Genomic DNA, 144,179 nt, shown 5'->3' on the forward strand with positions numbered 1-144,179 from the left:
GGTTGAGAGGGAATAGCTGGTCATGGGAGGTTTGGGTTTGGGTTGAGAGGGAAGAGTGAGTGGGAGAGAGAGAGAGAGAAGTGAAAAAAATAAAATAAAGAAAGATTAAAAAATAATATTTAAAAAAAAAATAGAGAATGATATAAAAAATCTGTTGGAGTTGGTATTAAAAAATAAGTAGCTAAAATAGAGAATTGTGCTTTTTGATTAGGTAGAATACCTCTTACTGCTGGAGATGCTCTAACAAATTGATTTGCGGGTTTGGCTTACATCCTTTTACGGATTCGGCTTACACGTTGTTATTAAAATAATAGCATGTATAATGTAGTTTAATCAACAATCAAGATTGAATTTTTCAAAATCTCTCTCCATTTTCTCTCTTATTAAAAGTTTCTAAAAGTAAATCAACTTTAAGATTCAATCTTGACCATTGATTAAACTACAACATCAATACTGTTATTTTACAATCACGATCAATAAGCCCAATAAATATCATGATTGTAAAACTCAAATCTTGCGAGACAGTATGTCTAACGGGTCAAGTTAAGAGTTGACCAACAAAAAGTTGTGGGCTTGGGAAATAAGTCGACACTTAGAAGTTGTGACAACCCATGTTATTTTTGCCACATATAATTCATGTTGGTACAATAATTAATTAAAGGGGCTAAATTCTTTATCTAATTTCCTCTAATCAAAACCCCTGTTATTTTGATCCACCTAAGTAGGTTTCAGAAACGTTTGGGACAAAAAGAATAACGACACACTGCCTTTTGGACATAAATTTTTTACAAATTTCCCATAAACTAGTTTTTAAGAGTTATATGCATCCTTAGCATGTGACAAATACAAGTATTTGTCACATGCTTTTTGTAATAGCTTAAAAGATACATTTATTTATGAGAGAAATGCTATTTAGTATTTTCTAATTCTTCACATATTCTCTTTCTTGATTTTCAAAAAGAGGATGAGAGAATACTAAATAGCATTTCTATGTGGATTCTATAAATCCAATTTTTTTTTTTTTTTGTTTGTTGCATTTGACAATTCGAGGACCTTCAAGTATACTTATGAGTCATGCGCTCGTGAGTGAGATCTACTCTCAGGCGCATGGAGGTCGGATAGAGGCACGACTGGTAGTGGCTGGCAGTAGAGGAATTTAGGATCACAGTGGAGTGACGTGTCTGTGGGTTGGCTTCTTGAAATTGACTAAGAAAAGAATTATCTTGGGAGAGAGAATATTTACATATGATTTGGATCATCAAATATGAATTAACATAATTTGTACAGATCATTCTCTCAACTATCTTTCAACTATCTATTTTTTCAAATTCAATGGACCTACTATTGGATTTGTAAACTCATCACATACAAATTCAATAGTGGATTCACACATTCACTATACGGAAATGAGTGAAAAATGGGATGAAAAATGACTTGTATCATTTCTCATTTGTATAATATCACAAATTAAAATGTTTCTATATTTATCTCCGTATATATCTTTTCTACATCTTATGCATTAAAACATCACTTTTGTAATAGAATAATGCTACACTTACTCTCACTTTTTTATACTACTTTTTTACATTCATAAGTGACTTTTAAAATCACCATTGGATGAAATAGATCTTTATTGAATTTTGATTTAATGATAATTTTAAAAGTTACCTATGAATGTGAACAAATTGTGTAAAGAAGTGTAAGTGTGGTGTTTTTCCTTGTAATATTATCTAGAGGTAAAATTTCTACGAAGTGAAAGGCACAGAATTTAGAGGTACTATTCGAAATGAAGAAGCAATTCGACAAGCTTGGAAAGGGAGAAAAAAAAAATTATACAATTTGTCATATATGATGTGGAGGAGTGCTACACATCCCAAATTTTTCTTCTAAAAGTTAGTTTCCAAATGATGTGCTACCATCTTATGAGATTTATTCTTTTGGGAAGTGTGTCACCAACTCATGGGATAGTGGCACATCATTTGGGAACAACTTTTAAGAATGAAGTCTTGAGATGTCTAGCATTTTCCTATGATGTGAGGTGCATGCATGCACGACGCTAGTAGCAATAAAATAAAAAAGAAAAAAAAGAAGGGAAATTATCTTTTTCCCCCATGAACTACCACGCTATGACTATTTTTCCCATCAACTACCAAATTTATATTACGACCCCATCAAACTACCATTTTGATACCAAAACCCTCATTCCGTTAGTCAAGGCCGTTAAGTAGGATGGTTAACGATACTATTCACGACACTGTTCACAGGGTTGACCATTCGACTTAACAACCTTGACTGACGAATGAGGGTTTTTGGTAACGAAATGGTAGTTTGATGGGGTCGTAATGTAAAGTTGGTAATTGATTGGAAAAATGGTCATCGCATGGTAATTCATAAGGAAAATGATGATTTCATCCAAAAAAAAAACAAAAAAAAAAAAAAAAAAAAAGAAGAGAAAATTGGTTTTTAGGGGCATTGGGAAGGAGGGATTGGAGTGGACATGAGAAAAGGATTTGTCTGTCTGTTTTCGTGAAACAGATGAGATTACTCGATCTCTCTCCCTCTCTCTCTCTCTATACGTGCGACGTGAACGCAACGTACAATTTTTTTTTTTTTTTTTTTTTTTTTTTTTTTAAGAAAAAAGAGAAGTATAATTAATTATAAAGTAATTGAAATTTTATTTTTAATGTATTCTTATTATTTTTAGTCGTTGGTATATTTAGACAAAACATTTGAAAATATTGCCCGCCTTTTTATTTTGGGAAAATCATATTTACTCCCTAAGTTTTCATTTGATTTGAATTTAGTTATTGAGTTTACAATTTCAAGAATACAATCATTAAGATTTGCTCACATTTAAAATTAGTTCTTCTATCACTTTACTGTCAAAGTTAATAGTTTGTCACTTGTTACATGTCTTATTTGACTTGTCATAAACATTCAAATACAATGCCACGTCAACAAGTGCTAATTTGTTTACAATAATTAGCACCTTTGTGGCTTGTTCACACCTCATTAACATAATAAAAATGGAGTAATTAATACTTTTTTTTTGGTCAAACTATAATCTGAAGAAAAGAAAAATGTATTTTGAAATACCCTATCATGCATCCACCTTCTTCCTCCTCTTGTTTTCACTTCCACCAATCACCCCATCACCATCAACAATAAAATCGATACTTCTTTTGTCACATTGTGGGCCTTTTGATGCCAAATCAAGATCGTTTGAGGGAGGATTGTTGCTTCTTTGTTGATAATTATCTCAACACAACTATTTATCTTTATTAAAGAGTTGTGAATCACAATGCTCAAGATTTTTCTAATCTTTTCTAGTAACCTCATCTACTCATTCTATCCTATTAATATAAGATTATTAGGCATTTCCAAACAATATATGGACGTATCTAAGAGCATCTCCAACTGTATAGGCAAATGGATAAAAATAGGTAAATCTGACTATTTTGGCTGATTTTGTCTTTAGGAGAATAGCTAAGTTAGCTTTTTTTCTTCTAACATAAACATTGAATAGGCTAAAGAGCCTATTCACTGTTCACTCTCCCCCCCCCCCCCCCCCCCCCGGCTGTCTCTCTTTCATTCCGAGGATTTAGAATCAAAGTCTAAATAGCCTTTAATGAGTTTATTATCTTTTCTCATAGTACAATATCTTTATGAAAAGGCAATTCCTTAGTTCGTTCAGTGCCTTAGGTTTTCAGCACACTACACATCATTTCCGAAGACACCGCTTCGCTTGTTCAATGTAGATCACCAAGATTCGATGTGTAATAGTTTTACTCAAAATGGAATGCCTAGTTCCATTTATTGACTGCGAGCTTTATATTTTAAGGATACAAGCATTATGGACTATGACCTTGTGTGGTAACCACGTTATTCACACCTATAGCCATATTCAATATAATTCTAGGACCTTTCATGTGTATAACAAATATGATAAACATGGCAATAAGCATGTAAAAGACATTTTATATACTATATGCTCAATAAATTTTAATCAGTGAATATAACATCTATATTCATTGCAAACATTTGAAAGTCAACACAGATATGTAAAATCATTGGAATTCAGGGCATAATTCCAACAGTTTCGACCACCCCTATTTGGGCCAAGGGGATGGCTGGTCACCCCCATTCTGGCTAGTTGTGGGTGGCCCAGCCACCCCCTTGGTCCAAATGGGGGTGGCCGGCCACCCCAAACAGCCATAGTTTTTATTTATTTATTTATTTATTATTATTTAGAAAAATAGGGACAAAATGAATAATTTTCATGTCACAATGCTGCATAATTTATTAACAACTGGATTCATCATTAAAATTACAAAAGCACCTTGTGCATTCTTACTTACTAAGTCATTAAACTTATCCTTGTATTATTTCCCCTCCATTATGTATAATTGTGCGGTTTAGCTGGCCTAGCCGAGGATGGATCAAGGGAACCACTTAGTGGTTATGAAGGACTTGCTTTGGATAATTTTTGAGGACTTGGACTGGTGTGGCTCAAGAGCATGTGGGATGCGAATGGGTCCATTCGTGGAGAGTTGCTAAAAATAGTTTGCATGCTTTATTTTGTTAAATGTAGGGCTTAGTATTCAGAACAATTGTCCAGGCTTGCATTATTATTTTGATGATCAGTCTTTGACCAATACATTTGGAGATCCAGTTATGTTATGATGCTTTATGATTACTTTGGTTATTATAGTTATGATTTTTAGTTATTGGTATCTCTGTCCCGTAATTAAAAGTCTTCCGCTGTAGTCTCTATTCAAAGATGTTATGATCTCTGAGTCTTGTTTCGTGAGGGATAAGGCTGGGATGCGAACTATGGAGTCAATTACCAGTTAATTGATTTCCACGGGAGTTACATTATTGGAGTTAAATGATTTTCTGCATGGGGGTGGACTAGCCGCCCCGAACCACTTGGGGGTGGTCCAGCACTTAAGGTAGTTCAGTCACCCCAAAGATCTATTTTTTTCTATTGGAGTTTTTTTTAAAAAAATTATTTTTTATTTTAATTCATTTAATTTTAAGGGCATTTTAGGTCAATTTTGTTTCTAAACTTAGTGTAGTTGCGTCATTTCATCTTTTTTAACAATAGTGACTAACTGAGGGGAGGTGTTTGTAGCAAAATTGTAGTTCAATCTGGCTGAGTGTGACAAATGTCAGTTCATGAGGCCAAGTTGAAAATAAGTTGTAGTTCATAGGGAAAAAAAGTAATTAGCATTATTTTCTCATCGAGTAATTCTACACATACTCCCACATTTCTACACATATTTTTTTACACCCTCAAGTGGGGTTTAAAACCACCTTCGGATTTGTGAAGGATCTTTATTGAATTTTAATACAATGATTTTTTAAAGCCACCTATAGGTGCGGGGAAATGGGTGTGAAGAAATGGGACTGTGTGTAGCATTACTCTTTCGCCAACAATTCTCTCAAGCATGTGTGAAGTTTCCCCGTATTTTTCGTTAAAGGTATTGTAACACGACCGCCTCCGCCCAAGGCTTAGAAATAATTGTATTAACCCCGTGATTTATAGTTTATATTTCTATGACCTATAGAGAGATAAAATTAGAATTTTCAGAAATTCAGAATAAGTGAGAAATTAATTAGGAATATTTTTATATATTTGGTTGTAGGTGGAAAATTAAGTTTTAAGGGCCTTAATTTTACTGGGAAGTTGAGGGAATTCGACTTTAAAATAAATTTTGAGATAAATAGTCTTTTCCGTTCAATTCCAAATGCGACGTACATCTTCTTATTTTATTGGTGAAACACAATTTCTTTAGCAGCCAAATATTCATTTAAATTCGTTTCTTTACTCATTTTTTATTGGACATCAAATTTCTTTTATGGCTGAATTCCCTCAACTTTCCAATGAAAATTATGGTTCCAATCCTCATAAATTACAAAGAACTGGCCTTCGTTTTTGTAAAGAAAGTGTTACAGCCTTGTCTTTATTTAGGAGAAACTAATAAAGAAATATCATTTCCAGGTTCTTTTATTGAATATATTGAAATTTTTAGATGGTAACTCTTCATATGTTCATATGAACAACAAATTGACCCTTCAGAATATAGAACAAATTGCTTAATAACTCGAAATTAAAGCTCAATATAGGGTTTTAGTAGCATCTTTAATACAAAAATTTCTTTCCAAATAATTCAAATTTCATCTATTCTTATATGCGATATATGTTTACGATACTTGTTTAATATTACAAAACCTTTTGAATGGTGCAATTGCATAATATATCATAATATATCGTAATTATCTTTTGAATGGTGCATTATTTGCTCTAACCAAAAGTCACTTTACTAAAGAAATGTCATACTTCTAAAAATCATATTTAATTGCAAGTGTCTAATCATTTATTTGCATATAAATGTAAGAGTAATCTTATTGTGAATTAAAATTAAAGACAAGAAAGATTTTAAAGTGTTAGAAAAATTATGGTTACAAAATGTGATAGAAACCATATGGTGGTGATGATGGAATTGCTTATCTTTATTCTCCATGACGTGGAAGGTAATAACCTTGCTCCTACCTCATTCTCTCCATCTTTACCTCCCATCCTGCTTGTTTCCTTATTCCTTTAAACTTGATGAGGCCACACAAGCAATGCATAAATGTGTTAAAGAGAATGTTGAAGCTTGTGCAAGTTCTAAAAGAATATGGCCATCTCGTGACAATAAATATGAAATTTACGTTAAGTGTTTTTTGTAGGGGTGTCAACCCGGTCCGGTTTTTCGGTTTTTGGCCAAAACCGGGAACCGGAACCAGGGTACCTGGTATTTGATTTTAGGAAACCGGAACCGGGGTACCCCGGTTTGTACCCGGTTATCCGGACCGCGTTACCGGTTCTTTTTTTTTTTTTTTTTAAATCTTATTTTAGACCAAGAATTTTCCTCTCCTTCACGGCTTCACAAACAACATTTACAAGAAATCAAACAACAATCTCAATCAAACCAATCTCAATCTCAAAGAAATCTCAAGAATTTTCCTCTCCTTCCCCTCAAAGAAATCCAACCCAATCTCAAACAAACAACATTTACATACCCATTAGTTGCAGAAAACCCAACAAATTTTCCTCTCCTTCACAAACCCATTCGGCCATGGCAGTCAAAATACCAACCAAGAAATCCATGAGACGAGCGAGATGCGAGAGAAAGAGAGAGTGAGTTCAGAGAGAGCAACAGAGAAAGAGGCAGACTAACCTAATTCCTAAAGTAATATATATATATATATATATATATATATATATATATATATATATATATATATATATTAAAAACATATTATTATATATATCCACCCCGGTTCCGGTATCCCAGTTTTTACCGGGTGCCAAAAACCGGGACCGGAACCGGGTCCCCGGTTTCCCGGTTCCGGTTCCGGTTCCCCGATAATTTTTGACAGCCCTAGTTTTTTGTGGGATTGCTTCTTTCTTGTACCGTTGTTTATCACCCAAAAGTTATGAGTGTTATTAATAAAATTGTGATGTGTGTCAATGCCAATTGCTTCCCGAAAATGAGAGTGATACACATTCATGCAAGAGCCCATTTTTCGAGTTGTGTATTGGAATGTTGGGAAGAACGTACCAAGAGACACTCAGATGTTATTTATATGCAGAATCCTTGAGTTCCAGCCTTTGATCTGGTAAAGTGTTCTTAACTACTCTCTCTTTCTCTCTACATATCTCTCTTAATTGAAGCAATAATCATCAAGATCGTCTAGAATTCTTAGATTACTCTACCATATAGATTTCCACAAATCTCAAACATTGTTTTTCTAATTAAATAGTTGAGATTTTGTTCAAGTTGATATTTATTTCTTTTAAAATATACTTATTATGATTTAAAATTTGATTTTCATAAAAACTTTGCTAATTTATGGAATATTTAGTTAGTCATTAATTTGAATCGAAAAGTGATGCCAAATATTTTTCACACGCACCATTATCATAACCAATGATTTTCAGTATTTCTCTTTTACTTAACAAAAAAGTGTTACCGTGTATTGATCTAGTTTTTTGTGATCAATATGCATAAAAATTTGAAAATGAGGTGCTAAGAAAAAGAAAAAGATAAATAAAGTAATTTAATTTGAATCGGAGTAATAAAGTTCTCGTTTTAGTGAATTCCAACAATAAGAATATTTTCAACAATACTGTAAAAAATAAAAATGCAAAATTGTAATTGAAATTACTTCTTTGTTCCTCCTAGTGGCGAGCACCATGTCCTCTGATTTGTCATCAGTTGTCTTTGACAATCGAATCGATGGGTGTCGACTACTAAAAATTTCTTGATATTGATTAAACACATTAGCGCTGCTAAACCACATCGATGCAAGATAATTGCACATATCTCACACGTTGCCAACAGATCTGGGCAGTGATTGGCAGCACGCGGCGTGCGTGGCACGCCCACGCACGCCTGTGCAAATTTTTTTTTTTTTTTTTTTTAAATTTTTTTTGCACGCGGCGTGCCATACACGCTGTGTGCTGTTTTCATTTACCCGATCTTTTATACTACCACTAGATTTGGTGGGGGCCACCATATCAAGGTGAGATCTCCAACCTAACATCAACTAAATGGCATGAATCAGATGGGTCAAAGACCCTTGTTGGAAATGTTTTTTTTTTTTGTTGCTAACCATCACTACAATAACAAGCAAAAAAAGAAAGAAAGAAAAAAAAAAATCAATTATGTATTGATTTCAATTGGTTTTGTTGGGTTGGGTTGGGTTACACATTGTGTCAGTGTCATGCCGACCGATGAATTATGTCATCTACTTATTTCTATAGTCTATTAACTTCTTTACCATGATTTCCATTTATCTTACAAATGTGTTTTTCTTCATGATCATTTTATAAAAGATATGTTATAGCTTGATTTTATCTCTACTTCTATCAGCAATCTGTTATTGCATAGCCCACTAAATCAATCAAAAAACCATTTTTCTTAACCTTTTGAGTTTCTCATGAATTAGCTTTGTAGAGATTTCCCCCCTACTCACCGAAAAGTCATTATTTTGTTTTTGTTTTGTTCTTTTTGTTTTTTAGGGAATACATGACCACTTCGTATATCCACCCCTGTCAACTTTTTACGGACTCATTCTAAGAATCCTAATAGATCCAACAGGATCACCACTTGTAACATGTGACCTTCCATGTCCAAATTTATATTTGGAGTTTTAGGGTCTACATAAAAATATTTGGGTAGTGCAGTTTTATCACCTTTCGTGTGCCTTCTTTCTTTTATACCTAGAAAATGGAAATATGAGAGAAAAAGGAAAAGCATATGTTTGGTATTTGCTATTGGATGTACTTTTGTTGATATACAAGAAAAAATTGTTTTCACCCCACCTCCTCATTGCCATGCTTCTCTCACCACCATCACCATTGTACAAATGGACTGTCTCATATCATTAGCACCAGTTCTACCATTATCATGGCTACTGTAGCTGTGAACACCAGGCATGGCCAATACAATGATTGGCACACACCACCATCATTGCCATCGCTCAATTTTATATCTTATCATCATAAATTTGACAATCAATTTAAGTGGTTTTGATGTAATGGCGGAGGATTGTTTCTATGCAGGCACACCATGTTGATCACGTTATTTTGGGGGATATTTTTCAGCATTCAAGGACAATGAAACTAAATGAAGAATTTTGAAGGAATTTGCACGGAATAATATATGTTTATCGGCACATGTTTTGATTTTGTAAGATGTTTATAATGTCTAAGTTAGTTTATCAAAGATCTATGATGTTTAATTTGTTTATAAAGATCTTCTAAGAATTTAGTTTATTAGGACGGTGTTATTGTAAACGATGTTTAATTTATTTATGAGGATATGTTACTTTATCCGAACATGTTTAAGCTAGTATCTCAGGATTTTGGTAATTTTGAAACACATTTATAAGTTATAAAAAATTTCGTGTTGTTCCCTCTCCGCGATTCTTGAACCATATCCGGCCAGTGAGCCACCTCCTTTTATGTCAACTTCTATTTACTACATTAATTTGAATTAGATAGAGAGGCTAAGTCTATAGGTATATATAGCCAGCAATCATGGATATTTCATAGGAATTACTCAACAAAAGAAAAAAACATGAAAAATTATTAACTACATTACGTAATATGTATACATAATACATGCATGTATACTTCCGAATTAAAGTGTAATCGGAGATTCTCGAGCCATTCCAAGCATGTGGCTCTAATACAATTTGTAGTTGCCTACGCTGATGTATATGTTATCTTAAACACATGATTAGTTGCCCACTTATGAAGGACTAAGAACATGTTTGTAATTGCGTTTGAAAAATAGAGTTTTTGGGCAAAAGCTTCATTTTTAAGCTTTTGCCAAAAGTGCATTTTGGCCATTTTTAGGCTTATTAGACCCTTAAAATCACTTTTAATTTTTTTTACTAAATGAGTACTTTTTTCTTCAAACGAATTTTTTGAGTGTTAAAAGTACTTTTAGGCCCCCCAAACGCAATCTCAAACAGGCCCTCACTCAACGATGGGCCAATGGCAACGTGCTCTATCAGCTTTGTTTGTTTCTATCGTGTTGTTTGTTTTATCCCTATCCATTAGAATAAGTGGAACAATATATAGTGTCATGTACTCCCCAATTGGACTTAAAATGAAAATACAAACTATAATTCACCGGGTTTATACAATTATTTTTAAGTGTTATTTTTTATGTTGGCTAATTTGGTGTCCAAAAAAAGCATAATTTCTTCTCGGTTGAAGTTTCGTTTGCAAGAGTGTTCACTAACATCCGAGTGACAACATTTCAAAGTAGAGGCATAGAGCTTTGTTCGCTGCACGTCTACTCAATCGTCTGAACGGGAGAAGTACATAATGAAACCCGAGAGATTCGTTCACTGCACGTTCGCAGGACCGTCCAAACGGGTGAAGCCGCGTCTGAATGGAAGTCAGGGCATTCAAACCAAAATATGTTGTTGCCGTATTAGAGTTTTCCAATTTCAATGTGGATTCGATTAAACCCTAGCTATGTTCGAACGATGGCGATAACCATCCGAATGCCGCCGTACATTTCCCATAATAAGGTTTTCTAGTTAGTAAGGAAATTAATTGCCTATGTATAAGACTTCATAGAGCATGATTTTTCTAAGCAACTAAGGGGGCAAATTCTATCTTGTGCTAAGAGATGATTATTAGTATTCAGAGTTTCAGAGCTAGTTTCTCTTACAGTGTACATTGTGGTGTTCCAAAAGCAGTTTTGTTCATCAATGATAAGAAATCTATCAAAGGTTCCAGTAAAGGAGAATCACTTCAAGAATATTGTCAAGTTAGGAGACAAGCGGGAAGCTTGTTGATGTTACAGAGTCTATAAGTTACAGAATCTATGAGTTGCAAAGTGCTGTAAGTTTCCTTGTGTCTGTAATCTTGATTTTCTTATAGTGATTTCTTGGATTTTGCTGCCCCATAAAAGTTTTACTTTTAAAGAGTTTCCTCTTCATCACCAAATATTTGTGTCTTATTGATTTACTGCTTTCAATTATATTTGGTAAATGTTTGCATGTTTGATAGTTTTTAATTCTACGTATTATTTGCATACACCTAAGCTACTCCCCATCTAGGTGTTGTTTGGAGTCTAGTATATATTTTCATTAAGCTAGGGGTGGATATCGGTTCGGTTCGGTAGAGCCATTTTCGGTTGGTTAACCGAAATTGTCGGTTAAATCGGTTAATTCACCAATTTCATTTCGATAACAAATTATTTCGAAATTTTCGGTAATCGGTTAATTTCGGTCGGCTAATCGGTTAACCATGAGCTTTTTTAATTGGGCCAATGCTATTTTAAAATGGACCAAAAATTAGTTATTTTGGGGGCCCAAGTTTTTTTTTTTGGGCTAAAATAATGACGTCGGGCAAAAGTAGGATTATTCTGACAGCGTATGATAGCAATAGAAACTAAAAATTAAAGACTGCAAATGGAATTCAGGAAGAGAGAAAATAACAAATAGGGAAGAGAAAGTCTCTAATTGTCCCAAATAAGCAAACAGATAAATAATTCTGAAAGACTTAAATTCCATTGACAATATAAAGTGAATTCTTTTAAAAATAACAAAGACTACATGTCTTTATATAGGCTAGGCACCTCCTAAATTAACAAGGAAAAGCAAAAGCAAACCTAATTAAAAAAGGAAAACAAATTCTAATAGGAAAAGGAAAACAAATCCTAATAGGAAAGGAAAAACTCAATCCTTATTGAAAAAAGGAAAACTAAAACACACATACATAATTAAAATAATAGTTTTGTAAATTTTCTCCTGCATCAAATAACTTATTGAACATAAGATGCACAATAATTTTATAACGAATGTCCATCCGTCAAAGCCTTTCAACAAAACATCACTCCGTAAACTCCATCCGTCAAAGCCTTAATCCACATCAAATTCGGTTCAGTTCAATTAACCGACAACAAAATTGTATAATGATTAACCGAACCGATCCGACGTCGGTATAAAAAATTCAAACTTATTTTCTATTCACATAAGTCAATTGACAGTTAATTTCAGTTCAGTCGTAGTCGGTAAGCAGTCGGTAATCAGTAGGCGGTTCATTTGTCCACCCCTAGTCTTATATTCCTAATAGTTAATATTTCCTAACAGTTTGTGGAGTCTTATTGTAATTTTGGTTTTTTTTTTTAAGGATTTCTTGTGGTGGTTCCTGGTTGCTGTTTGCAAGCTGTTTGTAGCTTTTTGGTTTTCTTTCTAGTTTGTTTTGGTTGGTTTCAAGCCTCTATGAGGTGTGGTTTAGCCTTTTGGAAGGGCTTGTAATGTTGCTACTTTGTTGATTGGTTTGTTTGCTTTTAATGAAGTTCTCTTATTCATCCAAAAAAAAAAAAAACTTTCATGGAACATTTTATTATATCAATAGAAAATTTGATTTACTAAGATCGTTTATCTTTATTTCCAACACCTATATTGAAAGGAGATTTTTTTTTTTTTTTTTTTTTTTTCAAGGGCTATTACTTCTTGACATGGACGTTGATTCATGATCATTTATATAAGCGGGTTGAGTCTACTCTTATTTATAAAATCATATGTATGTTTTTTAATTTATTTTCTTATCATTAAATATAATAATGTCATAAATTACAGTACTTGAGCCCGTCATTGATATAGAGGCTTGTAAACAAAACAAGTATTTCAATCGATTGACACCAATCGATTTCTAATGATCCTATCAGGTAATTGTTTGATAGATTATTATGGGTACGTGAGGCCTAGCCTTTTCAATTGGTTTCTGAGCATGTTGCAGCCCTTGAGAACTATGAGCCTACAAAGCGTAAGCCACAACAGTTTTGGCCCCAATCCTCATAAATGCCTAAGATATCACCTTAGTTTTTGTAGAGAAAGTGTTACCACTTTGTATTTATTTAAGAGAAACTAATAAAAAAATATCATCTTCGGGTGCTTTTATGCAATATATTATAACTTTTACATGGTACCTCTTCATATGTTCATATAAACAACAAATTAACCCTTCCAAGTTTAGAGGTTTCTTTCGAAAAATACTTATTAATTACATAATAACTTGTAAGGTCATAACCCCATCAAGGACAATTTTTTTATTTGTAAAAGCGACAACCATTTAAATTATAATCTATCTTACTGTATAAGAATTTTTCATACTTAAACAGCTCTTGATTTAAATAAAGCTTTATTTATAGAAATATTTATAGAAACAACAATTGACTGTTCCGAGTCTAGACGAATTGTTATAAGAATTACTCTTTTGGAAGCTTATAAACCTAACTAGAAGACACTATTTCCTTTCCTAATTAAGAAAAAATAAAAAGCTTCATAACTTATTATTTATCTTACTCATTCCGAAATTAATATTTTATAGTATTGTGTGTTGCATAAGCATTGAATCAATACATTTTTTAAGATTAGGTCGATCTATTCTTTTAGCTTTAAATGCCTCTTCATAGTTTGCAAATCTTCATTGTCCTCTTTAATTTTTCTTTTTTATAAACATAGGTTTTTGAGTAGCATTCTTAATATAAAATTTCTTTCCAAATAATTCAAATTTCATCTATTCTTATTTGTCGTGTTTACCATAATTTTTGAGCTAATATTACAAAGCCATTTGAATGGGTGCAATGACAAAATATAGTGTAATTATCTCATCATCCATCTGCTCTTGTTTATTGAAAATAGTTGTCGTTTTACAAGCATAATTTAGTTTTGCTAAAAGTCACATGTTAACATAAATATTATCTTAAAATCTTCTGCTCTAACCAAAAGTTACTTTACTGAAGAAATGTCATACTTATAAGAATCATACTTTATTGTAAGTGTCTAATCATTGACTTGCATATAAATGTAATTAAGAGCAGTATTGTTTTGAATGAAACTTCAAAACAAGAAAGGTTCTAATTCTAAAGTGTTGGAAAAACAATGGTTATGAAATGTGTTGGGAAACATATGGTGATGATTATGGGATTGCTTATCCTTATTCTCAATTATGTGCAAGCTAATGACCTTGCCTCAACCTCAGTTTCTTCGTCTTAACCTCCCATTTTGTTTCCTTATCCCTTTGAACTTGATGAGGCCACAGGAGCAATGCATAAATGCGTTGCATATAATATCGAATGTTGTCGAGGTTCAAGAAGAATATGGCCATTTCCCGACAATAAATATAACGTATGTGTTACATTCTATTTGTTGCATTGCGTCTTCCATTTCAATCCTTATGCATTTCAATTGATTAACACCAATCGATTTCTAATGATCCTATCAGGTCGTTGTTTGATAGATTATTATGGGTGAGGCCTAGGCTTTTCAATTGGTTTCTTGCATATCCATAAAATGAATTTTTTAAATTTATTTCATTTAGTATGCATAAAACAGTGAGTATATGATATATCATAAATATATGGTCGACAATATAATTTTTTACGATATGATCATAATTGAAAGTTAGTTTATTAATTAGCTTAAACAATATTATCTTTATTATAATGTAAGTAATTATTATTAACATGAAAATTTGGAGGGCACATGCAAAAGTGGAAATTCTATTTCGTACTTTTCTTGCTCTGATTCATACGTTTGAGATATATGAGCTTTCTGAGCATGTTGCAGCCCTTGAGAACTATGAGCCTACAAAGCGTAAGCCACAACAGTTTTGGCCCCAATCCTCGTAAATGCCAAAGAAACCACCTTTGTTTTTGTAAAGAAAGTGTTACAGCTTTGTCTTTATTTAAGAGAAACTAATAAGGAAATGTCATCTTCCGGTGCTTTTATTCAATATATTGAAACTTTTAGATGTACCTCTTCATATGTTCATATAAACAAGAAATTGACCCTTCCAAGTTTAGAGGTTTCTTTCTAAAAATAACTTATTAATTACATAATAACTTGGAAGCTCATAACCCCATCAAGGACAAATTTTTTATTTGTAAAAGCAACAACCATTTAACTTATGATCTATCTTACTCTATCAGAATTTTTCATTCTTAAATAGATCTCGATTTAAATAAAACTTTACTTACGGAATTATTCATAGAAACAACAATTGACCATTCCGAGTCTAGACGAATTCTTATAAGAATCGCTCATTTGGAAGCTTATAAACCAAACTAGAAGACAATATCTCATTTTCTAATTAAGAAAAAATAAAAAATTGCATAACTTATGATTTATCTTACTCGACCAGTAATTACTATTTTATAGTATTTTTCGATGCATAAGCATCGAATCAATACATTTTTTTTGCAACCAAAGTCATAAATCTTATTATGATGAGGTCAATATGTATTCTTTTAGCTTCAAATGTCTCTTCATATTTTGCAAAACTTCATTGTCTTTTATAATTTTCTTTTCCATAAACATAGATTTTTGAGTAGTATCCTTATTATAAAATTTATTTTCAAATAATACAAATTTCATCTATTCTTATATGTCGTGTTTACCATAATTTTTGAGCTAATATTACAAAGCTTTTTGAGTGGGTGCAATGACATAATATAGTGAAATTATATGATCATCCACTTGCTATTGATTATTGAAAATAGTTGCAATTTTACGAGCATAATTTAGTTTTGCTAAAAGTCATATGTTAACTAAATATTATCTTGAAATCGATCTTCTGCTCTAACCAAAAGTTACTTTACTGAAGAAAGGTCATACTTATAAAAATCCTACTTTATTGCAAGTGTCTAATCATTTACTTGCATATAAATGTAATTAAGAGTAGCATTGTTTTGAATGAAACTTCAAAATAAGAAAGGTTCTAATTCTAAAGTGTTAGAAAAACAATGGTTATGAAATGTGTTGGGAAACATATGGTGATGATGATGGGATTGCTTATCCTTATTCTCAATGATGTTCAAGCTAATGACCTTGCCTCTACCTCATTCTCTTCGTCTTCACCTCCCATTTTGTTTCCTTATCCCTTTGAACTTGATGAGGCCACAGGAGCAATGCATAAATGCGTTGCAGATAATATCGAAGGTTGTCCAAGTTATAGAAGAATATGGCCATTTCCCGACAGTAAATATAGAGAATGTGTTATATTTGTTTTGTGGGATTGCGTCTACCATTTCCATGGTCATGTTAGTCCAACAAACCATGTGTTTATGGTTCACAAGATTCAGAGGTGTTATGAAGCCAATTGCCCCACAAAAAAGATATGGATACACATTAAGGCGAGAGCACATTTATCGAGTTGTTTATTGAAATGTTATGAAGAAGGTATCAAGGGGCATGTTATTTATACGAATAATCCTTGAGTTCTAGCATTTGATCGGGTAAAGAGTTCCGAACTACCATCTCTTTCTCTCCCTCCCTTTCTTTCTCTTTCTCTTAATTGAAGGAATGATTATCATGATCCTCTAGATTTATTAGGTTATTCTATCATGCAGATTTTCTCAAATCTCAAACATTTTTTTCTATTTAAATGGTTGAGAGTTTTTCATATTGGTATTTATTTCTTTCAAAGTAAACTTAATGTGAATTAAAAGTTGATATTCATAAAACTTTACTAATTTATGGAATATTTAATTAGTAATTAGAATCATAAAGTGATTCCAAATAATTTTCATACCATTATTTATCTTTTACTTAACAAAAATATTGTTACATTATTTGTATGAATCTAATTTTCTATGATAAATATGCATAAATTGTCAAAGAAATAGCCAAATAAGGTTGCTGTCAATGCTCAAAAGTAGGATTTTGGAGGTTGCTGTCAAACGAATTTAGGGGATTGGAGAGGCAAGAACCGTCGTCCTTAGGATTTTTGTAGTTGAATTGAAAACATGGATTCTGGTAGAGTGCTTTATGAATATTAGGTTTTTAAGAAAAAATTATTGTAGGTTAAAAATATTTGAGGGAAGTTCTTGGAGTTCTCCTTACAAAGAGTTTGGTCACCTTTGGATATAGTTGAGTATATGGTTTTCTTAATTAGTTTGATGCATGTGTTTAATTTCTTGTTGCAAATTACATGAACTATAAGTAATATATGTAGATTCTTAACACGAAATCATTGGGATATTTGGTGGACAAAAGGAGGCCGAAAATCTAGATAGATTTGGTGCTAGAGTTCGGCAACAAGTAGATCTGACACTTTAACCATTAAAAGATTTGCATTGATGTTGATCAAGGAATGATTTTTACCCTTAATGAATGTGTCTTTAGGGAGGGGAGAGAACCCTAGAAAATGCTAAAAACGAAGTGCATAGGGAAAACATAATTCTTGAAATTTCCGTATTTTCAGCAATAATGTGTTCTGATTTGAACAAAATGTTCAGTTTGTCATGTAAAAAGATTATGTTTGGAAATATTTATATTTGGGATTATATATTATTCATTGAAACTCTATCTTTTGAGTAATTCTATAAATCCCTCTAGCTTTTGTCCCCTCTTGAGTCCCTCCAAGAATGATGTGACTATTAAAATCATCATTTGATCAAAATCCAATAATAATCAATTACAAGTCCAATGGTGATTTTAATAGACACATCATATTTGGAGAGACTCAAAAGGGACACAAGATGAACTTGTAGCATTACTCCTATATTTTATGCATGAAAATGTGTAGATCGAGCCTCTAATTTTAAAGTAATGCTAGACGTCCTCTCCATGTCCCTCTTGTATCCCTCAAGAATTAATGTGACTTTAAAATCACCATTGGATTTATGATAAATCACTATTGAATTTTGATCCAATGCTAATTATAAAGCCACATTAATTTTGGGGGGACAAAGGGGGACATAGAGAGGACATTTAGCATTACTCTTAATTTTATGATGTTATGGAAGCAAAAGAATGATGAAAAGTTTTCCATTTTTATCCAACAATTTTATGAAATTTATGAATAATGTTAACATTTTTTGTTCTTGATTTTCAAAGTTTATCCACATGAGAAATGAATGTTACCAAATAAATGTCTATGGAATAAATGAAAGTATGCATAAGCTAAAAGCTATGTTTTAAATGTACGTTATGCATGTATAAATGAACAATTTTTCCTATATTGCATGAATGTACGTAAAGTGGTATGACGATGAGTAAATAGCTTAGGGAAGTTTTAAATTGCAAATGAAGAATGTTAATTGCGCACATATGATAAATCTATTTTGCAAAATATTCTTCTTCTTTTTTTCCTTAAATTATGATTTACAAATTTTGATATTCTAATGATGACTTGAGGTTACACGTCGTTTAATTATACATAATTACTGCTTATCAAGTCCTATATTTTTCGAACTTCCAGATGGTGTCGAAGATCAAGGGATCAATATTCAAAGCTACATGCATGAGGTTTTGGTCAAGGTAAATATTTTGACGCTATAATTTACGATGTATTTGTTCTGATTAAGTTTTATGGTATTTAGTTTCCTTTGTACAATAAAGATGTAAGATCACTTATATATCCTTTATCGGTTAGGGTGTGACAGTTTTATACTTATTACATGTTATCGATTCAAATTAGTTTAAAGGCTTCTCAAGGCTGGTCTAAGAGCTAGATTTGCTTGATTAAAATCATGCTCTTTTGGATTCTGCAATAATTTTATGCATAGACCCTGTATATGTACGTAATGATACCATTATATCAAGTAACATTAATTGGAAAATCAATCAATCGCAAGCCCAAAAGTAATATCATTTGAGAGTTTAATTTTAAGGAAAAATACAAAATTAGTCCCCGTGAGCCACCACCCCTTTGTCCAAATCCACCCTCAAATGGCCCGGGTGTGCTTCGGCCACCTTGGGCCAGCCACCTAGGTATAATAACCTGATATATAGTTTGGTCTATGTACGCTATAATTATAAATTATAAGGATGGTAGGGTTGATTCTGAGTATGATAAAGTGAGATTTTTGGACTTATTTAGTGATTTTCTGCACGGGATCGATCAATCGATATGGGATCAAATGATCGATATCAAATTAACCCTAACAATACGATAGTAGATGGCAATGAAATTTCAACACCTAAACCTTTTGCATCTGCATGGTAAGTCTATGTATTCATAGTGTATACTTAATGTATATATATGTACACTAATTTTGAAATTTCATTTCGAGTTTCTAATGGATCGACAATAAGACTTTCAATTTCCCCAGTTAGAAGAGTATATAGTAGCTTTCCTGCAAATGTTTGAAAAAACTGATGCAATTAGATAAACATTCTGTGTTCTGAAAGCTCTTGGTAACACAAAACAGATTAATTAAATTAAAATAAAACCAACTTTCTTGGCCAAACAGAATAATTTCTTATGTCGATTATCTATAAACTCGTTCTTTGACCCTACTATATATATGGGCAAACCACATGCTTGACAAAAACAAGAAAAGATTAAATACTCACAATTCAGATACCTTGCAGCCAACCATTACACACACACACACACACACACACACACACACACACACACACATATATATATATATATCGAGTTTCACTTATTAAGAGAAAATTTGAACCCACATGTAAGGGAGTGTTAGAATATTAATTAAACGATTAAATTTATTATTTTTTTATCAATTTTGTTAATTCACCAGTTATCCCAAAAGCTTAAGCTTCTCTTTTTAATAGGTGAGGCCCAACAACACGTGGAATATTAAATTTAAGTGGGGGGTGAATTGACGAAGTCAAGGTTCGATCTAGGACCTTTGACTTTGATACCATGTTAAATCACCGGTTATCCCAAAAGTTTAAGCTGATAGGAATATGTAAATTTAATTATTTAATCAACATTTAACACTCTCCCTCACGTGTGGACTCAAACTTTATTTTAATAGGCGAGGCCAACACGTAAAATATTTAATTGAAATAGGAGTAAATGATTAAGTCAGTGTTCGATCTCAAGACCTTTGCCTTTAATGCCATGTTAATTCACCAGTTATCCTAAAAATAAATATTGAGACGTTAAGTAGGGCTGAAATAGCGGTTGCGGTTAGCGGTTAGTGGCTAAAACCGCTAACCGCAACCGCCTAGGCGGTTAGTAAAAATTAATAACCGCCTCCGCTAACTGGATAGCGGTAACCGCCTAGGCGGTTAACCGCCCGGTTAGCGGTTAACCGCTTTGTGATAACCGCTTTTTCCTAACCGCTTTTTTTGGGCTTTTTTTTAGGCTTTTTTTTTTACCGGTTTTGGGCCAAATTTGGACCAGTTTTGGGCCAATTTTGGCCCAGTTTTGAGCTCACTTTAATCATTTTTTTTGCTCATTTTGAACCTTTTTTTTTTGTTTTTTTGTTTTTTTTTCCCTTTTCATGGCCATTTTAGCATTAAAAATTGCTATATACCAAAATCTTGTTGGCCACCTTCTACAAATCTACACATCATACAATATAATGATAAAATTACAACAAAATCATTACTTCACTTGTAGTCTTATACACAACATACACAACACTTGAAACTCTCATAATCCCAAAATTCTGATACATATAATGTTGCTTGCAAATTGTAATAAACAAACTTTGGATTAACAGAAAAAAAAAAAAAAAAAAAAAAAAAAAAAAAAAAGTACAATGTTTGGCCGAAACCCTAGCTACTTGGGCCTAATCCTCTAATAATCTTGTGTAAAACTGTAAATGGTGTAAAAATCAAAATCAAGTTAATAACTTACCTTGCTTGGCGCCGAGAGACGGCGAGTTGAGAGAGGGAGCGACGGAGACGGCGAGTTGAGAGAGGGAGCGACGGAGACGGTGAGTTGAGAGAGAGAGCGACGGAGAGTCGGAGATAGCGAGTTGAGAGAGAGAGAGCGAAAGAGCGAGAGAGCGACGAGAGACGGAGACGGAGTTGTGAGAGAGGCTGGCTTGAGATGAGAGGCGGCAGAGACGATCGCAGATGCAGGGAGGGATAAGGAGCTTCAGATTTTAGGGTTAGAAACTTAGAATATATAGAATAAAAAATTAATAAAAAAAAACATTAAAACCGACGTTAGGGGGAATCGAACCCCAGTACTTTCGTTGGCAAACTCGCATATGTACCACTACGCTACAATGCCTCATTGCAATTTACTATATGAAATATATATATATATATATAATATAAATATATATTATATTTAAAAAAAGCGGTTAGCGGTTAGCGGGTTTCCAAAACCCACTAACCGCTAACCGCAACCACCTAGGCGGTTAGCGGTTTTTACTAACCGCTTTCAAAGCGGTTAGACGGTTAGGCGGTTAACGGTTAGCGGTTATAGCGGTTAACGGTTAGCGGTTGCGGTTAGGCGGTTTTAAATTTCAGCCCTAACGTTAAGAGTTGATTAAATAATTAAATAATTTAAACTTTTAGGACAAACGGTAATAAAATGTGTTTATAGCATTACAAAGTTCAACTCTATATATATATATTGAAGGGCTGTTTGTTGATTTATGAGACGTTAAGATGTTCTTACTTTTCCAAAGTGAAAGCCATCTTGGCATTTTATTGGCTGTACGAGCAATTTGCCCTACTCCTATTTGGCACATATATACTCACTTTTATTTACTTTAGGATAAAAGAGGCTGGCATCTATAACCTTGGAATTCAAATCATCTGAGCAAAAATTGAGTTTCTGGCCAAAATTGAAAGTAGTGAGGATTGGTGATCTTTATGACTATTTCTCAGGAGAAAGTAGAATGCTTAGAAAAGATGCTCTAACTATTTGTGCTACTAGTAGGCTCCAGTGGAGAATTGAAGAAAGACCAAAAAGCAAACCATTTCTCTCACTCCCTCACCATCACTTCCCAAGCAGAATAAAAACAAAAGAAAGGAAGGCCAAATTGGAAAAAACAACCAAAAAAAAAAATGTTGAGAAGCCTTCTATTAAACTCCACTCTTTCTCTTGTCGTTCTCTTCTCTTCTCTTACTAGCCATGGCTACCCCATCAAAGGCCACATATTCATCTATGCAGGCTGCTCTCAAGAGAAATACCAACCCAGTTCACCCTTTGAAGGAAACCTCAACTCCCTTCTAGCCTCGGCTGTCAGCTCGTCTTCCCAAGTGTCTTACAACAGCTTCGCCATCGGAAACGGAACCTCGACGCCCCCCGACGCCACCGTATACGGCTTGCACCAGTGCCGGGGCGATCTGAAGATTTTCGACTGCTCGAAATGCGTCGAAAGCGCAGTTAGTCAAATCGGACTGGTTTGTCCATATTCCTATGGAGCTTCTTTGCAACTTGAAGGCTGCTACATAAGATACGAGCATGTTGATTTCTTGGGGAAGCTTGACACGGGACTCAGGCACAGCAAGTGCAGTAAAAGTGTAAGCAATGATGTGGAGTTCTTTAGGCGGAGAGATGATGTTGTTGCTGATTTGCAAGGGGCGATTGGGTTTAGAGTGAGCAGCTCAGGTTTGGTACAAGGGTTTGCGCAGTGCTTGGGGGATTTGAGCCCCACTGACTGCTCTTCTTGCGTTGCTGATGCTGTTGGAAAGTTGAAGAGCGTTTGTGGATCGGCTGCTGCAGCCGACGTGTTTTTGGCGCAGTGTTATGCCAGGTACTGGGCATCTGGCTACTATGATTCCTCTTCAGGTACGTACAATACATTTCTCTCTCTCTCTCTCTCTCTCTCTATATATATATATATAATACATCAAATACATAAATAAAATTACTTACTCGTAAAGGATCATGAATTTTGTAACAAAACTTTGAATTATAATGTCGGTATTCCATGTTTGAGGCCTTTTTAATTTTACTCATACTATTAAGGTTTAGGGTTAAATCAAGTCGGAAAGAGATGAAATGTCTCTTATACTCATATAAAATTTTTAAGATTACAAATTTAACCATAATTAAGAAATTATTTTTAAAAGCAACTGGATAATATTCTGTTAATATATTTTAGAGGGGTAAAATTGTCTAAAAAATTAAAATGACAATTTTACCCCGGCCCTCTAAAAAACGCTAACTGAATGCTCCCTATTTCAATCATTTTCCTAGTTGGTCACTTCAATCCTGACCCAAGTCACCATAAAAATTTTAGTGTTTAATTTTTATTATTATTATTATTATTATTATTTTGAAACTGGGGTATTGTGGACATTTTCAGCAAACTGGGGTATTTTGTGCTAAATTGTGAAAAAGTTAAAGTTAAAAAAAAAAAAAAAAAACTCCATACTTTACTTAGGGGAAACACATTGACCATTTTAGTTCTTTCCAGGGAGAGAGATGAATTTTTTTCAAAAGCCAATTGTCACCAATTAGTCTTTCTATAAAGCAAAGCATTATGGGGCACTAGGCCTTCAGCTGCTCTTTTGGGAACCTCCATTCTAAGTGCTATTCCACTCTTTCATCTTTATGCTTTTAAAATTTAAATAATTTCTTTTATTCTTTTTGTTTCGATCAAAGCTAGTGATTGTTTTTGGGTGCAAAAGTTGTTCTTCTATTATTAAACTATCAATGAGTCAATCCCATCCTTTAACAATATTATTAGCGCCAATGTCCCATTTAAATAAAGTATGTCATGATTCTTCTTGTAGCTTTATTAGGTACGAAAAGAAAAGATAAGCTGCAAATTTCAAGACAATCATTCAAATCCAAATACTGAAAAGATTCAGATTCTTCCTCAACTTTTTTAAAGTTTAAAAACTTCTTGATAATACAATGAAGTTAGGAGGTAGATCTAAAAATAAAATTAATAAAAAAGAAAAGAGAGAGAATAAGAGAAGTGGTCGACCAGGCGAGACCATTCCGATGTTCAAGTTAGTTAGTGTGGTAGGAGATAAATTTGACATACCTAAATGAATACCCTTATGTTAAAGCCTTCTTCCTAGGGTTTTTGAAATTCCTGCCTGTAGTATATTACTGACATGAAGATTCCTTCCCCAACTTTGTTAGGAGAGTGCATGATGTGAACAGGCCGTTGACGAAGTTGGCAGAGTAAGAAATTAGTAGTCAAGAGTTGCAAATTGGTGATAATACCTTCGGATTCTTAGTGAGCTACTTAGGTTGTAGGTCACCAGGTTTTCTAGGCTCTAATTGCGGGCAGTCGTCCTCTCAAGCCTTCGGCCATAGGCCATCAAACCTCCTAGCAATTTCGATGGGTGGCCTTCTTGGAGCTAGCCCATCAGGGGTTGGGTTCTCCAATAGTCTCCTAATTCTCTTAAATGATTTGAACCGGTACTCATTGATAAAAATTTGTCTTATAGGCCCTCCACTTGCAAGTTCAAAATATATAAATAGCACTAGTTGATAAAAAAAATAATATTAAATAAAAAAATGGTGAGAATTTCGCTTTATGAAACAGTAACGTGATGCCTTGCCTAACCTCTTTTATGGTCTCTTTATGCATAGTACTAATTCCAACTTTTATGCTTTGAGTATTTGTGTAGATTCCTCTAACGAAGACCAAGTGGGAAAAACAGTAGCAATTATCGTCGGCGTCCTTGCTGGTGTAGCCGTTTTCATCGTTCTTCTCTCTGTTTGCAGAAAAGCAATGGGTAAATTTCCTTTCTACCTATAACACTTTTATTATTAACCTAATTGATTGACGAAATAATTAATTTTATATCTATATATATGTATATATATATCACACGCAGGTTAAAAAGACAGAAGATATGCAAGGATTTCGAATGTTTGCTACATTTTAATATAATATATGGTTTTGCACAAAAGAAGGTGGATGATGATGATATCTAGCTTGTGGTATAAATTAAAGGAACATTAATGTAATCTATCTCCATCAACTTCAAAAGGGCTGCTGATTCTATTCCCTTCATGCTGTCCAACAAAATCCAATCATTTCTTTGAATATAAATTGTTCTTAGACCACTTGTATTTTCTGAGGCTATATTTATTAATTCTAGACCTAATTGTCATTTTTCTTTTTGTTAATTTGCTAGTTTTTTTAATCTTTTAATGTGTCATTCTTAGTATGGTCAAGCACATATCTAGCTACCCCGGATTATTTAGAGCCTTCGAGTCTGTTCGAATGTGCGTTTGAGGAGCTTAAACATGTGTTTAATACTCAAAAAGTCTGTTTGAAGAAAAAAAATACTCGTCTGTTAAAAAAAATTGAAACCACTTTTAAAGGTCCAAAAAGTTAAAAAATGGCCAAAACGCCACTTTTGACTTTTGACTTAAAAGCTAGATTTCTCATTCTTAAGACAAGTTTGGAATTTTATCTAAGGGGTCCGATATATAATTCTCAAATAAAATCTAAAAAATGTATTTGATGCACATAATTAACAAGTACATAAAAAAATAAAATAAAATAAAAGAAGAAAAAAGAAAAAAGAAAGAAAGAAAGATTCAGGTAGTATTTGCCTCTAGTGGCCGGTGAACGAGCCTTTTAAGGCCTGAGCCCAATCTGTCGTAACGGAAGTGACTTTTTTAGTCGAAGAAAGATTTGGGCCACTGGCTGCATGCCCAGCCCAACTCTACTATCTATTACCAACAGGAAGGGTGGGTTTCATCATATCATCCATGCACAAGCCTTCAATATTCGAATACCAGGAATGGGAGATGCAATATGCTAGCAGGAATGCTAACGGAGGCTGGCTTCGGTAGGCTTAGTTGATGATCGTGATGGATGAGGATTTCCTGTGGAAGGATGGTTTTTTTCTTTTTTAGCTTGCAAGAGATGTAATGTAACCTTTGTGGTTTTTTGTTGCTTGAATGATTAGAACCAATTCAAAAAAAAAAAAAAAGGAAGGGTGGGTTTCAACACAAGATACACACATTTTCACTTCTTCGCTCTCAAATTAATGCATAATTTTTTATGTGACACTAAAAATTACTACTTGATTTAGTGCCACGTCCGGGAGTTTGCGCTTGAGAGTATGAAAGTAATTAAGAGTGGGTTTTTAGCTAACGGCAAATGATACACATTTTTACTCTCAAGCCCTCAAATGCTTACTTTTTGACGTGGTTCTATTTATTTTGGATTCAATAGTAATTTGTAGAGCCATGTCAAAGATTTGCACTTGAGAGTATCGGAGTAGGAGTGTGTGCAGCATTTCTCTATAACTAATTTAATCTACATACTCTTTTTAGTCCAATAAAATGTTTGAATTCAATTTCATCTTAATGATATATATTATGGAAGAGAGATGGTTACTTTCCATTGTATAATACATATACTCTCCGTATCCATTTATCGCACATATTTCATATCGGTTGATGTGGTGAGTTTTAAATGACTTTTCATGTTAGTTACTTAAAAAAAAAAAAAAAAAATTACTTAGTAGTCTTTATCATTAATGTGCTTATGTAATAAAATAACCTATTGTGATATAGGATAACTTTTATTTTCCTCACATAAATTGCCACTCGTGACAATTTCAGCTTTAAAATTGGACAGGAAAATAAGTGAAATGACTATATTACCCTTAACAAGCCTATTTAATTAGTTTGTATTTTAGTTCTAGTTATGAAGATTTTCTATCTAATTATGATTTTGAAAAGTGACATATGGGTTAATGAATTTTCGTTTTTAAAGAGTCTTTGTTCACATAAAATAATAATTTAGTTCTTGTACATATTTGTTCAACTTAACGACTGATTTGGACAAAGTAGGCAAATTAACATTGAAACTTTTAACATAGGATCTGTGTAACTTGTAATAATAATAATAATAATATCAAGATTTTTCATCCAAAGAACTCTACTATATCTTCAAATTTAATTTCATCAAGAGTTAAATCACTCGGGGCTTGTAGCTTTCTCCAAATTTACGAGCAAACTTTGGGTGTACCCCAAGGAGTAAAGTAGGACTTTTGTTTCGGTTTCATCTTCAAATGTTATGTGGCTTTAAAATTCATTATTGGATAAAAATCAATACTAATCATCTCAAATTCAGTAATAATTTTAAAATTCACATCACATTTGAAGATAAAAATGATACAAAAGCTCTATATCTAACACTACTCTAGGCCTGTTCTCATGATGTTATAATAAAGCAGATCGCCAAGTTGTTTAGTTGGGTTTAAGTAGAGTTTAATATATCAATAAATAAAAATGAATCAGTTATGACAATTGCCAAGTAGTTCAGTTTCAATGCTATCCCTTTTAGTATTAATTACCTATTATTTTGTTTTCAAAGATATATTTGACCCGGATATATTAGAGTGTTGAATATATAGAGCAATTTTACTTTTTCAATCGGTCAGTAATGTTGATGCCTTAACTAACCATGGGCAAAAGTTCTCAGCCACGGGAATTGGACAAATTGAAAGTTCTCAGCCACTGGAATTGGACAAATTGAAAAAGAAAGAACTCAAGCTAGCTAGGAGTCGTACTTGATAGCAATAATAAAACTAGTTCTAATATTTTTATATATAAATGGAATAATTTTTAATCTCCAATTATCGTAATAAAGTCAAGGATGATATAGTGGTAGGTTCTGACAACATGTTGGTCCATAAATGACATTAAATGGCGTGACATGAATAATATATAGAGCTATACAAGTCATAACTTGAAGAGATTAATTATGGTTATTTTACTGGGCATGACTATACTAGCATCTATCTGATGAAATTGCACAAGGAGTCTAGACGGTGAGAACCGCAAACTCTCTCTCCAGTCTGACTGAGTCATACCCTGACCCAGCCCCTACTAGGGCATCAATAAGAATGCAAGACGGCTAATACTAATCAGACATATGTGAAGATTCTCTATTGTGAAGATTCAAACTCACATTCTAATACATATCCTAATCACTTGATAATTTTCTTAGGTTATTGAACCACCGCCTTTGATGGTATACAAATCATAACTTGAATAATAAATTATGTTGACATGCATGAATAACAATAAGTTTAACATTCATCGATCTTAGTGAATATATATATATATATAGTTTTTAAAGGGTCTAGATTTTAATTTTACTTTTTTGCTTTTTCTCTTGAAACTCTTGAAATTAAATCTAAATCCTTAAAAAAATTACAGCAAAGGTGTTGTCATTTTCATTTTTATTATTATTATTATTTTATCTTATCATACCTAAGCAAATTCATTCTTCTCTATGATTAATTTTCTCAAATGATAGTGATTCCATGAAATAATATTCTTAGTCAAATTTGATGATGAATGCCTTAATCAACTTGTCTATCTATATTAAAAGCTCTTTACTTACTTTCTAGATGATCCCTTCTCACCAAAGCTACTTAGCCATATTATCCAAAAGAGCCGTGCTACACATAGCAAAAGACTTATAATAACAAAACATTTTCAACTGAAAAAATAAATAAAATAAAATAAAATACACCCTCTAAAAATTTTTATCAAACGAACCCATATTATCGATTTTATTTATTATAATTTAAATTCAATAAAATTGAAAACTCTATGCATATCAGAAGCACTGTAACACAATAATACAAGAATTTAAATTCCTTATTTTTTTGTTAAAAAAGAAAAAACATTAACAAACATTTTAAGTCATATTATCCAAAACAATCGTGCTTCACAAAAAAAAAAAAATAATAATAATAATAATAATAAAATTTTTTAAAAAAATGATCGGGTTGGTTTGATGACACTTTTTTTTTTTTTTTTTGCTTGCATTTTAGCAAAAAATACAAAAGTATTTAACAAAAGCTTGAAAAACAAAACTCTAGTAAAACACTTAAAATTACTTTTACCTTTATATCATATCATAATATTTTTTTTCAACCAAAAAATAAAAAGCACCCCTACAAAATTTTATGAAATAAACCGAATTTTATTTATTAATTCTACATACAATTCAATAAAAATGACAACTCTATGAAGAGAAGTATTGTGACACAATAATTAATACAAGAATTTAAATGCCTTATTTCCATATTCTGGCAACAATCAACTTACTGATCTTACCTCACTAGTAACTACTATACAATTGGAAACAATTGAAACAAATAATTAAACTAAAGACATTCATGCATGCATGAACAACTTTTTGAATACAGCCAGATTAAAGGCTGGCCGTGTAGGGCACATTAGTATCCGGCAACCAAGAATTTCCAGCGATGAAGTTTGCAACGGTGAATTGGGACGCCACCGATGAACTAGTGATGACATGGTAGCCACCCCAGTTGACCCGCTTGGCCGTCGACGAGCCCGGTCCGGTGTTGGCATACTCCCCATAATACAATGTCTTAAGGGCAAAATCTCCACTCCACTCCATCCATCCAGCAGGGTCAATCAAGCTATCAAGGTTAGTTTTCATGAAAACAGTGCGAGAGTATTCCTTCCATGGCCTTCCCAGGTACGTCTTCACCGAGCTTTGGGATGCCTTCAAATCCGAAGCCGCCGTGACTTTGCTATTGTGAATGGAAATTCCCGTGTTTTGGTTAGAGTCTGTCCTACCTGTTAGAATATAAACTAAATTATTAAATTCATCTTTTAACATATTTCACGTTTTTCAATTTTTTGAATAATTGATTATTTAACATTACCTTGAGCGGTGATGGTGTTCGTCTTGTTAGGAGGGTAACGTGCATAAATGTTGCAACTTTGTAGAACGACCGCGGCGTTGCCGAAAATGAAATCCACCGTGCCATAAATGTCACATTCTCTGTAGAATTGCCTTTGGGAATGGACGTAGAGGGTGTCTTGGTACCCTTCAAAGCTGCACCTGTAAAATACTGAGAGATCGGAGCCGGAACGTAGGGCTACGGCCTGGTGGTTTGATGCTCCGGCAGTGTTTTGGATTGTGATGTCACGGGCGATGAATCCATCTCCTACAGCAGCTGAAAAATCCAAACAAATATTTGTGTCATATAACATTAACAGCTGAAAAAACAAAACAAAACAAAAAAAAACAAAAACAAAAACAAATTCTAAATACTGTTGAAATTTATTTATATTATTATTATTATTATTAGAATAATAATTAAATGATTAAATTTATTATTTTTAAATTATCATTTATTCTAAAATTTAAAGCTCATAAGAAAAAGTGACTTTAATCATTTAATTATATTATTCAAACACTCTCTCACATGTAAGTTTAAATTCTCTCTTAATTAATAAGTGAATTACTATTCTAACACTCTCCTTAGGTGTGAGCTGAAAATCATCCTTAATAAGTAAAGCCTAAAACCTGAAATATTTAATTAAAATTACAAGTAAACGGCAAAGGTTATGGTTAAACTCAAACCTTAAAATAATGATATGCATGTTAAATCACCATTTATTTTAAAAATGTAAGATGATAAAAAATAAAATAAAAAATTAATATATATATATATATATATATATATATATATATAAGTTTTTTTTTTTGTTTCTTTTGTAATTTATATATATGTGTGTTCTCAATTAATATACAAAGCAATCTCTGTCGTTGGCCACCTAAACTTCAAGCGAATAAATTGAACTATACGAAACTTCCTCTCCAAGATCACTTGTACCAATTGATAATGAAATGTGGGTTTTTTTGTCAACAAAGGAAATTAAGGGAATCTATTTTCTAGATGACATGAACGGCTAATAAAGCAGGTCTTCAGTTTTTTTTTTTCAACCACTTAACTTTGAACCCACACCCATGCTTAATTACACGACAGTTGTCATTCCTTCTGTATGGTTACAAATTAATAAACTATCATTTTAATCAATGATAACTGAGTTTCATGTTGACATTTATGCATTTCAAATTTCCAACCATTAGAATACATATAATTAGTAAACCTACCTTTTATTATGCTAGAAAAGCTTGGCCTCTTACCCCCCCAAGTATTTCCGCACAAATTGTTTGAATAACTTGATGTGATCGAGATTCTTTGTTATTAGGACGTCTGAATTTTATATAAAAAAATAATAATAATAATAATAATAATAAAAAATGGAAAGCTTCCGAGAGGAGGCTGTGAGGTCACCTGTTTCTAACAGATAGGCTCTACACCTTAAAGCTTCCGAGAACAAGTGAACTCTGCAATCTTTTTTTCTTGAAAAATTTGGACAATTTAATATAACCAAAATTCTCATATGTTAAATGTATTTATTAAATGATTAAATTCATATTTTTTAGAAGCTTAAGTTTTTTGGGACAACTTATGATTTAACATGATATCAAAGCCAGAGGTCTTGAATTACCTCGAATCCTACCTCTGCTAATTCACCTCTCATTTAAATCAAATATTTCTCGTGTTGGGCATCACCTATTAAAAATGAATTTGAGCTGACAAGTGAAGGAGAGTGTTAAAGTATTCAATACATAAACCCCGTATCTATAATAATTGAAATTAATCGTCTTCACCTCTCTTTCTTTCGTTTTTTACGTAGATATATATACTAAACCTAATTTTTGTCCTTTTTATTTTTATTTTTTTTGGCAACAATATTTAGCTTTGAACTAGTTTTTCGTAACCCAATTAAGGCAGCTAATTATCAGGCAGACAAGTCATATATATAAGAAAAACTAATTGAATTTTCTTACCAACAGTGGCTGAATTGAAAGTTGTAGAACCTCCTCCAACACTTTTGCTCCCGGTGATAATGGTCTTTCCAATACCATCTCCCACCAACATAATATTCTTCAATTTGATCTCAATATTTTCTTTGTACGTCCCTGCCTTCACGTATATCACATACCTTCCGCTTCCCGACCGCTTCGATGCGGCGGTTATCGCCTCATTTATCGTCTTATAATTCCCCGACCCGTCTTTGGCCACCACGATATTCGCCTGAGATGCCGGCGAAGAAGATTGCAGGAGTTTCCGGTCGCCGCCCTTCACCCAAGTTGGAAACCCTTCTTTATAACTTGGTAACTTATCAGCATAAGGAACATTGTTAATAGCCAAAGTGTTGCTAATTAGCTTAGAAACATTATTTGACATCAACGGCAAGATATAGTCGGCGACACCGAGCTCAATAAACCCAGCCCGGCATGTCTCGAGGTTAGTCAGAGCGGTGCTGAGCCATGTCTGAGCATCTGTTTGGGTGCACTTGGTGCTAGGGTCTACAGTTTTGTTGATACGTGAGATGGTTTGCTCATAGAGCTCAAGGCAATCCGCCCATGCAGCCTTTTCACGAGCATTCCGGCACTTGAGGCCTAGTGAATGCACGTTATTTAGGGCTTTTGAGCCACGTTCTAGGGCAAGCTGCTTTGAGACCTTGAGAAAATCAGACTTTTGCGTGATGGGGATTTTGCTAGGGTTATAGCTCAAGAAGTACTCGCATGGCTGAGGGTTTGGGGTTTGGCTGCACCATTTTTTCACATCTTCGGCAGGGTAAGCAAAAATGGTTGGAGAGAGGAAAAGAGGCACCAAGAGAATCGTCACCAAAAGTGACATGTTTGAAGGGAAATGGTGATCAATAATTTGAGCTAGGGATTGAGAGGGTTCTTGTGATTTGTATGGCTTCCAAATGGGTGCTTTATATAGAAGAGGGAGCAGCCTAGAAGTCGTTAAAATAAGGGTACTTAATTTGGTGGGGTGCACAACTTTATCCCTTCGTACTTTTGTTCGTGATATTTTATGGTAATTAATTACAAACCTTCCAATAATATGAATAATCTAAAAGTCTTTACATATTAAAGCACGTAGAAATTTTAGGACATTACGTGCAAAAATAAAAAACAATTTTAAGTTATTATTTCAACTCCCAACAACATTCTTTCTTTCTTAAAAAAAAAAAAAAAAAAAAAAAAAAAAAAAAAAAAAAATCGAGTTACTGTGTATAACTTTTATTACAATTTTTTTACAAATTCACGTTAGTTAAAAAATTAAACATCAAAATTTAACAGTTAAATTTAATTTTTTAGCAGTTGACATAATAACTTCAGCTTAGAAAAAATTTGTAGTAAAAACTGTAGGACTATTTTTTCCACGACCCGTCACTCATATGGTGGTGACAATTTATTTTAGAGGTACTTAATTGTTTCAGCAAATTCCAAAATTGTTTCTTTCACACCTCTCTCTTTCATGGCAGGAATCCATCACACGGGATATGACATTTGCCATTAATTTTATATAAGATGATCACAATACCGTTAGCATTAAAATAGTGGAATATTAGTGGTTTTGTAATTTTCAATGGTTAATTACTTGGGAGGAAAATATAAATAATTTTGACAGACTTTTGTAGTTGACCTGCGATGGATAAGGACACGGTTGGAGCCTGGAGGAATGAAACGTGTTGATGATCCATTTATATTGGTGTGAATGAGATAATTTATTGGTCGAGAAGTTCTATTCAAATGCGCAACTGGCCGAACAATCTGCCGGCGTTGGTAAACTGCATGCTCTGGGCCTTTTTTATTTTGTCAACATGCATGGCTGGACCATCATATGCAACTTTATCTTTGGATGGTTTTGAAAGACGTCTCTCTCTCTTTCTCATATGGGCAACCATGCATGTATAGATGGTGTAAAACTCCATTTTACCGCTCTCAATAGAAATTTGACATATTATATATGTAAAAATACTAAATACAATATAAATGAAAATACAATCTTTTTAATTCCAATTAATCTCATGGCCGGACTTTTCCATTCATTTTAATCCAACACTCATTGCTCACCACCGAACCTTTCACCCACCTCCAAGCCTCTAACACCAAAGTCTTCAAAACCAACCAAGATAGTGGCTTAATTGATATATATAGTTTTGTCAATAGGTATTTTATCTATAACGTATCTAATTAATTTGTTAAAAAAAAAAAATTATTTGGTATGAAAAGTTATATTATTTTTTTTTGTGTTTCAGATTTAGATTTCTGTTTTCTATTTGATGGTGCAAAACGGTCTGGAGGGTTAAACTACAATTTAAATGTCAAATTGGGACTTTACGTACCAAACTCACCCATTCTTATGGCTTTCTGTTTTAGTACTAAAGATTTAAGAAATAAAGGTATGTGCTTAATTTTCTTATGAATATTAATTGGTTTTCTCTTCAAAATGTTCATATTTAATGGTGTAAAACTCTACTGTCAATATATATATATAAGACGGCTCTACTCTTAGATTTGGTGCATAGCATGTTGCCAGATCATTCTATAAATACAAATTAGTTGTATAAAACCTGTTAACGAATTTTCACTTATACATAGGAGGAGAATTTATATGGGTGTGTTTAAGTATTTTGGTTCCATACTTTAATAAAAATTGATTGATGTAATAAAAAGTTAGAATATTTTTTGCGAAAGTACGAATTTTTTTATAGAAAAATGAAAAAAAAAATGTTTTATAATAATTTTTTATTTGACTAATAATAAAAAATGATTAATGTGATGTAAAAAGTTAAAAAATATTAAAAAAATAAAAAAGTAAATAATCAAAATCATTTAACAAACAAAGCCATGAATACGTAGGAGGGCTATAACTACGTACATATATAATCCACCAGCTATTTGCTTTTGGAAGCAAAACAGACTTTTATCTAAATAATAAAAATTATATCTGATAATTGTATTGAAAAAATACAAAAACGTCTCATTAATATTGTTCTATTGTTGAATCAATCAAAAGGTCGTGGTAAGAAACTACGTCTAAAAAGTAAAATCGAATAATGAAAGCTAGCAGCTGGAAGACTTTTTGTGGGCATACTCCTTCCAAAAAGAACAAGAGTAGATTTGTCTGCCACTTGGAGGCTTTAAAGTTCAAAGTCCTTTACCACTTATAATTTTATGAAACTATGGGTTGTTTGTTAAATAATATGTCCTCCCTAAATATTGTTTATGTTTGGTAAGAGAAAAAAAAAATATGAGTGTAATAATTAGTATAAAAAAGTGGAAAAAAAAAGTAGTATTGAAAAATGGAAAAGTTTTGTTTTGTAGTAATATTTTTTTTTTTTTTTGACATATCTAATAGCCCAAGAGTCGGTTCTTAAGTATACGCTACAGTTCATATAATTTTTTATTTTTTGACATGTCTGCACATAGGAGAGACAAAAAAGAGAAGGAGATTCGATCTAATAACCTTAACTTCATAAGACGTGATCTACAGTCAATTGAGCTATAAATTGAGAACTTCATATCATTTTGTTCAAGTAGTATAAGTGAGTCTTAAAGTTAGTAATGATTTGTTTCCATTACCCATTAATACAAGCAAGCTTTTTGGTCTTTAGCTCAAAACACAAAATGCAAGAAGTAGGCGTTTTCTTAATTATTTTTCCTCTTCAGGCAATCATCTTGATGAGATAGAGATGTCATTAGACTTCAATTCATACACGTTTAATTAGGTTAGGTAAGACTAAGCATCATCCGTACCATGTTGTCAGCAAATTAAAATACTAGGCAACGGTATTGTTCAGATCTTCTTATCCAAAATTTGAATCATTTCACTGAACAACCAATAATGCCACCTCCCAACGGTATTTCTATTGCGTGGCACATAAAAGTAAAATAAAAAATAAATAAATAAACATTTATGGCCGAAGAGCAAACTAGGGTTGAGAGAGGTGCAAGGCACGGGTTCGGAGTTTACTTGATAGAGGTTAGTATACAAAGTGACTTTATCTTGAACGAGTAAAAAAAAAAAAAAAAACTAAGGTTTTATCTAGCTCAAAAATTAACAGTGTCTCGGCCAAGTTTATAAGCACATCTGAGGTTTGAGATAAGAAACAATTTCCTTTTTTTTTTTTCTTTTTTTTTTCTCATTTGGATTAAGACTGGAAATGCAGATTCTGTTTAATTTATTATTATTAATTATTTGGGAATATAGTCTCCTTCTATCAAAGTGTTCTATATACACTTTAGACAGTTTTTTTTTAAAAAAAAAAAAAAAAAACAAAACAAAACAAAACAAAAAACAAAAAATGATTAGGAACACAAAATCTAGTGAAGGTATATATATTTGGCAGAAAAAAAAAATCAAAAAAAAAAAAACAAAAAATGATTAGGAACGCAAAATCTAGTGAAGGTATATATATATTTTTGGCAGAAAAAAAATCGAAAAAAAAAAAAACAAAAAATGATTAGGAACACAAAATCTAGTGAAGGTATATATATTTGGCAGAAAAAAAAAATCTAAATATAGGAAGTAACAAATTCTACAAAACGTACAACTTGAACTAATTAATTAGTTGCTAATTATGGTCCAAAGAATGTAGTTCTCTACATGATCGTCAACGTCCTATCCAATAACAGACACTTCAATATTAAATAACATGCATGTATCTTTAGATTCGAGGGACCATATGTAATTTGTTCTTTGGAGAGATTAAACAAAGTTATCTGCTTCACAAATCTATATTGTTTTAATTAGCTTGACCATTTCTAAACTTGCTAATTAACTTAAAGAATATATGCAATGCAAGCCTACCTGATCATGCTTATTTATTATTCAGATCTAGGGTTACACGGAACAAAGCTTTCATGCTTTGGCTATATCCACTTCGTTAATTAGTAATTTTAAAACGAGGCGGATTTGTTTCCGCATAAAATATATTTTTTTAAAAAAAATTATTTTGAGTGTTTGTGATATAATGATTTACACTTCTTATTAGGGGTAAAAACGTAGTTATGATTAACAGTTATTGGATATCATACTGGACATCGTTTCTAGATTTTTATGCATTATATATATATATATATAGGCGGTTAGCAGTTAGTGCCATTAGCAGCTAACAGACGGTTAATAACTGCCCGCCTTTTCGCCCTACTTCTTATCTGCATAAAATAATTCCCGCAATGCTATAGTCATGTGGATTTGGAATCCCGCAGTCTCTTTAATTGCTTTATTTGCAGCACAGAGAAAATGAGAATTTGAACCATTTTATTTTTCTCTCATTCTGGTTCGATCTTTGACGTTTTTTGTTGACCAGTGCAATTTGATTCATATTTCTTGCTAGGAGACTTTGTCGCATGATGTGGTTAGCAGGTTCAAAAGAAGGCATCTCTTGCATTTGACTGTTAGCCTTATATTGACTGCCGGTGCCAAAGAGCAAGAATATTGCTAAGAAAAAAGGTGGCTATTTTCTACTCTTTATTTGTAACCATAAAAATGGTTTGAAAATTATTTTTTGGTTATTATAAAAAAATTGTCTAATATTTTTAAATTATATTTTCATATAATTTAAGAAATTAACTACAAGGAAGAGAGACCATAAAAAGAAGCTAGGAAGGAAGAAAGTGTTTCTTTAAGGGTAGCTAGAATTGAGATTCAATACAATTGCATATCCATATATACTACTTGCAATTTGGGCATAATTATGAAAACACCATTGTCGCCTTGTCGGGGCCATCTGGCCAGACAGATATTCAAGTAGTTCCAAACCTATTCGGACAAATAAATATTACAAAGAACTATCTCATAATTATTTTCTTGATCAACTAAAAATATTTTTAGATTGATTAATTTTTTGCGTTAGGAAAAAAAAAAAAAAAAAACTTTAATTTGATTCTTGTTCATCGTGTCCTTTCTTTGACTGAAATTAGTTGCCATATAAGAATATTTTAATTGTAATAACAAAAATAAAGCCAATAGATTTCCCGTGTACCCACCATGACCAAAAATAGTCAAAGAAAGTACTACGTACGTGTCCCAGGTGGAACTCAGCAGTGCAGGTTCATCTCATGCTACGTCAGCATATAGATCACGCCTCTCTCTGGACTATTTTTATTTCATGTCGGTCGGAAAATATATTTACATTCTTGGTCAACCCAAACTCCCTCTATTCTATTTTATATGTAATAATAGAAGCCGTAATCCATATGTCAAACAATTCACTTACAATTAAACTATAGATTAATGTTATTATTTACTCTCATTTCATATCGAGTAACGTTATTAATTTTAAGTGGTTTTTTTTTTAAAAAGAAAAATTCAGAATACTCACATGAATTTTTATTTGTTTTGAAATTATTTTTAAAGTTTAAAAACTCTAAATTAAGAGTATCGAACTTTAATTATCAATTTTCGTTAAGGTTTTTTTTTAAATCTTGTCAAATTTTTTTAAATACTCATATTTTTCATTATAAAAAATTGTAAAGATTAAATTTTTTTTATTAAAATAAAATTTTTGCAATATTTTTTTATTAAAAAAAAAACATAGGTATTTTAAAAATTTTAATGAAATTTTTTAACTAAAGTGGATAATTGAGCAAAATTAAAAGTTCGATAACTTAATCGAGAGTTTTTAAACTTTGAGATGGTAGTGTCAAAACAAGTGGAAGTTCATGGAAAATTTGTAAGATTTTTTTTTTTTTTTTTTAAGTAGCTGATGTGAAATCTCCCACTTAAAATATACAACATCGACTAGTATAAAATTAGTGTGAGTAATAATATTACTATAAAATATAATAAGTAATAATAATATCCACTCTCATTTATCACACCAGATGACGTTATATAACAATCAAAGAAAAATATGATTGATCTAAAATTTTGTCAACTTGAAAATAAATATTGCTAGTGGGAAATAGGGTTGGTTGAACAAGGAACTGTTTGGTGATCGTGGAAAGTGGTAAGCAAATTCATAGACAAATTTGACATAAGGGCATGATTTCCTTGACAAACTTAATTTAGTCAGCAAATATTCGTCTTTATCTTATTAAGTCTGGACTTGTTGGGATTCGTGTAGTTCTACAACTAAAATAAGCTTTACCCAAAGAACAAGAAAGCTTAATGAACATAATTAAAACATGCTAAAATAAAAGTTGCCATTATCTTATGATCTGATTTTTGTGTAAATAAATAGCATGATATTTAATTAATTAATATAATTAAATAAACATCTCACTTAAATTTGTCTATTTAGATCTCAAAATTTACTAGTTTTACAAGGGTTTTAATATCTTGACTTTAGCCATGCATGTCTTAACGCTTTGCCCATACATATTAATTAAAGATGTGTTTAGAATTGCGATTTTGCAAAGATATCGTAAAATGTAAGACATTTGGCATTGTAATTTAAAATAGAAAAAAAAAATCTGTAATTTCTATAAGCATGCTAGGGGGTACTTATTTGAAAAAAAGAAAATTTAAACAAAAATTACGATTTCGCATAACAAATATTTGATAAAAATTTACTTTTTAACATATTTTACCAAACGCTTTTGAGATTTTTTAAAAACGCATTTTTTTAAATCGCACTTATTAAAACTGCAATTCCAATTAGACCCTAACTAGCTCAAAGTATCAAATAATCATATATTTATTTATCCAAATGGACACGCAAATTAATATTTTCTTTTTTTTACAGTCGCCTTCAAATCCAAAAGATTAATTAATACAATAATAACAGCAACAAACAATTAATAAACAAACAAAGAATGTTCAGAAAACATTAATTAAACAAAGAAATGTAGAGCTTTGGCGTAATCAAAAGAACCACTGCAGTTAAAAAGCAAGGAAAAGAAAAAGAAAAGAAAATTCATCAACATCCTCCTGAGTCCTGATCATTGTCACATCATCACCTTATCTCCTTTTGACTTGTACTAAATCTAGGGTTGGCTTTGGGTAGTGCATGCTTTAAGCGTGGATGGTAGATCACCAATGCATATATTCGTTTACCGACTCCCAACGTGTGACCAATTTCATTACGTAGTAGGCTTTGTTTGACAATACATTTTAGCAACAAAAAAATATATATTAATAAATAATTAAAAATACAAAATACTCACACAAAAATTTAGAATTATTTTCATGTTTATGTCACATTACAATACATCACAATTAAAAAGCAAATAAGACCTTTTTATTTTTTATTTTTTGATAAGTAAAGTTTTTGAAGAAAAAAAAATAAAGACAAGAAGTCTACAACACAAACAAGTTTCTAAAACCCATTGGCTGGAGGGAGTTGGATTTGGATTTTTTCAGATTTTTTAAAATATAAGAATTTTAAATTTTAAAATTTAAGCTATTTATTACATCCAACAGTTCAAATAAATTAATATAAATGTTTGTATGTTATCCAAGAGTTTACAAGTCGTAACCCTTAATTAATATGCCTATCCTTTTTGAATTCTGATGTAACATAGTTCTACCCGTCACTAATGTTGTGGAGGCTAGGTTGAGTGTTTTTCCTTCAATCGTTAATGAGCTCCATTTGGTCAATTAATTTGACAGGTGAGACTTTCAAATCTTGAAAATTATAGAGCTCTGGGAGTTTTATAAACTCAGGCAAATTAAAACTTTCGAACGTAGTTTGTTTTTAACATATTTGGGATTGTGTTTGAAAAATAGAATTTTTAAGTTAAAAAAAGGTTTTGGCTATTTTTTAGCATTTTTACTCTTAAAAGCGATTTTAATTTGTTGATCAAACAAGTTTTTTTTTTTTTTTTTTTTTTCTTTAAATGGACTTTTTGAGTGTTAAATGTACTTTTAGACCTTTCAAATGCACATTCAAACATGTCCTTTGTCATATGATGTATTTAGAATTTTTAAAATTTTTTAAATAGTCTCATACAAAATTATTTAGTAATAATAATATTAAGAGTTAAATACTAAAAACTCCCTTAGGGTTTGAACTATTTATTTCTTGTTCCCTAAGTTTTCATTTTTATCATAGGAGTTACCTTTGGTTTTCATAAAGACGGAAATGGTACCTCTGTAAAAATTCCGTCCAAAACTTAACGGAATGCCTCATCAACACCAATCACTAGCCGCCAGGTGTCATATAATTACTTTCTTATTTTATTTTTCAAAAAAAGAAAAAGAGAAAGAATTAAAAATTTTGGGTTGGCCAACCCTTTGGCCATTGGGGGTGGCCGGGCACTAGACCAGACCGGAAAGATTCCATGGATTTTCAGGCCAGTGTGGAAAAAAAAAATAACATACCTGTATGTGGAATAAAATAACTCTATGCAGTTTAATGCTAAAAAAATGAAAGAATTTCATGCTTGTATGTGGAATTTTCGTGGGTTTTAAATAATGGAAACGGTGACTTTGTCAAAGGGGCAGTACTGTAATGCCTATAGGTTGAAAATCACTCGAACCAGTGCCGGTCTGGTCTGGAGATTCACCGGCGGACTCTGGTGCGAGTGGGAAAATTCCACTCGAAGTCTGGGTCTGTCCTCTGTCCATTGCCGGGGACGGGGCCTTCAATTGGTCTTTTCTCTCTCCTCTTTCACCAGTGAGTGGTGAGTTTCCTTTTTTTCTAGGTAGGTACCTCTTGGATTCGGAGTTTGTTCCAACGGCTACCACACATGAGATCCTGATCGTCTTCCTTTGCTGGAGAGGTTATTGAGATATTTCCGGCCAGATGGGGTGGCCCAGCCACCCCCAAATGACCGTAGCCACCCCCAAAATTTTTAATTTTTTTTTTCTTTTTTTTTTTTTTTAAGAAAAAATATAATTTTTTAATTTTAAAAAAAAAAATCAAAAAAATAATTATATGACACGTGGCAGCTAGTGATTAGTGCTGACATGGCGTTCTGTTAAGTTTGGACAGAATTTTAATGGAGGTACCATTTCCGTCTTTATAAAAACCACATGCATCTCTTGTGAAAAAAAATGAAAACCCAGGAGGCAAAAAAAAAAAAAAAAAAAAAAAAAAGAGTTCAAACTTTAGGGGTTTTTAGTATTTAACCCTAATATTAACAAGTTTATCATTTAAAAAAAAAAAAATTGACAAATTGCCAACGAAATTTTATCAAAATAATGATTATTTTTAAATTGATACTATATATTTACTTTTTAATGAAAAAGAATTAAATGTTATTGCAGTAATTCCACAATTACAAAAGACGCGAAAATTGACATTTTTTATTTTTTATGATATGTCCACACAAGGGATGTCCATACAAGGGAAGAGAGAATGGAGAATTTGAATTAGTAACCTCCACTTCATAAAGTGTGGTCCACAGCCGATTAAACTACCTCTCGAAGAAATAAATTGACATTTTATACTTGAAAGGTGGAAATTAGAATCCTCACATTTTATGAGACTCAGGACGAAATGGAATTTTCTTTTCAAAACATTTATCAAATAAACAACCAAATTTTCACTAATTTTAAAAATCAACAATTCACATCGAGGAATCCTGCATAGCAACCCCAAAATAAAGTATATATATATATATATATATATATATACTTCATTGATCACAATGATCTTTTATTTGGAATTTTCAGTAATTTGTTATCTAAATTGCTGACTATTTAGGAGCATATTGTGAGAGAGCACATATGAGACTTACTCGTACAAATAAATTTTGGATTGCCCAACCAATTACTCGAGGTAATTAATCTCACGTAAGATTTATCACAGATTCATATATGTTAGAATATTTGATATTATTCTATTTTATTATGTTACCTTATATATATTATAGGGTTTAGTTTAGGGTTTATTGCCTTCTACTTTTTCCCTATCTCTAAATAGAGAGTTATTTAAACATATCATAATATATAAGAGAATATATAATGTAGTCCATTATATGCTTCCGCTCTCTCTTCTCTCTCTCCTTCTTCGTCTTTAATATATCTTTTCAATATATTTAACATGGTATCAGAGCCACTTTCTTGTAGCTTCCAACGTCCTTGACGGTTTTCAGGCGTCCTTTGTGTGTTCTACAACTGTCCCGTAATTCCAATCGTTCACACGCCGCCTCAAGCCTCTAAAGCCGCTGTAAATCTCTTCCACACCTTCACCACAACCTCATATGGAAAAAGTAATTCCAAAATTAAGCTTGCAAGGCACAAATTTGCTGATCTGTGGAAGATCAGCTGCCAACGGCATCCCACGCGCCCTCTGACAATATTTACACGTGCTGCCACCGTGACTCTTCTTGGCCAACCAACCACCAAAAGTGGTGTCTCAGCCCCAGATCGGTGGATTCTGTGCAATTTCAACCTACTGCGATCTTGCATGCGCTCCCATACGCCATCGAAGAACCTGCCGAAGGCTCAGCATGAATTCATGTGCCACCACCAGTGCTAAAGAGGTTCCTCATGGGCTAGTAGCTCCTTCCATGCCCGTTAACCTGGTCCAAAACCGTCGACCCAGTCCAGCGGGTAGACCCAGGTCACTTATTTTAGGGTCATACCATCTTCAACCAGTCCACGAGTTCAGTCAACTTGGCCCACGTAACAGACCCATCTCTGAGCCCAACCTGCCGCCACGTATCTAGCAATCCAATCTAAATCCGATTTTAAAATCACACATTTTAAAATCCTACTTTTTAAACACTCAAATCCAAACGAACTCTTTTTAACTCCCTAAGGCACATATATGGCATGTCGGCACCATTGATTTCATATTCGACGATTCCCCTGTGGTCTTCCAAAACTGCGACATCTTTGTAAGCAGGCCAATGGAGAACCAAGCCAACATAATAACAGCACAGGGCAGAAATGATCCAAATGAAAATACAGGGATTTCAATCCAAGGTTCAAGGATTCTGCCAGCTCTTGAATTCAGAGTAGTTAAGGATTCATTCAAGACATAATTGGGTCGGCCATGGAAACAATATTCTAGGACTGTGTTTATGAAGACAAACATGGATGGTCTAATTGATCCAAAAGGGTGGAGAGAATGGAGTGGAAACTTTGCACTCTCTATACTTAATTTTGTGGGGAGTATATGAACATAGTGTCGTTAAATCACCAGTTATCCCAAAAATGTTTTCTCACTTTAGGGCTCAAACTCTTCCAATAGATGTAGCTCAACACGTGGAATATTTTAACTGAAATAGAAGGTGAATGATGGACACGTGATTCAAACTTAGGATTTCTATTCTTATATCATGTTAAATCACCACTTATTTCAAAAAGCTTAAATTAATAGGAACTAAAGAATTTAATCATTTAATTATATTTTAACAGGTATTGGTGCATCCACCGAAAGAAGGGTGAAATGGCTTGGTTTTCATGTGCTTGGTAGTCCTCGGGAGGCTAGCTAGTCGTTTTATGGCGAGTGGTTTTATCCAGGCGAAGTCTTGGGTTTCGATGACTGTTGTGCCGTTTTCGCTTGGAATTTAATGGAGCCTCTCTCTCTTTATATGATACTACAAAGCAATAACTTTTTTTTTAAAAAAAAAAAAAAAATTCGAGAAAGCAAAGTGAAATAGGGAGGGGTTAAGGCGGGTCTTTCCCACTCTTAATGCGTACAGAAGAAAGAAAAGAAAGAGAAGTGAGAATGCTTCCATAACAATGATGAGAAGCGACCCATTTGGCAATGACATGTGCCCAGAAATTAGTTCTCCTAAAAACCTTGGTTGCAGACCAAGAGGAAAAAGAAGACAAAAGAAAAAGAATGTTGACAATAATGGAGGCAGAGGCCCATTCAGAACAGAGGCTGGCATTGTTGATGGCCATGATAGTGGCCGTATCATGGCCGGATAAGGAATCCCCTTCAAGCTGAATTTGAGACGAGGAAAGAGAATAAGCAACTTCCACGGCAACCGGCTGCACTAGCTTCACCAGCATTAATGTCAATGAGGGGACGTTTCTTAGCAAAGGCCGGCCAAGATGATCTCCCCATCATATGGTCTGAAATAATAGCTGCTTTACTAGCTAATTAACTACAAATCTGTATTTTAGTGTTTATATATTGGAGTAGCTAGTAAGTATGGCTTGATGTGGTCAATGTTTTAATTTGTACTCGTAAAGTTATATGGTTCTGTTCAGAAAATAACAAACCTATATCTCAAATTCATAACATAACAAATGATAGTTAATATGGTTATGTTATGTATGTATATATAGGGCCGGCTCAACCCGGCCGATTGCCAATCTTAGTTTAGAGCTAATAGAGCCAATCTTAGGAGTAATGTTACAAGTCTCTCTAGAGTCCCTCTAAGAATGATGTGGCTATTAAAATCATCATTGAGCTTGTGATTGATTATATTAGATTTTGATTAAATTGTGATTTTAATAGCCACATCATTCTTGGAGGGACTTAAGAGAGATACAAAAAAGACTTCTAGAATTACTCTAATCTTAGTCCTAGACAATCACTTAGAGATAATTTAGAATTCTAGTTAAATTCTTATTTCTTTCTTCTATGTAATTGTCCTTTTATTCAAAGGAGAAATTATCAATTATAATACGTGAATTGATTATTGTTTTATAATATAGTTTACTGTGTTTTAAAGATTAAGACTCCCATGAATGAGTCCATATCTTATTCCTGTGTTTAGTTACTAGTTAGTTCATATAAAGTGGTCCAGTTTCCCTCTAACGAAACCATTCACATCATCCATTGTGTGTGCAGATCTTGGCCTTGCTAATTTTAATTTCTTTGAAATCAAGTCTACAGATAACTGGGAATTGGTTTCTTTTGAAACCAGGTTACATGGCTACTGGTTTGAAGTCTTTAGCCCAAAAACTTTGAATTACTAACCGGCTGGCAATGCTTTTTGTTTGTTATTTTCAGCCACAACCAGTGTGATCTTGGCTATTGCAATTTTGCTTTTACTTTAAAGGCTTTCTTTTGAAACCAAGGTTACGTATGTGGACTTTTGATTTGGCTTCTTTTGAAACCAAGGTTAAGTTTTTTGATGCAATTTTGGTTTTTTTTTTAAACCAAGAAGTCCTTCTAGTAAGCGTCCAGGCCACAGTCCTCATGACCATTCACACGGTGTCCCACCCAATCAGCATCAACATAGGGATGTCCAAGAAAACAACCACCGCTTACGTGGATTTTTCTCTGACCCGATGTTTAGTGACCCAACTCGAACAATCGGTGCAGTCTAAGGGTCAGGATCAAATTTTTATCAATTGGCAAAATCTTTGAGCTGTCCGTCCAATTTTTTGCCGAGATGTCTGTCCAAAATAAGTTTTGATGTGAAGGAGAGACCTCGCAGGGTAAAAATGTGAAGGTGGGGGGAGAAAACTCTCACTCTCACACTCACACTCACACTCACACCTGAGAACGGCCACCACCCTTCACTCATTGACCTGCCAAATTGTAGGGATAAAAAGGCAGTTATGGTTAGCAATTTTTGGCTAAAACCGCTAACTGTAACCGCCTAGGCAGTTAGTAAAATTCATTAGCCACCTCTGCTAACAGCTTTTTAAAAAAAAAAATTAAAATTAAAAAAAAAAAAAAAACAAAAAAAAAAACAAAATGATGTCGTTTTTATGGTAATACGATAATATCATACTACGAACGACATCATTTTTAGATTTTTATACATTTTTTATATTTTTTAAAAATTTTAAACATAAAATCAATATAGTTTCATGTATATATATATATATATATATATATATAGGCGGTTAGTGGATAATGGTCAGAGGCTTTGAAAAAACCTAAAACCGCTAACTGTAAACGTCTTCAAAAGCGGTTAGTGGTTAGCGGACGATTAATAACCACTCACCTTTTCATCCCTACCAAATTGGATTTTCCTAGGTTCAATGGAGAAGACGACGAAACTGTTTGGATTTGCCTAGCTGAACATTATTTTAGGTTCAATGAGACTTAAGACGAAGAAAAAAAATAAAAAACATTAGCTTTTCTTCCCTTGGAAAGAAAAGCTCAATTGTGGTACCAAATTTTACTACAAGAAAGGCGGGAGATAACTTGGGTAGAATTTAAGGAGGACTTATTTGTTCGCTTTGAGCCTAATCAATTCTATGATCCCTTTAGGGAATTGACAAAATTGCACTAAGAGGGAAGTGTCAAGGAGTACCAAGCCAAATTCAAATTCCTACTCTCCAAAATAGGGACATTGTCCCCAGCTTAACATGTTACTTTTTTTGTTAGAGGTGGGGAGGAATCCATAAAGGTAACATGAAGGCCAAATAATCTTTCCTCAGCTATTGGTTTGGCAAGAGTTTATGAAGCTAGGAATGAAGCCTAAGGAGGTGGACCTCATATGACTGGCAACAACCCTAGAATAATCATCCCCAGCGACGGCTAGCTTTGTCAATCAAGAAATTAACGGCTGAGAACTCCGAGAAAGAAAGGAAAATAGACTTCGTTTCAAATGAAGCGATAAATACAGCTTAGGCCATCATTGGAAACATCTCTTTCTATAGAAGAATGTTTGGGTGAAGATGATGATGGAAATGTGGTCATGGGAGATGAGGAGTGCAAGGAATACATCTTAAAGCAGTTTCCACCTTGAGGACAACAACATTGTCCGGAAAGTGAGAGTCCAATAAGGAATTACAATTCTATAAAGAGTAATACTTCAAGTCTCAGGTTGAGTCACATTTGTTTCTTAGAGCCCGTTTGGGGGTGCGATTTTAAAAATTGTGTTTTTAAAATTGCCACTTTTTAAAATCGCACAAGTGTTTGGTAAAACATGTTAAAATCGCACAGGATTTTTTCACGATTTTAAAATTTGCGTTTTTAAAATCGCAATCCCAAACACTCCAAAATTGTTTAGTTTAAAGACGCAGATTATTTCTTTAAAAACGCACTCCCAAACGGGCTCTTAGTAGAGTTAATATAACCAACTTAATCCTAGTTGGTCACTTAGATAATTTAGAATCCTAGTTAAATTACTATTTCTTTTTTCTATGTAATTGTTCTTCTATTTAAAGAAGAAACTATTAATAATGATGCACGAGTTGATTATTATTTTGAAATACAGTTTAGTTTTGGAGTTTAAGGCTCTCTTAAGCGATTGTTAGAATCATCGTTAGATTTTTGTAATCCATCCCAAATCCAATAATAATTTTAAAAGATACATAAACCTTAAGAAAATAAAAAGAAGATTAAAAGATGGTCCCTTGCATACTCTTAGAATATGATGTATATATCCAAATCTGTAAAACTTATTTCATAAATGTGCCTTTAAATATTAATGTAATGCTATGGACATTTTTGTTTATTCCTAAAGTTGATGTGAATTTTAAGCATTACTGTTAAATAATATACATGAGAAGACGAAACAAAGGTAATTGCATATGCTTAACAAAGGAGGACTAGTTCAATTTTTGAAAACCTCGTTCAAGGCAGTGACTTTGGCACAAAACATAACAAGATGAAGAATGCTACGCTTACAAATTTTTTTACAAAAAAAAAAAAAAAAAACCTTACAAAATGATGTGGCATAATATGATTGGATTTATCAAAATTTAGATTTATTTCATTCTCAATCTGCATATTGTGCCACATAAGTAAATAACTTTGTAATAATTTTTTTTTTTGTAAGCCTAACATTTCTCCAGCCAAATAAGACAACCAAACAAATTTGAATTGGTGGGTTAGCTTGCTTCATTGGAAGTCTTTTTACTGGCAGACAAAAAGAGAAAAAGAATAAAAAATCAAAAGAACGGAAAGAATGAAATAACAAAACCAATAAATGCGCGCCAGGTAGGGGTCGAACCTACGACTTTCTGCTTAGGAAACAGACGCTCTATCCACTGAGCTACAGGCGCTCGACTGGTTGTATATAATTTTTATATTTTTATATATATATTATTTATTACAAATATAAATACAAATATAGAAACGCCTCCTTTCCCCCTCTCTGCAACCCTAGTCTCTTTCTCTCTCAAATTTAGAACTTTTGACCGGTTTCGTCGTAACATCAGACCATCTCCGTGAGCTTGGTGGTTCAGTCATCCGTCTAACCATAACCCACTGCAAAATTGAGCTCGATGGCTGGTGGTTCCGATGTGGCCGAGACCACGACTCTCTCCTGCGCTCGGTGTGGCAAACCTGCGCACCTTCAGTACGTACAATTTTCAGTTCTTTAATCAGTTAAAAACAAAAGATTCTCTCTTTTCTTTCAAAATAATAATAACTTCATTGAATTGTAATATAACGGAGAATTTCGATTGAAAAAGTCTTAAATTTCATTGAAATTCATCGTTTTTATTGGTTTTCATAGTAGTAACTATTTGGGCACATAGCAGTTTGTGCATTGTATGAAATTAGATTCCTTTTGCTTTGTTGACCTTTGTAAGTGCACATTGTAATTAATCGGACTAGCATTGCTCGATGATCTTCATGATTGGTTTGATTGTTTTTTGGATGGACTTCTTTAGTTTTGATACTGAGGTTTCTGTTATATTTGTTTAGAACGTTCGGCTTATTGCATGGTTAGAGCCTGTTTATGATTGCGTTTGAAGGACCTAAAAGTGCTTTTAACACTCAAAAAGCTCGTTTGAAAAAAAAAAAAGTACTCGTTTGGTAAAAAAAGGTACAAAAAGCCTAAAAATAGCCAAAACGCACTTTTGGCAAAAGCTTAAAAATGAAGCTTTTGTCCAAAAGCTCTTTTTTGATTTAAAAATTCTATTTCTCAAACGCAATCCTAAACAGGCTCTTAAACGAAGTTTGATGAAGATGGTTAAATATTCTTATGCTTGAATTGACTTTGGTTTGTTTGTAGGTGTCCCAAGTGCATGGAATTAAAGCTTCCTCGTGAAGGCGGTGCTTTCTGGTTTGTAATTTTTTCCTGCTTCATGGTTATTAATTTGAACAAATATATGTAAACTGTGACGTCCCACATTGCCTGGGCATGGAAAATATGATGTGTTTATGTGAAATATACTCTCTCTAAATGGTATGAGGCCTTTTGAGGGTAAACCCAATAATAAAACCGTGTGGGCTTGCCCCAAAGCAGACAATATCATACCACTTGAAGTAAGGGTGTTACATATGGTATCAAAGCCATAGCCCAGCCTGAGATGGGGGGAGCGTGCACAAGCCCATGAGGGTCGCCAACGAGGATGTTGGGTTCTAAGAGAGGGTGATTGTGACGTCCCACATTGCCTGGGCATGAAAAATATGATGTGTTTATATGAAATATACTCTCTCTAAATTGTATGAGGCCTTTTGGGGTAAACCCAATAATAAAACCGTGCGGGCTTGGCCCAAAGCGGATAATATCATACCACTTGAAGTAGGGGTGTTACATAAACTATCGTTGCATGATACTTTTTTCAATTTAAATATTTTTGGGTATTTGTAATAATGTTCATACTCTTACAAAGACTGATTTGGGTATTAATATTTTAGTTTGAAAGCAAGCTTGGAGCCTTCTGTTTGACCGGAAAATCTGATTTCTTGAAGTGGGTGTGTATGGATATTTTCCAGGGAAAAAATTGTGAGCTCAAATTGCTAAATGTAGCACACAGCACTAAGATTTGATGAGATTGGGTCTCTGTAGAAAGTTAACATTTTATGGGAATTTCTGATTTTCAGTACCAATCAAGTCATCTAATAGTTTGTTTACATGCATGTGTGCAAGGCCTTATTGATCACATGAAAGTAATGACTCATCATTGGATCTGAATTGATTGTTAGTTGTAAAACTCTGGTTGAGAACTCATGTTTGAAGATTAATTATTTCATGTATTTAAACTTGGTTGCGCTACATGCAGACTTGCTTTAAAATCTATACACCTTATTTAGTGAAAGGTCATATTCTTTTATAGCCTGGAGGGATCCATTTTTTGAATATTTGTCTGTCCTCTGGAGGTCCAATTGAAACTGACTTGTCCCTTTGAGTTCTATGCCACTACAATGAATTTGCTTTTCTTAACACTTGTATCTATCAGATAATATTGTAAAAAATATATTTCTCTATTAGAAACTTACGGAACATTGCATTCAAATGCTATGTAAAACACTTAAATCAATTCAATTTTTATCGGTGCCGATCTGGTCCTTGATTTTGGGTTGCTAAGGTTTTCTCTATAGATTAAGTGTGTTGAATTTATATGCGGACAAGAGGTGTCTTGTCTTGGTGATAATTTACAATCACCACTGTGGGATCAAAATAAAAGAGTTCATCATAGAAACTGTCATTTGTAACTTTGCATGTTTTGATACTTTTATGTGTTAATATTGGACCCAAGGAGAAAGATGTCTGTTTAACCTCTTTCAAATTTGCACATTGGCCCTTTGATGACAACTTAAATTGTATATGTTCCTTGAAATCTGGAGTAAACTATGTATTTCTTTATTCTCATATAATGTATTTCTTAACAGCACTCAGGATTGTTTCAAGGCTTCTTGGAGCTCTCATAAATCAGTGCATTTGAAGGAAAAGCAGTCCTCATTTGGGACAGGTACTCCGCGTGAACAAAATTCAAACTTACTTGATGAAGGTTGGCTATATTGCTTGAAGAAAGGACAGGCTCGAACTCCAAAACTTCCTTATTTTGATTGGACGGGGTACTTCTCAATGATTACATCTGCTTCATATTCTCCATAACTTAGCTGCTGCTCTTGTCAGACTTTTTATGTCTGATGTTTCTGATGCTATTTAAGTTGGATAATTTTTTTGATTACTACATGTTCTTTCTGACTTTTGTGTTCTTTCCTTCTCCTCCTCTTCTTTTCTCCTTTTTTCTTTTTATTGGGGAGGGAGTGTATCTATTCATCGATGACAAAAAGCTGATGGGCCAATGTGGAAGGGTTTAAGATATTAGATAGTGTTGTTAGCTGGTGATATTTAACTGAGCCATCTTTATTGTTTTAAATGGTTTTATAAATATATAAAAAATCTTCTACATTTATTTGGTGATAAATGGACAACTGCCTGAGTAGTGATTGGTAGAGAAAATTTGAAATTTCTGACATTATGCAAAATAGATAGAAGACAGATAGTATGCCTGTAGTAGATTATGAAAATTTTGAGCAGGATAAAAACCAGCCACAGCTAATTCTTTTTGGGGCAGGGTCCCAATTGCGGGCCTTTATTGGAATTAATTGGGCTTTTCACCTTCTTGTACCTTCTATGAAAATATTTTTTACTTTTAGCTTCTAACATTTTCGTGATGTTTGTTGAAGCATGCTTTAGTCTTTTAATTTCTTGTTATTGTCAAACCATGATTAATTTATGTTATTGTGCAGGACACTGAGGCCATATCCTATATCTAGTAGACGTGCTGTACCTGCTCATATTGAGCAACCTGACTGGGCAGTTAGTGTGAGTTGTTGATGTATTTCTGTGGTTTGATCATTTCTTTTATGCATGTCAAGTTTCAATGTCTATACATACATGCGCACATCAATGTCTAATGGATGTTTCATCCACAAATATGGATAGACTCAAGTTTTTGAAATGGACTTTGTCTTAGTTGATTTAATTGAAGTTGAGCAAAATGCTGAAGCTGCATTTTGTTGTCTCTCTCTCTCTCTCTCACACACAGGCACACATACACACATCTTTCATATGGTGTCTAACATAGTTTTCATGCAACTTTCTTTGCCTTTTAACTTGTAGGGTATCCCACAAATTGAGCCAAATAGTGATCTGCAGCATGTTGTAGAGGTACACTTGTACTTTCACTTTTGAGTGGCATCCAGTAACGTGTAATCAAATTGTACTTTTCCCTTTCTTTAAGTCTTGCCTCTATTCCTCTTTATTAATTGATGTTTGTTTTGAAGATCAAAACTCGGAATCAAATCGAGAGAATGAGAGAGACTTGTCGAGTAAGTTCAAATTATAATTGTCCTTTTTCTCATCAGAGCATGTTCTCCTATTCACGTCAATACTGCATCATTCTCTCATCCATGATCTTCCTAAACTATGCATCAATTGCTTGACTAAACTATGCATCAATTGCTTGACTATATGCATGTATGGGAAGACAGTATCCTTCATGCTCTTAAACATAATACAATGGTGTCATCTGACCTGTATTGTAGTTTCGAGGGGAGTGAATCTGGTAGCACTGACTGGTCTAAAGACTACATCCTAGGAAGACTAATTTTGCAAAAATATTTGAGCCCTTCATTATTGTTGAAAGATTTTAATTTTTCATGGCTTTTCTCATTTTTTTTTTTTTTTGTTTTTTTGGATACAAATTATATCTGTGAGCATGCTAAATTGGTTTTGTAAGGCTATTTAAAGAGCCTTTATTGATAATACATTTTGAGGTCTTTTCTGAGCAAATAAATTTTATTTATTGTAGGTATCTATTATTTTTAGTTGTGCTGAACTAGGCAATGTATGAACATGATATGGAACCTTGGAATATTTATTAAGCCCTTTTCGTTGACACATTCTGAAGTTTCCTGTTTACGATCATTATCCATAGATTGCAAGAGAAGTTTTGGATGCAGCTGCTCGTGTAATTCGGCCTGGTGTGACAACTGATGAGATTGATCGAGTGGTTCATGATGCAACTATTGAAGCTGGTATGAGTTTTTCATTCTCCAGTATATATTAGTATTTGTTCTTTTTTATATTCCCTCTTTTTTTCTTTTTTTTTTTCCTCTTTGAACTCTTTACTCAGACTTTACTTTTAAGCACCAAAGATATGACTGGGTGGAGTGATTTAACAATGATGTATCTCTTGAGGGGTAATGACACTTGTTTGTATCCATCATCAAATTGAAATGGTGATGCAGTGTCAATACTTTTGATCTATGTTGGACACTGATTCCTGTAAATTCGTGTGGGTTTTGTTTCACTGAAATAAATTGTTGAGTGCCAATTGATCTTGCCAACTCATTTTCTTTTTCATTTTGGATTAGAAGAAAGAGCACTTATACAGCTTAAATGATATTCTTTTTTATGCTTGTTTTGGAGAAATTTTTATTAGGTTAAGATGTTTGAAGAAGCTGCCAAGTTTAATTGACTAATTATGATGGCTAAAGGTTGGGAAGATTTATCATTTTTTATTACAAAATTGGAGCCACACATATAGGCTGCCATCATTTGTGAGTGATAAATTCTCTCAATGCTTAGATTTCTAGGGTTTTGACCAGGACTGTTGAGCAGAGTGATTATTGTCTTGTGTAGTACCTTGGAGCTGTACCTTAATCAGTGGTCACTTGTGATACAGATGGTAACTTGACTGTCTGAGTCATACTGTAATGATCTGGCATTTTTTTATAAGTAAATGAATAATGTCAAAGCACGCAGGTAGGGGATGAACCTACGACTTTTTCGAGAAGCCTCTAAGAGTAATTATCTTATTTTTTTCTGCATTGATATTAATCGTGGATTCTATAAATCTGTTAATCGCATCAAATTAGATTCCTCGTAGCGTGATTGGTTTGTGTAATCATGGCCATTGTTGGTGTGTTACTCGTAAGTGCTTGGAGTACTAGGCTATGGCATTTTTAATTGTTAGCCATATAATCAATTAATGGTGGGCTGAGTGTCCTTCAAATATGACTTTACTGCAGGAGGATACCCATCTCCCCTCAATTATCATTTCTTCCCAAAGTCTTGCTGCACGTAGGTACTTCTTTCTATTTCTTTACGAACTTTCTCTTGATTGTAGGGTATTGATAAAATAAATCTTCTTCAATTTGTCTCCTTGTTGCAGGTCAATTAATGAAGTAATTTGCCATGGAATTCCAGATGCCAGGTACATGTTATATCAATTACATATTGTTTCCCCTTTTAGTCCTGAGCTCCTTTGCATTGTTAACTCTTTCTCTTTCTCTCTCTCTCAATTACATATTGTTTCCCCTTTTAGTCCTGAGCTCCTTTGCATGGTTAACTCTTTCTCTTTCTCTCTCTCTCAATTACATATTGTTTCCCCTTTTAGTCCTGAGCTCTTTGGCATTGTCATCTCTCTCACGCTCTGGGCAACCAAATTTTGAAACAATAAACTTCTATTGATCTTGTAATCACCAAAAGTATTCTCTAGCTTGGGTTACGCGATAATGCTTTAGTTATAAAATCACATTGGTAGGTTTAGCTGGACTGATAGCTATAAGTCTATTACTTTTAGTTAGCAGTGAGTACTTAGGATGATATTTTTGGGAATTTGTGGTATAAGGCATTCTATATTTTAGGAAAATCAGATCTGAACCCCCAATGCCTTTTGCCATTTTGACTTTAAGACCCCATTTGTCAATTTGGTAAATTTGAAACTTGGGTTTAGGCCCACCATCAATTCAAGACATTTGTTAGCATTTCTGTTGATTTTTAATAGAAATGATTGTGAAAAGACCATTATTGTAGCGCCCCAATTTTTCATTTATTTCTTTTTTCAATTTAATATCTGTAAAATCCTTGAGGCTCTACTACTACGACTTGACTTTAAGAATAGAAGTGGAATTTAATCGAAATATTCTTGTAAGTACAATACTAGAGCACTAACTGAAAACGTCATTTACATTTATTCACATTATTGTACAACTCTATTCATATTTACATTCTATTATGCTTCACACTACCTGAAACTATATTTACATATATAAACAAACGATACTATTACAACACAAACTTGATCAATCCTCTGCCCAAGCCTAGTTGGGGTTTTCAAAATTCTAAGGATAGTAGTCCAAGCTATCTGGCTTTCCTGAGTCTATCCTCTATAGTTGTAAATTTTAAATAATTTTCAGGTGGAACTTTGAGTTCATGGTTCAGTAAGCAAATACCATCAACCATGTTGTGTGTGTACTTGTGCCATCTTTTAAAATTTCTTTATTTTGTTAATGCAAAGAAAATCATTTTTTACTGAATATCAAAAAATGAGACCTTTTTTTTTTTTTTTTCAAACTTCCTGAACATATGTATACTGAAACATACTGTAAATATAGTATAAATACACTATGAATACTGTTATTGAACTAGTCTTTCCCTTAACTTGTGCCGAACTCCCTACCTCGTCCAACCTGAGGTTATTAAATGTCCTCCCTCATTCTACCTAAAAAGATCGAGCAAACCACCCTGCTCAGCGAGGGGTCCGCAGATTAACCCCATATAGATTGGGCTTTGTTGAATGTTCTCTACCGTTCAACAAAAAGGGGTCAAGCAAACCACCCAGCTCAACCAAAGTTCCGCAGATTAACCCTACATGGATTGAGCTTGTTGAGTGCACCATCCTGCTCAACTCTAGGCATTAAATGATTAACCCTATTCGATTTGGGCACGTTGAGTGTACTACCCTCGCTCAACCCCGAGTTTCGAATGTATAATCTCTGATTGAAATTGGCTTGCCTTGAGTAAACTTTGGTTCTATAAACTTTTTACTTTTGTTTATTCATAAAACTATTTTTGAAAATAACCTTTTAAAATATACTTTGTACTATATATACTGTTCCTCAATGGAAGCTTTTCTATTTGCTGCAGGAAATTAGAGGATGGTGATATTGTCAATGTGGATGTGACTGTTTGCTATAAAGGTGTTCATGGTAGGAAGCTCTATACCAATCTGTTATGAGTTTAAATATTGCCACGAAACTGAATATTTAAGCAATGGTTGACTCATTATGCAGGTGATCTCAATGAAACATTCTTTGTGGGTAATGTTGATGAAGAGTCTCAACGGTTGGTCCAATGTACTTATGAGTGCTTGGAGAAAGCAATATCTATTGGTATGTGTTGGATAAACCAATTAAGTGATATTTGAACTTTGTAGGATCTCTCTCTCTCTCTCTCTCTCTCTCTCTGTGGTTGTGTTTTGGCTGGGACCGTAGTTTTGCCCCTGTTGGCTCTTTGAGACAAAAACGCTCATAGGAGTGCTGCTAATTCCTAGGGCTTTTCGTACTGCTGAATGGGACCAATAAGACCACATGAACGAATGCCTTTGTCCATTTCTGATAGTCTATGTTTCTATTATAGCGAAACTGAAACCATTGGTCCAGTGCTCAGATTTGGAGGTTGTTTTCCAACAATTACGGAACTAACTGAAGGGGATATACTGAGGAAAGATACCCACACCTAGTAGATTCATCTTTGAATTTTAAATTCCCAAAAGTCAAACTTCTCTGTTTCTTGCCTATATCACCACCACCTCTCTATCTTTTCTTAATTTTAGTTTCCACTTCTGTTATCTTTCTTTTCTTTATTCTCCCTCATCTTCTCCATTCTCTCCCTTTCTATCTTCACAGTTTTTCCTCTTATTTGTCACTGCTGCCCCTCTTTGCTTTATTCTCGGCTTTCCCCGAAATCACCTTTCCTTGCATCCCAACTGGGTGTGCCTTACCTTCATCCCCCTCTCCGCCCCTCTTCCTCCTCTTCCAATAACCATCTTTACTCACATTCAAACAGTGAACTTTGCTAATCTTCACTGCTCTGTTGTTGATTTTCATCAACTTCATCTTCTCATTGCATATAGTTATCAATCTTGTTGAATACTATGATTATGTGGTTGGTAGCTGCCAGTTTCACCTCCCATTGTAGATCTCCACCAACTTTTGTCTCCTGTTATAGATCTTCAGTGTTCTAGTTGATTTCCACTCTGTTATCGATCTCTATCAATCTTTCCTCTGTCTCTCTCTCTCTCTTAAAATGGGAAAAGTATGTCTGTATAGATCAACGTGTTTGATCTGAATTTGCAGAATTTATTGTAGTATTATAATTCTGCAAAGATTTTCAGTCTTGTATATAGTTTAAGAACATGAAATTTAAAATTTGATGTCTGATTCTTTTTGTTTTTTGGGTCAAATTTAGTGAAACCTGGAGTGCGATTTCGGGAGATTGGGGAAGTCATTAATCGTCATGCTACAATGTCTGGGTTCTCTGTGGTACGTGTAAAACTGGTCTGCAGTTGTAAGTAACTCTATTTCTATCAAAATGGCTGACAGTGTTTGGTAATTCTTTACTCTTTCTGTTGCACACAGGTAAAATCTTATTGCGGTCATGGTATTGGAGAGCTCTTTCATTGCGCACCAAATATTCCTCATTATGGAAGTATCCTAAATTAAGCAGGCTTTTGAGCCCACTATTTTCTATTTTATTGAAGTCCTATAATTTTGGGTGGGAAGTTACTAATGAAGTATCATAAATGAACTCTCTTTATAATGCTGTGACAAATTTATTTATTTATTTTTTATTTTTATTTTTTTAAAAAAAAAGAAAGAAAAGAAGAAATTCCTTCTTGCTTGCCTCATTTGTGTATTAGTGACCTTAACCCAAGCAGGAAACAAAGCGGTTGGTGTGATGAAGGCTGGACAGACCTTTACAATCGAACCAATGATCAATACTGGTATTTTGCAAATTGTTTAAATTTGTGAGCATACTAGTTGAATTGATTCTTTACTTGCTAGCTACATCTAAACAAATGTTATGAATAGGTGTTTGGCGTGATCGGATGTGGCCTGATGGATGGACTGCTGTCACTGCTGATGGCAAACGCAGTGCTCAGTTTGAACACACTCTTCTGGTAACTGTGCATTTCCATCTTCTTTCAGCATTGTTTGTTTGGTAGTTTAGTCTAAGTAACTGTAACTGCTTTATGATGTTCACATTAGAATATAATTGAGACTCCCAAGCCTCAATCTAAAATCTTGTGATTCAGGTGCACTGTCCTTTTTCTCCAGGAACCATCACCCTTGATAATTTTACATATGCATGAGGCATTCTTGACTTTCTTCTAAAATCCTTAATCTTAGGAATCATTTGTGAGGTTTGTCATTCTTAGTTTTAAGTTGGCATGTTACCTCAGTTCATTCAGCTGAGCTCTTGAATTTAGAAATGCTAATCTGAGAGATTGAATAAATATGGTGTGGTGTTTATGTGCATGGTAGGGGGATAAGTTAATTATTCAAATTTGTAGAAACCTTTAAGTTTTAGTGTCTCAGCACCATAGTTTTCCAATTATCCAGGGCAAGGCTAGGTGTAAGCCTTGAGTGAAAAGGTAAATGGTTAGAAATAGTAAATTACAAACTAAATTGCTATTTCTAGTTATGTGGTTCTTTTTGTATACTTCATGTGTACTTAGGGGCGCCTTAGGCTTTCAATAAAATTGGTTTATTACTTATTAAAAAAAAATTAAATTGATTAAAAAAATAAATACAGGCTTGGTTGTAGCCTTGTTTAAAGCAATAATCCAATAATAACAATAAAAGTTAATGTAGAGAATAGTCTCCTTGATATAGAATGTGTTATTCAATAATATGCTTTTTCTTCACGTAGTTTATTCAGAATTGTAAGTATGTGATAAATTGGTAAAACTCGTCTCAAGTTGAGACGATTAAACAAACCAACTAAAACAACTGAGCAAAAAAATCCTGAAAAATGAGCAAGAACACATTCCAAAGAGTGACAAAATACTACAAATTTAAATTTTTGAAATTTTTGTTAGAAAATTGAGAATGGTGTTAGCAAAAGACGTGAATAGTTCTTTGGGGGCAGAAGAGGGTGTTGGACGCCGGACTTCTATTGCTCCTATGACGCTTGTTTTCGAAATATATATAGAATAATTTAAAGGTGCACACATACCCATGTGAGGTGCGCCCACCTTTAGGGCTTCCAAATGTTTGCAGTTTGTGGCATTTGGTTCTGCCTGAGATAGGTGCAGGCCTGTAAAAGCTATGATCAGCACCTGTGAAATTTATCAATCAGGCTTGTGCTCTTATTGACCTTCCTTAACCCGAATCTCTTGTCAATGGAACTAAAGTGCCACCATTGGAAGAAACACATATATCTGCAACTTTTGTGATTTTTGTCCAATCGATAGTATTTAGCATTTTCATGGTTGATGCAAAGACTGGAAAAGCTAGTTTGGAATATTTTGGTGTTTGACTTGTCATTTGAAGTTGGTTCTAGTAGAATTCTTTTATTTGTGTAACCAAATTTTTGACATCGTTTGTGTGATTTGAGTGCTGCAAGAATTTTAATAAACGTTGTGAAACATATTAAGGGAACATCAACATCCAATACCATATATGCTTTGTGTATGTTGGTAAATCACAACGGTCTCATGAGTCGATGTTTATGACTCATAAATCTCTCTTCAGAAGTTGGATATGCATATTGCTTAATGCTTGTGTTGGATGGGTTTATATCTCTTTCCTATGTTATCTTCTAGGTAACGGAGACCGGAGTTGAGGTTCTTACAGCGCGGTTGCCTTCCTCCCCAAATGTGTATCCTTGGCTAAGTGCTTAAGCGTCGACAGGTGTCCGTATGGTAAACCTGGATGGTGGATGCAAGAGAGTGATCTACCAAATTCTGTAACATCGGTAAACCATCATAAATCATTGAGTGAGGAATTACTAAAATTTCCTTTTGCTGGATGCGAAATGTTGTTTGTAACTTGATAGATTACTTCAATTAATATAAAAGTTCCCAATTGTGCTCTGGTGTTTCACACTTGCTTTGTTAACTATTTTGGCCTATTCCAAAATTGCTGTTATTGGAACCCTTAATGAGTTTCTATTAAATACAAGTAACAGGAAACTCATATAAGTTGTACTTGAGATCTAATCGGCTATATATATATATAATCTCCATGTACATGCAGATGGTATTTGGGCATGTGAAATACTCCTAAAATATCAAACTCATGTAAAAATCCTTCATAGATAAGTAAGCTTCAATAAAGAAACCATTATTTTTTTAGAAAAAAAAAAAAAATAGTTATTGTTGTTATTTCCCTTGGGCTTTTTAGTGCCTATATATATCTTGAATACAATTTCTATCGGTTTCTATACTTTTAGCAAAAATTGTTGTGGTTTACTTTAGCTGTTCACTCCAATTTTTATTTTTTATTTTATTTTAATAGCAAAAATTGTTGTGGTTTACTTTCAGTTAACAGTAACTCATGCAATGATGTACACGAAAATGATTTTAAAATTATAGGGCGTGCATCTCCATTAAAAATTTTAGATCTTAATTTAAAGGTAAATACTATTTTATTTTCAGCAGTTAATCTTCTATCCATCCATTGTTTAAATAATCGTTGGATTGAAAAACCCAACTATGAGTCATTCAAATCTAATAGTTGATTTGAAAACGACCAACGTATAAGTCACATCCAATCCAATAATTGATTTGAAACCAAGGCTCAATTCTAGGATTTATCATATAAAAGTACTACACCCCCTACAACAAAACAGTTTGTACGGACATGTTACATATAATTTACTTTGTTTTATGGGCTCCCTTCATATAGCTTACTTTTTTAGAGGTCAGTAGGTAATGATCTCCATTTTTAAAACCACGTGAAAATCCGCAGTTACAGGTGAGAAGTCTAGGTTAAGGTTAAGGAATACCTCTTGAATTTCACTCTGCCCACAGATAAATGCTCTCAAGAGATACATAAATACAACTTTACCAAAAATTCCTAAAAATAAAAAATACACGCATCAACCGGGGCAACAAAAAAAAAAAAAAACAGAAAAGAAAAGAAAAGAAAAAGAGGTCGAAAATTTACCATATAAATAAGACATTCAATTAAATAATCAAAACCCAGATGACCCAACCAAAGAGGAATACGAAGCATTTTCATCAGCAGCAGGAGTTTTCCTCCGGCCACCCTTGTTTGAAACATCATTAGTCTTGTGAAGTAGTCCTGTTTCCAGACCGGCCAATTTGTACAATTCTAATCTTTGTTGCTTTACCACCTCTATATCACCTTCCCAGCAAGTTTCAGAAATAATTTCAACTGCTTTCTCCATACTGTCCTCCGGCACAAGGTTCTCATTTTGCAGGAGGACAAGGTAAACTTGTTCCGCAGAAGCTTTCCGTATCTGGGGTAATAATAATAAGAGTATAAGAAAAAAAAAAATTTGGAGCAGAACCGATAATAAGAAAGGGTCCATAATCATGCATACTATTCTTCATAGCTTATGTTTGAGTTGCTTTAAAGATACTATCCCCTAGAGAGAGCAGGAGTAAAAGAATAATAAAAGCAAGGAACTCCCATAAAAGAAGCAATGAAATTATATTCTAGACGCAGATATTTCAATTTTGATGGTTCTCAAAAGGTTGTTGGGAATGCGAGTGGCAATTCATAATGATAGGGGACAGCCTATTGTAGCAAGTAATAAAGGTTGTGGAGGAAATTTCTCTGCAAGTTTAAGAAAATGACTTCAAGATAAGGACTAATTCATGCCAATAATCAACATACATGTAAGCTAAGCGTACACGCTCTTATTGCCAGGGCTAACATCCACTGAAAATTGCTAACTTAATTTAGGATTGTTGTAAAATCTTGCATAATATTAATGGGGATATTGAGATAAATCATCTTTTTGGAGAAGCTAATTAAGTAGCAAACAATGGCTTCTATGGGCTAAATTCTTTCTGATACTCGTATTTGGATTTCAAACTTTCCCATTATTCTTTATAGGATCACGTATGAAGATATCTCTGGTAGAGCCTGTGAGAAATTTTGTTCCTTCTAATTATCCCAACAAAAGAAAAAGGTCGGTATTTGGATTTATAAGTGAAAACTAATAAAAGCTTGTGACCCTACAAACCTTAGGATAGCGATGGCCAAGGAAAGTGAGAAGATGAGAGAAGGCCTGAGAGTTGATGGGATCCAAAACTGAAGCAATATATCCAAGTATTGCAATGCCGGCATATAACTTAGAGAAGTCCTTAGACCCCTTCAATTCGATTGCGAGGGATGCCAGAACACCAGCGCAGAAGATTGGAGTATGAGCCTGGAAAATGATATTGAGAGCAGGTCAACTTAAAAATGTGTTCAGACCAAAGATTTATAGCAAACGGCATATAACCAAAACACAAAGGAACTACAGTCATGCTTTTAATGGTTTGTATAATAACAGATTATTTAAGTAAACAAAAGCATTTCTGCAGAGTTAAGATAAAGGGATGATGGGATGATTAGAGTCATCATCCAGGAACCTCTAAGCAGTTCACATTTGTAAAATTCCATGTATAGTTTTTGTTAGACAAGCCTAATTTATCCCAACCTAGAAGAGAGAACAAACAGATATAAAACTTTTAACAAATATCACACTGGCTATTAGGTGCTGTTCAATAGATGCCCCTCTCCATCAGATGGATGTGGCCAAACTGCACGAACGACCATAATGCTTGTTGCTAAGTATGTAAATCGTTGTCAAGAACTGGGGCTAGCAAAGTGAGCTCTTTCAAATTAATGCATTGCTCCTGATTGATTTCACCTGGAACATAGACCACCCCATGCAGAAAGAAAATAGGCACTGGAATGCCACTTACCCATATTTCTTTAGGACAAGGTGGGCCCATGTAGATTGGTTCATAAGAATGTCATTAGGTGATTTGGAGCTGAGACTCTTTGTCTTTCCACTTGATGGAAGTTGACACATAGAACCAACTTCCAAATTGCATAAGTTTTCAATTCAACACTTCTAAAGATATGCTTAAAATAACTGACCAATGTAAGGGCACAAGACAATGAACTCTTTGTTGCATTGGTTTCTTGATGTATAATGGTCACCGCCCACAAAACTTCATATCTTTCTTGATAAGTATTTTATTCTCATTATAAAGCGCAGAGGGGAAAACTTCATATCTTTTTAGTTTCAGGTGATTGCTTTTAGTTTTGCTTTATAAGAGGAAAGCGAAAAGAAATACAAAGAAATTGTAGGGTCTCTGAACTTAGTGTTCTGGTTTTGCAGCATGTTTTGGATTGTGTAATGCAGATTGCAGTTTATAGGTTACTGGCAATTGTGGTAATCCAGATGGTTATAAATATGCTCTGGAACAGTTGGTGTTACATAATATCAATAATTATGAGGTAATTTCAGCTGCGATGCAATTAGATGAAAGAAAATGAGATAATAAAAACATTGATAAATTGGGTGAGGCAACTAAAAAAGAAAAGTCAACTAACCTCCATATTTAAGAATATCTTTTTGCTGAAAAGAATCTCGATGGTCTGAAATAAAGAAGAATTTCATTTAAGGAAAGCTTCAAAAAACAAGGATATAAAGCACAGTAGTATAGGAAGGACATTGTTCTTAAAAAGAAAATACATAGACATAGACATAGACTGGTACACATGCATATACATAAGCAAGTAGAGCGCAGAAACATGCAACAGAAATGTAAAAACCTAGGAAGTCCATCAGCCTATAATATATAGCAGTATAAAACAACTAAATAAAATATATGCAAAGAAAATTATTATATCATTTACATTAATGTAGTATAAGAAGTATGCACAAAATATGCAAACAGTCTTATCATTGCCAAGTTTCACTAAAGGAAAGCTTCAGTTACACACTTGAACTAAATCTTTCCGAAACAAGATGTTTCTAGTAGGATTAAGAAGATTAATCATCACAAGGAACTAATTAAACGAAAAGTATTGACAACTACTGTCTTGTAGAGTATGGTACAGTTTCTAAGGAAATAGGCAACCTTGACAGTTGATTATCCTAGTGCTCATATTTACTCTTTTTGTTTTTTCTTATTATCATAGTTATTTCTTAATAAAAAAAAAAAAACATTTTAGTAATCCAACTTGCTTCAATTTATTGTTAAACAACTTTCTTTATGACTTCTCTGTTACTAACTTTAGCAAATAAAAATGAATGCTGATATTGGGAACTTTGCAGCCATAATCAGATGGTGATGATACAGACATGCTTTGCATTACACAGAATGTAAGATGAACTATGCACAAATGGAACCAGAGAGACTACAAAAACTGCAAGCAACATGCATAAAAATGGTGTAGTTTTTTTATAAAGAAAAAATCAATGAGGCTTACAGCACCATGGCATGCATATCTGATTACAGCTCATGATTTTTGATTCAAATCTTAAGAGAAATGGGGAAGACTTAAGCCTCGGATGAAGGGAACCAATCAAGGCAACAACCATTAAGCAGGTTTGCTTTTCTTGAGATGTAAGCCTCGCTTCATTTTCTCCTTATACACTTTCTCAATGAGAACATAGAGCCTATTTCAAATTCTTAACAAATTAAAAATAGGTTCTCTGTAGATGCCTCTTGCTCTCAAGGTATAAAATAAATTATACTCTAGCGCTCTTCCCACTTGGTTTTCTAGTCTCCCAATCTAAGATTCCATCCTCCGGTAAATAGTTCTGGTTCTCACCATATGAGACGAAGATATAATCACTCTACTGCAGGAAATGACTGGGTTAAAAAATCAGGAAATGAGATCATCTACTATTCAGTTATTTATGTATTTTGCACTCTCTGATCAGAACAAGCCATATCACAATACACAACGTGTTGGTATCTTAATTGTACAGCAAAAGTCATAAAGGAAAAGAGCGCTCCATTCTTATCTCTATTTTTGCAGTGAAGCAGTAAATAGTCATGTTTCCTACCAAGAGCTTCTCAGTGATTTTACCTTCAGAGTGGGTATAATCACTCTATCACATCTTTTGTACTGTTGAAAAATCCACAGGATGTCATTAGATAGCATAAACTCTCTGGACCTTTCCGCATTGAGGACTTCAGTTCCAACTGCTTGAAGAAACTCTAACAATGCTGAGATTGATGCCTTCCTCAGTGAATCTTGCAAACCACCAGTAGAGGTAACTAACCCAGATAGGACAGGTCTACTATAACAATCAAATTGAAGTAACTCTACAAAACGTGGATATGAGAAAGCAGGTACCTACAAGCAAAGAGTCCCTTCCGTCAAAGAACTCAAATTACTTATTAAGTCAACTGTACAAGAAATGACCTATATATACTTACACCCCATTGTAAACCTGCACCTTTAGGAACAAGTTTTTCTAGCTTTTCCCTGTAAGGTATATATGGAATATTAACCATTTTGTTGTACAAAATCCTTTGAAGAACCTTTGCAGCTGCTTCTCTTAGTTTGTCCATCTTCTCTACAGCTTGCTTACAAATTCCTCCAACCAAGATGGAAGCAAGATTTGCATCAAAAAGTGAGTCCATCTGGCTATTTTTAACCATGAGAGCATTTGGAAGCTCTCGTACAGACTCAATTTCATCTGATCTTCCAGTAGAACCAGTGGAATCCCTCTTACAAAGGATATATGTACATCTCTCCAGGCCATCCATAGCAGCATCACGAACCCAAGAACCCACATCACCTCTGTTATCAACAGAATAGTCGTCTAGAGCTTTAAATAAACTCATCATCACTTCATTTTTTATCAGAAGAAACAGAGACATGTCCGTAGACTGGATATTTGAATCTTCCCCAGCCTGAGTTAACGTCTCACAGACAGATATGAGTCCTTTGACAGCATTTACCCGTGCTTCAGCATCTCTGTCTTCTGGGTTGTCCTGTACATAAAAAATAAGTAGGTTATGTGACTCATTCATTAGTTCTATAAAAGTGGAAACATTTCAATGACAAATGCAACATCTAGTAGATTTACCTCAATAGCACAAGAGCTACAAAGCTTCAAAAGCACATCCCTCCACCTATTAGCCAAAAGATCATATGGCAAAACACCAAGAGCCAATGCAGAGCCTCTTCTTATAGCAACATTCGGATCAGTCAGCATTTGCAGGTACTTTGACATTATATCACTAGTACCTCCAGTCTCGGCGGCAACCATATATGCTTGAAAAAAGTGTTTGAGAGCATTGATAGCAGCATTCTGCACATCATATTTTTGTTCAGGTGTTGCAGAGAAATAACATCAGCTGACGAGCAAGATAATCCCACACCAAGAGACTAACTACCTGTATCTGAGAATTAGGATGTCTCAGATTTTCATTCAGAGTATCAAGCAAACTTCGTTTTATCTTTCCTGTTAATGACAAATGAGATATAGAGATGCATTCAATAAACCGGGAAACAGCTGAACGCATTATCTCTCCACCCTTTCCACGATAAAGCCGTGCTTTCTCAATACCAGGAACTATACCAGCAACAAGCTGCTGTTTATCTGTTGTAAAAGAGAAATTGGACAAAATGATAACATGTTTCTGCATTCATAAGATGAGAAAAAAAAAAATAGGAGCTAATCACCTTTATTCATAAGCTAGGATACGGCATATTTACCAACTAATGAAAACAGCTGACAAGATACTACCAAATTGAGATTTTATAAGCTCTTCCTTGATCAGCACACTTATGCTATCACCAAGATACCTGGATGAGGTGGCTCTGACTCATGTCAGCCTGGAGGGGCCCTACCTCAACCTCCTTTAAAATTTAATCCTCAATCATTGTCCATTTGTGGTTGCAGGCAAGAGGAGAGATAATATTTATGATCCTTAGAGTTCATTCATATGAATAACGCTCGCTTTGATGCGTAATCATACACATGGTGTATCATCAAAAAACGATAGACTGAACACAAATTAACATACGAATATATGCGATACTTCCAAAGAATTATCTTGTCCTTAATCTACCATACTTTTAATGCTACACTATTCTGCTAGATCTGCATGTTGAATTCTCCCATGTTATTATACCTTTTCTTATAATTCTTATCAAATACCATGTTAACCAACATGCCCATTGATCTTCCAACTTGCAGCTCCCACACACTAGTCTCTAAAAGAAATAATTTTATAATAATACATGAACAGGCAAATCTAAAACATGTCCAATTATACAGACGGAAGCCTTGACATATTATACACATCCTAGTTCAAGTAGTATGCAATAGGTCTTGCTTTATGTATATATGAGAATTTATGCACAGTTCCAATAATAGACAAAGTGCTTATAAAATATTACTGAAACTGTATATTCAAGCATTGCATCAGTCTGAGATCCATTGGTAATTGATATTTAAGAAGCCCCATGAAAGCTGTCATGCCATCACTTTCTACAGGATTCAATGCCATACATTTCCTCCGAGCTTCAGATTGTGGATCTTCTTACGAAGTCCCACACCCATTCTGTTTTCCAACCCAAACTTAAGGACACAAAGGAAAAAAAATTTATCACCTGGCAGTACAAATTCCATTCTTAAAGAAGCAAGCATGACAATATGGACTAAGTGAAGACCCTTAAAGAAAATCCTTTTAGCATATAAGAGACTAATAACTCTAAAAGGACCATAAATATAACAATTTTTTAATACTCCCGTGTTGGAATAGAAGTATTACAAATGACACACATTCAAATAAAACAAACACACACCCTAAAATACTCTTTAGATGGACCAAAAAAGATCAGCTCAAATATGCAAGAAAGGAGTTCAAAATTGAAAAAAAAATATATATATATATATATATATATATATATATATATATATATATATAGAGAGAGAGAGAGAGAGAGAGGAAGTTATATAGATAAATTTTTCTCTCTTCGAAAACTTTCATCAATTATGGGACAGCCAAAAAAGGAAAGCACATCATCCATTATCAGACACAGTGAGTATTACAAACAAGTTTTACTTAAATTCTGATTTGGATCGACTAACATAAATTTGAAGAAGGTAAGAGTACCAACCAGAGGAAAGAACACAATCACATTGATGTAGAGCTAAAACAAGTTCACCAGCTGCCAAGGTCGCACCATGGCGCATGCACAAATCAGATGAGAGAGTACAAGGAATTAACTTTTCCACTACAGAGCTTGCAAAATGTTCAGGATCATATTTGACAAGAGCAGAAAGGGCCTCCGCAGCAAGTTCTCTCAAACCTTTATCCTAATCAAATCAACCATGAGTAAGAAATGTATTTTATATCCCAACAAAATTAGAACAATGATGATAACTATATATATTACTATAATACCATATGCCAACAAATCCTTCCATGCCATGTGTTACTCATGGTAAATTTTGAATTTCGTAAGAAATAACAACTATGAAATTTCCAGCCAAAACAAGAAAGGAAGAAAAAAAAAAAAAAAAAAAAAAAAGTTCAATAGAAAAGGAATGAGGAATAAGGTATCCAGTCTTCTGGTCCCTGCAGAAAGTTAAAAAAAAAAAAAAAAAGAAAGGTATCACGTTCTTCCTACCGGAAAGGGAGAATTAGGAAAAAGAAAGGAGTATGAAAAAGTTTATTTGTTATGGAATATGCCTGCCTGAAATAAAATCCACAATGGACATGTATAAACGTGATTTTCAAGGAACTTAACGTTGTTTGGGAAGGGCAACATCAAAATAATTACCAATGGCCATCGAATGTTGCATTAAAACCAGTGTGAATTTGCACAAGTTAATGAAGGCAACCCTGCGCAACCTTGACCCCTCCCCGAGAGTCAGAAATTAGTAACATGTCTCACATGTTTAAAATTAACACGTAGCACTCAGGATCTCCTTTCCAGACAGACGTATTACATGACTTTTGAGCATAACAGAAAAAAAAATAATAATAAAAAGCATCAAGCAAAACATTGCAGACTATATTAAAGACAATGAGCGATATGACAAAACATAATTTTAACTAGTCACTCTTCACAAGTCCTTAAAGCGAAAATGTATACAAACTCCATAGGAAAGTTAAATTTTCAACAGAAGTACAATGATAATTATTTTGCATGGTAATCATGAAAAAATATTATTTTAGCTAGTTAATCTTTAGAAGTCCTTAAAAGGTAAAAAAAAAGTTTACAAACTCCAAGAAAAGATTCAATTTTCAAAAAAGGTAAAACAACAATTATTTTTGCATAGTAACACATGTATGAAACCATTTCAATAAGGTAGCAAATACAAATCTGAGAAAAATAGGAAGGAAAAAAAAAGACAATCATCATATTCATCATTTAAAGCGAACTGTGCAAAACATAAAAACCCAAGCTCTCTCACCTTCCCCCCAAACATCACAATCAAAAATGAAATACTAGTTCAAACAAACTTGCTAATAACAACTAATAACTTTACAGGCCACTTTCAAATAGTCTTCATTCAGCAAATTAATCCCAAATTTAGTGTGGTTCAGATAAAATTGGGGACATAAAATGAGTATATAGTATTTTATAATCCAGATTTTCTTGTGAAACTTTTGGCTGCTGAAAATTCATTTTAGAGAAAACAAACTTGAATTGATTTGCCAGTGTGTTAAAAGGCTGGAAAAAAGACAAACCAAGTCATATTCCATAAAGTTATATTAATATGCTTTCTCAAATAACAAAGTTCAAAGACATGAATGAAGATTAAGTTAGAGTATACCCAGTGACAGATCTTGTTATTCAGCAGTTCATCCACAAACGGATAAAGATACCCCCCATATTGAGCAATACAAACAGCAACATGAAGGTAAGAGTTTGCTCGTGAAGAAAGTGAAAAGTAATCTGCAGTGTTCACTATATCAATGCCATGCGGGTAATTCCCTTGTCTTCCAACATTCTCCTGGAAAGCCGCTGCAGCTGCTCTTCTACAGTTAACCTAAGCATCAGATATTAAACGCTTTAGCAATGATGATATCAGAAAATGAAACCATTTCACAAGGACAATTAAATTACAAAACAAAACAAAAAGGTAATAGCAAAACATCAACACCTCACGGTCATAGCAAGCCACGGTTAGAAGGTGTGGAGCAAGCTGTTCTAATATATTTCTCATATCTGTGTGAAAATATGCACGACCAAAGGCCCAACAAACGTAGGCAGCAGCATCACGCACATGAGATCCAACACTATGCGGACCTCTTCGAATATCATAATGCAGTGCCTGCAAAATGGATTTATTGATCAGTGTTGATGTTGCAATGCAGGGATCTTTGCTCCAAAGTTTTTATCTCTCTTATTCTCAAGTCTTTAGAAGAAGAAATAATGTCCAATAAATATAAAGATGAATGACAAACAAACAAAAAAACAAAATTTTACTACCACATCAACTTCATCCATTTAGGTAAGAATTTTTTTAGGGAAAAAATGAAAAGGAAAAGAAAAAAGAGCAATCATTGATACAATAATAAGGACTGGAACTAAAATCCATAAATGACAAGGCTAGAGAATGGAATACAATAAAGGCAATTTGAATCTAATACTATTAGTTAAAAAAACGCTTCAAAATATTCTAATGACATACAAACAGTATAACTTTATTTTGATAGAACATAATATTGCATTTATTGGATATTTTTCTTTACTAGTTTTACAATAAAACTCATTTTCTCAATTTACCAACAAAATTATAATTAGCAATAAACACTTTTTTGTGGTCCTCTGGGTTTCATTGTATCTGCGCCCAATACAAAAAGAGAGATATTTTTGGATCCATGATTTCTTTTTTTATAGTATAAGTAGGATTATATTTTAAGTTTGTATGCTAACAAAAACCTTTATGGGTTGAGCAAGTTGACACCCATAACATTGCACTCATTTGGTTATAAAAGTTTTTATTAGTTTATGACCAAACTGGAATGTAATTGACATGTTCTATTTATTTCTAAATTTTATTGACTTTGCTATTATTGCCTATTAATTCTTTTATTAAAACTTACTTAATAAACATTTAATATTGATACAAGCATAGACTTCAATTTTGTCTTGATTAATGATAAATAAGATAGGAACAACAAAAGGAATGTCAGAATTTTTGTTTAAAAGAAAGAAAACATTCTCAAGGCCAAGGGAAAGTGGATTCCCTCTGAATCCACCTCTCTATAAGAGAATCCACATTCCTAGCAAAAGACAATTGGGAGGGAATCCACATTCCCTTAGGTATCTGAATTTTCTCTACTTAAGTGCAACCAAATGAGGTAATCTTTTAGGATTCTTGGGAATCCTAAAAGATTACCCCATCCAAATGCCCAGTTAATATATCAAACATAGATGAGGAAATAAGAAGTGGAAGTCGTAATTTTAGGGAACTAACTAAAAGAACATCCTATATTTAGGAAAAAGTTTTACAACAAGAATCAAAGAGAGAATTCTAGTATAAAATGACAAAACAAGAACTTCATATTCATTGGTTCTAGTTTTATATATGTATAGGTACCACATTCCTAGCAAAAGACAATTGGGAGGGAATCCACATTCCCTTAGGTATCTGAATTTTCTCTACTTAAGTGCAACCAAATGAGGTAATCTTTTAGGATTCTTGGGAACCCTCAAAGATTACCCCATCCAAATGCCCAGTTAATATATCAAACATAGATGAGGAAATAAGAAGTGGAAGTCGTAATTTTAGGGAACTAACTAAAAGAACATCCTATATTTAGGAAAAAGTTTTACAACAAGAATCAAAGAGAGAATTCTAGTATAAAATGACAAAACAAGAACTTCAAATTCATTGGTTCTAGTTTTATATATGTATAGGTACCTTCACCACAACAGGTACAACTTTGGGAAGACTGATAGGTAAGAGCAATCCTCTACGTGCCAGTTCAGCCAATGCTAAGCAACCCCCATGCCATGATCCATCACCCTAGAAATTTATAACATGTCATCACAACTCTACACCTCAAAATTAGTACACTATTAAATAGCTTTCATTCTCACAGGAAACAAGATGCAAAAGAGAGCAACTGCAATATTATACCTCGCCTGGTGAAAACAGCTCCAAGACAGATGATAGGACCTCTTCTGAAAGGGCAGAAGTGAGATGTGAGGTTACGCGGCCTATACCTTTTGCAGCAGACCAACGCACAACAGTGTCCTGCATTACCATACCAACAATGCCAACATCAATCAGTAGTATAAATGATGAAATTGGTGAATCATACAAAAACTAGTAGTGCACTTAGAGAGGTTTTGGTGGTAGGCGCGGGGGGGGGGGGGGGGGGGGGGGTGGGGGGGTGGTGGTGGAGGACTTAAATGAAAATGGGGAGAGAAAGGTATATTCCTTTGTTTTGGATGTTTAATTGAGGAGGAAGGAATCGCATGGGCAACATATACACCAGGACTTAAATGAAAATGGGGAGTGAAAGATATATTCCTTTGTTTTGGATGTTTAATTGAGGAGGAAGGAATTGCATGGACAACATATACACCAGGACTTAAATGAAAATGGGGAGAGAAAGATATATTCCTTTGTTTTGGATGTTTAATTGAGAATGAACCCCCCACCCCCATGTTTGCTAGGGGAATGAAAGCTTCTTTTTGATCTAAAAAGCCATCTTCAACTAACAAAGAGGAAAGGGAAAATTTATATTTATAAAAACATTTAATTTAAAAAGCTTAAAGAAAAAACAAGCCCATATAAATTAAGTCAATAGTTTTTTTTTTTACAAAAAAAAAAGAAGCCCAAAATGCAAAGCGGATGTCACAGGCGGTTACTACAAAAAGGCCCACCCATGTGCAGTTATGGGCGGATTTCTGTCCACCTTGAACGGGTGGGCAGTTACTAAAATCCGCCCTCCGCAAAGTGCACATGCGGAATAAGAGCATTATCCACCCATATAGTTCAGTTTACACCCCAACTAAATTTACATGATAATCAAGTTTACAAAAGATTCTCACCCTTCATACATACCGTATCTTTCAACCCAGAGAGCAACATTTCAATTATCTCTTCTACGATTTCTGGAACATCCATATCTTCATCTTGCATGCTATATGAGCTTTGTTCTGAGTTGGAGTTGTCTATATTCAGATCATGACTGCATTGATCAGTTTTTTTGGATGCAGGCAAAGAAATAGTCTCTCCAAGTGAACTAGTTCTGCCCTGCTTTGATGGTTCAAGGGAACAAAAAGCCAGTTGAGTAGCACATTATTTGGAAGCCTACAACAATTTAAGTAATAAACTACAACCTTCCATAAGGGCATCGCAGATAAGCCTACCATCAAATTGACTTCAATGTTATTGATATTGCCATCAATATAAGTAGCATAAAATTGGCAGGAAAAAAAAGACATATAAGGAAGAAGAATATAGCAGCACAGAAAGAAACAGATTTAATTCAACTATTTTACCCAAGAAACTAAAATAAATAAAAACAAGACGTGACTCTGTAAGATTTTTCAAAACTGGGAGGAAAAAAAAAACTCAAATTGAATTGAAGACAACTCTAGCTTCATAATAATATTTTCGACAAACAACTTGCTGTCAATCATATAACAAGAATTGTGAACTTGTGGTCATTTTACTTATCACAAAAAAAATCATATAACAAGAATTAGACCCTCTTCTTTGTACATCCTCCAAAATTTTAAAAGGGAAAATTGCTAAATTGGTCCTTGGGGTTTGACCTTGTATCAAATAAATATTTGGGGGTTTCAAATTAGTCTTATAAATCCTTGTAGTATGCCTTTGGATCAACATAATCCTTTCTTACAAATTCTGGCCATTTTTCCAACAGAGGCCTAGTGAAATTACAATCTTACCCTCAGTGAAAAAATCTTTTAAAAAATTATTACAAAAATTAAATTTTCATTAGGAGATGGCCAGTCAACCCCAACGGCCAATGGGTGGTAGGGCACCCCCTCTAGCCAACCATGGACCTTTAGGGGTGGTTCTACTACCCCCGGACCCGGTAAGCCCATGGCCAGCCATAGTTGGTGTCCAACCACCCCCAAAGGCGACTCTTAACCAATATTTTTTTCTCTTTTTTATTTTTTTATTTGAGGGAAAATTGTAGTCTCATAAGGGCTTTGTTAAAAAAAATGGCTGGAACTTGTACAAAGGGATCATTTTTATACAAAGGCATACACAAATGGAGTCACCAAGGTGGCCTTGGGCATGCCTGTTAAAGGGTTAGATTAGATTGTATTGGATATAAAATATCCTATCGTGCATTTGGAACACATTTAAATTATAATAAATTATTAAAAAAAATTATTGTATTAGTTGGCGGCAAACCTTAGTAATTGGTGTTGGAAATGATAAATTAACAACGAGAGATTATTGGGCATTGACTATCAAGCAAAACTTAATTAGGCAGCAATTGACCACATATAGCAAACTAAAGCAGCCGGTGATTGGCCGCCGATGCCAAAATCAAGTGGCTCACAACAATCTTGAGACTGTCAACAATGACCTTAAAGTGACTGTCAGCAATGACCTTAAGAAGTGACCAATCACAGTTGTTAGGCTAACTGACAAGGAACACATATTATCCCCACTAGCTACGTATAACAACACCACCTCCCTTGTGGTATTGTTGTACGCGCCATACACAGGATTAAAAAAACCAAATGAATGTTGATATCCAATTCAAATGTTCATATCAAATATTTGACAAGGTTTTTTGTTCTTTTTTTTTTTTTTTTTCTCATTAAAGGGGTTTTCTCTTGTTCACTTCTTGTGTACTAGGGTTGCGCCTCTCTGCACTTTTAATGAAATGTATTACTCAAAAAAAAAATAATAATAATTGACGTGGAGAATTTTGCTACATTCAACCTCTATCTCTTCTTATGGGGCGATGGCTAACAGGGAAAGAAAAGAAACACAGGCATCCTGGGAACTTCACACAAGCATGCTGGAACTTTGTACAAAACCAGAACCCCTCACATAAGATGTGTTCATACAACGCACCACATTATGAACACAACTGGTACTACACTAGTAAGTATCTAAATTACATCCAGGATAACAAACATCTCAATGGTTCTGCTCTGTAAAGGTTGGTATTGCATAATATGACCAAGGCGTTAGAATTGAAATTTTAATATAGCAATAAAATTCAAGTGAGAACCACAGTGGATGCTGCCAGAACATGCAGCCAGAAATACAATGATCGTAAAACAATGGATTCAAGTAAATTCATTTCAACACTATTAAAAGGTAGGTTAATCCTCTTACACCAAACTGTCCACACAAGGCAAAGTGGAATTGTGCCTTAAATCACACCACTCTCATGATGATTAAACCTCCCTTTTTAGCCTGCCAACACCTCAAGCACCATTCTAGGCATCACCTAATGTACCCCAAACAATGATAAACATCATAGCAACCCTTATTAAAAGAGTTATAAACTCTAACTGCAAACAAAATACCAATCAGAGACAAATGCAGCAAACTTGAACGAGTGGAGGGCAAGCATACAAGATATCAATATCTTAAAATGTTGATATGTGAAATGTATACCATGGAAAGGTTTAGAATGAGAATATTAAAAATTTCAGGATGACTGACCACATAGCGCCAGGAAGGAGACCGGTGTGGGAGGCAAGTAAGCCCAATTCGTTGAGTTAACTTCACCACATATTTGCGAAGTAAAGGACTCTGAGCTGCGGCACTGGACTTGATCAATACTGAGATGTTATTCCAAACCATTGGAATCACATCAAGCAAGAGTTTTCGATCACCAGCCTGTATATGATGAATGGCACGTAAGAGATGAAGCACTTAAGAAGGTCATAGTTAATATAAATGTGGTTATAACAAACAGACAAAAAACATGCTTGGGTGACAAGACTTATGGCATCCATAAAACATACACCTCGATCTCTCTCTCTTTTTTCTTTTTTCTTTTTTCAACCCCTATTCTAAGATGAAAAGGAGCCGGAGCCCCCGGGGTGGGGGGGGGGGGGGGTGGGGGGGTGTGATATTCTATGTTGGAGTGGAAGGGAAATGTAAATAGAAAAAGGTTACAAAGGAGAAATCTAAAAACAATCTCTCTGCCAAGATTAAATGATTGAAGAAAAGCTACAGTACATCCCGAATGAAAATAAGTATCAAACAGGCTTATTATGCATCACTATTGTTTCTTGATAACTAGAAAAGAAATGAATTGTGTGTTGCCAACTTAAAGAGAGAATAATCATCACATTCAACAGATTTTGTTAGCAAAACATTCAACTGCGAAGCATAACCTCTTGCCATGCATCATTCCCAACTCCAATTCATACACATCAGTGATTTCTTATCCCGAATTATTTAGTATTGCACGTTGTAAGGATGTGTGGGCAACGGATCATATGCAGTTCCATAATGGAAACATTCATTGGAATATATTCTTTACAAGTTCAATGCATGATTGGAAGGTGGAAGTGGTCTCTTCCTTCTTTGAGTTGTTGTATTCTTAAAGGGTAAGGTAAGGGGGTGAGGATAGAATTTGTTGGATCCCTTCCAAAAGGAAAAATTGTCATGGGTTATCCATTCTTGTAAGTTCCCCTTTTCCTTGGAAGAGTATTTGGAAAGTTATGCTCATTCGAGAGTGGCGTTCTTTGTATGGATGGCAGCTTTAGGAAAATATTGACTTTGGATAACTTAAGAAAAAAGGAATGTGATTGTGGTGAATTGGTGTTGTATGTGCAAGAAAAGTGGGAAATCTACTGATCACCTCCTTCTTCATTGTGAGATTGCAAAAGAATTATGGAGTTCACTTTTCAATTTGTTTGGTGTTGTTTGGGTTATGCCTAGAAGGGTGACAAAAATGTTGATGAGTTGGAGAGGCGTAATGGGAAACCGTAATGCTCCGGAAGTGTGAAGGTTGGTTCATTTGTATTTAATGTGGTGTATTTGAAGAGAATGGAATGCAAGGAGCTTTGAACACCAAGAAACTGTGATGTTAAAGCTGAAAAAGATGTTCCAATGCCTTTAAACATGGATAGCAATGTTCAATAGTTTGCTTGTTTCTAATATTTTAAGCTTTTGGATTTATGTTCCTCTTTTTCTCCATATTAGGGGTTTCTCTTGTATACTTCATGTGTACTAGGATTGCGCCCCTATGCACTTTAATTGAATTGAATTACTTATCCGAAAAAGAAAAAGAAACGACCCAAGATGAAAACATTAAGTCAATAGGGGAAAAAGGTAGGAAGAGAAAATGTATTCTTGCAATCCTAAGTATCAAACCAGCACATAACCACAAGTCAGAGTTCACCAAGGAATCCTGTTTACAGTTTTTGTCAATTCCAGCTAAGAGTGTCTCCATTGAATTTCAGACATCCAGGCCAAGGAACCACATGTTATGTCATCCATGTTGAAGAAGACCAGCCTAATTGCACAAATCAACTGCTGAAATTATCAACAGAGCATTCATGCCTCAAATGATTTAAAAATCTATTTAGGAGAATCAATTGCAATAGTGTAATCCTTCCATTCTTTATGATAGTGACTTTCTAGTTTAAATTTAGTATTTCAGACTTAGAGCAAATGGTTCTTCAGCCATAATCTTTTTGAAAATGTATAACGAGAAACCACTATGAATAATTCATGCCACAAATGATTTAAAAATCTATTTAGGAGAAACAATTGCAATAGTGTAATCCTTCCATTCTTTATGATAGTGACTTTCTAGTTTAAATTTAATATTTCAGACTTAGAGCAAATGGTTCTTCAGCCATAATCTTTTTGAAAATGTATAACGAGAAACCACTATGAATAATGCTTTGGCATGGAATAGTACAGAATCAAAAGCAAACCTTGAAAATCGAAGCCAAAGCTTCAACAGCACCAAGTAAACGGAAGTGATTCAAGACATCATCAGTAACAGAAGATAGGACTTCATGAGTCCATTCAACGAAGCTGAAGAAGTTAAAAAAGAAATAGGTAAGCTCAAGCAGAAAAGTTAAATGAAATCATGAACCAAAATATGTAAAAAGGTACACTCCGGCATTCTAGCTGAAACCAAAAATCTACACGGAGCAAAAAGTTTACAACATACACAATCCAAACCAACCATGCACAAAATGGTTGGTTTGGCTTGTGTCTGGAATAATATCAGAAATGGGCTGCCATTAAATTAGCATTAGAAAAACCATTATTGAAAAACCTCTAAGAATAAAGAAATTAATCAGCATTACTGAGCTTGATTTTTATCGAAAATGCCAAATGATTCACTATAGAAGACACACAACATGAGAACAAGTTGATCAGTGCATTGTGACAGCTACCTGATAAAGGCCTTTGGCATATCTGGCCGTGTAAGAAGCCTAGAGAGCAGTAATCCAGCTATAGTGCGCATAGGGCCTGCATTCGATAGGTAATCCTTAGAAAAACCGATTATCCTCAGTACGAGAGGGGCCAGCTCAAGGTCATCCAGATTGCTGTTGTTGGCAATACTAGTATCAATGGTAGAGATATCAAATGGAACCAAAACGAGTATGGAAAGCCACAAAAGTATTACACATTTAGCCTCCATCTCTCCTGTACTTTCCTGCCGTAATGACGTCAATGAATTCATATTGTGGCACTTCTCCAATAGAGATACAGCTAGTTCTAAATCAGACACTTGATGTGGGAAGAACTTGATGACAGCCTTGTATCCACAAACTGTGACAAGAGAATATATAATGATGCATATAGGCTTGATTACTTCAAGAATTTCATCTGAAGCTACACCTAGTTCAATTATTTTAGAACGAATAATGAACATCAGAGGGCAAACTATGCTCTCCAGGTAAGGCTCTAGTAGTTGACCCTGTTGCTGATACTTATCCATCTGCAAACGATTGAGAAATATTTCAACATGGAAAGCAAAACGTTCCTTGGAAAACTAACTATGTGTTGCATAACATATATAAGGTCCCAAACCAAGTAATCACGCATAGATATTTCAGGAGAAAAAAAAAATCTCAATTACATTACGTTAAATACCTAAAAATCTGTAACTGGTCAAGGTGTCCGACATATCATTTGCTGTTTAACTAACTACACATATTGTAATAGCGAACCATGTTCACTCTTCAAGGTGGGAAGGAAAACTCTCATTATATAGAATGCACTTTTCACACAAGGCTTATGATTTAGGATCAAGAGCCAAAAACAAAACAAAAAAATGCCAAAGCGAACCCACCAGCAGGAATTGAGACAGTGCAGAAGTATGTCAGCAGTGGCAAACCTTTCAATTAAAGCTACAACAGCAGAGGTGTAACATTACGAAATCAAGGTACATAATAGAATTACAACCCAAAAATGCAGATTCATTCATACTCTGCAGTTCTGACTACAAATTCCAATGCTACTAAAACGAATCAATAAAATACTATCTCCATCACAATCAAATGTTTTACTTTCCTTTCTGAGATGCCCAAAATATAAATCAACTTTCTAAAAGTAAAAGTTTTTATTTCGACAAATACAGATTCTTATTCAAATTCGTGCCGAGCAAAGGACATTTGAGAAAGATCATTATATGTTTACATTTTTTACGGAAACATATAATGAAGTGTGTATCAAAAATGTAAACATAAAATGATATGTTTACATTTGTACTAATAATCGCATCATTTCAACCAAATTCATCTACTTTGGATCAAAATAAGTACTCCACAAAAATGCAACCAGCTCATCTTGAAAATAACCAAAATATAAAGCCATGATAAGCAAAACCCAATTCACATTACAATCACTGGAAATAGGGTAAGCACTCAAATTGAGTCGAATCACAAAATCTGAATCCCCAAAATGCAACATAGCTAATCCATTACAACACATACATATATAATACAAGATAGGGTGAGAGAGAGAGAGAGAGAGAGAGTACGATAGATCGGATGGTGTGGACAGTGGAGGGGTCGGAGACAAGGCCATTGGAGACGATGTCGTCTAGGAGGGACTTGACGAGCTTCCACTCTAGGAGGAAGTACTTCTGGAGGACAAGCTCCTTGGAATCGTGCTCGTCGTCTTCTACGTCGTACACTACCATTCCCAAATCCGATTTGTCTTCAGCCGTGACCGCCATTCGTTACAGCTAGAGAGAGTATAAACGGATCGTCGTCTGGAGACTGGAAAAGAGTAAGCTTGTCTGAGTGAGAACGATGGCGCTTCTTTCTCAATTCCCGCCTGTGTGATCTCGGTAAAGATCCATCGACTCGGGTAGGGGTGTACACGGGTCGGGTCCGTTTTGATCATTTTTATCCGACCCGCACTCCTCGGGTATTAAATTGGTACCCAAGACCCGGCTTCATTGGATAATACCCGCCAGGTCTCGGGCTTTGATGAGCGGGGCGGATACTTCGGATTTGTGCCGGTCGGGTCTTCTTCTTCTCCGTCGTCTCTCTCTGCCCCTCACTCTGATCTCCCCTCTCTCTCTGCCGCTGCTGTGTCTCTTCTCTCCCTCTTTCTTCTACTTCCTTTTCTTTCTCTTATGAGTTTTTTTCTCTCCTCCTGCGTGCTGCCGCTGCTGCATCTCTTCTTCCTCTTCTTCTTCTCCTTCTTGCGTCTCTCCCCCTCTCTTCTCTCCCTTTTTCTTGCGTCTCTCCTCTTCTCTCAAATCCTATACTGTGATGGCACGAGATGGATGGTTTTAGGGTTTTTTTTTTTTTTTTTTTTTTTTTGGGTTTGCAGGGCGGGTACCCGATAATTTTAAAATATCTTACCCAAAACCCGCGGACTCGCACAAGGTAGTTAAAATTTCTACCTTTGCAGGGCGGGGCGGGCGGTTCGGATTGGGCGGGTTTGAGCGGATTTTGCCCACCCCTCGGGCATTCTCTAAATTATTTAGGATTTATTAAACAATTATTTTTAAATTTTCTGATGACAAATATTAAAATAGTAAAAATTGAAATTTTAATTAGAGATAATGATTATGATTTTAATTTTTAAATTTTGTTAAAATTACCTTAAAAATTCTTGATCCTTCTGTTCTGCCATCAACGCTATTATGGATCCCACAACCATAAGATTGATATTTGAGAGGGAGGATATTAAAGAAAAAAATCTAAAGAGGAATGCTACGCTGATAAATAAATTTTACAAAAAAAGTTTTACAAAGTAATGTAGCACAACATGATTGGAAATGAAATAAATTTAAATTTTGAGAAACTCAATTATATTGTGCCACATCACTTTATAAAAGTTTTTTTTTGTAAAAATTTTTTGTAAGCCTAACATTTTTAAACTCTTTCCAATAATAGCATGGGAAAGATTTTGGTTCACATGGCGCAAGTCAATGACAATATCACAAATTAATAAGTTAATAGATACACTATTTTTTTACATTTCTACCATCATCTCAACAAGCTGTCCAATAACTCTTGAGTGTTGCAAATTCTTCCCTATATAATGCATATCAAGGATATATGTTACAAGTTAGTTATCCAGTGTGATACGTTGAACGGTTAAAAATCATTATGATAAAACTGAGCAAGTTGGATTAATTTCATCTCATTAAAAGTAGCAAATGAGTCGAAAGCATGCAACACAAGATAATAATTCAAAAAGGGGTAGCTCAATCGGCTGTGAACCACGGCTCATGAAGCAGAGGTCACTAGTTCGAATCCCCCCTCCCCCTTCCCTTGTGTGGACATGTCAAAAAAAAAAAAAAATTCATCTCATCAAACTAGTTGTTAAGCTCCATGAGTTGAATATCAATAACAGCATCATAAAGCTCTACTCGATAATTATATGAATTTTTTATGCTTTAAGATTTTTGTCGTGAATACAATTGTTATAAATCATTCATATTGGGAACAACAATATTGTTTTTTTTTTTTTTTTTGGCATCTACATATATGCAGGGATGGAGGAATAGGGGGCTAGTATAGGGCAAAATTGGAATAGAGGGCATCAAAATCACACGTGAGATGATTTTCGTCCAATTAGACGGAAATTAATAACAGAGAGTCTGAATTGAAATTTTTTGAAATATTAAAGGGTACATTGCCAATTTTTAAACATTGGGGTTCGAATTGAAAAACTACTGAAACTTTAGGAAGATAAAGTGAATTTAACCCTTTATTATATATATTTAAAACAACATCCAACCAATTGAAGTTTTGGACACCAATTCTAACACATAGATCCTATCGTGATCAAGTTGAAATATTCTATTTCTTTTAGATGACTCTTCATAATTCCTAGAGCTTCATTTCTTCTATGTTTTCTCTTTTGAGAATTAACTTTTGTATATATTTAATCTTATAATAATTTGGATTTTATATATCTTATATGACGTGGTTTTCACTCTTTCTTTCAAAACCTTTCAATTGGTGCGTTAATCTAGTATATTGCAACTATTGGATCATCTCTTAGCACTTCACTTGTTGATTGGAAACTAAATGCATTATTACGAGTATACTTTAGCAAAAAATCAGAGGTTAACAGTAAAGCTTTGTTGCAACTTTGTGACAATTAATTAAAAAAATTTATAGTTTCGGAAGGCACAACTATTAAATAACACTCGTTGAAATAATATAATTTTAATAATATGTCAATTCCTATACTAAATTAAAACTTATATGAACAAAATAATTTTAAAAATAAATCAATTCATATACTAAATGGTTATGTTGCAAATGTGTCTAATCTTCAATTGTATAAATAGAGGATTAAAGGGTAGGAAATGTATTAGAAAGCTATTATTGGTGATGATGGAGTTTCTTATCCTTATTCTTGTTCAAGTTCATGCTAATGTTCTTGCCCCTACCACTTTTGGTCCATCATTTCCCATCCCACTTCCTGATTTTACTGAACTTGATCAAGTTTTGGCACCAATGGGTGAATGCCTTAAAAATGGTATCGAATCTTGTAAGGAAGAAAGAAATTCCAATGAAGAAGAAAAAGGTTTATTTACGAATTATTTATTTTCATTCACCATCAAAACTAGTGTGATTTTGGAGTTCTATTTTGCTAGCTAGTTGCTTTGACTTCATTTAGGAGAATAAATGCAAGATGTAGTTTCTCATATATACCAACTTCTTTGAGCTATTTAAAGAAGCGAGCTGGCAATGGACAACTAGGTCGATTCTTGACAGACGATTAAGAATGACATTTGACTTGCAAGATTCTTTGATCTTGGATAATTCATTTTAATTCTTGTATTTCAACAATAAATAACTATCTTTTTCTAAAAAAAAAAAAAACAACAAAAACAAAACAAAATGGTATGGGCAACCAAATGTGGCATCCTTCTTGTATCGGACCTTCATAATGATTTGATAGAAACATAGATTATGAAATTTAAAGGGATATTGATTTTTTTTTTTTTTAATTTTTTTCTGGTGATTCCCACCAGTCTATATGTTATGATTTAGAACTTCTTCAATGCTTACATTTAGACAATAGCTTTATTAATAGAATTTTAGTTTTATTCTTTTTTTTTTTTAATGAATGAGTAACTTTCATTATCAACTACGTATTTATTTACTAAGAAGACCTTAGCAGAGATAAGGCAACTAAACATAGAGGGAATCACCCACCAAGAAAAAAACCAAACCAAAACCCCATCTAAACTCCAAGACTAACAAAGAATAACATTTCCTTTAGTTTCCTTAAACATACCGTTGGAGAGAAACCAAGTCTTAACATCCCAAACAATCTGCTTGAGTAATTGCTCTTCAGTAATCCCACCACTCCATAGATTGTGTTTCATATGGATTGCATTCCAAGTATCTGAGCAGGAGAACTTACCAGATTTGGAAATAGTCCATTGAGGAGTGTCCTTACCTCCAAGAAGAACCAGATAGACTTTATTGAGTTGTTAAAGTTGGCTAAAAAACATTTCCTTTGCTTTTACAGTGTTTTTTTTTTTTTTTTTTTTCTTTTCTTTTATTATTATTATTAATGCAGAAATGGACGGAGTCAGCTATATCATCACCGTGGCCAAGTATTGAATTACCAACAAGTGTTATCCTTTTTATCAATTATGTCAGCAAGCAGCAAGTCTTTTGGTTCCTCTGAGTTACTTATGAATTGAGAGTTCTATTTCTTTAAGGGGAAAATAAATTCCCCCCCTCCCCAAATCTATCTCACATAGGCAAAAAAATGGACGACATGGTGGAAAAACGAATAAATCCCCAAGAAATTTTATCTTCTAGTTTTGCATCATAACGACACCTCTATATATAGATTTGGGGATCCTAAGAGAAGTAGGAGAGAAAACCTTATGGGACTGGGATTTTCTTCAAGTGGCCGGCCAAGGAAGTCAAAACAACCTCCTTTGCCCGTCTAGAAAACCGGCCATGGGGAGAAAACATTTCTTTACATGCTCGTAGGGCTATCCTACTCCCACATGTCCTCATGCATAGGCTTGGGTTTTATCCTCAAGCCCAGTGCTCTAATAACTCAACTTGGGCCTTTTGAATTAAATCCACTGAGCCCAAAGCTCATGCATAAGCCTATAAGAATTAAATCCATGAGCTTAATACTCTATTTAATTCCTAAGCCTATTGGAATTAAATCTTGAGCCCAAAGCTCTATTTAATTCTTAAGCCCAATTCTCTCCAATTAGTCACTTGGATTATAAATTTCTTGGCCCATGTTTTATTAAAATAAAACAACCCCAATAAATAAATAAATATATAACCAATGCCCAATGATACATATAGCCAATTTACATCAGCTCAAAGATGGACTTAAATGAAAAATATTATTAGCTCCAATAGACTTGTAATCATGTGACTACACTCTAATAAGTATTTTTATTTAATCAATTAATCCTCACGATGTACTTATTTATTACATATTACCCCTACATGAAATTCTTCCGAAGTCTATATACTGTCTCTTTGTTCACTACCTCTTTCTTTGAGAAACTGATTTAAATTTATGATTATCCTTATGTACCTCATGAGAATCTATCTCACCTTGTACATACATAAGTTTGATCTCGAGCTTGATTATGTGCACTATTGTGAGCGATGACTTCTCATCCTTTTTTCAATTTCTAAATCCTTTAGTAACAAACGAGTCTCATTTTCCTTGATCTACCGTGTCTGGTATCAAGAGACAACAATATAAGCAATATGCAGCATCTTCTAAGATGTCGTATTCCAACTAATTACCATGTTCTTTGAATCAAGTTGGATTTAGACGAAGCTGGATTTTTCCAAATCATCTTTGTGAAAGTTTATAGTTAATTGGTTAACAATGTTTATTTTTTGTTTTTTTATTTTTTTTTTAGATGTACTATTCGGATTTGATATCTATTTAGGATAGTAATAAAAAAATTAAAAAAAAAAATTCCTTCTTAAGCAAGGATATACTCTCAAATTCGTTAAATTTACCTCAACGCTGGCTTGTTTAAAATTAGATTGGGGTTTAATAGAAATATTGTTTTTCATAATCTCAAGTAACTATAAATACATATTTTCATACAATTAAAATATGTAAAAAAGATATATATACATATACATATATATATATATATATATATATATATATATATATATATATATACACATGCTAACACACATCGACAATTAATTTAAAAAAAGCAATCTAAATATAAAAGTTTACTTTGAAGATTTTATTACTTAATAGTAAATTAAAGGGAAAAATATAAAAAAGTCTCCCAAACTGACAGCTATTTGCTAGTTGGCCACCCACTGTTCAAAAGGTACTAAAGTAGCCCCACAAATTACCAAAATTTATCAAAGTGGCCATTATGTTAGTTAGCCCCGTCAGTTTGGATGGAAATTGCATCACGTGCCGTTCAGGTGCTATTTTTGGACTTGAAGTTACCAAAATACCCTTGTGTGAAAACAGTAAATTTCTGCCCCTCTAACCGACGTCATTTGGCCTAGCTTATCATATAGAGGGCTGCTAAGCATCGTAACACTTTTTATCAAATTTCCTTTCCCAAATGATCTGGACCCCACATTCATTTAAGAAGAAGAAAAAAAAACAATATAAATCTATTTATTTATTGAATTGACCAGATCATTTGGAAAAAGGAATTTGGGAAAAAGTGTTGGGATGTCTAGTATTATTCTAAAACATTTAATTACACACCTAAAAATACAAAATGCTACATCATACCCTATAGTATTGCGACATGTGTAGACATTGCACAATCAATTTCTCCAAGTTAGTCACATGCCACAATTGATAGTCACATGACATCATTAAAAATGCATCATAAATTGTCACGTCAACAAATTACTAAATAGTAAATATGTTCTTAAAGAAAAAAGTGAGGAAGGGGTGGCCAGCCATCCATCCTCCATTGTAGGAGAGCCCACCCTTTTTCTGTTTGCTTAAAATAAAATAAAATAAAATAATAATTGTCCTTAAACAACATAACAACTAAGTAAGGAACAAGTTAGGCTTAGAAGATTACCTCCTGCAAGTAAGACCTCGAAGAAATCTCTTATTCTCCTTCAAGAACTCTCACAACTCACAAAATCACTAAGCAGAGGTTGTAGAGAGCAACAGGCGCAGAATGAAGCTTAAGGGTCAACTGGGGAGGGCCATTTATAGAATAGGAAAAGCTATGGGCGCTACAAGAACAATCTTGTAAAGTAGCGAACGTTCGGTACTTAGGGGTACGTGCACATTCGGGTACTGTGCACAAGTTTTGTCAAGCGTTTGGTCCTTATCTAGTGGTCCAAAAATTGGCTAGCGAACGTTCGGTGTACTTTTGGACTTACGCCTGAAAAGCCTGTCTGTACTTTTCTGACACACTAACAGCGAACATTCAGCCAAAACCAACAAACGTTCTCTACCAACACCAACGAACGTTCTCTACCAGCGAATATCCGCACTTGACTTTTCACTAGTTTGACTGATTGCGCAATGTTCAGTAAAACGAGTATAACTCTTGCTATGGGTCTTGGAATTGCGCATGCAACCCCATTCTGAAAAGCTCTTTCTGAGACGAACATCATGGTAGCACCAATATTTTTGAGTGCTTTCTTAGGATTCAAAATCTAATATTTCCCTTTTAAGTCGGTATTTTCAATGTTTTCTCGTCCTTTTAGGAATTATTCCTTAACCTTCTCACCATAATTGATCTCGTACTCATTGGTTACCATGTATAAGCTGATTCTTCAGTACTACTGGCATCGATACCTTTGTTGAACGTTCAGTGCAACAGTAAATTCTTAAAGAGTCCAAGGTCTTACACCTTACCAAATGAGAACCAACCCTAAAATCAAAATTATAGTGTACTTAACTCTAATTTATTTTCAGGGTATTACACAGTTATCCTGCATGTACTAGTGTACCATGTCAAATAATGCAATTAGCCTTATCCATTTTTTATATGCATGCTCTTACAAATCTCGTCATGTTCATTATCTTGTTTAAGCGACATATTTTCACAAAATGAAGTTCATATTATAACAAAATATGTTTCATGAGAGTTGTAAAAATGTATGTTTGATACACAAAACAATCATGCAATGCAGGAAAATAACAGCAAGAATCCATGTGAGTTTGTACTCACCCGGGTCGTACTCTTCTTCCAAAAATTAATCTAAAGGGTCCACACTTTTCAAATATGTGAAAAGCCCTATTATCGGTTCTACATTTGAGCTAAAACGAACCCTAGCCCTAAAACATTAAAACAGATGTTCTGCCAAGCCAACGAACGTTTGGTCAAACTGAGCAAACGCTCGGGCTTGAGGCCGAACATTTGACCAGAACGTTCGCTTGCAGGGTAAAAAATCTCATCTCGACCAAGCAGGCTTCTAAACAGGTTCTAAGGCTACAAAAATGATTTAACATACTCTAGCTCAAAATAACATCACCATGCAAAATAAAATATACTAAATCATGCTAGAATCGAGATTAAAACCAAAAATGACAACATGACCTCAAAAACTACAACCAAGCTCATGGAATACTGTCTAAACAGAATATTAACCAAGTAAAACACAAGTTAGAACAGGAATGTTACATCTCTTTGAGCAAAACCTCTAAGAAAAACTCTCATTCTTCTTTCAAAACTCACCAACTATTCAAGTAGAGTTTCTCTAGAGTTCAGAAGGTAGAATAAGGTTTAGAATGGAGTGAGAATGGGCATTTATAGGTTTAGAAAAGCTGAGGGTGCTACAACTCCTGCTATGATAGTCTACAGTGCAGCGAACATTCGGTGGTCCATAACCAAATGTTCGTTGTACTGTGTACAGTGTTTTAGGGTTGCAAGCATACATTTGGTCATTATCTAGTGTGGTCCCCTAGCGAACATTTAGTGTATTGTTTACCTAGCGGATTCTTGGTCTTGGTCCCGAACGTTTGGTGGTCTTCTTGGCAAACGTTTGGTTAGTGTTGAAAACCCCCCCAAAACTTCTCCTAATGAACCGATAACCCTTGCTAACCCTTTGACTAAGCTAAACATAGCCTAGTAAATTACCCAGGACATTACACCCTTTTTCTGTCTGCTTACAAAAAAAAAAATTGTACTTAATCGTCAATGAATTTTAACTCAAATGGTACCCCCCTCTCTATAAGAAAGTAATGGAGGATAAGGTTATGACTTCAAAATCCAACGGATATGTGAGACTTCCCGATAAAAAAAGGTTACAGAATTGAGTAGTGTAACACTGAACAACCCATTATATACTGTAATACTCTCTCAAGATTTTGTATTTTCTCCAAAAAGACAAAAGTGTTCAATTCTTGTCAGCGTCAAATAAAAAATTCAATTAAAAAAAAAAAAAAACAATTTTTTTTTTTTACTTGAATTGCATTTTACAAGACTTTCAAATTACATGTCTAAATCTAAATTGTCTTGAAAACAAAAGAGCTTATCCTGCATGCTATTCCGTATTGACTCCTGGAGACTGGATTGTGCAGATCCTCACATATCCAATGGTTCATAAGGACTCCAAACATTTTGGTCATCAGCGGATTGTGGATCTGCTATGATAGGTCTTGCTGGTTGATTTCTCCCAATTGGGAAGTTCCAAAATGAATCAGAGTGCTGAAAGACTCCGTAAAATGCAACAGCCGATGCCAAAAACATTCCTAAAAGCAGTAAATAGATCTGCCACTCTGCATGTTTGAAAGATATGGGGGTTAAAATTGCCAAATGCCAACACATTTAGGGCATGTTTGAATGTGCATTTGAGGAGCCTAAAAGTGCATTTAACATTCAAAAAACCTATTTGAAGAAAAAAAGTATCAATTTGGTAAAAAAATTAAAAGCACTTTTAAGGGTCCAAAAAGCCTAAAAATGACCAAAACGCACTCTTAGCAAAAGCTTAAAAATAAAGTTTTACCAAAACGCGCTTTTTGACTTAAAAGCTTTATTTCTCAAACATAATCCCAAACATGCTATTAGAGAGAGAGAGAGAGAGAGAGAGGGACCTTTCCAATCTGCAGGAACATTCAGCTTAGTCACCACAGCTCCCCATTCAGAAGAAGTAGTAAGCACAACCCTGCAAAAAGGCAAGCAACCCAAATAAAATTAAGAAGCCAAAACCATAAAATATCTAGATCGATAACAATACGTGTATACCGATTACATCTCTTCAGAAATCATTTATGGATAAGTTCGTATTGCAATGAAGGCTCTTGATTTTGTTTGCTCTCAAATGAAATCCCATGACTGAAATTCAAAATGAAATAACTAGCAAACTAGAATTATAACAGAGTGACTTAAGACTTTGGCATTTAAAACTTCTATAATTGAATGATAAGAAGAAAAATAAAATAAAATAAATGGATGCATGTCAAAGTCACAATAAATATATGGATGGAGGAATCAAAAAATATCCAAATGAAACTTTAAGAAACCATCATATGTGCCCAACCTTTATCATTCTTAAAGCAAATGTGATGAAAGAGTATGTTTCTTACAGGCTTAGTGCCGGATTAGCAACTCTAAAGATCGGACTCCCAAACTTAAGCTATTCTAGTCACTGGACTCATAACCAACTATTCATCAAAAAAGGGAAGAAAAAAAAAAAACTAAAAAAACTATGATATTTTGGTGGAAAGTCCAAAAAAAATGTCCCTAGTCACAAGTTTTGTTTCGTTTTTCTTCATGATTTGGCCAGTTCTGCCAAAAGTATGTTGCTATGATTCCTTAAAGTGTTAGCCCCTACTTCATGGCTGTTGCTCTATAAGCTGAGAGCCTCCTAAGGGGATCAGTCCTTCAGGCGTCACTTTGATTCCTTTATTTAATATCTTCACTTATATTTGATCAATAGAAATCCATTCTTTATCCACAACCTTTAAAGATTGAAGATAAAAAACATCAAATTAGTTCACCCATTGACTTGCAGGGTGTTTAACTCCTTTGATAAAAAATGCATAACTACAGAAAAAATCCTACAATAATGGTACAACACTTTGTCAAGAACTTTGTAGAGAGTAATAAGGATTTCAGACAAAGTGAGGGTAACCAGTTTCATCAACAGATCAGGATTCATTTATCAATGAAAGCCAAAAAAAGAATATATATGTTGCACATCATTCTGCTATCCATCTGCAATCCATCCCATTTGCAAATCTACCATTGAATTTGTGGGACCAAAACTATAAGGAGATGTACAGCGGATGGACAGCAGAATGATTTGTAGCATTTTTCAAAAAAGAATCCATCTTAAGGACTTTGGCATAAACTTCCAGATTTGGGCATAAAAAATTGACGCTTAGACTGGCCAATATCATCTCAGCCATTGTTTAAACATTGTTGTCCTGGTAACTGTCAAGTCAACATGGACCTCCAGTTGGTCACAATCTTACAAGGAAATGGATAGAAGTACTGTCAGATGCAATATAAATCTAAACAACTGACAAAAAGGGGAAAAAATAAAAGAAAAGAAAAGAAAAAGAGAACAGAAAGAAGAACACGAGAAGTTTGGATTATTTTGCAAAGCCCTTCCTTTTTAGGATATTGATGGCCCCAAAAAGTTTAGAGAGAAAGAGAGAGAGAGAGAGAGATGTATGAGAATGATACCAATCCAGTAAGAACTACTATAGAAAGAGGTTACCAGGATCATTTTTATGATAAAAGTTTTTAATGCTCGCCTTCGCCACTAATTGAAAGACAAAATTAGGCACCTCAATGTAAATTCAGAAATTTCAGGAAAAATCACACTAACTACCCACCAATAAAAATCTTTCAAAATACACCAGAGGGTAGTTAAGTGTTGAAGAAGGAAACTTCTGATATGCAGCTAATATGATTCTCCCTAATTTGATTTTGTTGTCTGATTTTATTCCCATTATTTCTCATTGTAATCTGCAATAAGTATATTTCCATGTAAGATTGTATTACTCTTCTACATGTAACCGTATGGTATAATCATCAATGAAAGAAGACAGTACTTTCCTCTTCTTCTTCCGCCAATTTTTTCTTCCTTTCTTTCGACTTCCAAGGACAGATACAAAAGTTAAAAATAAATTATACAAAATTTGGCAGAGAATAATTTATGTTGCTTATCAGAATCTGAAGGATGGATAACCAGGCAAAGGCCTTTGAGGCCGCATGTCTTTCGTTGTGCTTAGTTTAGATCTTGGAAAGAAAAAAATAAAAGCAAAGGTAACCTTGGAGGCACCAAAAGGAAAAAATGAAAAATATAAAAAATAAAAAATAAAAAGGGGGGAAATTATCCTTTTCCCCCATGAACTACCACGCAATGACCATTTCCTCCAATCAACTACCAACTTTACATTACGACCCCATCAAACTACCATTTTGTTACCAAAACTCCCCTTCCATCAATCAAGGCCGTTAAGTCGGATGGTCAACTGTACTGTTCACGATACTGTTCACGGCATAGGTATTGTTCACAAGGTTGACCATCCCACTTAACGACCTTAACTGACGGAGGGGGGTTTTTAGTAAGGAAATGGTAGTTTGATGGGGTCGTAATGTAAAGTTGGAAGTTGATGGAGGGAAATAGTCATTGCATGGTTGTTCATTGGGGGAAAGGATAATTTCCCCAAAAAACAAAAATATCCAACTTTCTACATGTCAAGCATCAAGTTAGGATACAGAGCCTTTCTAAAACATTTTGTATATCATTTATTTGTATAACGGTCTATTCAATGTTGAATTATCACCTATAGTCTGATTCTAGACATTCTTCCTGACAAAGATCAAGGACTTTCTCATGAATGTATTGATTTCTATGAATTAAGAGAAGAGATACCGAAGCTATAAGAAATTTATACATCAATAAATAACAATATTTTATCAGTGGACGTTACCTTTCGGTGGGACAAAACTCTAGCACTGCAATACACGCACCCAGGTGTAGCCTCTTACTCCAGTGGGAGACCTCCATTTTCTTTACCTCAACTACACATATATCTCCATCTTTGCTTCCCCTGGAGGAAGAAAAATTGACATATTAGTCAGAAAAATATCACGGAATTCACAAAATTTTACTAATTCTCATCAAAGCAACATTTTCCAGCCAAGAAACAACATATTGAACTTATATTTATTAATTTTACATATAATTAAAGGACAAACTAATCATTTGGAAGAACTCTCTCTCTCTCTCTCTCTCTCTCTCTCTCTCTCTCTCTCTCTCTATATATATATATATATATATCATAGAATGAGGGAGAGTGCATGATCAATTACACCTGGTGAATAACTTATTATGTTTCATATTTTTCCCTGCAGCTGGATTGCATGTTCTCCTCATATTTGTCATGCACATCAAAGGGGGAAAACACTTTTATGTATCCATAAGCTTATATTGTTTAGATGTGAAAGTAACAGAAAACTTTAATTTTGAGCACCACCCAAATAAGATAGCACATAATATCTTATCAAATTAATATTTTGCATGCACAGCAGGCATGCACAAAGCACACACTTCAACAATTGGTAAAGAAAATCACGAGTCTCAAGAAAAGTAAGTTACTGGAGGAAGTAATATTGGCTAATTCTTTTTCCCAACATGTATAACTTGATCAATCGATGGAGGAAGTAAGGTTTTTTATTTTTACTTTTTACTTTTTACAGTAAAATGGTCTAGTGATTCAATGTCTAATCCGTCCACATGAAGAGTTTCCTCTATTTAATAGTATTGATGAAGGTAAATGATTACAGGCAATGTTGAAAATGCAAGCTTGTAAACCTGTCAAAGCAAGTTTCCTTACTATGCAATTAACAGTAACATAAGCCTAATCATCAAATAACTAAAGTCCAAATAGGTTAAATGCTTACAGAGCAAGATATTTCCCATCCAGGCTTGTGGACATTATAGAAGCAGGTTTTCTAAGCAACCTCTTATGCCCAATTTTCTTCCATGTACTTATGTCCCAGACTGCAGTGATGGCCTTATCACCTGTTCATTAAGTACAAGTACACTCTAAGTTGCTGAATAAAAATGATTAAATAGCTTAAACTTAAATTTGAGGTTATGACCTTTCTGAACAGTGCAAAATAGAAATGGCTTTGTCCCATCCTTAGAAAACCGACATAATTCAATCTTTTCATCCTGCAGGAAGGCACACCACATGAGACACCAAGATATAAGAGCTATCTGCACAATACCACCACAGACTGTTTGATTAGATAAAAAATACCGAGTTGCGAGTCAAAGTAGTCAATGGAAGACCATCTTCCGTCTTCCATATTCTTGCTGAACCATCAGTAGATGTTGAAGCTAAAAACTCGGAGTCTAGGCTGGATAATGAACAAAGAAGGCACAAATATTCAGTATCTAGGCCTGCAATATCTCCAACTCTTTCAAAATTATTTTCAGTTTGGGTTGGAGGGGGGGGGGGGGGGGGGGGGGGGTGGTGAAGCCTTTCAAATTTCAAATCCCATAAACTCCTCACTTAGAAAAAAATACATTTTAAAGAACCTCTTTCAAGAGGCTAGTTTATCAAAAATATCAAGTGGGAAACTGTCCATATAGCTGCAATCCTATCCAACCAAGTGTGTACTTAATTTAAGTATGTTTTTTAGTGCATTGGCACACACGACTAACATAAACAAATATGTTATTGACTTAAAAGAGACACACAATACACGGACACATAAGCTCAACTTACCTAAAATCCATATCGCGTACAGATTTATGCGCTTTTGGTTCATCTAAAATAACACGCAGGATTGGCCACTCCAAGATTCTGAGATGCCCATCCTATATGTGATTAAGAAATATACCAGAATACATTGGTGGGATATAAAAACATTTCAAACAAGAAGGGCTGGACACCATATGGTAATGATTCATTGGATTATTTTTATTGCTTACCACCCCACCAGTAGCAAATTTAGATCCATCAACACTAAAAGATATGCATTTCTGCGGACCAACACCTTGAAGACGAGGTAGTTCCTTGGCCAACAGCCTTGTGCCTGATTCTCGACCATACAACTCAAACAATCTGCACGTTACAAGAAACATTTAGTTATATTTCTACACCTTCTTGCATTAATGGATACCTAGCAAGGCTCAAGGGGATGCAGTTTCCACTAAAACGTCAACAATTTCGCAAGTAAAAGCTCCCCTCTCCAAAAAGGTCCCCAGGAAAAAAAAAAAAAAAAATTATCAAAGAAAATAGAGGGGCAAGAGGATCTTGCAATTTATACAAGAAAATGTCCAAAACACTTTTCACTCTGTCTCCGCCCAAAGCCCTTCAGAGATCATTATAAAACCTACTGTAATATTTACATAATATCTTGAACACAAAATGATGTTCTGCAGATTAATGAGAATCAAGTCACTGCATAAAAAGAAACTTTCATTAAAGGATCTAGCAGAGAGCACCCTTGAATCATCTGGCTTCCAAGTACCCAAGCAGCATAGAATTAGAGTAGCCTAGGTGAGCCTTGAATAAGCACAACCCTTGAGTCTAAACAACTAAGCCTACAATAAACTATGCATGGTGAACACAACAAGTCCAATGAAAAAAAGATACTTGAACCATATCACTAACACAAACTAGCGCAAAAAGGAGTTCTCATGCAGATCCTATTCACACGCTAACAATTACAGTTTCTTAATGAGAACATTAGACAATTTATTTCTTTTTCAATGGAAAGATTAAATTAGATTTATGGTCCTGCAGGACAGAAAGGCCAATTGTCTGAGGTATCTCACTTGTTATTGTACTTGCCCACAAAGGTGGTTGAGCTTGCTAAGCTTCATCATAAAGAGCCCTTTCAGGCCATTACTCCATGGAACAAGTAAGTAACCATCCCTAATTGAGCCCTTGTAAGCCCCAATAAATCATGCTATTATGGATTTGCCCCTAACAAAGAGAAAAGGCTACAAAGGACATTTATTTAGATGTCCATATTATTTCATTTCCAACCCTTTTAATTCAAAATAGCAATCCAGGGGCATCAGCCCACTCCAAGAAAGTACTTTGAAAAATGAAGAAAGAAGAAACGTAGCAATTTCTCTAGGAATTTAAATCCATACAACGAAGTTGTTATATACTTCCACACCACCCCAACCAAAATTTAATATGAAATTTCTTTTTTTATTTTTCCTGTGGGAAGAGAGATAGACTCATACAGAAAAAAAAAAAAAAAAAAAAAAACCACAAGTCATAAAGGGCAACAAATAGAAACCATAATTGTCATCAAATTAACAAGAACCCCAGAAAATCTCTCACAAAAGGGTATCAAAAATTGTTTAAATTTATAGCAAAGAGACTCACTTGCAGCCTCCATTAGTCGTAGAGCACACGATATCGTCCCCGCTGGGGTGCACCGCAATTGAAACAGGATCGCCATCCACTTGCTCAATAACGTACGTGGTCTAAAGCAAGAACAAAAAAAAAAAAAACACCGAGTGAGATAAATTCCATACCCATGTTCCTCCGTTTGGTCGCTGAGAAAGTAAAAGGAAAAACTAAGCTAAAAAAGATTAACGGGTTGCGTCAACGGTCAACGGAAAAAAGATGAGTTGAATTCAGGAAAAAAAAAAAAAGATTAACGAACTCAAAACGATGCGTTTTAACAGAAACACATTGGTTCAAGCTTTAGAAAGAGACCAGAGGAGAGGAAGAGAGAGAGGCGGTCTTGGGATCGAAGGAGAAGATCTCAAGCACAGAAGGAGAGGATTCCCCACCACTCGCCCTGCCCATCACCACCAGATTCACCTTCTCGGGCCTCCGGATCCACGACCCGCACGTCACCGGACCCTGCTTCGACCCACCACCCTCCATCAATCAAAGACAGCGAAAATTTGCTTCCGCAGTTGAACGACGAAACCGTTGTTGGAAAACAGAGTTTTAGAGGCAGAGAAGAAGAGAAGAGAAAACACAACGTTAAATACTGGGAGGCGCGATTTTGTCCGTCGCAGATTAAAATAGGATTTTTGTTGTGAGGTGGAAATAGATTTTTTTTTTTTGGCCTTTTTAGATGCTTTTGGTGGGTCCTACTTAAGAAACACCGCCGATCCAAGCAACAGTGGTGGGAAGAGCAATGTCAACTCGTACCGAGTGTTTTTGGGTTTATAAATAGAGAGGAGAGTTTTTGGTTTGGCGGATATTCCCGGAGGATTCGGCGGGAAGAGGCATATAATGTCGTTTATTCTGTTTTTGGGGAGTCGACGACTCTACCACTTCCTTTTTTTTTTTTCAAATTAAATTATTAAAGTGCACACCTACAATAAAAAATAAAAATAAAAATAAAAAATTTATAAAAGTGCACAAATGTTTCACTGTCTAGGGTGTCAAATATGGGCATGCAAGTCTAAGCATTTCGTCAGCAACAAATGCCAACAATGTAATGAAAACAAATAAAAAAGAAGGGAATAGGTGGTGAAGGAGTTTGTCGGTGTAAGAGTACTAGCAGCAACTTTCTAATTATTTTCTCTCAATTTAGGAAATAAAATTATTTTTTTATTCTCTATAAAAAAATACTTTACAATAGATTTCCTTATTTTTTCGTATATGAATTAAATACTATTTCTTTTTATCATTGCAACCAATGAGAGAGGAGAAATGAGAGAAAATTGTAGACGAAGAAGATATGAGAGAGAATCAATTTTTTATAATTTAATAATGCATTGGGTATCTACAAATTGGGAAACACTGTAGATGCCCTTTGATGTTGGTTATATTTAAGGCACCTGATGTGGGTATTTTTTGTGGTTTTTTTGAGATTTTTCTTAAACATTGGGAAGAGAATGAACTATAGGGAGTCTTTTTTTTCAATTTAGGGACTAAAACTAAAACTACTTTTTGATTCCCTATAAAAAAAACATTTCATAATAGGTTTCTTTATTTTTTTTATATATAAATTAAATACTATTTCTTTTTATCATTGCAACCAATGAGAGATGAGAGATAAGAGAAAATTGTTGGGACATGTGAAAGAGATAAGAGAGAGAATGATTTGTTTATAATTTAATAAAGCATTTGGTATCTACAATGATACCCTTTGATGTAGGTTAAATATAGGAATTTTGATGTGGGTGTGTTTTTGTGGTTTTTTTATTTTTTATTTTTCCTAAACATAGGGAATGGCATATAAAACATCTTCTAATAATGCTCAAACACCCGAGTCTTCTATTGGAAAAATGAGTAACTCAATTATAGTTGGAAAAATGAGTAACCCGAGTCTACTAAGTCTCATATTGATTAATTATTAAATGAAATTAGGTTTTTTATATAAGTGGTTATGAAGAAACTTTAAATTGACTATTCTTTTTAAGATGATAACGCATATGTAATTAGCGTTTTTTTTTTAGGATGGTGGTAACCGCTCCCAAAAGGTAGTACTCCGAAAATTCAAGGAGTCGTGATAAAATTCTGGAAAATGTTCATATATCTCTTTCAAACTACCACACAAATTGATAATGTTCCTCCAAACTTTCAACTGCCACAATGTTCTCCCATAAACTAACAATGTCCCCCAAAACTTGCAAAAAGACAAAAATGATCATAAATTTTTTTCAATAAGACAAAAATACTCTAATAAATTTGAAAATTTAAAAAAAAAAAAATTCCACACCATGGTTTTTTTTATTTATAAAAAAAAAATAGCTTTAGTTTGTTTAAAAATATTTTTTTATTTTATTAATGGTATTTTCCTCATTGAATAGGAATACTGACAAACTTTGGTAATTTGGGAGGACATTATCTCAATTGAGTCTGTGAACTTTTACTTAAAATTTTCCATTTAAAAAAGGGTATCAATTTGGGTAGTTTGGTTTTGAATTGAGTTACGTTTAGGTTGGGTTCTGTCGTATGTTATGGTTAATGTAGTAATTAGCTAAAAGAATAATTGAGGTACCTCTAGGTTTATCCTTATCCTGGTAAGTTGTATCATTTCTTTGCTCTCCTAGAAGTTCTATCACCAGTCTCCATGAAATCCTACTAGCTGTCCAGATTCTTTCACCTCTACTTCAAACTCCTCCTCCAAATACAGACCAAATTGAAGATATTCCCATTGAAGCTATGTCCTGGCATCATCAAAGAAAATGACTTCATGGATTTGGATTTCATGTAATACCACGTGCAATGCATTTTACTAGTATCGTTCGTTCATTTAAAATGTTTGGCCCAGATCGTGATAGTAAGTAATATTTATAGTTGTTGGGATGATTGAACCATTCCATCAAATTAATTGTTTGGAAGTGGCTACACCATTTTTTTTGATCAAATGAGTGGTTGAGCCATCTCAAACTAACCATTGTGGATGGTCATGAAGATGGTTAGACCGCTATCAAATTGACAGTTTCAATTCGTTGAACCACATTTTCAATCAAAATGTATGATTATGATTTGACCATACTCAAACGGCAAATTGAAGAGATAGTTTTGCCATTTCAACAGTCATCCAAACTAATATAAAAATATTAAAAATATTAAAATTAAAAAAAAAAAAAAAATCATTTTGTTTGTCACAATTTGGACAATACATTAAAATACATTGCATCCGGTACACGGATCTCAGTACAGGAAGCATTATAGTCCATGGAGGAGAGTAGAATACCATCAGTTTTTGTTTTTGTTTTTGTTTTTGGTTTTTGTTTTTTTTTGTTTTTTTATGTAATTACACGTGATAGTTTGAACTTTTAAAGCATTAATGTGAAAGTGAAAACATTTTAATATTATTTTTTGTTAAAATTTAAATGATTTGACATAATAATTAATGGCACATGATTCCATTTCGGCTTTTACTAGTTAAGCTAATGGGACAAATAAATACGGGGTCATTAATTATGCCAATAATCGGAAATTAGAGGAATGATACACTTACCTTTTTTTTTTTTTTTTTTTTTTTTTTTTTTTTTTAACTTATAGGTAGTTTTTAAAATTATTATTAGATCAAAATCTAATAAACATCTGTCTCATATTTAAATATGATTTTAAAAGTCACTTATAAGTATAAAAAAATTGTGTAAAGAAATGAGAGTAAGTGCAGTATTATTCATCAAATTAACTCGTTTAAAATACAATAAATAGTGAAATGATTCATATTAAGTTGTTAAAAGTGATAAATAATAAAATTCTAATTACTTAATTTAAAAATAATAATTAAGAAATAAAATAACTTACACAACATAATATCTTAAGTTTAAGAGAATTCTCTTCATTTAAAAAAAAAAATACAAAATCAGTTTATATAATTTACCTTATTTGTAATTAACTCTATGTAGTATTAAAATGAACTCATAAGTTTATAAAGTATGCTAAAAAAATAATTTACTTTTCATAGTCAAATTATGTTTACTGATTTAACAAAATCTCTGGTAGTGTGACAAATCAAAGATAATAAAATTGTAATAAATATCATATTTAAGTCAATGTCATACTCATCGAATCCGTTAATAAAATTTGATAGTAAAGAGTAAAGTTTTTTTTTTTTTTTTCATACTTTTATAATAACACATGAAGTTAATTATAAATTACGTAAACCACGTGTTTGTACCTTTTTTTTTTTAAAAAAAAAAAAAAAAAAAAATCAATTAAATTTTGTTTTTTCTAAGCACTATTCAAACGACTTGACTGTTAGTCCACACTCGTCCAACTTGTCCACGAACTTAACTACTCTATATCTCGCACAGCGCCGACAGCGGAAAAAGCTCTCGCTTGCTAATCATGAGGTTCTTGTGTTGTGCCCCACCCCCTCTCCGCCCCAATTCCTATCTCGTACGCCGCCACGTGTACACCACGACGACGACCACCGCCGATCTTCCTCTCTTTTCCTCCGCTTGGCTCACTCCGAAGTCGGCTCCTTCTGTCCGTATCCACCTTCTCCATCGTGCGCCGTTCGCTCCTCCCCTACGCCATCCCTCCTCTTCTCCGTGCATCCCACGCGCCGCCACCGGAGATATCCTTCAAGACGCCGGAGCCACGGCGGCTCTCATAGCCGGCGCCTACGGCCTCGTCTTCATCTTCGACTTCCTCACAAAGCGAAACCTCATTCCACAGGTTCAAATTTCTTTTTTTTTGGATAAAATTAGTTCACATATACGTACATTTTGATTTGGTCAAGGAATAAATTGAGCAAATGATTAGATTGGCACTCTATAATTCTTAGGCCAAATTTTGTACTACTAAGAATGATGAGGCTATTAAAATCATTTTTTTATCAAAATTCAATAATGATCGATCACAATCATGATTTTAATAGCCACATTATTCTTAGTAGGATACAAATAAGACATTAATAGGCCATCTAGAATTACTCGGTCTTCGAACATGGATACTTTTTGAATGGTCCACCGGTACTTACCACAAAAAAAGAAAAAGAAAAAAAAGAATGGTCCACTGAGGACCTCTCTTTTTTAATGTGTTACTGCGTTAGGATGTGGCAACTGTGTCTGCGTCGACCAATTTGTTGTATGTTAGATTTACATTGGGTTTTTGTCCTCAGGGCCTTAGAATTACGTCAAAGTTATTATTTGATTGCTAAGCAATATTTCTTTCGATTAGAGAGAGTTGCTCACTTTTTATTTTATTTTATTTATTTTATCTAGAGCTTGACTGATTAGATCCATTATAATGTTAGGAACTTAGAAACATTGAATTTGGATGTTGTAATTTTTCGAATGCGGCAGAATTTAGCTTATAGAGTTGAAATGCTTACCTATGAATCAACTAAAGATACCAGGAACTTCGTTTGTTTTGGCTTAAAGCATTTTTTCAATTGAAAATATTTTGCGGAAAAACTATTCCTTGAGAATGAGGCAGGGAGGTGAAGACAAGTTATGTTGGGTCCTTCCAAAGAGAGAGATGTTTGATGTTAGATCTTTCTATAAGGTTGTTGTACCTTATGATAGGACTCCCTTCGTTTGGAAGAGGATTTGGTGCATAAGGTCTTCTTGAAAGCGGCCTTTTTTGCTTGGACGGCCGACCTAGGGAAGATCCTCACCATAGATAATTAAGGAAACAACATGTCATTGTGGTTTACTGGTGTTGTATGTATAAGAGCAGTAGAGAGACTATGGATCATCTTCTTCTCCATTGTGATATTGCCAATGCTTTGTGGAGTGATATTTTCAATTGTGTCGGGTTAGCTTTGGTATGCCTAGAGCTAGAAGAGTAGTAGATCTTTTCGTTTGTTGGAGAGGGTTGGGAGGCAGTTCTCAAAGTGCAGTTCTGTGGAAGATGGTTTCATCTTCCCTTTTGGTGTCTTTGGAGTGAAAGAAATAATAGAAATTATGAAGAATGCGAAATGGCAGTGGTGGAAGTTTCATTTGTTAAAATTTTTGTTTTCTATCTTTTGTTTTCTCTACTCAAAACAAAAACATTAATAAACAATCCAAACGCAAAACACTCCTAAAAACACAAAAACAATTTTCACCTTTATGTTACATTAGAAACTTTTTTCAAACAAAAAACAAAAAACACTTTCCAAAACACATTAACTAACAAGCCAAAGTCTTTCTTTTTCAAAACTCTTTACGACAATAAAGCTACCTTACATCTGAACTTGTTTCTCTTTCTAGATAGCTGTATCTCTTGTATGCTCCCTGTGTACTTGGGTTGGGCCTTTTGCGCCTTTAATGATATTTTATTTACTTATAATAAGAAGAAGAAAGCTATTGATTTTTCAGTGTTTTGTTGTCATCTTAAAAACGATTTTCATTGTCTGGTTCATACTGAAAATGTTAGAAAAACATTTTTAACTGTTGAGATGGCTCTTATGGGGTTAGTGCCACAGGAGAAGGAGCGGTGTTAGGGGTGTGTCATGGTGTGAGCGTTTGGTGGGGGGGGGGGGGGGGGGGGGGTGTTGTTTGAAGAATGGAGCTGTAGAAGCAAAATGTTTTATGCATTAAAAAAATGTAAAACCATTTTACAAAAAACAATGGGGTGTATTATGGTTGATCGACAATTTACAGTTGACCAAGTTTTTCAAACGTAGCCAAACACCAGAAAATAATGAAAATGTTTTACAGAAATTGTTTTATGTTGAAACAAATGGAGCCTAAGGATATCTACGTCTTCGACATTTTTAGTTTCTAGGAAATTTATGTTTGAAGTATATGGTACCAATTTTCTTGACATGAAGTGTCTTAGTTGGACTTCTTAAATGGTGTCTGTTGAATCTTGATTTTGTGCATACAATGCCTTCCAAATGCATATATTGTTTATGGAAGAGTCATTTTGTGAGGTAATTTTCCTTGTGACAAGAAGGGATAATTACGTTTTACCCCTATGTGGTTAGCCCTTAAAGACACAGAACCTCCATAAAGTTTAGGCCATAATTTTTTAATCCCCTCATAGTCATGTCCAAAGAGTAAAAGTTAACGTAAAAGATACACATTACCTCTTAACCAATCAGAAAATGCCAAGTCATTGAGTTTTTTTTTTCTCACTTTTCCTTAATTTTTCACTTAATTCCTTCACAATAAAAAATTAGAACACAATAAATTATTGGTAGGATATCTTTTTTCATTGACAAAAAGAAAACCAATTTGTCCATACATGATGATAATGTGGGTGAAATTAATTTGTGAAGTGACATGCTAAACATATTAACTTTACACTTTGAGCCAGATGCAAGGACGTTCATAGGTTGTTTATATATATATATAGCTTTGTAACACATAGTTTTGCTTCTCTTTGACAAAATTTCTTTTCTATATTGAGCAGAGTTTGAGCCGAAAGCTGGTGCATATATTATCTGGGCTGCTTTTCATGGTTTCTTGGCCAATTTTCAGGTATCCTTTCTCTTTGATTCTCTCTGGATTCAAAATCCTAATCGGTTTATTCATATTAAAGCCAGTGGTTTGAGCTGCCGTCCTCCTTAACTACTTCATTTGGTCATTTAATCCTAGAATAGCCCCTCAACAGAGGCTCGCTACTTTGCTTCTCTGGTTCCTTTTGTGAATTGCTCGAGGCTTGTCATCCATGGTCTCTCATTGGCTTCTGATGAAGGGCTCATAAAATCTGTTACTCGAGAAGGCAAACCAGAGTATTTTTTCTCTCTCATCATTGTCAATCTATTTGGATTCATCTCTTTGTGATAGTAGAGATATTATTAGTGATTTTGCTTCGATATTTCCATGCTTGTAGGGAGTTACTTAGAGGTCCTCTGTATTATGTTCTAGTGTTGATTTTATGTGCTCTTGTCTTTTGGCGTGAATCTCCTGTTGGAGTGATCTCACTGGCAATGATGTGTGGTGGTGATGGTAATACCTGTCCTCCAAGCTCAGCTATGCCTAACTCCTTCCAATCATTAACTTTTAACTTGATGGCTTGTAGGTATTGCTGATATCATAGGTAGAAGATTCGGATCCTCGAAGCTTCCTTATAATCAACAGAAGAGTTGGGCGGGTAGCATATCCATGTTTGTTTTTGGATTCCTGATTTCCATTGGGTGCGTTTGAAATCACCATTGTGGCCAACCAAATACTTTATCAAAACTTAAGTGCTATATATGAATTTTGGCATTCACATGAAAATTATGTTTACAATGCAGGATGCTGTATTACTATTCAGCTCTTGGATATTTCCAATTGGATTGGATCTGGACGGCACAAAAGGTTGCTCTAATATCTCTGGTTGCAACAGTGGTGGAATCCTTTTCAACCACAGAGGTGGTAGATGACAACATATCTGTTCCTTTGGCAAGCATGGCAGCGGGGTTTTTGAGTTTTGGTCTCTAGCTCATTGCCCTGTTTTTTCTCTCCCTTCCTTAGATTAGTCCTGTAATTGATGTGTTCTGTTTATTGTGGGTCTCCTCAAATGCCCTGTAAATCATTGCCTCCGTGACGCATTTGTTAATATTTTATGCTCTCTTTTTTATTGAACCAAATGAGCGCAGTTTATTACTTCAATATCTTGACTTTAAGAACAAATCATATGGCTTTATTTCATATTTAAGGATCCATTCGCGTAAGCCAATAAAATAGTCTTATCCAAAACCATTTGGCCTTCATCATGCAGAGCTCTTTTGCTTATTTATGACCTTTTTGATTTACTATTTTCATGTACAGCTTATCTTTCTTTCTGTTTGATTTGGATATTTTCTTCTGTTTTTGGGTTCTTGAATACTGCCCGTATCTTATTGGTCATTTTTGTGAGAATTCCTGCTTGGGGTAATTACCTTTTTCCCCCATCAACTACAATGCATTTTCACTTTCTCCTCATAAACTACTAACTATACCACCCGACCCCATGAACTACCATTTTGTGCCAAAAACTCAATTCCGTTAGTCAAAGACGTTAACTCAAACGGTTAAAGTGACAATGCATTATATAGTTCATGGGGACAAAGTGACAATGTGTTGTTGTTCATGGAGGCAAAGTGACAGGTTGACCGTCTGCCTTTAACTGACGGAACGAGGGTTTTGAGCACAAAATGGTAATTCACGGGGTCAGGTGGTACAATTGGTAGTTCATGGAAAGAAAGTGAAAATACGTTGTAGTTGATGGGGGAAAATGTAATTACCCCTTCTTGCTTCTTTTGGGTACGTCTAATGTATCAGTAAAGACTCATGTACAAATTTGATATGTAGATATATCTACATTGGCCAAAGTCACATTTGATATGTAGATATCTCTTGAAAGAAAGTCAAATAGGGTTGATTTTGGAGAAATAATTCAAGCTGCTGTATTTATTTGAATATATAGAGATTACAAACTTACAAAGTTAAAATTACAGAAGACATTTTATCAACTATACTTGACTCGACAACTTTGGAAATGGAAGCTATGGTTGCTGTTATAATAAACCATAAGCTCTAGAAGACATCTGTTGAGATGAACTCCGATTAAGGAGATTGGCTGCAATGCTGCTACTATCGAGCAGTGTCATGGTGGATGAGGCAACTGCTGATGTGAAATTGAGAGAGCGTTTGCAGAATCACAGCAAGTTACTAAACTTGAATAGAGACTTTGGAAGTTGATGCCAGGTTTTAGCAATTGAAGTAATATATTCAAGTTAATATAAGGTACCAAACTTCCACACGTTTTGAAAGTATCCTATGGAGTTCAAAAACAATCAATTAATAGTATCGAACTTTCAATTTCTTTCAATTATCCTTGGTAGAAAAAAAATTTAGCTGTGGGTCACCAATTGGTTAACCAATTCTGCAATTTAAAGTTTGTATTTAAAAGTGTATATAATGCTATATTATTATTATTTTTTTAAATGTCAACATTAATCTCATATAAACCATTAAGTATACCAATATATATTTAACATTAATCTCATATAAACCGTTGAGAAAAGAGTTTTTCTTAAATGTGCCTCTAAAATGATGGTAGTGACTCGTCTATTGAAATTTTTACTGATTTGAATAAAGTTTTGACGACTATAGTGATAATGTCACGGAGCAATTCTTCAAGCTGTTCAATTAGGAACAATGTTTGGCTTCATGCTTCAACATTCTGCTGGTACTGTGCCCTGTATGGCCATAATATCTTAATATTGGTATTACAACTCTCCTTTTTTAAGATGGATCTCATACACTATTGATCAAGATGATAAAATATTAACCATTCCATGAATAAAAGAAAAGATTGTGGAAACCTGAGCTCAAAGCTTAAAAGCAATGTTTCAGCAAAGATGACACATTTTGTAGAAGTTTTACTTGCTATTTTCTCAGTTCTGAATCATAACTGTAAATATAAATGCTTTTAAGATTTGGAATTTGATACTTTGAAAGAAGTAGAGGACCGTGGGAGAGAGACAGAGACAAAGGAAAACAAATATAAAACGTGCAAATATTGCAATCCATTTATAGCATAAGCCACATTCAATAAAGCCAAAGGAATCCTTTTATCATTTTTCATCTTATTTTTCACCCGGGCTGGGCGTTGGTTAAAGTCGGTCGGTGTCGGAAAAATTTTTGTTTCGCCAAAATGTCGGTAAAGTTGGTATGTGAAAAAATTAAAAATTATCAGCGAAGTCGGTCAGTAGGCGGTCGGTAAAGTCGGTTTGGTTAACAAATTTTATTTCGCCTACCAAACCGAATTTGTCGAAAGAAAAAAAAAAAAATGTTTCGCCTACCGCCCACTGGTTAATCGATGTCGATAGAAGTCGATCAACTATCGGTCGATAGGCGGTCAAAAGTCGGTAAGCGGTGAATTTGCCCAGACGTAGGTCTCACAAATCATCCAATAGTAAATTTACACAATAAATAGTTGAGAGATAATGAAATTAGATAATAAAGTGTAACATCCCCTTTACTTAAAGATCCTTCTTTTATATATATCTCTGTTCATCTTCGTACATTTTTTTGTCAAACAATCTATAAGACCCACTTGTGGTCACTTCTAAAAATTGCACTGCGGTTTCTTATTAAACCAAACGTGAAAGTAATTAAGTAGACCTTTTCCTCGCTAGGAAACATAAGGCATTACAGCTTAACTACATATTGCAGGCTTCTTTATTGACCAAAATATCCTAAATCCGACTATCGACTCGGTAAAAGCCGAGTAGGGTATTGATGGAATCCCATTACTAATAACAAAAATATATTGATAATATTAATTCATTTTGGGTAGGAGAAACCACAATAGTTGTTTCTGGGTAGAAGAGATCATAAGTGAATCCAATTAAGGCCGAAGACAAACTAAAAAACACATAATAAAAGAACTACCACTACAACTCATGTTCGAGGATGGCACATTTTGTAGAAGGTTTCCTTGCTATCTCCTTAACTTTGAATCACAACTGCAAAGTGTAAATGCTTTTAAGATTTGGAATTTGATACTTTGAATTTTTGAAAGATAGTAGAGAACCATGTGGGAGAGTTCTCACACGGAAACAGAGGAAAACAGATGTACAACTGCAAATGCTGCAATCTGCACACTAAATTAGCTTGATTGGTCTTCTATAAATATATCTCTATATTTTCCTGTGAAAGCAATACAATATATGCAAGTGGGAGGAAAAATCCAAGAAATATATCTCTATATTTTCCTGTGAAAGCAATACACTATATCTAAGTAGGAGGAAAAATCAAAGAAAGACCGTCTGGATTCAAATTAAAGCAACCGAAGTCCCAACTAAAAATTATATGAACTTCGTATGAATGACATTTCATACAACTATTAATGGGTATGGGTCTATTGCAATGGATTCATTAGTAATCTCCTAGGCAATTGCAAAGCCAACTTAATAAAACCTGTGTTCAAGTTTTCTCACCATTGCATAAATATATCCTTATAAGGAAAAGTAGTATCTTTTCTTTTCCTTGTTCTCAAGCTAAATTACCATTATTATATAATTGGTTAAAATTGAGAAAAGTTGATTCCATCTAATATAACTTGTAATTGGGGGGGTCCAATAATTCATGCTCCACAGCTTCATTCTCAGATGTATGTTGTTCAACCATAAACATGTTTTCACTAAAGAGAACTAACCAGCCATTGGATTTGTAAAATCCACATGGTTGAAGATATGAATCCTACAAATCCAATGACTGGTTTTTTTATTATTATTATTATTATTTAAAAATAAAAAATAAAAATAAAATAAAATAAAAAAAGACAGAAGAAGAACAAATAGCATTTCTCTTTTCACTCATACCAATTGCAATATTGATATTGTCACATGTCATAATTCATACAGAGATTACTACCTGATTAACTGATCCATAATTCATAAAGTAAGATACAACACCCACAGGATCCATATGACTTCAACATACTGTGATGGCCTTCAATATTGATCACAATTAACAAAAGATTTAAAATACTAAATTAACAAGATCCAAGACTTCAACACCATTGCTTTTGGCATGAGTATACGTGTTGTGCCAATCATCCCAATCATTTCACATATTTCAACTGGTTGAACCAAGAAAAATAAAGAATGTCAGTCAAGATACTAAAAACTATAAACAATCTGGAAATAGAAGAACATAAACAGGTATAGATAACTTAATAAAAGCCATAAGAGCAGAGATACTAAAACAATTACAAAATGTTTAAGAACAAAACGAATTTAATAAACATCATGGCAATCATGGAGGAAAAAATCAATGGCAACAGATAACTTATCATGCATCTACCATTCACCTGCATAGGAATTAAATTAAATATAGCTATCAACTTTTAAATTTCGAGCTCAGATGCTGCAAAAGGAAATTGATAAAGAAAATATAGATTACAGCTGAAAAGAAAAAATTCCTACAAGCAACAAACATGAAACAGCAGTAATGATAGGATAGTAATGATCCACTCAATTGTCATTTCTTATACTAATAAGTAAAACAATATCTCCAGCAATCATGTAGACATGAATGATGCAATTTTTAATTTATTTAGATGATCAAGAGGCCCCCTACAGGCCTGCCTTTTGCTTGATTTTGGGCTGGCTCTGCTGGCAGTAAAGTTTTTACTATCTATTTCTGGAAACGCAGCTTGGAAAATCCTCTTTTCTAAATGGTATGAGTATGCTCACCTAATCAATTTTGTAATATCATGAATCACTTTGCCATCCTGAGGAATTTCTCTTTTTTGAGAGTACAATTTAGTAGTTGAGATTAGAACCACAAGTAGCCATTTTCTGTTCATTATATGTAAGGTAAAATTCAACTAGGGGCAAATATCTTCATATTCACTTTTAATCATACAGAGATGAACATAAACAGTCAAAGAGTTATAGCAAGCATACACTCATACAATGACCAGGCTATCCAAAAACAAAAGATTGCCAGCAAGTTTTACATCCATGAATAAGGTTCAGAGAAAGCCCACAATCGCAGATACAAGTGCTGATTTTCTATTTCCTTCTCTTATGACATAAACAGGGGAAAGAATACTCACAGTAGATATGTATGTAGCATCTTCCATGGAAACACTTTTCTAGTTCCTTCTCCTAGACCTTCACTGCATGTTCCTCTCTTCATTCATGAGATCCCTACAAATTATGACAAACATTACAGATGGTAGGAGACATTTTATTCAAGTCAATAGATTATCATATCATGCCCGCTAATTTTTTATTTTAATCATATCCTTCAGTCTTCTCACCGGCACATCAATCACTAAATGAACAAGGCAATAGGCATGCTAACCCAATCCAATCAAAAGACGACTATATCCCGTAAACGAGTGAAAATTTCCTTGTACACTTTCCCTTTTCCCTTTCAGGGAATAAAAGGTAACTCATATTCTAAAATTTCTGAAAAGAAAAATTCAAATGCTATGCATTCAGTATCCTCATTTTTAACCAATGTCGCATTTGAGGGCAATGCTTCCTGACTATCTTTTGTGGCCTAGATATAGGAATGCTTCTTGACTCCTCAAGAACCATAAAAAGTAACCAAACCATTTAATCACAGCCAATGCGCTTCTATTAGCTAATAATGATTCAGGGAAACCCATACATTCTTTTTTTTTTTTTTTTTTTTTTTTTTTTTTTGATAAGTAATGAGGGAAACCCATACATTCTTAAACCGATATATCCTTTTGGTAAGTATATACTTGATTGGAATTTTATAATATTTCAACGTAGAAACAAGATTTTTGAAACTTGATTCAGAAACGTTCAGAAAATCAAAAACTTTGATCCATCAATAAGAAACTCCCACTACTTTTAATTTGACAATATCAAGCCCATAAATGCATGAAACCTACCTTTTTCAACCTAACAGTGTGCAAAATTATAGTTGTGCTCCATCCAAGAAGCTTATAAGTAGTTTTGTTGACAGCACTATCTATGACTATTCTTTGCTCTCTGTTTCTTTGGGATTAAAGATTATTCAGGGGAAAAGATTGGCTACTTCCCAAAATAGACTATAGTGTGTAAACCTGAAAGGCTCTTACAATGACCTTGTCTGAGGTACTGCCATTTCATTTTGTAGGTTGCTCTTCACCTCCCGCTCCCTTAAAGTTGAACACAAAAAATATTGTTCGACACTTTCAGACTTTTGACTACCAGAGGATTGTTAAATAGTGTGCACAAACCTATATGATTTTAGCAAATACAATAAGAATCGCATGAAAATATACAATACTTGATCGTGGATTGATAAATTTGAGTAATCTCAACAATTTAGAAGAATTTGATCAGAATTCATAATTTTTCCAAGCTACCAAATCAACCGAAAGCGCGAGAAAAAGAGATAGTGAATAAATGCATGCCCCATGGTCTTAGTTTCAGTACCAAGAAAAGCTACCGATATGCATAATCAAATAAGTAAATCATCAAATTGCAATAACCAGGTGAAAGTACAAAATCAAAGAATAAGAAGAAGCTGAAAAACAAGACCAACGTTTGGATACTGAGAAACACTTAAAAGAGAAAAATGAAGAAAATGAAGGGGAAGAAGATACGTACTTCAATTTCTATAAAGGATTCAAAAAAAATGATGAGTAATATACCTGAATGGTCAAAGATGCATGGGTGCTTGAATTTTCTTCTTGCTGCAATATGGTTAACGATGGTATGTGAGCAATCTTTGGCCAATCCTCACCAGTGTCTTTCTTGCATCTTTGCAAAAAGATGGGACAATCCCAAATTATTAGGCGCTTCAAAGACATTAGCCTACCCATTCCTTCAGGCAGTGATGTCAAACTGGAGCATCTATAAATTTCAAAGTGTTGAAGTGATTTGAAGTTGTGGATCCACTCTGGTATAGCCTTCAAGCTTTCACAATTCCTAATCCTAAGATTTTGTAGAGTGGTAGCATGTTGAAGTCCTGAGGGGAGAGAAACCAAATTTGGAAGTCCACTGAAGCAAAGAGCGAGGAGGTTCGTAAGGCCTTGCCATTTCATCCCATCCTCATCATTGGCTAGCTCAAGCTCAACACAACCCATAATAGACAATTCTTGAACGGAAGTGAGATGTTGAAGGGGGACAGACTTCAATGTGCGACAATCACGTAGCCACAACCTCACAAGATTTGTCAATGAACAAACCCAATTCGGAAGCCTTGAACCCCGATAGTAATTTAAGTGTAGATGTTTCAGATTTGGGGGCGGTTGGAAGCCTTCGGATGGCATTTTATCATCGACAACGCCCCAATCATTGACATCTCCTTCAGTAGTTCTCCACTCTAAACTCAAGTCATGAAGATGTTGTTTCTCCTTCAGATTTAGAGCCTTAAATTCTAATGCAACATCTTTCCCATGTCCAAGATTTTTAATCTCTAAACTTCCTCTCAGCTTATTGAGTCCGTTCAGTTCTCGTAAATCACCGCAATTCTTGAAGTGAGAACCCGAGTGGACCACAAATCTTGATAACGTCTCAAGATTATTCAGTTGCCCCAATCCACGTGGCATATATGTCAAAGCATCACAAAAATCTATCTTAAGATGCCTGAGATTGACCAATTTTTTAAGGTCTCTCGGCAATTCTTCTAGTCTGCGACAACAAGAGAGTCCTAGTGTTTGCAAATTCTGCAACCTAGTTATAGAGTCTGGTAACTTCTTAATATTCTTATTCGAAGAAAGATCAAGACACCTTAAATGCTTCAACTCCCCGATAGAGCTTGGCACATAATCAAGATCTCTCCTCCACAGATCCAACATGCGCAAGAACTTGAAACTTGAAAAAATTGCATCACAATCAATCTTATACATATAGTTTTTGAGAAAAAGAAATGACCGTATTCTACTTGCTTCACACAATGAAGAAATAGGTTTATCGTAACCAACAAGTAATGATAGATGACGCGTTTTCTCATCAAGGTTTGTCTCCTTATCACCTAATGTGGCCATCAACGATCCTGATCCTGCCACTGATATGGCAAGATCATGCATGAGGTCATGCATTTTGCATTTATTCATGAAACCATACCTAGTCGTTAGAGCTTCTTGAAAGAACGATCTCCATCGTAAATCCATAAAATACTCTGTACCAACCTCTTCTAAGCATCGGCTTTCATCATCACAAGACTTTACAAACCCTTGTGCTATCCAAAGCTGAACAAGTTCTTTTTCACAAAACACGTAATCCTTTGGAAACAAACTACAATATGCGAAGCATTGCTTCAAATGTGAAGGAAGATGATCGAAACTCAGCTTCAGAGTAGGTAAGAGGTCACTTACATTCTGAGATAATTTTGAGAGTTCATTCTTCTTAAAAGACACCCATTCTGCTTCTGAATTTTTGGAGCCCAGTAAACTTCCGATTGTGGTTATGGCCAAAGGGACACCTGAACACTTTTTTACGATCTCCTTTCCAAGTGCAACCATGCTTGAATTCTCCGGCTCTTGTCCTCTCTCAAAGGCCTTGTGCTTAAATAAAGACCATGATGCTTCTTCATCTAAACCTTTTAAGGAATATGATTCAACCGCCCCAATAATCCCTGCAACACTTTCCTGGCCGATGGTCTTTGCAACGATTTCATTGCGAGTAGTCACTACTATTCTACTGCCTCTTGCACCACCCATCAGCATTTGTTTCAAGCGACACCATTTTCCATGATCACCATTCCACACATCATCCAACACTAGGAAGTATTTCTTTCCTTGGAATTTTTCTCTAAGTTTACCCACCAATGTATCCATTTCGGCGTCTGCAGGTTTCTCCTTGGCTGCAGATTCTAAGGCTTTTGCAACAATATTTTTAATATCTAAGAAATCATACACACACACCCACATTTTGAGCTCAAAATGTTTCTGGATTTGGTCATCATTGAATACGAATTGAGCGAGTGTAGTCTTTCCCAATCCACCGATGCCAACAATTGGAAGGATTGAAACATTGTCTTCAACGTTGGAGTCCAGCAGAAAGTCTATAACAGCCTTCTTATCATCTTCTCGACCAATAACTGTTTCCGCACGTACCAAAGAATGAGTGTTATCCCTCTCCCTGTTCCCGACTCGTGGCTCAACCCGGCGTACCTCCAAGTGAAAATTCTGCCTATCTGCGTTGATGGCATCTAACCTCTTTCTCATGGCCTTAATCTTATGGCCCATTTTAAAACGATAGGCAAGCTGGTTCTTTTTGGCCTTCTCATCGCATTCACGGGTCATTATATCTCTTCGTAGAGCTTCAGTGGAAATTTCATCTAGCAAGTCGTCCGCATCATACATGGCATCTTCTAGCCTTCCGAGCCAACGTTTAACTGCACGGTTACCTGCAGTCTGTTTGTCCTCCGCATCCAGAAGCACATCGTTGATTGTTGAAACTGTGTCGGTCAGGCTTTGAAGCTCATCTTTGACATCCCAGAACAGTCCGATCTGTTTGACAGCCAGTGAGCACAAAGCCTCAATGATTCGCCCCGCAACAAAGGAGAGAAGTGGTTCCGCCATTTCCTGATGGTGAGTTAAACACAGCGCTGTTGGTGGAAGGGGTTGAAAGGTAGAGGGAAGAAATGGTGAGTGAAAGAACGCTGAAAAGTGAATTGCAGAAATGTTTTTGAGAAGATTAATTAGCTTGTTTTCATTCGCATTTTTCTTTTTTTGAAATTTTTAATATATATATGTATCACGAATCCTCCTTTCAGAAAAGCAAGCTGAAAATGAAAAAAATACAAAAATAATAACTAAAATCAAATAAAAGGCAGCCAGATGAGACGAAAGCGAATAAATAAGACAGAAATGTTTTTGAATTTTGGAGTTTCAAATATATTCATTATTTGCTACTTTTATAACACAACACATGTTTCTATTCAAATTTTACATTTTTTTTTTTTCCCGATCAAAAGTGTAGGTCGGAGAAATCAATTGTGGATATTATATTTGGGCATAACTATAGTAGCGTTTACCCTTTGGGAGTCGCATAAGGAGGACTTAGATGGTGGGAACCGCAAACGTTCCCTCAAATCTGACTGAGCTATAATCTGACCTAATCCCACCATAATAGCACCTATCCGCATGGAGTCGCACAAAAGAGCGATAAACGTTGGGAATCACAAGTACTTCCTCAAGTCTGACTGAGTCATAGCGTGACCTAACTCCACTATAGTAGCACCTATCCGCTAAGAGCCGCACATGAGAGGCCTAAACAGTAGAAACCGCAAGCGTTCCCTCAAGTCCGACTGAGTCATAGCGTGACCTAACTCCACTCTAGTAGTACCTATCCACTAAGAGCCGCATATGAGGGGCCTAAACAGTGGAAATCGCAAGTGCTCCCTCAAGTCCGACTGAGTCATAGTCTAACCCAACTCTATTAGGGCATCAATAAAAATTAATGTGGCTAATATTAATCAGGTATATATAAAAATTTACTATTGCAAAAATTTCAACCTACGCCTTAATACATACCTAACCACTTAACACTTCAACCATTCAGAAAATTACATTCCTCAAATCTCTCATTAATAAATTCATTTTATTAAATTTTGTTCTTTTTAAAAAATATTTTTGTCTAATTGTAAAATTTGTTTAGTATTTTTTTTTTTATTATTAATTTGTAGGACATTGATACTTCGTTTTTAGTAATTTGTAGGGATATTCAACTAAAAACTTGAAAAGATATTTTCACTGAACAATAATTTAAGAAGGATATGTTTTCACGTGGGTGACGCAGCCTGATGTCTTGCAATTATTAGCCTGTGGCAACCTCAACACTAATAAATCACACTTTTGTTAAAATTTCTCATATTCATCTCCCCTCCTTATTTACTGCGCCCCAACAAACGAGAAATGCTTCTCTTCATTTCCCAGACCATCTACCCACCATCTCTCCTCTTAAATCTTTTTTTTTTTTTTTTTTTTTTTTTTTAAGTTAAGATACAATCTCATGAGACGGTGGGTAAATGGTCTTGGAAAGAAAAGAAAGTCTGAAATATCTATATGAGTTTTTAATATGTAGACTCTGTTCATAGGAGAAGATAATTAATATCTACCCTTAACTTTCGTTTATAACTAGTTAGATGGTGGACATCATATTCACCTCATAAATTGAGAAACTTTTAATATATATAGTAAGAGATTTTTTTTTTTTTTTTTTTTTTTTAACATATGTATAGTAAGAGCATTTTTAGTGCCTTACTAAATTTTACTCAGCTTTAATAATTTATTTTTTTAGAGCACTCATAACAGTCTCACTATTTTAATAATTTATTTTCACTATTTCATTTAAATATTATTTTTTAATAATTTGTTTATTTTTTTCTCTAACTTTTATATTTTTTAATGTTTATATTTTTTTAATGATCTATTTTAAGAATATTTATCTTATTTTAACGGTAATATTTTTAAAATTTGTAATATTTTCTTCATTTTCTTAGTTTTAATTTCTATTGAAAGAATATAATGTTTTTTAAGATTAATTTTGGATTGTTACATGTCAGCTTATTAATTTTCACACCTATATCAATTGTGGAATTTTTTTTTTTTTAAAAAAAACAGGAATTTTCCGTTGGAGAGGAAGAGAGAGAATATATACTTTGATTTCATTGAAGGGGAAGCGAGATTGTAGAAAAAAAAAAAAAATGAAAAGCAAAAAGGAAAAGAGAAAGAAAGTATATTTGTTTAATGAATAGGTGAGTGAATAGTAAATTTTAAGTTTGATGATTACTGTTTACTTTATTAATTTTTTTTTTGTTAAAGTTGTGAGACAGAAAAGTGTACATTTAAATCATTTTAATTAAATTAGCTCACTTATTTAACTAAAAATTGCATTTGAAGAGGCTACTATAAATGCTCTAAGATTAAAATGAGCTGAAACAGCTCGAAACCTGTCCAACGAGACAAGTTGGAAGAAAAAAAACTTTGGCCATATATATATATATATATATATATATATAAAAAGTATGAGTGTAAATGGAAATGGAGAAAAAGGAAGAATTGAATGGCTGTGTTGGCAATGGAATGGAAAAAAGAAGTGGATTGATAGGATAGCAGATTTAATTAATATGAAAAAAAAATATATTAAAATGTTTTAAATAAAAAAATGAAAAAAATTATTTTCTAATAGTTTTTTTATTTAAACAATAATAAAAATTATTAATGCGATATAAAAAATAAAAATTTTATGATTAATTTTAAAAATAATTTTTTGAATTTTTAGGCCTGTCTGTCCGGCCCTCTGCAAAACACAGCCGATAAAGAAGACAGACAGGCACAGTTGAACACAAATAATGATGATAACTCTTGTCAGGGCACTTCTGAACACAAAGACCAGAGTTGAAAACCAGCAACACCGATGGTTTTGAAATAACTCTGGTTTTTTGTGTTGCAGGTTTTCAACTTCCTCCCTTAAAATAGTAACATTTTTTCTGCATGTGTGATTCATTAATTGATTTACGATACCCTACCCTTTGGAGCAGTAACATTTGCAGGAAAAATATTAGTGAAAATTTAACTTTAACTTCTTTAATTTTCACGTAATTCGAAAAATTTTCTAAACTTTTAAATCTTTTGCTTTATTTTAGTTTTCTGAATTTTCAATTACTCTTCATTTAGACTGATATATCAATTTAAGTCATTAATCTCAAACGGAATCGACCTCACCTAATCTACACGTGGTTTTTTCCACTCCTCATACCCGTTTTGCTCTCACCCTCACTCATTCTCACTCACCCTTACAACCTTATAGCTATGTTTGCCAACAGCCGGGGCCGGCACTGTAGCTGGAACGACACTGTTCCAGCTACAGTGCCAACTGACAGGTGGCAGCAAAAATTGACTTTTTCATATTAATTTTTTTTTTTAAAAGCAAAATATTAAAAAAAAAAAAAAAAAAGAAAAAATAGCCACCCCCCTTGGCCAAAAATGGGGTGGTACGGCCACCCCATTTTGGCCAATGGGTGCCTGGAACCACCCCATCTTTCTCCTCGTTTTTTTTTTATTTTGCTTTAAAAAAAATTAATATAAAAAAGTCAATTTTTATTGCCACCTGTCAGTTGGCACTGTAGCTGGAACAGTGCCGTTCCAGCTACTGTGCCGGCCCCCGTTGTTGGCAAACATAGCTTATATGTCCAACACTCGACCCACTGCAAAATGATGGATTGGCTTATATGTCACAACTCTTTTGTGCTCATAAAATTTATCATTGAGTTTGTAATTAAATATTATTAAATTTTAATCAAATTATAATTTTAAAAATTATCTTATTTTTAGAGGGACATAAGAGTGGCACAAGAAGAACTTTTAAAATTACTCATTTGTTTGAGGGGTTTAAAGATGTGTTTAATAAATTTGTTTGAAAAAATAAGTACTTGTTTGATAAAATAATAATAATTTGAAAGCGTTTTTAAGGGTTTAAAAAACCTAAAAATAGCAACAAAAACTATGGATGAAAAGGCTGGCGGTCCGCTAACTGCTAACTGTATTAACCACTAACTGCTTTGAAAGCGATTAAGAAAAGTCACTAACCGCCTTTTATGTATATTATATAATTTATATTATATTTATATAAAAAAAATACATGAAAATTGTATCATTTTTATGTGTAAATATATATAAAAATATATAAAAATTTAGAAATAATGTTGTATGTAGTAGGGTATTATCATATTACCATAAAAATGATGTCATTTTGAATTTTTTTTAAAACTTCTTTTTTAAAAATTCTTTAAAAAGCGGTTAGCCTAATAACCGCTAACCCCCGCTTAACCGCCTAGGTGGTTAGTAGATTTTACTAACCTCCTAGGCGGTTAGCGGTGGCATTAGTGAATTTTACTAACCGCCTAAGTGGTTACATTTAGCAGTTATTGACTAATACTGCTAAGTTACGCATTTTCACCCCTAGCAAAAAACATACTTTTGGTAAAAGCTTAAAAATAAAGATTTTGTCAAAAAAATGTTTGACTTAAAAGCTATATTTCTCAAATACAATCTCAAACATGCTCTTATAATCCAGTACAAAGTCTACAATTTAAAAGAAAAAAAAAATTAAAAAATTTTAAAAAAATTAAAATGTAAAATTACAGAATTTAAGCTATTTAAAACACTTAAAAAATGCCACTTATTTAGTGGAGGACACGTCATTTGTAGCGCTATTTATTTTTAATAAAAAAATATTAGATATTTTCTTAGTGTCTTCTAAAAAAAAAAATTAACCTTACTGATCTCTAAGTACACTAGCAGATGCCCTATATGTCATTCTCTTTTTTATGTTTAGGAAAAAAAAGAAAAAACCACAAAATCTCTTCACATTAAATTCCATACATTTAACCAACCCTCAATAGTTACTACTAGAACTGAGAGTCGGTCGGTTTCGGTAGATAAATTGGGTTTTTGCATTTCATAATGACATTCCGCCAACTTTTTGTTCCGTCATCGAATGGCAGTCAGTAATATTGGTCGGTAATGTCAATAAGTGAAAAAATGGAGAATTTGTCTGCAAAGTTAGCTGGTATCGGTCGGTAAAGTCGATTCAGTTAGAAAAACTTCTTCCGCCTACAGCACCGACAAATTCGGAATAGAAAAATTCATGCCGCCTCCCCGTCCATCATCTAGGCGATCACGATCGGCTACGGTTGAAATTCGGTCCGTAGTCAGCACTTAGTGAATTTGCACAACTTAGTTGCTATAGTATTTCTTAATGTGTAGAGAGTCAAAAGTAATTTTTTATACATCATTTTAATATAAATTTTTCTCTTTCCTTTTTCCTCTTTTAATTTTTTTTTTTTTTGGTTGTTAATTAGGAATTTTGTTGGAATTTTGTCAAAAAAAAAAAAAAAATGAGGATAGATAAAAAATTTGTATTTTATAAATAAATAATATTTTAATAAGAAAAAAAAAATAATGGAAGTTATATGAAAGTAAAAAGTGCACTAATCCTTGATACGAACACCACACCTGCTACCTCGAAAACCATTAACACTTACTCCACCCAGCTGTGTACAAAATACTTTTTTATATGGCGGTGATGATTTATCAGTTAATAAAATTAAAATTAAAATAATAATTATATCAGAAATAGGAATACGTGCATTGGCGGAATAGCCGTATAGGCTTATAGAAGTAATCAAGTAAAAACAGTTGCATTCAATGTGAATTGGGATTCTCACCGCTTCGGCTTAGCAATGTTGAATTCAAACTACATGATGCCTCATGGAGTGGGCTGCGTTTAGTAAAGCCTTCGTTTGGAATGGAATGGGATCTCTCCTGTCTATTTTGGACGGGAGGAGACTAGTTCATAATTAGGATTTTTTTAAAGAAATTTAACGAGCATACAGATGTTATATGTTTTATTTATTAAAAAATAATATAATATAATTTATTATCTAAGATACCATAAAGATACCATAAAGATACCATATGCTAATTATCTTCAATCTTACCCTTGTGGTAGGGTCAAAGATACAGTTGACGATTTTGCGTTTGGCGGGAATCTTTTTACTGTTTGATGATCATCATGCTGCCCCCTAGCTCCCTTGTCTAATTTGATTATTTAAATACAATAATTTTTTTTTTGAAACGGGGAAAAGGAATTACAGGCTGATTTTTACCATTCTTGATCTGAATGTGAAAGATGCGAATGATTTAAATCGAATAATTGAGTTCAAAAAGTTTATTTGTAAGAACTACTTAAGAAATTACATAGCCAAAGGAATCCCTGATTTCACAGTCCATGATAAACATATTTAGGAAAACTCACACCACAACACAACTACCCAATCCCCACGTCTTCATGAGTCATCATGAACCTCTCTGTTTGGGTTCTGTTTTTGGGAGCCAAAATTTAGATGACATTAATGGGATATTGCAGTCCATTCTGCTTCTTCTGAAATTGAATGACGAGAAGCTTCGCGAAGAATGGAATCAACCAAGTGTGCAAACTCCATCAGTCTTCACTCACAAAATTCTTTGAGATAAAGCTAGGAGATAAAGCTTTATCTCAAAGAATTCCTTGCGCACTTGATGTTATCGATGTTAGGAGATAAAACTGTCCGAGAGTTGGTCCGTTTGAGTTTACGATTTTAAAATAAAAATTTTACATTGTGATTTTTAAAAGGAAAAAATGCAAAATTAGTCATTATGATTTATCTGATTTATAATTAACTCTCTATGGTATTAAAATGAACTCAAAGATCCCTGAGGTATGTCAAAAATATAATTTAGTCTCTACAATCAAATTTCGTCTACTAATTTAACAAATTCTCTTAGTATGATACTGACTTAAATATGACAAGTATCACAATTATATTGACTCTAATGTTTTTCGCTATTAAAATCTGTTAAGTCAGTGAACGGAAATTGACTGTTGGGACTAAATTATCTTTTTAGCATACCTCAGGAACCTTTAAGTCAATTTTGATACCACAAAGAGTTAATTGCAAATCAGGTAAACCACAATGACTGAATTTACATTTTTCCCTTTTTAAAAACATAATTAAGTATCTGATAAAATCACGAGTTGACATTTAAAATTGTAGTTTAGCTTTTAAAAATTGTGAGTTACTTGCTATTTGAAAAATGCAGAAATCGCAATCCCAAACCATTCATTTTCTGGGATTTGGTTTAAAATTATATTTTTTGTCTATGAAATAGCAATGTCAAACACACCCTAATATATATATTTGGATGTTACACTAATCAAAAAGTTTAAGCTAATAGACTTGGGGTCAACGTAGGTATATTAACCATTATTTTTCGATCATAAGCCTAATGATGATTTTAAAAGCCACTTTATTCTTAAAGGGACACAAAATAGATTTATAACATTACTAATAATGCCACACCCTTATTTTTTCACCTCAATTTTCAGACATTTTTAATTGGCTTTTAAAATTATTATTAAATTTAGAATGAATTTTTATTGAATTTAATTTACTTTTTCCCGACCAAGATTGACACATAATAGATATTCCAAAAGAATAACCCCATGTACATTATTCTTCATCATTAGATGAGTTTTTTTTTTTTTTTTTAAAAAAAAATTTATTAAAGGAAGGAGAATGTATGTCTTTTTTATGAAATTTTTTTTATTGCAGTGTTGAGTTTGCAAATGACTGTAGCTACTAGCCAATTCTTTAGCAAGATGGAGACGTTTTCTTTTTTTTTTTTTCTCCTTCAGGTTTTTAGCTAAAATAACCCTTTGCTATTTTAACTAGGACAATATGAATGCTCTTAGGCTATATAAAAGCGAGAGAGGGTCAATGTACTTGCTCAAAAGGGTAGCAAGAAACCAATAAAGAGCAAATTAAAGACTATAGAAGATGAACTCAATTAGGCCAATTATGTCATCAGTTGTGCAGATCCAAGCTTCAAATTAATATATATATATATATATATATATATATATATATGGTCCACATCCATTACAAATTCTAGGCAATTACATTGCAATTTATAAGTTGAACTTATTTTCCATGCCTCGGTTATCAAGCATCTGTCAAAGGCTCAGTGCAAGTGGGTCATTATAAATCTGTCAGTAGTCTTGAGTCCATCTCAACTATTACATGGACACTGGTACCATTGCATATGGGGAAAATTTGCATTCTTGTGACACATCATAATTATTTGTTGTACTAATTTACATTTTCCGGCATTATTTGAGGAAAATAATGATCCAAAAAAAAGTAATCTTGTGTTAATCAAATGCATGGTTAACAATTTAAAGGTTTACCTTAAACAAACCCCTAAAGTTGCATCAGCAGCTCAATACAAAATATTATGTAATGGTAAGAATACCTACGAGTGAGCTCTAAAGTAAGGGTAGGAAGAGCTTTGAGATAGTTCTGTAGGAAGACATTTTATGTAATTCTTGGTGATTTTGCTTGGAAATTTCCATGCTTGTAGGGAGTTGCTTAGTGGGTCCTCTGTATTATGTTCTAGTGTTGATTTTATGTATTGGTAAAACCAAGGTCATACGTTGAAGACCATTGTCTTAAAAATGGATCATCGAGCCATTTTAGGCAAAAAGTGTACAAATTGAGATAAAATTATTCCCATTGTTTAAAATTGAGTTATCTCACCCTTTTATCTAACCCGCTCATCTCCATTTCATTTGAATGAATGTTTGGTCATGAACCTTAAGAATCATAGCACTTTTATGAATTTTGTCTTGATTACATAGTCATAAGTTCTAAAAGAAAAATCAGCTTATCACGTTGATCAAGTTTAGACAAAAAGGTTATCAAAAAGTTTCATACTCATTTTGAGTTTTCAACTTTGTCACCTATAACTCATCTATAACTCATTATTGGCTCTAGTATTTCACTTTGTTACTTAAAGAGAGAAAATATAGAGCGGTTCAGTGCTCATTTTTCATTTTCTTACACTGAATCATATAATTAAACTAAAGGGTTGTTTATTTGACCTTCGTACTTTGAAGCGTATCCTTTATAAAGGTAGTCACTATAGTCTAATCCTTAAAGGTTGAGTGTCAAAAGACCCAATGGTATCGAGTTGAATACTTCATGGGACACAAAATTGACTTTTAAGGACAACACTCTTGCATGATTCTATAGCATTGTGAGATATTTTCTTGCTCTAATTTTAATTTTTTGCATTGTAAGTATCTTATTATTTATTTTTCGAATTAATATTATTTAGTATCAACAAAATATTTTGCACCATCAAAATAATTTTACAACACTATATCTTATGGCAACATTTCTTCCCTCTCTGTCCGTTTCATTAGGATTAATGATTATGGAGTGCAAATGGAGAAGATAAGACATTGGGGCATGCTTGTCTTGCTGCCATGGCAAAATCATCTACTGATATATACTTGCTATTATTTATTTTTTATTTTTCATAGTTGCGAGAAATTATATTTGTCACAGAGGGCTAAGGATGACCATTACAGAAGATTAAGGAAATAGCCATTCCATCCATCAACAAACCAATTATCTTTACCCTTTTGAGAAAATGAGTTTTGTATTCATAAGCAAATCAATTCCAAATAAAAGAAAAATCTCTAATTATCTTTAAGCTGATCAAATGGGAACACTGTTTGGCTTCAAAAGTGATATGTAGCTCTCTGATCAAATGCAACTAGGAACAATGTTTGGCTTCATGCTTCAACACTCTTCTGCTATTTTGCCCTGTATGAGCCCTTATGTTAATATTGGCAGCACAACTCTCATTTTCTGAAGAAAGATATCATACAGCATTACAAGAAATTAGCAATTTCACAAACAGAAAAAAAGATCATGGAACCCTGAGCTCAAAGCTAGAGTCCTTGCTCAAACAACAATGTAAAAAGGATTGAATTAACACTCAGCAGAGATAGTCTCAATCACTGAAAATAATGTTTTATTTTCATTCAAAGAAGTTCAATATTAACGGTGCCTCTATAACCAACATGTTAAATAAAGTGGAATTACAACTGTATATGATAATTCCACTACATCAATTATCAGTCGCTAAATGGAAACTGAAATCAACTTAAACGTTCTCCATAATTTTGGTAAAAGCATCAACCTAAGTACTGTAATTTTTTTTTTTACAAAATTAAAAAAAAAAAAAGGAGAGAGAGAAAGAGATAACAATCACATGAAAATATATATACTTGATCATGGATGGATAAACCAGAGTAATCTCAACAATTTAGAATCTGATAAGAATTCTAAATCTTTTCAAGCTAACAAATCAACCAAAAGAGAGAGAGAGAGAGAGAGAGAGAGAGAGTGGTGAATAGATCCATGCCCCATTATCTTAGTTTCAGTACCAAGAAAAGCTACAGATATACATAAACAATCAAGTAAATCACCAAATTGTAATAACCAACTGAAAGTACTAACTAAATCAAATATTTGAACAAGTTTAAATAAACACATCAAACAATCTAATTAACAATTAACTCCGAAAACCGCAGGTCTTCAACAACCTCTATTTCATACCATATTGAGTCAGGAGTAACACCAAAAAAATAACCCTCAAAGTTTCAGCAAAGATGGCACATTTTCTAGTAGGTTCTTTGCTATATATCTCTTCAGTTCGGATTCATAGCTGCAAGTATAAATGCTTTTAAGATTTGGAATTTGATACTTTGAAAGATAGTAGAGAACCATAGGAGACAGACAGAGACAGAGGAAAACAAATATAAAGCATGCAAATGCTGCAATCAGCATTCAGCCCACTATATTAGCTTGATTGGTCTTCTTTTGTAAATATATCTCTATATTTTCCTGTGAAAGCAATACACTGTATGTAAGGTGGGAGGAAAAATCAAAGAAAGATCTAGATTCAAATTAAAGCAACCAAAGTCCCAACTAAAAAAATATATAAATTTCGTATGTATGACATTTCATACAACTATTAATGGGTTTATTGCTCATACACCTCACAGAAAATCACAGTAAGACCACTTAAGACAAAACTATTAAAAAAACACTCTTGAGTTCTAAGCGGAAAAGGTTTAAAAAAAACAGAAAATAAGTAAATTAATGGAACTAACTTAAGTAATAACTTGTCACAAACAGAAATGTTCTGCTTAAGAGGAAAGCAGGCCAAAAAGTAAACAATTAATTTTGCTCTTTATTTCTAGAGAAAATGTTTGTTATCAAACAAATGGTTCTAAAAAAACAAATTAAGAGCTCTGTATAAAGGCTTTTGGAGCATATGGAAAAGCCAATGGAAAATGTCCAATGATGTTCAATGTCATCAAAATAACTTTGGCCTATGCAATGGCTTAGCTCATTAGTAATCTCCTAGGCAATTGCAAGGACAACTTTATACTTGCAATATCATCATTCGATGCACTTATGTAAAACTTTTGAATATTAACAATCGAAGCGCCAGAAGACATATCACTCACTACTGTCTTTTTAGAGGCACACTCAAGAATAACTCTTTTCTAATGAGTAACCCCATGAACATTTTGAATGGCCATCTATAATATATTATACAATGAAAAATTGGACAATAATTATCTTCCAACTAGCAGATGTAGTTTTCCAGCGTAACCCAATAAATCATAGCAGTACATCTATCAAAACAAATACTAGAAACCCAACCACATATTTACATAAAAAAATGAGATACAAGTACAAAAAATTTTAAGTACTAGTAGCAGTTAATAATAGGAAATAGAAGCTTACCAAGCAAGGCTCAAGCCCAAAGAACCCAGTAGTGTAAGTCATCCTCTTTCATTTGGCATCTACAGCATTATCAACAAGTACAAAAACCATCCCATCTTTTTTTCGGTAAAAAAAGAAAAGAAAAGCTGAAAAAGAAGACAAAAAACCAAAATTAAAGAAAACCAAACGTTTGGATACCAATTCCCGTGTAGGGGCCAATCTGTGCTTTGTCCCACTTGTCAACGTTCAATCCTCCTTGATAGTGCAACTCACACAACGTCGTGTAGGGGTGGGCAAAGATCTGATGAGAGCGGTTGTTTGAGATGACAGTAGTGTGGAATTGGAGGAGAGTGATGAACACAGGTTCTCTGTTGCAAATTGATTAAGTGGGGTTGAGGGAAAGAGCAAGAATAGAGACTAACTATTTCTCATGATATGTGAAGAATCAAGAATGCAGTGCGCTACATTTTTGAAAGTTACTCTTCTACGTCTCCGACATTTTTAGTTTCTAGGAAATTTATGTTTGAAGACGTATCTGGTACCAATTTTCTTGACATAAAGGGTCTTAGTTGGACACTTATTTATTTATTATTTATTATTATTTTTAATTCAAATAAGGGGAAGCCGGAAGCCGGTTATGGATCATACAACAATAAAAGTGTGGGCAACCCAACAACAAAGTTCAAATAAAAAATATAGTACAGTGAAAATAACAGTAGTAGACTAGCAATGGTGTTATTCATGGTCCCAGAAGGATCATAAATAAGTCTGATATTTTTAAGGGCTGCACAAGGCGGTAATTAATGACAAAATGGCTAAATAAAGAGTCGCAACCGGTGAAGGCAACAATTAAGAGGTTGTTGCAAGAAAGGTACTATAGTAAACCAGATGGACTCCTTAAATGGTGTCTTTTGAATCTTGATTTTGTGCATATACAATGCCTTCCAAATGCATATATTGTTTATGGAAGTCATTTTGTGAGGTAATTTTCCTTGCGATAAGAAGGGATAATTATATTTACCTCTATGTGGTAAAATGATAATTAATACAAAACTACTTTTGTTAGTCGGTAACTGCTTTTTAAATAGAATTTAAAAAATAAAATAAAATCCAATACGATAATTTGATAATACTCTACTATATATAACGTCATTTTTAGAATTATATATATATATATATATATAATACTTTTAAAAACTTTTACCCGTAAATTTTTAAAAACTTTATAAAACATCACATTGAGTTCTATTGATGCCATAGTGAGGCGGGTGTTAAGTTATGGCTCGATCAATCTACTACAAAAAAATAGAGGTTTAGTAATGTTTTTTTATGATGGTTTAGGGCTAAAAACCGTCGCTATAAAACTAGTGGCGGTTTTGTAGTGACGATTCCAAAGAGTAGCTAAACAAGGGTAGGGAAATGGGAAAAAGTTGTCAGTTTAGGCAAAACTGACACTAATTAGTGATGGTTTGTCTTTGTAGCGACGGTTCCAAAGAGTAGTTAAACATGGGTAGGAAAATGGGAAAAGGTGTCGGTTTAGGCAAAACCGACACTAATTAGTGATGATTTTTAAAAAAACCATCACTAATTTATTAGATTCCAAAATATATATATATATATATACCCACATATATTTTCCACTTATTTATTGATTTCATTTTTCATTTTTTACATTTTATTTTTATTTTTATTTTAATGTCGATCAGATCCAAATCTCCTCCTTCTTCTTCTTCTCCCTCTCTTTTCTCGATCTCTCTTTGTTGACGTCGGCATCGATCTCTCTGTATGTTGGACTTCTTCTTCTTCTTCTCCCTCTCTTTTCTCGACCTCTCTCTGTTTACGACGGCATCGATCTCTCTGTTGGGCTTCTTCTTTGTGTGATTTTGGCTCTTGCGGCTTGCAATCCAAATATGGCACGCACAAAATCAACCATGGATTCCAAGAAAATAGCACAAAACTTCATTTCTCGAACGGGCTTAGATTCACAAACATCCAGTATCCTCTTAATTGTCTTGGCTTGGGAAAAATGTTGAGGAACCACCAAATGAACAATCGCCTACAGAAAAATGAAGGAAAAAAAAAAGGTGATCAGTAGATCCAGTCAGAAAAATAAAAGAAGATGAAAAAAAGAAAAAAGAAAAAAAGGAAGAAACGTGAAATGGGATTATAGTGTGTTAAACTTTTAAACCCAAAAAAATATTTAAATTAGAAAGGAGGGTTGAATTGGTATTCAAAATTCAAAATTTGAAATTGGTGTCAATCGGTTGAACAGTAAACCAACACTATTATTAGTGTCAGTTACTGTTCAACCGACACCATTTTTAATTTGATGTCGGTTGAACAGAAACCAACACCTTATAGTGTCGGTTTCTTCCAAACCGTCAATAAAACTAGTTTTTTTTTTTTTTTTGGTAGTGGTCATGAGAGTGCGTTTGCGGAAACTCCTCTTAGGGTGCGTTTGGGAGTGCGTTTTTAAAAAAATAATCTGCGATTTTAAACCAAATCGCAACTTTAGGGTGTTTGGGATTGCGATTTTAAAAACGCAAATTTTAAAATCGCAAAAAAATTTGCGATTTTCATAAGTTGATTAGAGGGTGCTTATTTGAAAAAGTGCGAATTTAAAACAAAATCACGATTTCTATTAAAAAGATATTTGGCTCAATAGTTACCTTTTTTAGAACGCGAATGAAAAAAATACCAAAAATACCCATCTAAAATATATTTAAACCCTTCTTTTTTCTCTTTTTTTTTTTTCTTCATCCTCTCTGTCTTGTTCATCTTTATTGGTAATTTGGTCATGAAACCGCAATTATATGCTAATGTTATCCAAACATTCAATTGATAAAAAAAGTACTTTTTAGTATGTTTTACCAAACGCCTGTGCGATTTTAAAAAGTAGCGATTTTAAAAACGTAATTTTTAAAAACGCAATTTTTAAAATCGCACTTATTGAAATCGCACTCCCAAACGGGCCCTTAAGCGGCACCCCGCGAGTTGGTGTTATTATGGTCAAGCCCTGGTAAGATAGCTACAATTGGCCTCTCACTCCAACCGTCTAAAAAAAAGTTTTAATGATTTTATCTCCCAGGCTAGTGGTTCTTTGTAAAAAAACTACTTGAAGGAGAATCTATTTTGATCGGTCAAATCATTAAAAGTTATAAAACAAAATACTTTTTTATAGACTCAAGCAAATTAGCGAGTTTTATTTTGTGAGTAAACAATACTCACCAAAATCATTAAAAATCACAAAAAAAAAAAAAAAAACTTGTCAATAGACTCAGCAAAGTTTTGCTTGGAATATATATATAAACTTGCTACAATTTTCCATAGTCGTTATGCTTGCAATTGAAGTTTGTATATGGGCTTTGCATGTTGAGAAGGGCATTTTAATTAATGGGATTCATTTTAATTCATGGCCAATCGACGTCAAGCTTTCAAAAGCGCATGCGCCAAGTTGTCTTTCCTAGTATTGGAATACAGACTCCAATTGCACCTGCAATGACTATGGAAGCAGCCACAATAGCGAGTTTATATATAATGGAGAGGCTTTTTTTTTTTTTTTTTTTTTTTTTTTTTTTAATTGAATAAGGAAAAAAAGGCTACAGGGGAATATATAATGGAGACCTTGATGCAATTTTCATACTCTTTATCCTCCCAAAACTTAGGAAAGGTGTAGAAAAAAAAAAACATAAGGAAAAAATTATACTTTAACCACCTAAACTATTATCACATATTTTTTTTAAGCTTTTAAACTTTAAAAAGTGACATTAGGGCGTCTTATAGTATTAATACCGTGTCAAATTAGGGATTTAGCTTAAGTACCGTTAAAAAAAAAAAAAAAAAAAACTACAACATATGTGTTGTAGTTTCAATGATCCAGATTTAATTTCAAGTTTTCCTTCCAAGTGTTCCGTGAGAAAAAAAAAAAAAAAAAAAGAAATTAAACCTGGACTATTGAGAAAATTACAACACGTATACTATAGCTTTTTTTTTACAACATTTAAGCAAAATCCTCAAATTTAACACTTTTGTATTTTTCTCTCCCACATACCATTAAAGTTATTTAAAAATAACCGTTTAAAAAAGCTAAATTTATTAAAAAAACTTAAGGTTAAAAAAAGGGGTGGCCCTTTTCATATTAACCATTTTTTTTTAAAAAAAATAATAATGATTTAGGGGTATTTTAGGGAGAGAAAAAATGTAAAAGTGCTTAATTTGTTAGGCAATGGTACTATGGGAGCCCTAATGTCACTTTGAAAGTTTGGAGATGTAAATGAATATGTGGTGATAGTTAAAAGAGTTAAAATATATTTTTCCCAAAAATAAAGTGCAAGTCCTTTATGAAATTCAGTATAAGATGGGGAAAAAAAAAAAATCAGCTTCATTATGGGAATTGCTTGAATTATTGGTATCCATCAACTCATGAAAAATCGAGAAGCCTCCAGAATTTTGTAAGTAAAATTTATCTGATTATGAAACATAAGTTATTCTTATAGGTGGGAAATAATATTTGTAGCCCCTGTGATAATTGCTATACCCCATGAAGATACAAGGCAAGTATCTATAATTATGTGGATGCTGTATTACTATTCACTTAGGGAAATACTAAGGCTTTGTTTGGTTTGCCGATTGGATATTCTATAAGAAAATGAATAATTATTAGTGGGAATAGAGAATAGTGAAATGAAATAGTTATTCCTATTATTTAGTTTGGTAATAACACATATGTTCTAATTGGAATTGAATCAAAATTACTACAAACCCCACATTTTTTTTTAACTCATATTAGAAAAAAAAAAAATAATAATAATAATATTAAAAAAAAAACCTAAAAAATATAGTGGGTGACCAACCACGGAAGCGGTCTGGATAAAAGTCTTTCTCTACTAGCACTACTTTTGATCCAAGAGTTGGTTAGAATTATCATGCCAACATTATAGAATAATTATGAAATAAAAATATAATTTATAGGATTATTACTCTTTATAAAACTACCTTAATTTTTGCGTGTTTATTTTAACTATACGTTTCCTCTGATATTCTAAGGACATTGTAAGGTTCTTGATTCATACTACAGTCAAGATAAAGGTGTTTGGGTATGGTAAACAAGTATTTGACAGGTAAAGCTTTGGTGGGGGTTGCTCTAACCATTTGAGGATTAAGATAAAGCTTCCGTCTGGTGATCAGATCTTGGAGGTCAGAGTGGGTTGCATCCATGGGAGGTAGTGGAGAAGATAGATAGCAGAGAAGACAAAAGTCTTCAGAAAATCAGTCAAAAAAGAGAAAAGATACAGAGTAGTGAAAGATCCAGCTATGTTTTAATTTTTGTAAATTTTATTTCCTTAATAATATCTTTCAATAAAATTACAAAGGGAAATTTTAACCTTAATGAGATTCAAACACATCCCCTAATGTACCACTCCATTTAGACGATAAGAGTTCGTTTGAATTTACGATTTTAAAAAGTGCGATTTAACAATAGTGATTTTAAAATGTGTAATTTGAAAATGTGATTTTTAAAAACACAGTTAATCATTTGGAAAAATTGTAATTTGGCTTTTAAAATCACAGTTTGCGTTTTAAAAAAAACGCAAATTTCCTACATTTTCACATTGTAATTTTTTAAAAACACAATTTTAAATGATGTATTTTCTACATTTGGTTTAAAATCACATTTAAACTAGGGTTATACATGTAGGCAGTTGGTAACCGCTATCTGTTATCTGCATATGTAGATATATACATATAGCGGTTTTAATATGTGTGTGTTTTTGTTGGATTTGTAATGTTGTTGAATTTCTTCTAAAACAGTAAACACATGTTTACAGATTTTCAAAATCGCTTAAAATAAGTCTTAAAAAAGACACAAAGAAAACCCAGAAAAATAAAATATGCCCCTAAGGCACTGAATTTGGCCCGACTCCAAAGTTTAACAAAACTTCATTGGTGTCAATTGGTAAAGTATTCCTTCTTGACATTATGTCATTTTTATAACTACTTGTGACAGATAAATTAAATTTGTGTTATTTATGAAAGATTAAAATAACATTGTAGTGTCAAATGCATAAGAAGAGGGGAGGTTGGAGTTTAGTTATCTCCGCCTGATTTTTTAATTAATTATTTATAATTTAGGAAAAAAAGTACATATATCTCATTCAAACTATTTAACAATTTGTAATGTTTTCCCTCTCCCGGACTTTTAATTAAAATAATATTATATCCCTTACTCCTTCCCAAAACTACCAAAAAATTACAACGTACCACTTTGTATTAAGAATGACAAAAATACCTTTATTAAAAAAAAAATCAGAAAAATACAGGATATAAAGGGTAATACCCTGAATTTATATAGATTTTTACATCCAAATCATTTAGCCTAATGCCATTCCAAAAATGATAAATAGTAGTACTTCGACACAGCTTGCAAATGTTAACAACACTTGTTATATATAGTTGCTTTTTGGAGAAAGAAGTTTTTCAAAATTAAAATTGAAAAACTCTACTTAAGATTGACAACATCATTTTTTTAAAAAAGAAAAAAGAAAAAAAGAAAAGTGAATTAGCCATAATATCAATTAAAAATGATATTTTAGAAAAGCTTGAATAGAAAATTTTAATTATTAAGTTTGCATTCAAAAAAACAAAAAGAATAAGGAAAAATTACAGTTTACCCCCTCAAAGTTGACAGCTTTTTTCAATTCGAACAACAAAGTTTCAATTTTTGCAATCCACCCCCACAAAGTTTCAATTTTTTTTTCAATTTGACCAATATTATCCAAAAATTTCCATATTGCCCATAATTTTTATTTTTTTTATGAAAAGAAATAAATAAATTTGGGGCTGCAAAAATGGCAAGATGGCCAAAGTGGTGGCTACAGCCATCCCGAATTCTTTTAAATTTTTTTTATAAAAAATAAAAAAATAAAAATTAGGGGCAATATGATAAGTTTTGGATACAATTGGTCAAATTGCAAAAATTTGGAACTTTGATGGGGTGGATTGCAAAAATTGAAACTTTGATGTTCGAATTGAAAAACGCTATCAACTTTAGGGGGGTAAACTGTAATTTTCCCAAAGAATAATTATAGAAAATATTCTATAATATATCATAGAATTGCATCAATGAAAATCCCTTTGAGCAAACTGTCAGCAAGCCCATGATTCGGCCATATGTGGCGTGAGAAATAAATTATTAAAGAAAGAGATAGAGAACAGAGGATAAGAGAAGATAAAGGAGAAGAATATGAGTAAATGCAAGCCTATGATCCGGCCATATGCGGCGTGAGGAATAAAATTCTAAAGAAAGAGAGATGAAGAAATAGAGGAGGGGAAGAAGATGAAGGTGAGGAAAAAGTAGTAAAAGGAAGAAAAGCCTCGTGTGATATGGCAGCAGGTAACATATCATGCATCTAGTATTCACCTGTGCATAGGAATTGAAAGTAATATAGCTATCAACTATATTAGCCTAATTGGTCTTCTTCTGTAAATATATCTCTATATTTTCCAGTGAAAGCAATACACAATATGTAAGGTGGGAGGAAAAATCAAATAAAGACTGTTTGGATTCAATTTAAAGCAACCAAAGTCCCAACTAAAAATTATATAAACTTCGTATGAATGACATTTCATACAACTATTAATGGGTCTATTGCCAAAAAGACTCTTACACCTCAAAGAATCGTACCTTTTCTGCTTAGAACTCAACTATTAATGGGTCTATTGCAACGGATTCATTAGTAATCTCCTAGGCAATTGCAAAGCCAACTTAATTCTTGCAAAATCATCATTCCACACACTTATGTAAAACTTTTGCATATTGAGTCATTGACAATTAAAGAGTTAGAAGAAATCTCACTCACTATCTTTATTTTAGAGGCACACTAAAGAAAAACTCTTTTCTCAAGAGTAACCCCAATAACATTTCGTCTGACCATTTATAGTATATTCAAGATTTAGGAGAACCATTGACGTACCCAAGAAAAGAACCTGGAGGGTGTAAAAGGGTTTATAACTTCTCTATATTTCGTAATTGGGTGGTCCAATGATGAATTGTGCTGAAAAGGCACCTCATCAATTATGATGGGAAAAAAAAAATGGAAGGTAGTCTTAAATAATTATCCATAGTGCTCTTGCTTTATAATTTGATTATTATCCCTACAAATTGTTTCATGATTACTTGTGATACACATTTTCTTCAAGCTAATGTTTTATGATGAGATTTGCCTTATCTCTTATATTACTTGTGATACACATTTTATCATGAGATTTGCCTTATGTCTTATATTTTCTTACTGGGTTGTGAAACTCGCCAATTTTAACTCTAAACCCCGTTTACTAACCCTGCGACTAATGGAAATTTTCTTTATCCTTCTCTTGTGCAGGAAGTGTAGCTTAAGAAAACCTGTGTTCAAGTTTTCTCACCATTACAGAAATGTATCCTTACAAGGGAAAGTAGTATCTTTTCTTTTACTTGTTCTCAAGCTAAATTACAATTATTATACAATTGGTTAAAATGAGAAAAGTTGAGTCCATCTAATATAACTTGTAATTGGGTGGCCCAATAATTCATGCTCCACAGCTTCATTCTTAGATGTATGTTGTTCAACCAGAAACATTTTTTCACTAAGGGAACTGTTTTTTATCCTTCCCACCAACCCCCCCCCCCCCCCCCCCCCCCACTTTTTTTTTTTTCATGTAACTTTTTTAACAACCAGCCATTGGATTTGTAAAATCCATATTGGTGAAGAAATGAGTCCTACAGATCCAATGACTGATTTTTTAAAAAGATGTATGAAAAAAAAAAGGACAGGAGAAGAACAAATAGCAATTCTCTTTTCACTTATACCAGTTGCAATATTGATATTATCACCAGGTTATAACATGTCATAATTCATAAAGATATTATTACTACCTGATTAATTGAACCATAATTCATAAAGTAAGATACAACACCCACAGGATCCAAATGACTTCAACATAGTGTGATGGCCTTCAATGTTGGTCACAATCTTTTGTTTTCAAAACAGTCACAAAACTAATCACAAAACAGACACAATTAACAAAGATTTAAAATACAAGATTAACAGGATCCATGACTTCAACACCATTGCTTTCGACTTGAGTATACGTGTTGTGCCAATCATCCCAATCATTTCACATATTTCAACTGGTTGAACCAAGAAAAATAGATAAATTAATAAAAGCCATAAATTTAATAAACATCATGGCACTTATGGAGGAAAAAATCAATGGCAACAGATAACTTATCATGCGTCTACCATTCACCTGCATAGGAATTGAATTAAATATAGCTATCAACTTTTAAATTTTGAGCTCAGATGTTGCAAAAGGAAATTGATAAAGAAAATATAGATTATAGCTAAAAAGAAAAAATTCCTACAAGCAACAAACTAAACAAACAGGAAACAGCAGTAATGATAGAATAGTAATGATACACTCAATTTTGTCATTTCTTATACTAATAAGTAATACAATATAGGGCTAAGCAAATTACCGACTAACCGACTTCCGACCGACTTTCGACTGACACCGACCGTTACCGACTAGATGGAGGATGGTAGGTGGCATGATTTTTTTATTCCGAATTTTTCGGTTCGGTAGGCGGAAGAGGTTTTTTAACCAAACCGACTTTACCGACAAATTTGCCACTTTTCCACATACCGACATTACCGAAACCGACTTTCCCGACTTCCGACCGACACCGACTTTACCAACCGCCATTCGGTTCGAAATGCGAAATAAAATAAAATTTGGCGGTATAAGTCGGTGAAATAACCGACTTTACCAGCATTGTCTGTTCGAAAGGCGAAAATACAATTTTTCTACCGAAACCGACATTACCGATTGACGCTTAGCCCTAATACAATATCTCCAACAATCATGTAGACATGAATGATGCAATTTTTAATTTATGTAGATGATCAAGAGGCCCCCTACAGGCCTGCCTTTTGCTTGATTTTGGGCTGGCCCTGCTGGCAGTAAAGTTTTTACTATCTATTTTTGGAAACGCAACTTAGAGAATCCTCTTTTCTAAATGATATGAGTATTCTCCCCTATTCAATTTTGTAATATCATGAATCATTTTGCCATCCTATGGAACTTCTCTTTTTCGAGAGTAAGATTTAGTAGTTGAGATTCGAGCTGCAAGTAGCCATTTTCTGTTCATTTTATGTAAGGTAAAATTCAACTAGGAGCAAATATCTTGATATTCACTTTTAATCATACAGAGATGAATATAAACAGTCAAAGAGTTATAGCAAGCATACACTCATACAATGATCAGGCTCTCCAAAAACAAAAGATTGCCAGTAAGGTTTACATCATGAATAAGGTTCAGAGAAAGCCCACAATCGTAGATACAAGTGCTGATTTTCTATTTCCTTCTCTTATGACATAAACAGGGGAAAGAATACTCACAGTAGATATGTATGTAACATCTTCCATGGAAACACTTTTCTCGTTCCTTCTCCTAGACCTTCACTGCATGTTCCTCCCTTCATTCATGAGATCCCTACAAATTATGACAAACATTACAGATGGTAGGAGACATTTTATTCAAGTCAATAATTATCATATCATGCCCGCTAATTTTTTTATTTTAATCATATCCTTCAGTCTTTTCACCGGCACATCAATCACAAAATGAACAAGGCGATAGGCATGCTGACCCAATCCAATCAAAAGAGGACTATATCCCGTAAATGAGTGAAAATTTCCTTGTACACTTTCTCTTTTCCCTTTCAGTGAATAAAAGGTAACTCATATTCTAAAATTTCTGAAAAGAAAAATTCAAATGCTATGCATTCAGTATCCTCATTTTTAATCAATGTCGCATTTGAGGGCAATGCTTCCTGACTATCTTTTGTGGCCTAGATATAGGAATGCTTCTTGACTCCTCAAGAACCATAAAAAGTAACCAAACCATTTAATCACAGACGTTACGCTTCTATTAGCTAATAATGGTTCAGGGCAACCCATACATTCTTAAACCGATAAATCCTTTTGGTAAGTATATACTTGATTGGAATTTTATAATATTTCAAAGTAGAAACAAGATTTTTGAAACTTGATTCAGAAACATTCAGAAAATCAGAAAATTTGATCCATAAATAAGAAACTCCCACTACTTTTAATTTGACAATATCAAGCCCATAAATGCATGAAACCTACCTTTTTCAACTTAACAGTGTGCAAAATTATAGTGTGCAAAACTTAACAGTGTGCAAAACCTACCTTTTGCTGACAATACTATCTATGACTATTCTTTGCTCTCTGTTTCTTTGGGATTAAAGATTATTCAGGGCAAATGGAAAAGATTGGCTACTTTCCAAAAATAGACTATAGCATGTAAACCTGAGAAGCTCTTACAATGTCCTTGACCGAGGTACTAACATTTCATTTTGTAGGTTTCACCTCCCGCTCCCTTAAAGTTGAACACAAAAAATATTTGTTAGTTTAGGTTTTGGCACATTCGGTTTGCATGTAAGTTGTTGAAAATGAACACCTCAACATGTCCCAGAAGCAGATTCTAGAAGGCCCTGTCCGGACCACTAGAAGCCAGGTCCGGACCCAATTTCCAGAAAATATCTATTGAAGGGCATGTCCGGACCGCCAGAAGCTGGGTCTGGACTTGATTTCCAGAAACTGCATTTTGATGAAGAGGTCCGAACCACCAGAAGCTGGGTCCGGACCCCATTTCCAGAAAGCCTCAATCTTTATGAGATGTCCAGACACAAGTGTTGGAGGTCCGGACATCGCTAGGTTACGCATATGTTACCCTAGCCATGTCCGGACCCCAGATTAGCCCTGTCCGGACATGGCTGCTTTATTTTGTTTTATTTTCTATTTAAACACGATTTTGCTACATTTATACGTACGTATTTTGGTGAGCAAAATCAGAGAGCTTAGAGCTTATTTGAGAAGGGATTAAATACGTGAAGCCAATCAGAGTTCCGGTGAAAGGAAATCGTATAGAAGAATTGTGCCAGATGTTCTGGAAAGGGCTACTGCGGTAGAAGTCAAGTGAGTCGCTTGTCGTGTATAAGGAAGAGTAGATTGCAAAGGTTTTGTAATTCTTCTTGTATTCCTTATTCTTCTTATAGTGGATTGATTTCCTGGGTTTGGCTGCCCCGGAGAGGTTTTACATTTAGAGAGTTCTCTAAATGGTTTCCTCTTCGTAATCAAATATCTGTGTTTTTGTTTTTCATTACATATCTGAATTTGGTTGATTATTAATTGTTAGGTCAGATCTTATTCTGCTTAATATTTGTGAATCACCTAGACATTTAAATAGGTGTCGTTTGGAGTCGTTTTAAAATTTTCAATTGGTATCAGAGCGGGTTCACTCTGAAGGATTTATTTCCTGAGTGTGATCCGAGACTCCATATCAAATGTCTCATACTGTTGCTCCTAATTCTCTTCCCGTCTTTGACGGAACAAATTATACGCTTTGGAAAATTCATATGAGAGCATATTTTAAATCCATTAATGTTTGGCATATTGTCGAATCTGGATGGACACGTCCAGAAAAAGCAATAGCTGAATGGACAACAGAGGAAAAGAATAATGCTACTGCGAATGACAAAGCTATAAATGCTATTTACATCTCTGTTTCAAATGAGGAATTTTCTAGAATTTCTAGATGTGAAATAGCTAAAGAAGCCTGGGAAACTTTAGAAATCACACATGAAGGAACTAAGGTTGTTAGAACTTCAAAAATTCAAATGTTGGTTTCTCAGTTTGAGGAGATTAGAATGCAGGAAGATGAATCTTTTGATGAATTTTATTCAAAGCTTAGTGCCATTAGAAACTCTACCATTAATTTGGGAAAGAAAATGGATGATGCTAAAGTGGTGAAAAAAATCTTAAGATCTTTGCCTGAGAGGTTTATTCCACAAATTGCTGCTATACAACAGAACAAGGACTTAGATACTATGAGAGTAGAAGAACTTGTAGGTTCCCTTCAGACCTTTGAGCTAATTCTTCCTAAACACAAAAACACCAAAAATATTGCTCTTAAGGCAAAAAATGTTAAGGTTGACTCTTGTGGTTCATCTGATGAGGATTCTGGAAATGAGGAAGAAATTGCTATGTTTGCTAAGAAGTTTAGGAAATTTTTTAGAGCCAAGAAAGGAAATTTTAGAAATAGCAATTCACAATTTTCTGAGAAATCTAGAAATGAGAATGTTGAGAAAGGAAAGTCACCTAGAGGTATCAAGTGTCACGAATGTGGAGGACATGGGCACATTCGTGTTGACTGTGCTAACTTGAGAAAGTAAAATGGCAAGACATTTAATGTGACTCAAAGTGATGAGTCAGATAAGGATGATGCTGAACAGGGAGTTAATTACTTAGCATTTGGAGTTAGTTATGAGAGTGAGCATGAGAATAGTGAGTGTAATTCTCAAGACAAACAAAGTGTGTCCGATAATGATTCGAAAGAAGAAGATGATTTGCAAAATGCTTATAATAATCTCTTTGTGGAATACACTGAACTGAAAAAGCTGAATAAGCAGCAATTGAAGAAACTCAATGAGGTTAATCTTGAAAATGATCAACTTTCTGTCACCTTAACTGATTCTCTTGCTACTCATAATACTTTGATGTCTGAAAATCAAATGCTAATTGCCAAAGTGAAATCTTTAGAGAATGAACTGAATGAATCAAAGAATCATTTAACAAAATTCTCTAGTGAAAAGCTAAATCAAATGTTACATAATCAGAAACATTCGTTTGATAGAACTGGATTGGGTTTTGATAAATCTGCTATTTTATCTACTAATGTTGCTTCTTCTTCAGATATGATTTTTGTGAAACCAGTAAACAAAGAAGATAACTTGGCTGAAAAGAAGGTAATTTCTCCTCAAATTTCCAAAGGTGGAAAAGGTAAGGGAACTCTAACTGATTCCTATATGTCTAGTTCTAAGTCGAGAAGTATGCACATGTTAAGAAACCAACCTTCTCAAAGGTTTATTCCTACGTGTTATAACTGTGGTAAGTTTGGACATATTCGTCCTAAGTGTTTTCAGCTTAACAGTCATGGGCCTAAAAGAAAATATTTCCATTCTAGAAATAGTTATGAGAAATTATTCAACATGATGAGAGACGTAGTAACACGGTTAGATGTCTTGGATAAGAGTCACACAGTTGTCCCTGATGTGAATAAAGTTTGGGTCAAGAAGATTAATACCATTCACCCATTGAGGAGGAGTGGTAATGGACTCACCTAGATTAGGTGGACACATAGACCATGCCTAGAAATTGAGCATATTGATATTTGTTTATAGCTGTTCTAGGACATTTTTGTTTCTTTTTTAATTTTTGTTTGCTTTGTTTTTATTTTCTTTGATTATTTTTTTATTCTTTTAGATTGTTTTAAGTGTTGGATACTCAGTTTCTCATGTTTTGTGCTCAAATGAATATTTTACATATGAGTGGGGTCAATATTTCTGCAATTTACATCTATTGCTCCATATGTTTCTGATATACCTTGTTTTTCTGAAGACTGTTAAAGGAGTAAGAGTCAGTTTTTCTCATGTTCGAAATTGTGCACTTTTTGCCCCCATTAAGTTTAGATTTTTGTTATGTGTTTGGGAATTTGGAGCAAACATTTTGCTTGGAAGATAGGTAGTGTCAGTTCCATTCACTTGACCAACTCGTTAGTTGAACCTAGCTCTAAAAAATTCCAACATTTTCTTCCACAAAAAAAGAAAAAAAAAAGGGAAAGGGCATAAAATAAGCCCAAATGACTTAGTTTTGCTTCTATATGTCCCTAAAGAAAGAATCAGTGATCAAATCATTGCGGAAATAGATGATTACTAAAAGACATGGTAAAAGCAAATGATTAGTCTCAGGGGGAGTGTATCGGATGAGGGAATCTAGATCCTAACATTATAAGGTTTTACTGTGGCTTGAATCAGACTGTTTGTCTTTCATTTACAAAATGTCTGCCTAGATTTTCATTCCACTGATAAAATCTTATTTAATGGGAGTTTTCACACACTACACATTCACATGAGATTTCTGATTATTGCCTACTTGACTGCATTCACAGAATAAGGTTGTGTCATGTATATGATACATTTAAGATGTAAGTGTAATTTGTTGATCACTCCAAATTGTTAAGATATTCATGAGGACATGCATGGTTTATTGATTATCTATACAATTTATCTTTTCCTTTTCAATTTAAAAAAATAAATAAATAATAATAATAATAATAATAATAATAATAAAAATTAAAAAAAATTATGTTTTCCTTTTCAATAAAAAAAAAAAAAAATTTATTATGAATTTATTTTTTTTGGGATGCGGTCCGGACAAGGAAATTTCCTGTCCAGACACGGCATTGGTTATTTTATATAACCTGCAGTGTGTTCCATATCATACTTCTCTCTCTCTCGTCCGATTAACTTCATACAAATTTTTTTTGTTTCGTTTTTTTTTTGTTTCTTTCTTTTTATCTCTGATTTCTCTGTTTCATAGTCCAGTATCCACATTCAATCATCACAGGTATGTTTTTCTTTCCTTCTTCTTTTCAATTTTGTGTTCAAATAAACTTCTCGGCTGTGACTGTTTGGGTTTAATTTTACAATTCCGAATTGTTTGAGTCCTTGATTCACATTGATTATTCTTTCTATCTCATATGATTGTTGCAAACTACATGCACTTTGATGTATTTAGGAATGGTTTTTAATCTTAACATGTGTCTTCCATGCCTACATGTTTTTTTGGCATACAATGTGTTTGATAAAATGTCTCAAAGATTCCGGTTTTCAATTGAGCTACAATTTTTCAATTACATTATTATATTTCACTGTCATTGGGTTTTAGATATTGGTTGGAATGTTCCTAGGCAAGGTATTTTCGGTTTTCATGAATTCTTTTCATCATGTTATATTCAATACCTTAATGCCTATCACCTGTTTGATTGAATGTCTACATGACATATGTTTGCATCTATCTTCACTTTTCCTTGTGAAATAAATTATTTTTGTTGTGTTCAACATTTATTTTTTGTTTCTGGTACATCTATCTCATTTTTCGAATCACATGTTTCCTATAAAATTTTTTTTTCAATCTAATTTCTTCTAGTAATTTGTGATATTCTTTTATCATTTACTTCTTTCTTTGGGGTGAGAATGCAGAAAATGGTGTATCAAAATTCGGAATCCACACCAAGGAGGAAGCGCGCTCGAGAAGAAAAATCAATCTTACAAGACAAGCCTTTGACACGCAACATTGTGATCGAGCGTGGAGTAGAGCAAAATGATCTTCAAGTGGAACCGTTTCGATTCATTCATGAAATATTCCAGGCCAATCAATGGACCTCTGTGTTCGTTCCTGTTAATGCATAAACTCGATTAGTTCGGGAATTCTACTACAACATCGAAGACATTGACTTGGTTGGTTTTCCGTCATTCAAGACCAAGGTCTCAGGGAAAACTCTCAATGTCACTCCTGAGTTGATAAGTGAAGTTACTGGGATTCCTTTGACAAATAAGAAGCCGCTTCCATTTTTGGAGACTGAGCCATAACCAACTAAAGCGGAGATCATGGCGGTTCTTAATCCAAGTCGAAAGCTTGTATGGGACGAAAACAAGAACAAAATTCCGATTGGTTATGTACGGGCTCTAGAGAGGCTGCTAACACAGATTGCGCTGCATAATATTTGACTTACTTAAAGCCTAAGGCCAAAGCATTGAAGCTATCAACAACCGCCTGATGACTCAAGGCCAAAGCATCGAAGCTATAACCACCCGCCTAACTACTTTGGAGAAAGATGTAAAGTATATCAAGGACAGTTTTTGGCAAGAATGATCTTCTCATATGTTTTGTTTTGTTCTTCTTTTGGCCAGAATATTTTTTTTAGTCTACTTATTTATAGGTTTAATGGGTTGTTTTTCTTTGTTTTTTTTTTAACTCTAGAATTTCATTTGTTTTTGTGTGCCTCCTTTGTTCTTCTGAGACAAAAAGGGGGAGTTGATTTTGATGTGTCATTTTCATGTATATTTTTGTCCCCGAATGGCCAAAGGGGGAGTTTGTTAGTTTAGGTTTTGGCACATTCGGTTTGCGTGTAAGTTGTTGAAAATGAGCACCTCAACATGTCCCGGAAGCAGATTCTAGAAGGCCCTGTCCGGACCACCAGAAGCCAGGTCCGGACCCAATTTCCAGAAAATATCTATTGAAGGGCATGTCCGGACCGCCAGAAGCTGGGTCCGGACCTGATTTCCAGAAACTGCATTTTGATGAAGAGGTCCGGACCACTAGAAGCTGGGTTCGGACCCCATTTCCAGAAAGCCTCAATCTTTATGAGATGTCCGAACATAAGTGTTGGAGGTCCGGACATTGCTAGGTTACGCATATGTAACCCTAGCCATGACCGGACCCCAGATTAGCCCTGTCCGGACATTGCTGCTTTATTTTGTTTTATTTTCTATTTAAACACGATCTTGCTACATTTATACGTACGTATTTTGGTGAGCAAAATCAGAGAGCTTAGAGAGAGATATTGTTCTAGCTTATTTGAGAAGGGATTAAATACGTGAAGCCAATCGGAGTTCCGGTGAAAGGAAATCGTATAGAAGAATTGTGCCAGATGTTCTGGAAAGGGCTACTGCGGTAGAAGTCAAGTGGGTCGCTTGTCGTGTACAAGGAAGAGTAGATTGCAAAGGTTTTGTAATTCTTCTTGTATTCCTTATTCTTCTTATAGTGGATTGATTTCCTGGGTTTGGCTGCCCCGGAGAGGTTTTACATTTAGAGAGTTCTCTAAATGGTTTCCTCTTCGTAATCAAATATCTGTGTTCTTGTTTTTCATTACATATCTGAATTTGGTTGATTATTAATTGTTAGGTCAGATCTTATTCTGCTTAATATTTGTGAATCATCTAGACATTTAAATATGTGTCGTTTGGAGTCGTTTTAAAATTTTCAATATTGTTCGACACTTAACAGACTTTTGACTACCAAGGATTGTTAAATAGCGTGCACAAACTTTTATGATTTTAGCAAATGCAATAAGAATCGCATGAAAAATATACAATACTTGATCACGGATTGATAAATTTGAGTAATCTCAACAATTTAGAAGAATTTGATCAGAATTCATAATATTTCCAAGCTACCAAATAAACCGAAAGAGCAAGAAAAAGAGGTAGTGAATAAATGCATGCCCCATTATCTTAGTTTCAGTACCAAGAAAAATTACCGATATGCATAAACAATTAAGTAAATCATCAAATTGCAATAACCAGGTGAAAGTATTAACTAAATAACAAAAAAAAAAAAATAGTTAAAATAAATACATCCAAACAACGAAGTAAATCCCAATGTAATTAACAATTAACTCCAAAAACAATAGGTCTTCAACCTCCTCAGTTATGAATCATAACTGCAAGTATAAATACTTATAAGATTTGGAATTTGATACTTCGAAAGATAGTGGAGGACAATGGGAGAGAGACGGACACTAGAAACCCAGCCTAATATTTACATAAAAAAAAGAAAGACGAGTACAAAAAAATTAAATACTAGTAGCAATTAATAATAGGAAACAAAAGCTTACCAAGCAAGGCTCAGGATCAAAGATGCCTGGGTGCTAGAACTAAGTATACCCCTGGAAAGTCAACAATCTTTTCCCAATCCTCACCAGTGTCATTCTCGCATCTTCGCAATAACATGGGACAACCCCAAATTGATAGGCTCTGCAAAGACGTTGGCCTACGCATTCCTTCAGGCAGTGATGTCAAACTGGAGCATT

At 33.9% G+C, this 144,179-nt stretch overlaps 8 protein-coding genes and 1 non-coding gene across 13 annotated transcripts in view; 3 read left to right on the forward strand and 6 right to left on the reverse strand.

Annotated features, from left to right (window-relative positions):
- Positions 1–22,218: 22,218 nt before the first annotated feature.
- Positions 22,219–25,313, forward strand: PDLP8 (plasmodesmata-located protein 8). The gene is made up of 3 exons (XM_059578116.2): positions 22,219–23,041; positions 24,844–24,951; positions 25,054–25,313. The coding sequence occupies exons 1-3, from the start codon at positions 22,315–22,317 to the stop codon at positions 25,056–25,058; spliced, it is 840 nt and encodes a 279-aa protein (XP_059434099.1). The 5' UTR covers positions 22,219–22,314; the 3' UTR covers positions 25,059–25,313.
- A 3,938-nt stretch (positions 25,314–29,251) lies between these two features.
- On the reverse strand, positions 29,252–32,772 carry LOC132181084 (pectinesterase 2). The gene is made up of 3 exons (XM_059594151.2): positions 31,878–32,772; positions 29,896–30,189; positions 29,252–29,806 (listed from the first exon to the last, which is right to left on the reverse strand). Exons 1-3 carry the CDS (start codon positions 32,731–32,733, stop codon positions 29,412–29,414), a joined length of 1,545 nt encoding a protein of 514 aa, XP_059450134.1. The 5' UTR covers positions 32,734–32,772; the 3' UTR covers positions 29,252–29,411.
- Positions 32,773–48,584: 15,812 nt separating this feature from the next.
- TRNAR-CCU (transfer RNA arginine (anticodon CCU)) lies at positions 48,585–48,657 on the reverse strand. Its single transcript has one exon. It is a non-coding gene; the product is annotated as a tRNA-Arg (tRNA).
- Positions 48,658–48,755: 98 nt separating this feature from the next.
- On the forward strand, positions 48,756–60,234 carry MAP1A (methionine aminopeptidase 1A). The gene is made up of 16 exons (XM_059606227.2): positions 48,756–48,953; positions 49,614–49,664; positions 51,218–51,403; positions 52,085–52,160; positions 52,458–52,505; positions 52,622–52,666; positions 53,275–53,374; positions 54,371–54,422; positions 54,514–54,555; positions 56,271–56,332; positions 56,417–56,515; positions 57,594–57,667; positions 57,764–57,833; positions 58,063–58,128; positions 58,217–58,305; positions 59,953–60,234. Exons 1-16 carry the CDS (start codon positions 48,880–48,882, stop codon positions 60,028–60,030), a joined length of 1,212 nt encoding a protein of 403 aa, XP_059462210.2. The 5' UTR covers positions 48,756–48,879; the 3' UTR covers positions 60,031–60,234.
- A 702-nt stretch (positions 60,235–60,936) lies between these two features.
- TTN1 (ARM repeat superfamily protein) lies at positions 60,937–80,776 on the reverse strand. 4 transcript variants are annotated; one of them, XM_059598175.2, is made up of 18 exons: positions 80,062–80,776; positions 78,470–79,017; positions 77,999–78,101; positions 75,765–75,941; positions 73,164–73,358; positions 72,231–72,347; positions 72,012–72,116; positions 70,245–70,415; positions 69,915–70,130; positions 68,249–68,447; positions 66,517–66,722; positions 66,207–66,431; positions 65,551–66,111; positions 65,198–65,467; positions 63,710–63,754; positions 62,346–62,531; positions 61,298–61,613; positions 60,937–61,207 (listed from the first exon to the last, which is right to left on the reverse strand). In XM_059598175.2, exons 1-17 carry the CDS (start codon positions 80,257–80,259, stop codon positions 61,326–61,328), a joined length of 3,810 nt encoding a protein of 1,269 aa, XP_059454158.2. In that variant the 5' UTR covers positions 80,260–80,776; the 3' UTR covers positions 60,937–61,207; positions 61,298–61,325. The 4 variants fall into 4 exon arrangements, with proteins under 4 accessions (XP_059454158.2, XP_059454167.2, XP_059454148.2 ...); XM_059598184.2 differs by lacking the exon at positions 60,937–61,207 and having other exon boundaries at positions 61,230–61,613; positions 73,164–73,355; XM_059598165.2 differs by lacking the exon at positions 60,937–61,207 and having other exon boundaries at positions 61,230–61,613.
- Positions 80,777–88,802: 8,026 nt separating this feature from the next.
- On the reverse strand, positions 88,803–96,458 carry PHF1 (phosphate transporter traffic facilitator1). Its single transcript, XM_059579365.2, has 10 exons — positions 96,165–96,458; positions 95,829–95,929; positions 94,415–94,547; positions 94,209–94,300; positions 93,738–93,837; positions 93,577–93,649; positions 93,376–93,496; positions 92,403–92,522; positions 89,550–89,620; positions 88,803–89,234 (listed from the first exon to the last, which is right to left on the reverse strand). The coding sequence occupies exons 1-10, from the start codon at positions 96,336–96,338 to the stop codon at positions 89,041–89,043; spliced, it is 1,179 nt and encodes a 392-aa protein (XP_059435348.2). The 5' UTR covers positions 96,339–96,458; the 3' UTR covers positions 88,803–89,040.
- A 3,555-nt stretch (positions 96,459–100,013) lies between these two features.
- Positions 100,014–104,449, forward strand: LOC132171833 (putative phytol kinase 1, chloroplastic). Its single transcript, XM_059583241.2, has 7 exons — positions 100,014–100,018; positions 100,138–100,556; positions 103,224–103,291; positions 103,409–103,545; positions 103,647–103,762; positions 103,836–103,950; positions 104,053–104,449. The coding sequence occupies exons 1-7, from the start codon at positions 100,014–100,016 to the stop codon at positions 104,237–104,239; spliced, it is 1,047 nt and encodes a 348-aa protein (XP_059439224.2). The 3' UTR covers positions 104,240–104,449.
- Positions 104,450–108,079: 3,630 nt separating this feature from the next.
- LOC132182439 (putative disease resistance protein RGA1) lies at positions 108,080–113,917 on the reverse strand. The gene is made up of 3 exons (XM_059595686.2): positions 110,913–113,917; positions 109,353–109,446; positions 108,080–108,371 (listed from the first exon to the last, which is right to left on the reverse strand). Exons 1-2 carry the CDS (start codon positions 113,787–113,789, stop codon positions 109,432–109,434), a joined length of 2,892 nt encoding a protein of 963 aa, XP_059451669.2. The 5' UTR covers positions 113,790–113,917; the 3' UTR covers positions 108,080–108,371; positions 109,353–109,431.
- Positions 113,918–134,488: 20,571 nt separating this feature from the next.
- Positions 134,489–144,179, reverse strand: part of LOC148587312 (putative disease resistance protein RGA1) — a 12,523-nt gene continuing 2,832 nt past the window's right edge. The window contains exons 1-3 of one of the 2 annotated variants that reach the window (XR_015911500.1): positions 143,985–144,179; positions 135,839–135,932; positions 134,489–134,567 (exon numbers count right to left, since the gene is read on the reverse strand). The exon at positions 143,985–144,179 is cut by the window's right edge and continues 2,832 nt beyond it. Coding sequence is in view for 1 of the 2 variants with exons in the window: in XM_088513634.1 (XP_088369760.1) it covers positions 144,001–144,179 (179 nt within the window). In the remaining variant the exon portion in view is untranslated. Of the gene's footprint in view, positions 134,568–135,716; positions 135,933–143,984 lie in introns of those variants that run through there. The other variant, XM_088513634.1, reaches the window with a different exon arrangement.

This window comes from Corylus avellana, chromosome 2, assembly GCF_965113065.1.
Source record: "Corylus avellana chromosome 2, dhCorAvel1.hap1.2, whole genome shotgun sequence".
Taxonomy (NCBI): Eukaryota; Viridiplantae; Streptophyta; class Magnoliopsida; order Fagales; family Betulaceae; genus Corylus; species Corylus avellana.

Coding starts and splice junctions, on each gene's coding strand:
- PDLP8 (XM_059578116.2), top strand. CDS start 22,315: ATGTTGAGAAGCCTTCTATTAAACTCCACTCTTTCTCTTGTCGTTCTC. Junction 23,042..24,843: donor CTACTATGATTCCTCTTCAG/GTACGTACAATA, acceptor GTATTTGTGTAG/ATTCCTCTAACGAAGACCAA.
- LOC132181084 (XM_059594151.2), bottom strand. CDS start 32,733: ATGTCACTTTTGGTGACGATTCTCTTGGTGCCTCTTTTCCTCTCTCCA. Junction 30,190..31,877: donor TTTCAATTCAGCCACTGTTG/GTAAGAAAATTC, acceptor TGGATTTTTCAG/CTGCTGTAGGAGATGGATTC. Junction 29,807..29,895: donor GAACACCATCACCGCTCAAG/GTAATGTTAAAT, acceptor ATATTCTAACAG/GTAGGACAGACTCTAACCAA.
- PHF1 (XM_059579365.2), bottom strand. CDS start 96,338: ATGGAGGGTGGTGGGTCGAAGCAGGGTCCGGTGACGTGCGGGTCGTGG. Junction 93,838..94,208: donor GTACGCGATATGGATTTTAG/GTAAGTTGAGCT, acceptor TTCATTATCCAG/CCTAGACTCCGAGTTTTTAG. Junction 92,523..93,375: donor GATGGGAAATATCTTGCTCT/GTAAGCATTTAA, acceptor TTCTTCCTCCAG/GGGAAGCAAAGATGGAGATA.
- LOC132182439 (XM_059595686.2), bottom strand. CDS start 113,789: ATGGCGGAACCACTTCTCTCCTTTGTTGCGGGGCGAATCATTGAGGCT.
- MAP1A (XM_059606227.2), top strand. CDS start 48,880: ATGGCTGGTGGTTCCGATGTGGCCGAGACCACGACTCTCTCCTGCGCT. Junction 51,404..52,084: donor CCTTATTTTGATTGGACGGG/GTACTTCTCAAT, acceptor GTTATTGTGCAG/GACACTGAGGCCATATCCTA. Junction 53,375..54,370: donor TGATGCAACTATTGAAGCTG/GTATGAGTTTTT, acceptor ACTTTACTGCAG/GAGGATACCCATCTCCCCTC.
- LOC132171833 (XM_059583241.2), top strand. Junction 100,557..103,223: donor AGCGAAACCTCATTCCACAG/GTTCAAATTTCT, acceptor TATATTGAGCAG/AGTTTGAGCCGAAAGCTGGT. Junction 103,951..104,052: donor GGATTCCTGATTTCCATTGG/GTGCGTTTGAAA, acceptor TTTACAATGCAG/GATGCTGTATTACTATTCAG.
- TTN1 (XM_059598175.2), bottom strand. CDS start 80,259: ATGGCGGTCACGGCTGAAGACAAATCGGATTTGGGAATGGTAGTGTAC. Junction 68,448..69,914: donor ATAACAAGATCTGTCACTGG/GTATACTCTAAC, acceptor TGATTTGATTAG/GATAAAGGTTTGAGAGAACT. Junction 66,112..66,206: donor GTAGCTCTTGTGCTATTGAG/GTAAATCTACTA, acceptor TTTTATGTACAG/GACAACCCAGAAGACAGAGA.